Raw genomic sequence first — 133,454 nt, forward strand, 5'->3', positions numbered from 1 at the left:
GGTGGTAAGATCTTTTTACGCCTGTATCGATTTGCCACAGGGACAATTACTGTTCAGAGATATGGCCTCTTCTTAGAATAGTAAAGGAGATAGTAAAACAGAGATGTTAGAGGAGAGGTACCAACTTTCTTGACAAGTGATAACTACATTAAAGGGTGCTAAATCATGAGATGGCCAAATCTAGCTGGCTGCTGGTTTTGTACTGTCCATGGGCACTACTCCAGCAAGCTAGCTCAACAAGCCATGGAGACCACTGGGCCAGAGAGAGATAGGGGTCCAAGGATTTCCTTCCCCATTTTCCCTCCACACCCAGAAACTGCCTCCCCAGTCACCCCATGCCCTGCCCAGGGTCAGTGCAGGTTGGGGGCTCCCCTGTTGGCAACTGGTGGGCACCAAATGGTAGAATACCAGTCTAGTGAATCACCTTACCTCTGAGCAGCTGCCCAAGTTGAAATGGCCATGCTAGCTCTGGGTGTCACTGGGGCAGACAGAGACCAAATATGGCAGCCACCTATTCCACTGCCTGCTGGACCCCTCCCTATCTGTCTAGTGCATACTTGCCCTGAGAAAGTCTTCTTTAGATAGCAACTGGCTGCAGAGTGTCCCTGCTTCCCAGAATATCCACCCCAGACAAACAGGGCAGGATGGAGAGGGGTTTTCTCTCTTGTTATATAAGTACATGCATTATACCCTCAATTTTGCCTCTTGGTTCACAAAACCTAAAATATTTACTATCTGGTTCCCCAAAATTTCCAACCCCTGACCTAGAACATTGCAGAGACCACAGAAACAAAGAGAAAAGAGGGAGAGGAAGAGGAAGTTGACTTGAATTAAAAGTTGTAAGATTTGGCAACAACTTAACACATTCAGTATTTCACTTGACAGAAGGGAAACAATTGAAGCTTAAGCAAAATATGTGACTGACAATTTTTGTCCAGAATAATAAGTAACAACACATCATTGTCTCTCAAAATGGTGCCCTCATGAAGTTGTTCATGAAATTTAACAATGTTGCCATCTCTCCAAAACATTTTGATACCTTTCTTTTGGAGATGTCCCCTGAATTTACACATTGCAAAAGATGTCAGAGAAGGAAAGTCATGTAGAATTTTAGAGTGGAAAGGACATTTGAGATCACCTTATTGTGTTATAGTGATGTAGCCCCTTCCACCAAATAGGTTAGCTCTCAGTTGATCACTTTCTGATTAACAATACTTGCCTAAGTTTCACTCTGGGTTAAAATGAATTTATTAGTCAAGGATGAAAGACATGTTTCCATCAAGTATAGTGAAAATAATAAACCAAATATTATAAAAGCTATTTTACAAATAGGAAATAAAAAATGTTCTGAGTAACAAAAATGGTCATTTTTAGCAGTAGACAGTAAACTGTTTGGCTATATAAATTCTGGTGAATTTTCTTTAAAAACATCATGCTACTTTATGACCAACCAAATTTTTGATTAATAACTTAATCAAAATAAGTGACAAAATAATTAAGTCCGTCTTAATTCATGTTTCTCTGAGTTTTCTAGATTGCCTGTTAAAATGCATATTTTAAGATAAACACATCAGGCTAAGTATTTTGTCTGAAGTATAAATCAAATCAATTTTTAAATAAAGATAGACAAAAAGGGAATGCCATTATGATCATTCTATTATTATAGCAAATAATTCTTCTTAGGAAAAGATAAGGACAGTACTTTTTTTCAACCACCAGGATGGTAGCTAGATTTTTTTTTTTTTTTTAATTTCACAGAGATGTGCCACAGAGAGCAACCAAATATAACAACTCCTTTTCACAACCATGTGGAAGCAACTTGCTTCCTGCCATTTCTCTCTCTTGTGATATTCTGAAGTGAAAATGAAATACAGATACTATCAAACTGTGGCTATGACAGATGAAAAAAAAAGATACTTCTGTTTTACTGAAGTGCATTTGTTTTCCTCCTCCATTCTGTAGGAAGCATCACAAACCCACAGAGTCCCTGAGAGATGGATTTTACTGGGAGGCGGAATGCTAACTTTGCTCAAAGATGTGTAAATGCCACGTGCCCAGATGGTCCTTTTGCCTATTCATAGGGAGAGGCTCAGAAACACACATGCATCTTTCTGTGGTCAGTCATAACAGATTTGTTCTAAATAAGCCACACTGTTTTGCAAGATGGCAGGGAACTGTCAGGCTGTATTTTAAGCACAAATGTTTCTGCCAGACAGACACAGCATATACCATGTGCTTCAGGAACACACACACATGCGGCATTGATCTGAGGACAGAATATGGACCTGTGTTGTCATTTCGCAGCTCAGATCAATAAGCCCACGTTACACTTCCTATACAGACCTTCAATTGATTTAAGGATTTCATGGCGATCATCTAATATAAAGATAGGGAAAGATAAGTACAGTCAGACAGATAGAGGGGTAGATATTCCTTTTTATCCTTTACATATTAATGTTCTTTTGCCAAGGCTGATTCTACATATTGCTCCTGAAGGAGTCATTGTGCTGGGGGAGATCTAGTCATCTTAACTTATTTTTACTATGGTCCTTTATTTCCACTGAGTCACTTTCCACTGAAGTTTTAACAAAGGTAGAACTTAAGCAGCTATTTACACTTGATATCTTGTACGTTATCAGGTAGAGGCTTTGGAAATTTACAATCTAAGGTCGATATTCTAAGATAGAAGAAGTAACAGAGATTTATTTGGAGAAAGAGAAACAACTTTTAATTTCAAAAACTACCTTTCAGAGGTTAAGTGTAATTCAGGGTAAGGGACAAGAATATTTATATAACAATGCTGCTAACCAAACTGGGAAAGACCTTTGGGACTTCCAGTTTCAGGTGGTGTGGGATTGTGACTTTCATCTGATTTGTCCTGACAGGCAGCCTGAAGCAGATGGACGAGGGGAAACCATGTTACAAGAAGACATAACTAGATGTGAGGGATAAATAGAAGTGAATGTTGGACCAAAGAGGAGGAAAAAACAAGTCTCTCAATGTAGCTAACAATTAATTGATTAACTAGTTAATTATATCCTACCTCATTCCAAACACAATAGCAGGAGCTGATAAAGATGCATATTCTGAACTTGATGGTGAATAAATGAGGAAGATAAATTAGGGTAGACGAGAGAAAAACAAATTCAAAAGTAAAGATTATATTCTAAATATTGCTTCTAAGAACTTTGCCAGAGATGGCTTGCAAACTTGACTTTGTGCTTCTGAGCAAACAAGTGAAATAACATCAGTTGCAAGATTCATAGTGTTTACAGGGTAAAATGGGACCAGATTCTTAGTTTAATCCCAACTATTTCTAAGAAATGTCTCTCCTGGACTTCATAAGAGGACACTTTGATATAATAAGCAATATCTAACAACATATTTGTGGTAAGAACAGTAAGTTCTGTTAGATTTTCTAAAAAATAGACTTTTTCACATTTAATACAGATGTAACCCCCAAGTACATTTCCACAAAAACAATTCTATTTCAAACTTTTAAAAAAAAGTGGCCAGTTAATTTAAAGATAAAGTTGAATGTCTAGAGGGATGGAGGCCATACAAATTTCAGGCAATTCCCAAAAAATATGATTTTTTTTACCGAATGTTGATTATTTTATAACAAAAGATAAAGATGTGAATATTGTATTTGGAGATATATATATCTCTCCAAATATACATATATATACATATGAAGGAGTCGTGTGTGTGTGTGTGTGTGTGTGTTTGTGTGTGTGTATATATATGTATGTATATATATATATATATATATGAATGACAGAGTCTTGCTCTGTTGCCCAGGCTGGAGTACAGTGGCATGATCTCAGCTCACTGCAACCTTTGCCTCCCAGATTCAAGCGATTCTCGTGCCTCAGCCAGCCAAGTAGCTGGGATTACAGGCATGTCATGCTTGGCTGATTTTTGTATTTTTAGTATAGATGGGGTTTTGCCATTTCGGCCAGGCTGGTCTTGAACTCCTGGCCTCAAGTGATCCACCAACCTCAGCCTCCCAAAGTGCTGTGATTACAGGCATGAGCCACTGTGGTAAGCCCCTGTTTGGAGATTAAGGGCAGATTTATCTGCATTGGACATCAGGCAAAATTAAGGGTAGGTTTCAACACTTTTTATGAATTTAGACAATACCAGGTAGAACATACCACACATATATAACTGAATAAAATACCACCCACTGTCAAGGCCAAAATTTTCACTAAAAAATAACACCACAAAGACAAATAGCCATTTGGGGCTTCTGTATTGGAAACAACTTTAACATGTTTTGACCATTTAAAGGAAATGTGCGATACGACCAAGGAATCCATTTTTATTATGTTGCAATCAACAATGTGGGATGAGAAACGGGGAATGAAAATTTGGAAATGTTAGGTATACGGGTCACAAATTAAAATATGACATCTTAATAAACTATGTTAAAACCAATCAGGAAACCCAGCAATGTATTTGCAGCCTGTAATGCTAACATCAAACCAGCCTAGGAAATTTCCTTGGGGATTAATGACCAGAGGGAATTAATGGCCCTTGGCTTCACCTCAAGCCATCCACTTTCCTAGCCAGTCATTAATCCTCGGAAATGTCCCAAGTCTCAATCATTACAGCTTAATTGAGATGTCACGAAAAGGGTTAAAGAAGTTTTGACTATTTTACTACATGAATACCAGCAGTGAAATGCATTTAGAATCCGTGTTTAAAAGACTGTAATTGCCTCAGATTCTTTATATTATCATAACTCTTCAAAATTGATTGGTTTTAGGTTTATGGAAAAATATGCAAATTTACAGAGGATATGACACACATTTCTCATCGTGGGAATAAAAGTAGTTCACACAGAATTCATTTGATTGAGTTTGATTACTGAACAAAATCTAATTATTTTAGATACATGATCAGACTTTTCTGGAGATGTATATTGTAGGAAAGAAGTATTTGGCATTTGTGATTGTTTATCCGTTAAAATGTGTCATGTTAAACAATGGCTACTTGGAGGCCCATCATTTCTAGGAAACACTGTCAGGAACTACCTATTCAAACAAACAAAATAATTTTTTAAAAGCCTCCTTTTTCACTTACTCAGGATGGGCATACACTTAGCCTATGTGGAGAGGAGAAAAGACCAATCGCTTCTGCCTCAGCATTTTGGAACTCTGTTTTCTAAACAACTTCTCCAATCAACTTCTAAAGATGCTTCATTTGCCTAAGAATAGGCTTCTACCAGGCAATGGAGAATGGATCAATCAGAATCATAGTGAAAGTGACTGATCAGAATAAAAGTAATTAGAAAATTATCCCAATAAGACAATACTTTTTAAGTGTAATGTGTGGAAAGGGAACAAATTCACTAGGAGTAGCTTATGCTAGGAACAGTATACATCTGATTATACTCCTTGTAGTTCCGATGCTGGCTGCCTGCCAACCAAAGGAACCCCTCCTAAATTCTGATAATTAGTAACCATGTTTTACCCAATAAGTAGTGTCAAGAGTTCATCAGTTTGCAAACTTTTTCACTCTTCTATTTTTGATTTTCTTCTCTGGACTCAGTTCTGAGGAACAGAACTATTCCATTCTGTCACAGCCTTGAACGCTAATTGTCTGAGCATGGTGGGTGTAAGTGTATATGTGAGCATGTGATCAAAGAGTATTGACAGCGGATTTCAACATTACTTTCAACGAGTCACTTTCTGCAGTGGCTATATCTAAATCAGTTGCCCACTCACTTTTGGAGTAGCTGTGTTTTAATAACACTCTTTGGGAAGGTTTCAGAAAATTTAAGCATGCTTTCCTGGATATAAGTGGGATTTTTCCTGCCTTTGTGAAAGTTGTCAAAATCAAAATGGATTCATTTGTATTAAAAAAGAAAGAACACCTGACAAATAGAGCCAGATAAGTCCTTGAAGAGAAGGGTTCTCATGCATAAACGCCTGATAACAAAAATCAGCACCAAAATCTACAAAACTGCAACCTTGCACAAAGGCCATCAAACAAAAAGAAGTATTTACCCAATAAATACTTCTTAAGTACATCTGCCCAGCAACTGCTGGTCCAACCTCAGGCTGGCATCACCCTTGTTATTGATCCTTGTGCCAAGGATAATTATTTCAAACCAATTATGTAATATTCCTCATTTTTCCTTTAAAAACCTTCGTCTTCCTTTACCTCCCTGACAATGCATATAGTTTACTGTGGCACATGTATTCCCATTGCAATGCCCTATTCCAAAATCAATGTCATTTTCTTTTACAGTGGCCCTCTCTGTTATTTCGGGTGACACCTTAAACTGCTAATTTAGGCCTAGAGCTGAGGACAAAGAGATGTTATGTAACCCACGAAGGGAGCTGAAGGGAGCTGACAACAGTAAGGGCCAGACCACTCCCTCAGGATTTATTATTAAGAGACCTGTGGGCTAATTTTGATCTGTCTATCCACTACCCAATACCTCAGCACCATCCCAGGCTAAATAGACAGAGGAGGCATCAAGGGGTCACCTGGGTCATCAAGAATATTAAGATCCCCACAAGTTCAAACTGGGGGAGGAAATTCCAAGAGAATCATCCTCCTCAGGTGTCCAAGGGTGAGAATATAGTCATAGGTTCTTAGTTTCTGTTTCTGGTTGGGTCAGTAAATCTCCTTCCTCGTCCCTCTTTTCTGCTTATCTACTAGAGACAGAAACTAAAGACCATGGCTTCAGAAGCTAAAAGCCTAAAACAGAATAAAATAGAGCAACAACAAAATAAGGCAGGTTGGACAAGCTCGCTAGAGATTGAGGCACCTGGAAGGCTGGCGTCTCAGTCCCTAAGTCAGACACCTGCTTGGTCAGTGGACTTGTTAATCTGCTCTGAGCCTACCTGAGCAGGAGAAAAGAGGACTGAAGAGAAGTAGCAGTGCAGAGATACAAATAGCTAAGGTTTAGAAAGGGTATAGAAATTTCCTTTTGGGTTAAGAGACGCTTGGAAGGAGACAGGTTTCCATTGTCTTGTTAGTGTCCAGGCCATGAAAGTGTCCCTAAGATTGCGGGGTGAATTACTAGTGGCACACACATCCACAAACCATTGCCTGGAGCCAGACTGTCAATGAAAGAGGTGAAAGTTTTGATCCAGATATGAGATGGGAATTTTAGACTGGTCTAGACTGGACTTTGAATATGTGGGAGGAGAAAGAACTGAGAAAATGATAGGCTCCTTCCAGAATACTTAACTAGTGTGGAAGGGAAATTCAACAATATTTTATGCTTATGCCTTTGAGTGGAGATAATTCAGTAGATTGACTACTTAGATAATAGATCCAGGAATGCCTCATGATGACCTATGTGTCCTGGATGCTTATCACTCTTTGTGTGACTTGTCAAGTTATCAGTTCCCATATTGACAGAATCGTTAGATTCTGATATCAGAACACCAGACGATTTATTAAAAGATTTTTTTTCTGGTTCTCTTTGTCTGGAAGAGTCAATTGGTTATCTTTATTTAATCTTTAGTACATTTACTAGTATACAGAGCCAAAATAAATGCAATTATCAAAGGCACTTAATCTTGTTTTTTGAGGTACTGAGGCTAAAGCATGAGAATCTCTTTTGATATTTTTTCTGTTCTCTTTTATCATGTCCAGTATATCAACAAATCCTGTTATTCTGTCATCTAACTATTTTTCTCCTAACTCCCTCCACTGACATCATCCTAGTTCAAACCACTGGTATTTCTCCCTTGAAGAAATAGCTACTTAACGGTTCTCACTGCTTTTACTCTTGCCCTTCTACTGTTTATTTCCACCTAGCAGCCAATCATGAAAACCTAAGTTTAATCATAACATTTCTCTTGTTAGAAGTTTCCAGTGTCTTTACAGAACACATTGAGTAAAGGCCAAAATCCTTACAATGGCTTTAGAGGCCCTACAAGATTTGTGCACCCCCTCCCCATTTCTCTGACATAATCCCTTATCATTCTCCCTTTTTGTGGTGATCTCCCCAACCAAATGTCATGTATTCTGAAAATAGTAAGAGTTAATATTTGTTTGGCACCTACAATATGCCAGACACATTCTAAATACTTTTCCAGTATTACACAGTTAGTAAGTGGTGGAGGTGAGATTTCTCTCAAGCAGCCTAAGTCCAGAACCTCTACATGCTGAATCCCTATACCATACTACCACCCAGTGTGTATGTATGTATGCAGAGAGTATGTATCCATGGAGATACTATGTTTCTAAATGATCAGTGTTTCCCACTAATTAAAACAAGCCTTCAGAGCTAAGCAGAACTGGATTCCCATCCTGGGTTTCCCTCTTCTTAGGAGTGTCATCTTAACAACTCCCTCCCAGGATTATTGTAAGGGTTTAATAAGAATATAAATAAATAAACTGTGTGTGGGAGGAGGGGCAGGTGGCACAGTGCTCTAAACATTGTAAATTTTATTATTATACTTATTTATATGTCTCCCCCCAAATTAATTTTTCCATTCTTAAGCCTCTTATAATGTTTAAATTTAGACATTTTGGAATCTATATTAAAATGATTTATGACTATATAACTGTATTAAAAATTTGTAGACAATTAACTATATCTACTACATTGTCAAACTGTAGGCCAAGAAGGAGGAGTGGCTCTTTTATTTGTAATTCTGCAAAAGGTATTCAAGACTACAGGCTTTTCATTTTACTTATTTCAGGAAATTTTTTTCAAAGAGAATAATTTACATTGAAGCAGACAAACATACACTAACATTTTATCTTGATGCAAATTAAAAGTGACAAGGTATGATCTGGAATAGCAAAGTTTATAATGGAAACAGCAAATAAACTTTAAATAGGGCATCACAGTCTCAAAGCTGGTTTTATTTAGAGGGAAAAAAGTGGTTATTAGGGCTACACAGGGGGCCAACATGAGTCTATGCATCTAATGTCATGATTATAGTCAAACATTTTGTCATGTTAGAGTCAACAAGAACTAGCTTACTATTATAAAACATGATCTTTAAATGAACAAAATACGCTTTTCAGATAGAGCCTCTTGAATTTCCACATCACTATTAGCTTCAAATATTTTCTTTGCATTTGAATCACTTCAAATATTTTCTTCGAGTCATATTTGCTGTATTAGCTAACCAAAAGCCTGATTTCAGATTCTTAGGTGGTGCTTTCACCACCTTGAAATCTCTATAAACCTCGAATACATTATGGGTGTTCAGTAAATACTTGTGGATTAATTGGATGGCTCACTGATTAATGACATAATGTTCCTCACAAATGCATGAGGCTATTTTTGCATTGCTATAAAGGAATAACTGAGGCTGGGTAATTTATAAAGAAAATAGGTTTTATTTTGGCTCACGATTCTGTAGGCTGTACAGGAAGCATGGTACTGGCATCTGCTTCTGGTGAGGGCCTCAGGAAGATTACAATCGTGGCAGAAGGTAAAGGAGAATCCAGCACATCACATGGCAAGGGAAGGAGCAAGAGAGAGAGGGAGGTGGCACAGTCTTTTAAACAACCAGCTTCTACATGAGCTCAGAGCAAGAATTCACCCATTATGGTGAGGACAGCACTAAGCCATTCATAAGAGATCCAACCCTGTGACTTAAACACCTACACCCAGGCCCCACCTCCAACACTGGGGATTACATTTCAACATGAGATTTGGAGGGGAGAAACATCCAAACCATCTCAATAAATATTAGTATCTCTGTCTCTAAATGTCTAATAATGCACACACACAAATGGCACTATTTTAAGCACTTGACATATATCAGTGTATAAGAAGTCATTTAATCCACATGAAACCCCTCAGAAGTGGTTAGTAATATTGTCTCCATTTTGCAGATGAAGCTATGAAGGCATAAGGATAGTAGATGACATGTCTGTGTCACACAGCAATGTGTCTAATTTGGGATTTGAATCTGGGCAGTGTGGTACCACGGAACACACTTCTAACCACTACATCATGTGGCCAACATCAGGATTACTATCTATCTTGGTGAATATGTGTTCTAAACATCTAACAATGCTAACAGCTGCTGCCACAAAACATATAGATCACTGTTTGTGATGCCTTCTTTTTTTTCTCTTTATAAACTGGGTTATATTTTCTATACCATTTTCCAGTTGTTGGTGCTGTTTACTTTTTAAAAAAATTATTATCATTTGTTTTTTAGAGATGGGGCCTTGCTGTGTTGACCAGGCTGGTCTCAAACTCTTGGCCTCAAGTGATCCTCACATCTCGGCCTCCCAAAGTGCTGGGATTACAGGCATGAGCCACCATGCCTGGCCTGGTAATGCCTTTCAGTTATTTGCTGTGTTTTACCATAGCCCTTGTGTCTGTTTCTCATTTGACTCCTGCACTGGCCTTGGCCCATTTTCTATATTACTTCTCATCTCTAACACTTCCCTAAAGTCTCTTTAGCACACAGCTGCCTTTTCATTTTATCATATGTTGATGGACTCTGACTCATAAATATTTGTTTCATTTTTTTTGGAAGCATAGTAACATATGATTATATCCTTATGCAGCTATCAAATTATATTTGCTAAGCACCATCATTGCTTATAGCTATTATTCAAATCCCTTAAGGATTTGAAGGGATTATCCAACTTTTTGAAGGGACTGAGATCCCATTTGCTTACAAGAAAGCAAAAGGATGTAATCTTGCTATTCTTTGAGATAATTTTAACCCATGTTATTGACCCTTAAAATATCCTTTATTGGTAAAAGCAGTAATATTAATTTTTGCTTCTGTAAAATAGAGATAATGAGGCAAGAAAAGTAAAAGTCCCCGTCTTACAGTCTGTTGTATTCTTAAACTCAAAATACTCGCTTTAGTCTGGGCATGATGCCTCACGACTGTAGTCCCAGCAATTCGGTGGGGCTGAGGCAGGTGAATCACTTGAGCCCAGAAGTTCGAGACCAGCCTGGGCAACATGGTGAAACCTCGTCTCTCCAAAAAATACAAAGAAATTAGCTGGAGTCTGAGGTGGGAGGATTCCTTGAGCCTGGGAGGTGGAGGCTGCAGTGAGCCAAGATCGTGCCACTGCACTCCAGCTTGGGCAACAGAGTGAGACTCTTCCTCAAAACAAACAAAATAAAACACAACTCACTTTATTTTGAAGCAATCAGAAAGTATATCATATCAGGGATAGGAAATGATGATTAATATTTTAGAAAGTTACATAGGGAATAGTGCCACCTTTACAAATATCTGCTCCATGATGATCTTTGGGCAAAAGAATGTAGATGGCTAAAAACAGTGGCCACGTAAACAAGACCAACAGGGCTACTGTGACACAGAGAGTCCACCTCTTTTATCCCTCAGTGACATAAGCATTTTCACATCTCTGATTTTTTTATGGATGGTGCCTGATTTTCTGGTTTTAAACTTATTGATGGCAGTTTTTTGAAGGTAACGTAAAATAGCTGCACAATTGAATGCCATCTTAACTAGTCCACACTCTTCTGGATCTCTTCCGTGGTTTCTATTGAGTTTACTCTTAGCAACGGCTAAAATGGGTTGGATCAATAGAATTTCCCTTAGAAACTAATCTACTTCACACAGCATCTCTTAGATGACAAAATAACTGCTTAAAAAATAGAAAATCACATCTCTTAACCAAACATCCCAAATAACTAGTTATGTTGGCTGATTAATTACTTTCTCAAGTTAAGTGAAAATATAAATAGAATGAAGTATTAGTTCAGTTAAAGTTGGGTTTAAATTATTGTAATTAATAACATATATAGTTTGTATTCTAGATTGAATGAGTTCTCTAACCACTTATTTGGTTTAAAATTTATAAAAATGAAGAGTTGAATTCAGTTTGTTTAGTAGGTGCAGCAATTTTTACAGTTTGTTCTAGTTTTGATTTGCAATTTTGTTTTTGTTTTTGTTTTTGTTTTTGATTTGCAATTTTATTCTGCCTCATTTATTGGAATTGACCAGCCTGGCATTTTGCCATCTTAATTTCTCATTTCTTTACTTGTTATGATTTGGGATATTTGTATTTGCTTATTTTTTCAGCATATACACAAGAAGTTTTCAGAGAGTCTAAAGGTTTTTTTTTTTTTAATTTTTAATGGAATTACTTTTCAAAGTTGTTGTTCTGATTTTTTTTTCTGTTTTTTTCCTATTTTACTCAGTTGCAAATCAGCTAAAGAGCAGGTGTTTGGTGTTGGTGCTTTTTAAAAAAGCAATTCTCACTTAAAAGAGTGTTTTATTTCAGGAGAAAATTAGAAAATGTATTTAACCCTTTCTGACATTTTTCAATTATGGATTTTTTAATGAAAGTTTTCTTGTCAAAATTTATTACTTTGCATAATTTTGATTTTTAAAATTTAACTAAGGAATGATTTGGTGAATTAGAACTTAAAGCTGCTTAATTCTGACAGATAGGATTATTGGCTTTGGTTTCTTTGTCTTTTCCTGTTGCCGGAACCAAGTCCTCCTGAATCATTATTTAATCTATAATCCTATAACTTCATTTAAGGTGTTTAAGTGCATAAGCATGTTCAGATTCATTTTGCTTTATTATTGCTTAATAAAACTAAATACAAATGAATGAATTACATAATTCAAACAAAATATACGTCTGAGTTATAGCTAATTTTTTAATGCCAAAATTTGAAACTCTTTTAAAATTAAGAGCACTCATTTCAAGCAAACTATTTGAAGAACTTTTAAAAATTAAACCACCAAAAGGGGGAAAATATTTATACATTTTTAAAAGATAATTATTAAATCATGTTTCTTCAATACAAAGTGTTATATTAACATTATCACAATTATATACTTATGAATCCTCATAATGGCAAAATCATAAAATTTACATCCCTCTCCCATCCAAATAGCAAAAGTTGCTGGCTTAAAATGTACTAATTTAGAAAAAAACTATTTACAAATTCATATGAAACCAAAAAACTGTCAAAATAGCTAAGGCAATTCTGAGCAAAAAGAATAAATCTGGAGACATCATGCTACCCAACCTCGAACTATACTGCAGGGCTACGGTAACCAAAACAGCATGGTACTGGTACAAAAACAGACACATAGACCAATGGAACAGAATAGAGAGCCTAGAAATTAGGTCACACATCTACAACCATCTGACCTTCAACAAAGCTGACAAAAACAAGCAATGGGGAAAGGACTCCCTATTCAATAAATAGTGCTGGGATAACTGGCTAGCCATATGCAGAAGATTGAAATGGACCCCTTACTTACACCATATACAAAAATAGACTGAAGAAGGATTAAAGATTTAAATGTAAAACCCCAGCTATAAAAACCCTGAAAGACAATGTAGGCAATATCATCCTAGGCATAAGAACTGGCAAAGATTTCATGAAGATGTCAAAAGTGATTGCAATGAAAACAAAAATTGAAAAATGAGATCTAATTAAACTTAAGAACTGCACAGCAAAAGAAACAGAGTAAGCAGACAGCCTACAGAATGGGAGATAATTTTTGCAAACTATGCATCTGACAAAGGTCTAATATCCAGCATCTATAAAGAACTTTAGCAAATTTACAAGAGAACAACAAACAGCCCCATTAAAAAGTGGGCAAATGACATGAACAGATACCTTTCAAAAGAAGACATACATGCAGCTAACAAGCATATGAAAAAAATCTCAATAATGCTCATAATCAGAAATGAAAACCAAAACCACAACGAGATACCATCTCATCAGTCAGAATGGCTATAATTAAAAAGCCAAAAAATAACAGATGGTTGTGTGGTTCTGGGGAAAAGGGAATGCTTATACACTGCTAGTGGGGGTGTATAAGTTCAATCATTAGTTCTGCCATTGTGGAAAGCAGAGTGGCAATTCCTCAAAGAGCTAAAAACAGAACTACTGTTTGACCCAGCAATCCTGTTATGGGTATATACCTAAAGGAATATAAATCATTCTACCATAAAGACACATGCACGCATATGTTCACTGCAGCACCATTCACAATAGCAAAGACATGGAATCAACCTAAATGCCCATCAATGACAGGTTAGATAAAGAAAATGTGGTACATACACACCATGGAATACTATGTAGCCATAGGAAAGAATGAGATCATGTCCTTTGCAGGAACATGGATGGAGTTGGAGGCCATTATCCTTAGCAAACTAATACAGGAACAGAAAACCAAATACCACATGTTCTCACTTATAATTGGGAGCTAAATGATGAGAACTCCTGGATGCAAAGAGGGAAACAACAGACACTGGGGTCTACTTGAAGATGGAGGGTGGGAGAAGGGAGAGGGTCAGAAAAAACAACTACTGGGTACCTGGCTTAAAACCTAGGTGATGAAATAGTCTGCACAACAAACCTCATGACATGAGTTAACCTATATAACAAACCTGCACATGTACCCCTGAACCTAAAAGTTATTTTAAAACGTACTAGTTTAACTTAAACAACAAATACCACCTATGCATTAACTCAGATTCTTTCCATAAGTCCCCGAGTCTCCTAAGTCCATGGCAGAATATGGTAACATTAGAAACAACTCACAGGTCAGCAAGCTTGAGTTCAATATAACATTCTCAGAGTAGGAGATGTTAAAATTAAATCACTGAGGATAAAACGTTTCTATGGAATAAAATATTGTTAGATATAATCATTACTAATTTTTTTGTACGTAAACACTGGTATATGTTGTTACTCATAGAGCTGATTTGACTATTTGGGGCTATCAAGATGCTTTCTTACTCTTTATAAAGGGAGAAGAAACCTATCACAATCTTTTTTATTCTAAAGTTTGAAGGAAATCCAAGGAGAATCTACATTGTCTTTTTTTTAATGTTTTATTTCAAAATAAAGCTATTACCAGAATAACAATGTGAGTCAGCCAATGTATCAATAAGCAGTTGTGCTAAATTAGCTACATGAAACAGCAGTACCGGCCCAAGCCTGGTAGCTCTGCTGGGTGGCTAGCTCCAGAAGAGAATTACAATCACTGCAGTTTGGCTCTCAGGAAGCCCCATCCCTAGGGGAAAGGGGAGATCACCCCATCATGGGAGCACCCTGTGGGACAAAAGAATCTGAACAGCAGCACTTGAGTCCCAGATCTTCCCTCTGACATAATCTACCCAAATAAGAAGAAACCAGAAGAACAATTCTGGTGATACGACAAAACAAGGTTCTTCAGCACCCCCAAAAGATCACACTAGCTCACCAGCAATGGATCCAAACCAAGATGAAGTCCAAATCAAGATGAGATCTCATGCATAAGTCTCATGAGATCTGATGGTTTTATAAGGGGTTTCCCCTTTTGCTTGGCTCTCATTCTCTCTGTCGCCTGCTGTCATGCAAGACATTCCTTTCACCTTCCACCATGATTGTGAGGCCTCCCCAGCCATGTGGAACTGTGAGTCCATTAAACCTCTTTTTCTCTATAAATTATCTAGTCTCAGGTATGTCTTTATCAGCTGCATGAGAATGGACTAATACATAGACCAATGGAACAGAATAGAGAACCCAGAATTAAGCCAAATACTTACAACCAAGTGATCTTGGACAAAGCAAATAAAAACATAAAGTGAGGAAAGGTGCTGGGCCAATTTGTCAGCCATATGTAGAGAATGAAACTGGATCTTCATCTCTCACCTTATACAAAAATCAACTCAAGGTAGATCAAAGACTTAAATATAAGACCTGAAACCTTAAAAATTCTAAAAGATAACATTGGAAAAACCCTTCTAGACATTGTCTTAGGCAAAGACTTCATGACCAAGAACCCAGAAGCAAATGCAATAAAAACAAAGATAAATAGATGGAACTTAATTAAACTAATTAAGTACAGCAAAAGAAATAATCAGCAGAGTAAACAGACAACCTACAGAGTGGGAGAAAATCTTGGCAATCTATACTTAGATTGCCAACAAAGCTCTAATATCCAGAATCTACAAAGAACTCAAACAAATCAGCAAGGAAAAAAACCAAACAATCCCATCAAAAAGTGGGCAAGGACATAGACAATTTTCAAAAGATGATATACAAATGGCCAACAAACATATGAAAAAATGCTCAACATCACTAACGATCAGGGAAATGCAAATCAAAACCACAATGTGATACCACTTTACTCCTGTAAGAATGGCCATAAACAAACAAAAAAAAAATTAAAAAAAAATAGATATTGGTGTGGATGCGGTGAAAAGGGAACACTTTTACACTGCTGGTGGGAATGTAAATTAGTACAACCACTATGGGAAACAGTGTGAAGATTCCTTAAAGAACTAAAGGTAAATCTACCATTTGATCCAGCAATTCCACTCCTGGGTATCTACCTAGAAAAAAAGAAGTCATTATACAAAGAATATACTTGTACATGCATGTTTATAGCAGCACAATTAGCAGTTGCAAAAATATGGAACCAGTCCAGATGCCCATCAGTCAATAAGTGAATAAAAAAATGTGGTAGATATATATCATGGAATACTACTCAGCCAAGAAAAGGAACAAAATAATGGCATTTGCAGCAACCTGGATGGAATTAGAGACCATTATTCTAAGTGAAGTAACTCAGGAATGGAAAGCAAAACATCATATGTTCTAATTCATAAGTGGGAGCTAAGCTGTGAGGATGCAAAGGCATAAGAACGATACAATGGACTTTGGGGACTTGGGGGTAAGGGTGGGAGGGGCGTGGGTACAGTGTACACTGCTCGGGTGACAAGTGCAACAAAATCTCAGAAATCACCACTAAAGAACTTATTCATGTACAAAAGTAAATAAAAATAAAAGGGTTGAGAGTATCTTTGAATATACAAAGGATTTCATGGAGTCAAAGAATAAAGTGGTTTGTATAATTATACTAAAGTCAAGTTTATGTAGAAGAGTGTGTGTGAATGCTGATTAGCCAAAGTCTGGACCATAGTGGCTATTAAACTATTGCCTCTCAACTTCAAACCCATGCTTCCGTATGTACTTGCTTTTATGGTACTGAGGGTCATTTATTTTCAGTTGTTCCCCATTATGCTTTGCCAACAAGAGGCACTAGAGAACATCTAGAAGGCTTAAGGAGTAAAAATAAACTTGTTGCTATTTACTTCCAATTCCAGTCAGGTGATAGCTCTTTACCCTGACGGTGACAATTGAGTCTAGAAATAGCAGCTGATTCCAGTTTACAGTCTTTTTCTATGCTATTAAAACCAGCCTCATCACATATCTCTCAGAAAACACAACACCATCCAGCCCATGCCTCATCCTCAGAGGACTGAGTCCCACCTCTGTGAGCTTTCTCCTTTTAGCTCTTCAACACCAGTGCTAACTCCTCAGAGATCTGCATTCCAATTCCACAGGGCTCTCCTCCATGCCCCTGAGTTTTAATGATTCCAACCTTTTAGCATTGTTTCCCTAGCCTAGGTTTATTAGCAGAAAGTGTCCCCCTTTTGTCCTTTTAATTTTCTAGTAGCCTGTTAACAATTCTGTTTAATCTTTTTTTCTGTTAAAGTAATTGGTATAGTTTCTATATCCTCAAAAACTCTGACCTATATAATGGTAGCTAAAGATAAAGGAATGTATGTCATCACTCAAGATGCCTGCATTAAAGAAGAGATGGGGGCTAAGAGACACATCCTAGGGGACAGAAGAAGGCTTTCCCATGAGAATAATCAGAGAGATAAGATGTGAGTGACCAAAATAACAGCTGAGTAACAGACATTAAGGAATAATCCATGGAGCCATATGGCAGAATGTTCTAAAATGGTTAAGAATAAAATTATTTTTGAGAACTCTGCATTCTCATTACAATGAAGCTGAGGCTCTCTCATTTAGAGGACAAGCTTTTAAAATTCTTAGTCATTTGTGTATGGTGGTCCTCATTTTCTATATAGTCCTGAAAAGGGAGCATTGGATGGTCAGCGAAAATGAAAACAGAGGTGTAAGAATGGTCAGATCACCCATTGGGCACCTGATGGTAGGAACTAGGCCGAAGGTTGTTTGAGACTTTATTTTGTTGTAAATTCCTTGTTTATTAGACTTTTCTTTTGTTCTTTTATTTTGTGGAAGTGTGAAGGGAATTCTTTAAAAAGGGCCAATATTCCCATCCTGTACAAGTTTTTAGTATCCTCTTTCATGGGAAGAATAAACATTTATGTGACTCTGTCCATCCAAAATATAAGGAAAAACAACAAGAACTATGGTTTAAATTAATAATCTCAACTTGGGTTTCAGTATTGAAGTTGGTGGTTTAGACTCTGATAATATAGTGGAACATACTTTGGCAGAACTGAAAAATGTTTACTTTCTACAAAGCAACATTTCCAGGGCAAACTGGAAATAGTTATTTCACCTTTTTGACAAATTATAACTAAACCCCAACAATGAAAGAATGTATTAATTTAAAGAGCAAAGTGGACTAATTGCCATTATTAGAACTGCTAATGATGTACTTTGCTATATAATGAAGAAGGATTATAAACAAAAATGTAATTGTAATTGACATTATAAAAAGTGTAATTAAAATTATCTCATATTTTCATATAAGCTATGATTTTTATGGATGACATTCCCTTTGAAATGTTTTTATCTTAAAGGCTCAGATTTCTTTTAAGTTTGATTGGATTCAAGTCCCTATCTCAATAATCAAATACTTAAGCAATCTGTTTTTTCTGATTCTATAACCTATAAAACTGACTTTTCACACCAAAACTTTCACGTGTAATATTTCCATTAATTTTCATAACCACGAGGCAAGGTAATAATTGGTTATATGTTTATTTGCCTAAAGATAGACATTAGACTATAACTCAGTTTTGACTGTAAAGCTCATGCACTTTCTACTATACCAACTGTTTCCCTCTAACTAACCACAGCTTCCTTTTGTTTTTGGGAGAATATAGGTAGACAAATGGAAATGTGAAACTGATGTAGTAAAGGTGGTACAACACAGGCCCCAGAAGAGTGATTACTTTATAAGATCGCTGAGATAGTGGAAGAACTGACACTATTCCAAGTCTTCTGGTTCCCAGTCAGTTCAGTTTGTGTACCACAACATCCTATGACATCATATGGCTAGACCTGAACTTAGATCAGCATGTTCATAACCACGATTTTAATGCCACTGCCACCAACAGAGAGTTGCTGAATCCCTTGATGGTATTTAATTTTACCCTGAATCCATTAGTCTGGAGTCTAAAAAACACAATTTTAATGAAATAGAACAACTCAATAGACATACTTCTTTGATATATATAAGAGACAGGAAAACTTTGTCAGTTTGTATTGAGTTTCCCATGCAATTAGAACCATTTCTATTGTCATTATTTTTCTTAGAAGATCTAAAGAATTTCTTAGAAGTTCTGCTATATGTGTGACCATAAGACCAAAACCACTTATCCTCTCAATCTGGGAGGAAGAGCTGATAAAGAGCTTCCTCAGACTTTACAAAAAATCATTTCAACTTCACCTTCTCTGAGTTACCCTGGAGCTGAGTTCATAGGCATTTGGGAGGAGAGAACTGATTTTCTCTATGTTACCATGTGGGAAGAATTTATTTTAATGGCTTGTGTTTTGCTATTATGATTGTTGGTAGTGGTCCCGAGGGGGAAGAAGAGAAAGTCAAGTTTGAGAGTGACTGAGTGACATAGCAGAGAAGCCGAAAATGTTTTAAAAACTGAAGTATCCACTTTTCAATTTTAGTTGTTTGAATTCCTATAAAGTATATTCTTTTTATCTCCCCAGATATTTTGGAAAGCCTGCCACACATACAAAGGCATGGAAATTTAGAAGGAGAGACATGGAAATTTAGGAGAAGGAATATGTTCTTTATTTTTTAAGTACTTGTGAGGAAAGTCATTTTTGAAAACTACTTTACTATTAGTATACCATTCTGATTATATAATTCTTCCATACCTTGAGGTATAATTTGTCATTTATTTACCTATTAGTTTGAGCTATCTTTTGAAGCAGTATGCCATAGACTTTTTCATCTTTCACGTGACAATCTTTTGAAAGGTTGAATGCTTAAAGTCAGATATCTTTCCCCACCACACCCCTACTTTATCTTTTCTGTAAGATGAAATACATAGCTCTTTCAATCATTTGTTCCTTTGGCATAATATACTAGAACATTATCTTAGTTAATTTATCCTAAGCATTTGTTAACTCTTTGATATTGTTCTTCAAATGCAAAGTCCAGTAAAGTACATATACCATCAGGCATGACCTCCTGACAATGTCATGTGTGGCAGGATTACTGCCTTCCTTGATAGGAATATTATGTGTCTATTAACATAGCCTAAGACTTCATATTTTTTTCTCTTTTTAAACAAGCTAATAACTTTATTGATTGCTATTGAGATTCTTGTTCCTGTGGGTCTTGTATATGTGAGTTTCTACTGCAAAGCCAACTCATTCTTTATTTGTAAACATTTCTTTAAACCAAGGTGATACATTTAATACTGCGGCTTCTTAATTTTTTTTGAGTTGGTTGATTTTAATTCGCCATTTTAGATCAAGGAAACATTAAAGGATTTTAAAAAAAAAACAATTTGGGGGAGATACTTTTCATGTTGGAAGTCTAGCCCAGCAAGGAGGATGAGAAGTTCCCCACAGTTCACTACAACTGTGCGTACCCATCAAAGACACAAGTTCTTACTTTAGAATTAAGTAAGAACTTAATTCCCACCCCAACAAAGGCTAAAACCTTAGGACCCACAAGGGAGACAGAATTTGGAGGTCAAGTATTATGAAATTAGATCCACTTGAGAAAGAGTTAGAGTTTTTTATAGACTTACCTTAACAAAGCATTAGAAAAAAAAACAACTATGCAATTTTAAGGTAACCAGCCAGTAATAGAATTTTCCATAATAACAAAAATCAACACTCTTCAGATGAGGATAATAGAATGTAAATATGAACAACAATTAACAACATCTAGCACATAATACAAAGTTTCAAAGATGTTTGTGTGTGTATACATGTATAAACTGTCAATAAAAAAGAAGTAAACAGAAGAACCTAAGCCTGGCATGCTTCAGATTTTGGATTAGAAGACAAAGAACTAAAGGAAAATGTGTACAAATAATTAAAAAAAAAAGATCTTATAGAATCTCAGGAAAGAAATGGAGACAAAAAACTCCAAAGAAATACTACCATTGGCAAATATAATGTCTGAAATAAAAATTATTTGGATAGGTTGACAGCAGAATAGAGGTAGATGAAAGAAGAAAGAGTTGTTGAACTTAAGGCAATCAATAGAAAAATTTTAATCCAGAGAACAGAGACACAAATTTTGAATAAAAATGGACATCCTTCAAGTCAATTTCAGTGAAATTATCTTGGAAAACTGAGGATGAAACTTGCAACATGCTTTGAAATGCATTAAAAAATAAGATGGATAATATATAGATAGAATTATGGATAGATAAATAGGCTATTATAAGCATAGTAACATGTTAATTGTGTAATGTAGTTGATAGGCACATTAGTATTCACTGTAAAGTTCTTTTAACTTCACTTATATTTGAAACATTCAATAATAACATATTGAAAAAATAAAAAGATGAGAAAATGATGACACTTCAAATGACAAAAATTTAGACAATGTGTCATAAAAGATCTACACTAAAATAAATTCTAAATACTCTTTAGGCTGAAAAGAAATCATGTCAGATGGAAACTCAATCCTTTAGGTTAGAGATAATATGTCCAGAAATGGTAAATAGATGGATAAATATAAATGATCCTTTTCCCTTCATTATATCTTCAGAAAACAACCGATTATTTTAAAACACAATAAGGGCATTTGAAGATGGGCTTTATATTGTTTGTAGAAATAAAAGATATGAAAACATTTGCAAAAAATGGGATGAAAGGTAAATGCAAGTATTCTCTTGTAAGGTTAATACATTTTGTGAATTGAGAGTTGAGATGTATGAAATATGAAGTGAGAAGTATGAAATATGAAGTATCTGGTGAGAAGTGAGAACTGTGAAGGGTCAATTGTGAACTGTTAAGTGGTATAATATTGATTCTAAATATATTTTTGTAAAAACGTATGTTGCTAACCCAGGAGCAGACCAAAAAAATTAAAAAGACATGCAGCTAAGAAACCAATATTGAAAATAAAATGGAATAGTTAAAAATTTCAATTAACCCCAAAAAGTCAGTAAAGAGACAACAAAGAAACAAAAAAAAAGAGTGAAATAGGAAACAAAAAGTAGAATTAATTATAAATACTATATGAAATACATAAAAACTAAACACTCCAAATAAGACACAGAGTTTGTTGGACTGTAAAAAAGCAAAATCAAATTCTGTCTTATATATGAGGTGCACTACAAATACAAAAATGTAAATAGTTAGAAAGTATAAGAATGGCAAATAATATAGCATGTAACAATAAGCCTAAGAAAACTGCCATGGTTATATTAATATGAGAAAAAGTAGATTTCAAGAGGAAAATACTGTAAGAGATGAGGATAGGCAATTTTTAAATGGTGAAATGGGTAATTCATCAAAATAACACAATTCTATTTATGTATGCACTTAAAAACGAGGCACTTACTTTTGTGAAGCAAAAACTGATGGAAGTAACAGAAGCAATGCAAAACTCAAAAGGCATGGCTATAAATTTGTAACACCCTTCATTCCCTAATTTATGGAACAAGTGGACCAAAAAAATCTGAAGAAATACAAAAAGTCTAAACAAGAAACTTGAATTAATTGACATTTAACAGAACACTAATATGACATAAAATAATTATATTATACACATTATTTTCAAGTATACATCAAATGGTGAACAGAATCAGTTATAATTTGTGTCATTAAATATGTCTCAGTAAATTTCAGAAAGATTGAGGTTTTCAGAGTATGTACTGTGACCACAATGGAATAAGATTAGAAATCAGTAACAGAAAATATCTACAGAATCCCCAAGTGTTTGGAAATTAAATATAGTACTTCAAAGTAACACATGTACTAAATAGGAACTCAAGATTGAAACTGTAAATATTTTAAAACAAATTACAATAAACACAATATATAAAAATGTGTGGTACCTAGACAAAGCAGTGCTTAGAGACAAATCTGTAGCTTTAAATGGTTATATCAGAACAACAAAACAAATGTTCTACAACCAAGGATCTAAGCTTCTAGCTTGAGAATAGACAATGTAAGTAAAAATGGAGCGTTAAAGGTTTTATAAAAAGCAACAAAAAATGGTAAAATTATAAAAAACCAACTTTTTCAGAACTTTGGAAATTAAACAAATGTTTGCAGTAATCAAGGGTTACATATCCAAGTAGGAAAAAGCTTGAATCTTGCCACAACAAAACTTATAGATGTTACAGAATTACTTCAGTAAAGTCACTAAACAAACAACAATAATAAACAGCAATAATATACACAAAGGAGAGAGGGAATCTCATTTTCAGAGTTGCCACATTATATTATTTAAAATGTCCAGTTTTGACACAAAATTACAAAACATGCAAGGACACAGTAAACTATGGCCCACACACAGGAAAAAATGCAATTAATAGAAACTGTCCTTGAGAAAGCTTAGACACTGGATTTACTGGACACAAATTTTGTCAATTATTTTAAATATACTCAAAGAATTAAAGAAACTAACATCTAAAATAATAAGGGAAAATATGAGAACGATGTCTCATCCAAACAGAGAATATAAATAAAGAAAGAAGTTACCAGAAAAAAATGAATTTTGGATTTGAAAAGTAGAATAATGGAAATAAAAAATTCACTAGAGGGGCTCAATAGCAGACTTGAGCTAGCAGAAGTAAGAGTCAGTGAATGTAACAGAGGCCAATTGAGATTATTTAGTTTGAAAATCAGAAAGATAAAAGAATGGAGAGAAATTAAACAGAGCTTCAAAGACCTGCAAAATACCACAAAGTATACCAACTATGTACAATGTAAGTTCAAGAAAGTGAGGAGAAAGAGACAGGGGCAGAATGAGTATTTGAAAAATTTAGCCAAAAACTTCCCAGTTTTTAGAGGGAAGTTTCAAATTTTGGTTGTAAAACCTGTAAAAAAAAATGTAGATTATGCTTTCATCATAATCTATATATCCAAGAAGCTCAATGAACCCCAAGTAGAAAGAACTCAAAGAGCTCCACATTGAGACATATCATATGCAAACTTTTGAAACTGGAAAACAGAGAGAATCTTTAAAGCAGCAAGAAAGAAGAAACTCATCTCCTACAAGGAATACTTAGTAGGATTCACAGCTAATTTCTCATTAAAAACAGTGGAGGCCAAACCAGTGGACTGACATACTGAAAGTACTGAAAGAAAAAGACTGTACACCGGAATTATGTATTTAGCAAAAGTCTCCTTCAGAATTGAAGGAGAAATGAAGACATTGCCAGATTAACAAAAACAAAGAACTCATTACTAACATACTTGCTATACTTGCCCTTGAAAAAATACTAAAGGGAATCCTTTAGGCAAAAAAACAAACAAACAAACAAACAAACAAAAAATTAGATAGTACAGATAGCAACTAGAATCAACATGAGGATATAAAGGGCACTGGCAAAAATAAACTGCACAGGCAAATATAAAAGATAATATTAATGTATTTTTTTTGCATAATTTTTCTAACTGATTTTATTTAAAAACTGGATAAGGTAATACTTAAATCTGCATTGATTGGTGCAAAAATATAAAGATGTAATTTGTATGACAATAACAGCAAAAAGAAGGAAGGAGAGTATAAAGCTATATACACTATACTATTGAAATTAAGTTAGTATAAAATGAAACTATCTTATTATAAATGAAGATGATTACTATAATCCCCAGGGCCACCACTAAGAAAATATAATTTTAAATTTTAGTAAAATAAACAAGAGAATTAAAATAATATAATAGAAAATATCTCCTTAACAAAAAAGTAGGCTGTAATGGAAGAATAAAGTAACAAAAAAAATGAGACATGTCAAAAGCAAATAGCAAAATGGCAGATACATATTCCAAATTGTTAGTAATTGTACTAAAGGTAAATAGATTACACATTCCAAACAAAAGGCGGAGATTGCAGGATGGATTAAAAACCCAACATGATCTCTCTATATACTATCTATCTACAGAAGACAAACTTTATTTTATTTTTTTTTAATGGTGATTTAATTTTCTTTTTTTTTTAATATTATACTTTAAGTTTTAGGGTACATGTGCACAATGTGCAGGTTAGTTACATATGTATACATGTGCCATGCTGGTGTGCTGCACCCACTAACTCGTCATCTAGCATTAGGTATATCTCCCAATGCTATCCCTCCTCCCTCCCCCCACCCCACAACAGGCCCCAGAGTGTGATGTTCCCCTTCCTGTGTCCATGTGTTCTCATTGTTCAATTCCCACCTATGAGTGAGAATATGCGGTGTTTGGTTTTTTGTTCTTGCGATAGTTTACTGAGAATGATGATTTCCAATTTCATCCATGTCCCTACAAAGGACATGAACTCATCATTTTTTATGGCTGCATAGTATTCCATGGTGTATATGTGCCACATTTTCTTAATCCAGTGTATCATTGGTGGACATTTGGGTTGGTTCCAAGTCTTTGCTATTGTGAATAATGCCACAATAAACATATGTGTGCATGTGTCTTTATAGCAGCATGATTTATAGCCCTTTGGCTATATGCCCAGTAATGGGATGGCTGGGTCAAATGGTATTTCTAGTTCTAGATCCCTGAGGAATCGCCACACTGACTTCCACAATGGTTGAACTAGTTTACATTCCCACCAACAGTGTAAAAGTGTTCCTATTTCTCCACATCCTCTCCATCACCTGTTGTTCCCTGACTTTTTAATGATTGCCATTCTAACTGGTGTGAGATGGTATCTCACTGTGGTTTTGATTTGCATTTCTCTGAGGGCCAGTGATGGTGAGCATTTTTTCATGTGTTTTTTGGCTGTATAAATGTCTTCTTTTGAGAAGTGTCTGTTCATGTCCTTCGCCCACTTTTTGATGGGGTTGTTTGTTTTTTTCTTGTAAATTTGTTTGAGTTCATTGTAGATTCTGGATATTAGCCCTTTGTCAGATGAGTAGGTTGTGAAAATTTTCTCCCATTTTGTAGGTTGCCTGTTCACTCTGATGGTAGTTTCTTTTGCTGTGCAGAAGCTCTTTAGTTTAATTAGATCCCATTTGTCAATTTTGGTTTTGTTGCCATTGCTTTTGGTGTTTTAGACATGAAGTCCTTGCCCATGCCTATGTCCTGAATGGTAATGCCTAGGTTTTCTTCTAGAGTTTTTATGGTTTTAGGTCTAACGTTGAAGTCTTTAATCCATCTTGAATTGATTTTTGTATAAGGTGTAAGGAAGGGATCCAGTTTCAGCTTTCTACATATGGCTAGCCAGTTTTCCCAGCACCATTTATTAAATAGGGAATCCTTTCCCCATTGCTTGTTTTTCTCAGGTTTGTCAAAGATCAGATAGTTGTAGATATGTGGCGTTATTTCTGAGGGCTCTGTTCTGTTCCATTGATCTATCTCTCTGTTTTGGTACCAGTACCATGCTGTTTTGGTTACTGTAGCCTTGTAGTATAGTTTGAAGTCAGGTAGCGTGATGCCTCCAGCTTTGTTCTTTTGGCTTAGGATTGACTTGGCTATCCGGGCTCTTTTTTGGTTCCATATGAACTTTAAAGTAGTTTTTTCCAATTCTGTGAAGAAAGTGATTGGTAGCTTGATGGGGATGGCATTGAATCTGTAAATTACCTTGGGCAGTATGGCCATTTTCACGATATTGGTTCTTCCTACCCATGAGCATGGAATGTTCTTCCATTTGTTTGTATCCTCTTTTATTTCCTTGAGCAGTGGTTTGTAGTTCTGCTTGAAGAGGTCCTTCACATCCCTTGTAAGTTGGATTCCTAGGTATTTTATTCTCTTTGAAGCAATTGTGAATGGGAGTTCACTCATGATTTGGCTCTCTGTTTGTCTGTTGTTGGTGTATAAGAATGCTTGTGATTTTTGTACATTGATGTTGTATCCTGAGACTTTGCTGAATTTGCTTGTCAGCTTAAGGAGATTTTGGGCTGAGACGATGGGGTTTTCTGGATATACAATCATGTCATCTGCAAACAGGAACAATTTGACTTCCTCTTTTCCTAATTGAATACCCTTTATTTCCTTCTCCTGCCTAATGGCCCTGGCCAGAACTTCCAACACTGTGTTGAATAGGAGTGGTGAGAGAGGGCATCCCTGTCTTGTGCCCATTTTCAAAGGGAATGCTTCCAGTTTTTGCCCATTCAGTATGATATTGGCTGTGGGTTTGTCATAGATAGCTCTTATTATTTTGAAATACGTCCCATCAGTACCCAATTTATTGAGAGTTTTTAGCATGAAGGGTTGTTGAATTTTGTCAAAGGCCTTTTCTGCATCTATTGAGATAATCATGTGGTTTTTGTCTTTGGTTCTGTTTATATGCTGGATTACATTTATTGATTTGTGTATATTGAACCAGCCTTGCATCCCAGGGATGAAGCCCACTTGATCATGGTGGATAAGCTTTTGGATGTGCTGCTGGATTTGGTTTGCCAGTATTTTATTGAGGATTTTTGCATCAATGTTCAGCAAGGATATTGGTCTAAAATTCTCTTTTTTGGTTGTGTCTCTGCCCAGCTTTGGTATCAGGATGATGCTGGCGTCATAAAATGAGTTAGGGAGGATTCCCTCTTTTTCTGTTGATTGGAATAGTTTCAGAAGGAATGGTACCAGTTCCTCCTTGTACCTCTGGTAGAATTCGGCTGTGAATCCATCTGGTCCTGGACTCTTTTTGGTTGGTAAGCTATTGATTATTGCCACAATTTCAGATCCTGTTATTGGTCTATTCAGAGATTCAACTTCTTCCTGGTTTAGTCTTGGGAGAGTGTATGTGTCGAGGAATTTATCCATTTCTTCTAGATTTTCTAGTTTATTTGCATAGAGGTGTTTGTAGTATTCTCTAATGTTAGTTTGTATTTCTGTGGGATCGGTAGTGATATCCCCTTTATCATTTTTTATTGCATCTATTTGATTCTTCTCTCTTTTTTCTTTATTAGTCTTGCTTGCGGTTTATCAATTTTGTTGATCCTTTCAAAAAACCAGCTCCTGGATTCATTAATTTTTTGAAGGGTTTTTTGTGTCTCTATTTCCTTCATTTCTGCTCTTATTTTAGGTATTTCTTGCCTTCTGCTAGCTTTTGAATGTGTTTGCTCTTGCTTTTCTAGTTCTTTTAATTGTGATGTTAGGGTGTCAATTTTGGATCTTTCCTGCTTTTCTTGTGGGCATTTAGTGCTATAAATTTCCATCTACACACTGCTTTGAGTGCGTCCCAGAGATTCTGGTATGTTGTGTCTTTGTTCTCGTTGGTTTCAAAGAACATCTTTATTTCTGCCTTCATTTCGTTATGTACCCAGTAGTCATTCAGGAGCAGGTTGTTCAGTTTCCATGTAGTTGAGCGGTTTTGAGTGAGATTCTTAATCCTGAGTTCTAGTTTGAATGCACTGTGGTCTGAGAGATAGTTTGTTATAATTTCTGTTCTTTTACATTTGCTGAGGAGAGCTTTACTTCCAACTATGTGGTCAATTTTGGAATAGGTGTGGTGTGGTGCTGAAAAAAATGTATATTCTGTTGATTTGGGGTGGAGAGTTCTTTAGATGTCTATTAGGTCTGCTTGGTGCAGAGCTGAGTTCAATTCCTGGGTATCCTTGTTGACTTTCTGTCTCATTGATCTGTCTAATGTTGACAGTGGGGTGTTAAAGTCTCCCATTATTAATGTGTGGGAGTCTAAGTCTCTTTGTAGGTCACTGAGGACTTGCTTTATGAATCTGGGTGCTCCTGTAATGGGTGCATATATATTTAGGATAGTTAGCTCTTCTTGTGGAATTGATCCCTTTACCATTATGTAATGGCCTTCTTTGTCTCTTTTGATCTTTGTTGGTTTAAAGTCTGTTTTATCAGAGACTAGGATTGCAACCCCTGCCTTTTTTTGTTTTCCATTTGCTTGGTAGATCTTCCTCCATCCTTTTATTTTGAGCCTATGTGTGTCTCTGCACGTGAGATGGGTTTCCTGAATACAGCACACTGATGGGTCTTGACTCTTTATCCAGTTTGCCAGTCTGTGTCTTTTAATTGGAGCATTTAGTCCATTTACATTTAAAGTTAATATTGTTATGTGTGAATTTGATCCTGTCATGATGATGTTAGCTGGTTATTTTGCTCATTAGTTGATGCACTTTCTTCCTAGTCTCGATGGTCTTTACATTTTGGCATGATTTTGCAGTGGCTGGTACCGGTTGTTCCTTTCCATGTTTTGCGCTTCCTTCAGGAGCTCTTTTAGGGCAGGCCTGGTGGTGACAAAATCTCTCAGCATTTGCTTGTCTGTAAAGTCTTTTATTTCTCCTTCACTTATGAAGCTTAGTTTGGCTGGATATGGAATTCTGGGTTGAAAATTCTTTTCTTTAAGAATGTTGAATATTGGCCCCCACTGTCTTCTGGCTTATAGAGTTTCTGCTGAGACATCTGCTGTTAGTCTGATGGGCATCCCTTTGAGGGTAACCCAACCTTTCTCTCGGCCGGGAGTACCTGGCCGTGTGAGCTGTCAGTCTGCCCCTGCTGGGAGGTGCTTCCCAGTTATGCTGCTCATGGGTCAGGGGTCAGGGACCCACTTGAGGAGGCAGTCTGCCCGTTCTCAGATCTCCAGCTGCGTGCTGGGAGAACCACTGCTCTCTTCAAAGCTGTCAGACAGGGACATTTAAGTCTGCAGAGGTTACTGCTGTCTTTTTGTTTGTCTGTGCCTTGCCCCCAGAGGTGGAGCCTACAGAGGCTGGCAGGCCTCCTTGAGCTGTGGTGGGCTCCACCCAGTTCGAGCTTCCCGGCTGCTTTGTTTACCTAAGCAAGCCTGGGCAATGGCGGGCACCCCTCCCCCAGCCTCGCTGCCACCTTGCAGTTTGATCTCAGACTGCTGTGCTAGCAATCAGCAAGACTCTGTGGGTGTAGGACCCTCCGAGCCATGTGCGGGATATAATCTCCTGGTGCGCCGTTTTTTAAGCCCGTTGGAAAAGCGCAGTATTTGGGTGAGAGTGACCCGAATTTCCAGTGCTGTCTGTCACCCCTTTCTTTGACTAGGAAAGGGAGCTCCCTGACCCCTTGCGCTTCCCGAGTGAGGCAATGCCTCGCCCTGCTTTGGCTCGCGCATGGTGCGCGCACCCACTGACCTGCGCCCACTGTCTGGCACTGCCTAGTGAGATGAACCCGGTACCTCAGATGGAAATGCAGAAATCACCCGTCTTCTGCGTCACTCACGCTGGGAGCTGTAGACCGGAGCTTTTCCTATTAGGCCATCTTGGCTCCTCCCAGAAGACAACCTTTAGATCTGAAGATACAAATAGGTTGAAATAAAAGGATGGAAAAAATATGTTATGCAAACACTAACCAAAAGAAAGCTGGAATGGCAATGGTCACAACAGATTTCAAGCAAAAATTATTACTAGAGACAACATTTAAAATTATATCAGAAGCAATCTATCCAAAATATAATAATGATAAATATGTATGCACCTAACAACAGAGCCCCAAAATACATGAAGGAAAAACTTACAGACTTGAGGGGAAAAATAGATAATTCAACAATAATAATAGCTGGATACTTCAATACCACACATTCATTGATAGATAAAACATCTAGGCAAAGGATCGACAAGGAAATAAAAGTCTTAAATGACTATAGTCTTAACAGACAACTATAGAACACTCCACTAAACAACAGCAAAATACACATTTTTCTCAAGTGTACATGGAGAATTCTCCAGGATAAACTACATCTTAGGTCATAAAACAAGCCTCAATAAATGGAAAGGAATTTAGATAATACAAAGTGTGTTCTCCAACCATAATGAAAATTATAAATCAATAACAAAAGAAAATTCAGGAAATCCACATATAACTTGAAAATTAAATAGCACATTTCTAAGCAGCCAGTGGGTCAAAGTAGCTACAAGAGAAATTAGCAAATAGTTTGATATGCGTGAAAATGAAAAAAGCAGCCTATCAAAACTTATGGAATGTAGCTAAAGCAATGCTTAAGGGAAATTTATAACATATATTAAATGTCTACATTAAAAAATAAGAATTTGAAATCAATAACAAACTTTCACTGGAATTATAAGACACTGGAAAAAGAAAAGCAAATTAAACTTAAAGCAAACTGAAAGAAGAGAATAATCAAGATTAGGCAAAACCAGGGACATCTTTAATTATATCTAAAATATCTGACACTTCTTTTGCCTCAAACTAAAGATTAGTCCTGGAATCCATTTAAAGAATGTAGACTCTTTGCCCATGTCTCTAGTGCTACCACTCCCACAAAAAATGTTAGTGCCCTTATTCACCAAGTAGTTAATGGATTGTCTGCTTTAGATAATATACTAAGCTGAGTTTTGATTTTAATCCTCAGAGAATTCACATCTAATTGGGTAATCAATCTGCAAACACTGGCAACATTGTGGACACCCTCCAGGAAGTGAGAATGCAGTTTCCTCTGTGATGGCAAGGACTTTAAGGGTGGGAGATGCTGCTGTTGTTAAACACTCTCTTGATGATCAGTCCAAAGGAGAAGAGCTGGGCAGTGTTCAGCATGTTCAGCAGTGTGGCTTCACTGGCTTCCAATTTGTCTCCAGTCCTCATCAGCTGTACATCACTGAGGATTCCAATAGTGACCCTGGAGATTTTAGTGGTGATGCCTAAAGCCTGGAAGAAAAATGACTTCTTGGGACCCAGACTAGTGTTCTGGGCTGGTACAGTGACTTCAGGTGGAGCAATGGCACCTGCACAGATATCAGCTGGCACCTATTGGCCAGCAGTATGTCCCTAATCTCAGTGAAGACCTCCTTGGTGAACACAAAGCCCACATTCCCTCAGATATGAGGCAACAGTTTCTCCAGAGCTGAGTTGTTTTCTGGATGGCCTCAGATGGTCTTGTGCATTATAGTGTTCTTGTCCATCAGCTCCACAGACTTCCCTCAGAAGTATATGTGGATCTGTATCTATTTGGAACCCACAATGTCACTTCCACAATGAGGCATTTTGGTTAATCATCTAAAAGTTGGATGCTCTTAAGGAAGAGTTTGGACTTCCAGGTTGTCCTGTCTTCCTTGGATATCATGGAGGCATATCAGGGATTGCCATGCAGGGTTTAAAGACAGTACCACTTTCATTAGGACACCTGGCAAGAGTCTTGTTGGTCACATTTTAGCAAATCTAATACATAAATTTACTTCTTATTTTTTACTGTATAATAGGCACCGCTGTGAATAATCTGTGATTATTTACCTAATTACCAAGTGTTTCAGCGTCCTTGACTCCATTTCTACATTTTAGCCACACTGTATAAAATCATCCCTGAGGAGCTCTTTTATTTTTAGATATAAAGATAATATAAATATAAGATAGCAAGTTATGTTTAAGATATTTGGGGTGGAATATATAAACAAAAATATCAACGTATATATCTTCTTTATTTCTTGAAAATATGTGGTACATGTGAAGATATGGAAAGCTATGTGTGACAAGACAAACATAACAATAGGTGATCTATAGAAATGATTATCTTTACATTCTTCTGTACTTTTGTGCTTCAGTCATCCTCTAATGTCCAGAATCTCTAATGTCTTTACAAATAAATGAATACTATTTTCTCCAATTTTTCAAAGATATATAATTGAGATAACATGAAGTAGGGGAACAGGGTTGAAGCTAGACAGTAAGGCTTTGAAATAATTCAGAAGAGACCACACATACTGAACTGAATTTATTTGAGCCTGTTCTAACCTTTGGATCTTATCCCTCCCAGAGGAGATAAAGAAATCCATCCACCAGTGCGCACCGAAAACACTGAGTCTACTCTCCGATACACTGTTGTGTTAGGCATTATTTCCTGCTTGCAGTACACACAGCTAGAGCATTCAATTCATATATGGTGAGCAGTGGCCAGACATTTCATGACTCTCAAAAATTTTTTCTTGTGGAATAATTTAAATGTTAAAATAACTTTAAATATTTTGCTTTTACTTGTTATGCATTCAGTGTTTAATTCAGAACTGTTGTCTATTATCTTTCCAGGCCTTTATATCTCATATCAAATCTCACAATAAACTTCTCAGTGATTTAAAATACTATTTAAATAAAAAGCTTTTCAAAAGGCCTTATTAGAAGCTGAATTGGGTATCTGAAGGAAGGTTTCCCCTCCTGAAGCCAAAGATGTCTATTTAACTGCTGTGGTACCTAGGCCAAGCATATTGACTGATTTACTGTCACAGATAATCCAGTGTTTGCCTAGAAGCCATTTCAGTTTAAGGGCATGTGGTTTGGCAGGCAGCATTGCTTGCAATAATGTAATAAAACAGAAAAAAAATCCATACCTGGTTGTGAAAGAAGAGAGTCTATTTTGCCAGAGGCAGGTGAAATGGGTCTGCGTGATTTAGTGGTAGGTCAGAGCATAGCCGTATGAAAAAATCCACCATTACTTTTATTTCTGAAAATGACCACATTCTTTAGAGTTCCTAAATCCTGTGCACTGTTTAGTAGTAGGAAGTAGGGGGAAGGTTACTAATTTTATTTGTCTTTTGAAGCCATTAGTTTATGATGGTGCTATTACATGGTTGCTCTGGTCAAAGTTCTTTTGGTGCAACAATCAGAATGTCATGTAAGCTTGCTCAACTCTCATAAAATCAGAGACCAGGGAAAGAGATAGAGGTAGGCTTCAGATAAGGTAGAACTGGGATAGAGAGTCCACTTCCTATCTCTAGGGATGCCAGCCTTCCTCTTTGCTGCTCCTTCCAGCAAATCAACTCCATTCTTCTCTTTCAACACACTGGCTTCCTCTGCTGGCCCAGAATCTCAAATCACTGCATTTTCTACTTTGTCCTTTTCTTTATCATAGCTTTTATGTCACAAGTTTCACTGCTAAGGAACTGAGTTTCTCAAGCTTCCTTTTTCAAATTTCCCAAGAATAGAAGAATAGAATCCATTTGGATCAATTCATCTAAGTTTTTTTTTTTGCTTGTTTTTTGTTTTTTGTTTTTTTTTGAGATGGAGCCTAGCTCTGTCACCCAGGCTGGAGTGCAGTGGCATGGTCTTGGCTCACTGCAAACTCTGCCACCTGGGATCAAGCAATTCTCCTGCCTCAGCCTCCTGAGTAGCTGGGATTACAGATGCGCACCACCACGCCCGGCTAATTTTTGTATTTTTAGTAGAGATGGGGTTTTGTTATGTTGGCCAGGCTGGTCTTGAGCTCCTGACCTCAGGTGATCTGCTGGCCTCGGCCTCCCAAAGTGCTGGGATTGCAGGCATGAAACATCATACCTGACTGAATTCATCTAAGTTTTGATCAAAGTTTTTGCACAAATCAGACAAGAGAGAGAAATAAAGGGCATCCAATAGGCCAGGTGCGGTGGCTCATGCCTGTCAGAAATTTGGAAAGCCGAGGTCAGCGGATCACTTGAGGTCGGGAGTTCGAGACCAGCCTGACCAACATAGTGAAACTCCATCCCTGCTAAAAATACAAAAATTAGCTGGGCATGGTGGCGCATGCCTATAATCCCAGCTACTCAGGAGGCTAAGGCAGGAGAGTTGCTTGAATCCAGTAGGCAGAGGTTGCAGTGAGCCGAGATAGCGCCATTGCATACCAGCCTGGGTAACAAGAGCAAAACTCTGTCTTGAAAAAAAAAAAAAAAGAAAGAAAAAGAAAAAGAAATAAAGGGCATCCAAATTGGTAAAGAGGAAGTCAAGCTGTCACTGTTTGCTGATGATATGATCATTTACTCTGAAAACCCTAAAGACTCCTCCAGAAAGCTCCTAAAATTGATAAAAGAATTCAGCAAAGTTTCCAGATACAAGATTAATGTACACAAATCAGTAGCTCTTCTGTACGCCAACACCAACCAAATGGAGAATCAAATCAAGAACTCAACCCTTGTTACAATAGCTGCAAAAAAAAGTAAAATACTTAGGAATATACCTAACCTAGGAGTTGGAAGTCCTCTACAAGGAAAACTACAAAACACTGCTAAAAGAAATCATAGACGACACAAACAAATGGAAACACATCCCATGATCTTGGATGGGTAGAATCAATATTGGGAAAATAACCATACTGCCAGAAGCAATCTACAAATTCAATGCAATCTCTATCAAAATACCATCATCATTATTTACAGAATTAGATAAAGCAATTCTAAAATTCATATGGAACCACATAGCCAAAGCAAGACTAAGCAAAAAGAACAAATCTGGAGGCATCATGTTAACGGATTTCAAACTATACTATAAGGCCACAGTCACCAAAACAGCATGGTGCTGGTATAAAAATAGACACATAAACTGATGGAACAGAATAGAGAACCAGAAATAAACCCAGTAGTTACAACCAACCGATCTTGGACAAAGCAAATGAAAACATAAAGTAGGGGAATGACACCCTTTTCAACAAATGGTGCTGGGATAATTGGCTAGCCACATGTAGGAGAATGAAACTGGATCCTTATCTTTCACCTTACACAAAAATCAACTCAAGATGGATTAAGGACTTAAACCTAAGACCTGAAACTATAAAAATTCTAGAAGATAACATCAGAAAAACTCTTCTAGACGTTGGCTTAGGCAAGAATTTCATGACCAAGAACCCAAAAGCAAACACAATAAAAACAAAGATAAATACCTGGGACCTAATTAAATGAAAGAGCTTCTGCACAGCAAAAGGAACAGTCAGCCGGGTAAACAGACAACCCACAGAGTGGGAGAAAATCTTTACAATGTATACATCTGACAAAGGACTAATGTCCAGAATCTACAACAAACTCAAACAAATCAGTAAGAAAAAAATAAACAATCCCATCAAAAAGTGGGCTAAGAACATGAATAGAAAATTCTCAAAAGAAGATATATACATGTCCAACAAACATACGAAAAAACGCTTAAAATCACTAATGATTAGGGAAATGCAAAGCAAAAACCCAATGTGATACCACCTTACTCCTATAAGAATGGCCATAATCAAAAAATAAAAAAACAGATGTTGGTGTGGATGCAGTGATCAAGGAACACTTCTACACTGCTGGTGGGAATGTAAACTAGTACAGCCATTATAGAAATCAGTAAGGAGATTCCTTGAAGAACTAATAGAACTACCATTTGATCCAGCAATCCCACTACTGGGTATCTACCCAGAAGAAAAGAAGTCATTACTCAGAAAAGATACTTGCACAAGCATGTTTATAGCAGCACAATTCACAACTACAAAATCATGGAACCAACCCAAATGCACATCAATCAACAAGTGGATAAAGAAACTGTGATATCTATATATCTATATATATATATATATGATGGAATACTACTCAGCCATAAAAAGAATGAATTAACAGCATTTGCAGTGACCTGGATGAGATTAGAGACTATTATTTTAAGTGAAGTAACTCAGGAATGGAAAACCAAACATCATCTGTTCTCACTGATATGTGGAAGCTAAGCTATGAGGACACAAAGGTATAAGAATGATACAATGGACTTTGGGGACTTGGGAGGAAGAGTAGGAGGGGGGTGAGGGATAAAGGACTACAAATATGGTGCAGTGTATACTGCTTAGGTGATGGGTGCACCAGGATCTCACAAATCACCACTAAAGAACTTACTCATGTAACCAAATATCTGTACCCTAATAACTCATGGAAAAATAAAAAAATATGTTTTTGCACCAGATAATATCATAGGTCCCTTGTCAGCCTATAAATTGGTGCCTCAAATGTGATGTGTCAGGTCACTTGTCATGTGGTCTACCATGCATTCAGCATGGACTATGGACAGGAAAGGCAACAAGTAGTAGGCATGTCTAATATAATATTAGCTTCTAATTTTATTAAAGTTGGCTATGCCTTCTTTTATTAAAAAGTGTTGAGTGCCTGCTATATGCTACTATGCTGAGTTCTCCATGCCACCTTCTGGAAATACAACTGTCCACAAGATGGAAAATCTCTGTTCTTCACTGATTTGGCCTGGCCGCTTCATCCTTAGTTTCCCTCAAGCAAATTTATTCAGTGTGTACTTTATTTAGGCTGTATACTCCCACTTCTGAATCTCATAATATTCCATATCCTAAAGACCCCTGCTTATAGTAATGCATGAAGCCCTACCATTTTTATTATTCCAAAAGCTGTGTAAAGCCTATTCTTTCACAAAGTGTTTTCACTCCATCCTGTATCAAAACCACTCGCAATTTCTTACCAGCCCTTCACTTTACCTTTTGGGTATTTATCACCTTAAAATGTTCTTCCTTTAGTCTTTATCCTCTTTCCCTATCTCAGCTTACAGAATGCCCCTGGGCTGATTAGAAGACTGTGTTATTGAACAAGTTGAAGCCATAGTATTCTATATAAATGTACATTTGGCTTAAATTATTCCCTGTAAGTTAGACTTGAAGAAGGATTTAACTTTATTATACACAAATTTGCTTTTCCAGTACGAGACTGTGCAAAGGCATTTCCTGTAGTACAAGAAATTGGCTAAATAAATGTGATTCTCTGGTGATTCATTGAGCTGGTAAAAATCCAGGTACACTATTGTTTCTTTCTATAGGTACTTTAGCAAACCAAGTGAATAGCCCACTAGAGAAAAGTTGTCACTTTCACTGATTCATCAACACTTTTCCCAGCAATCACAGTACCTGCACCATCTGTGTTTAGTACTTTACAAAAAAAAAAAAGAAGAAGAAGAAAAAAAGGCTCTTTGCAACTGCCGTACAAATCAGGGGCACTAACAAGGTCACACAGACGGGAATTTCAGGACTCCAAGAAGATGTTCTACTGCATGGCAGTAAGCAATAACAGCATTATACACAAGTTCTCCAGCATCCCAGGCTGCTCTGCTCCAGCCTAGAGCTGCTTTGGGTCCACTGGGAAATGTGTATTATGCCTGGGTTAATTTGCTGATTAATCTCTAGTCAGTGGTTTGTGCTTTCCCCAGATGGCCAATTAAAATTTACAACTGGCAGAACAGTGTCCTGTTGGCAGGCTGCTGAGGGGCTAAACCTAGAGGCAGTGACAGAAGGCATGGGCCGAGTTTTGCCTTGTTTTGCCCTCCCCTTTTCTTTATTTCTCTCTCTTGCTCTTTTTTAAGCTCTGGATTTATTCAGAGGAAAGTGTAAGCTGGGCTTATGCGGTAAGTGTGAGATGTGGGGTGTAGTTTACAACTCTGCTGCTATTTACTCTTCAACACTCTCAGGGCCGCTCCAGTATTCCAGGCATCAACGGTTTTACCCACAGCAAATATAGCTGACAAAATCAGCCAGGGGGCACAACTGATTTAACAGCTTCTGAAATGTAATAGCCTTTTTTTTCCCCCTGATTTGCAGTCCCCGTGGAGTGATGGTCTAATATCATTCACTTCCTCACAAATATATAAAACATTTACAGGTGTTTGTGTAAATCAAAGGCAAAGTGCTGTGTGTGAAGCTGATAATAAGTAATGCTGTGATATATATAAAAGATAACATACTTTTACAGCAGTAGCCCCCCAAATTAACTGCTACTTTTTACTTAGCATTCTATACAAATTGCATTGTATACACATGTGAATAAAACATACAGCAAGGAATTTAATTAAAGAAATACATTTGATATTACTCTTTATTTTATAGTGAAATATTTACCATGTGCTTCAAATACATATGAGTCATCTGGATTGGAAATTTTGAAGGAAATTTAATCGACTACCATTGATCTTTACATAAGCCAAACATGGTAATGATGTATGGTATTATGATAGTTTTTTATTTCATTAACTGTTGATAATAGTTGCCAGAAAATAAAATAAATACATTTCTTGATACAGAAAAAACATTTTTAAGATGCATGTTACATTATTGATGGTAAAAATAGTTTAGGGGACTCAAGTATAAGTCTCACATTAAATAAACAGGAAGGGAGGTGGTATTGTGTTAAGTTGCCTTTATGTAAAATGTATAAAATTTTGGATATTTTGGATTCTGTTATTATGAACAGCATATGATGCATAATTTACATATTGGACATTGAGTCCCTATTAGACATTGAGCCCCTATTAGATCAAACCTCAAGTTCACACATGGCACTCTGTGAGTCATATTCACTATGCCATCTACCACAACAGATATGTAATTGTTAAATTAATTTTTATGAAATAAAATTTAAAAGTATTTAGAGACATGTTAAGTTCCTTATGGACAATGACTCTATCTTGTTAAGCTTTGGTCACAGCACCAAGAATACTACCTTGTACATCATATATATAGTGAGCTTTCAAGAAATGTTTGAATATTACATTAAGAAATAATCCTTCATCAAATAGGAAAAACTAAATTTACTCCCTGCAAGATTTTCCATGTCAACCTCCATCTAAATGATATCTCTCGGAATATTTTTCAGAAGGGAGTCTCTCATGTGTTCTGGCCTTGAATAGTACTTGTCCACATGATCATAGGATCCTTTGTGGCAAACATCATGTATCCCAACTTTTTTGATCCTCCACAGTGTTAGCACCAGTGTATCTGCACAATAAATGTATCTTGAATTGTATTCAAAGTGCTTCCTGTATTGCTGCTATACTTTACAGAAACAACTCAATTTCGTTGGTAAATCTTTCATACTATGATGCCAAACCTTAACTATGCAGGATTTCAGTTCAACTTTTAAGGGAAGTGGTATAGGCCAAAAGAATTATAAATGGGATATCCGCAGACAAGACAGAATATATTTTTTTGTCTAATCACATAGACTACAAATTTCTTTGAGGTTTTACCCATTAAACAAAGCACTTTTATGTAGTATATTTGTTATTGTGAGATATTTGGCAATACTTAAATCATATTTGTTCTCAGTGGATTTGGGGAGTTTGTATTTAACTAGTAGCTGATGCTCTGACTCACTGGTGAGATGCTAGGACCCAGATAAGAGGCGATACAGTACTCCTAGTTGGAATTGATCCATGAATCATCATGTCTTAATGGATGGACTGCAAGTTAACTTCACATGTATTTATTAAGCACATATTCTATTCAATGTACTGTGTTAAATACTATTGGGCATCAGATATAGTTCCAAATATCAAGAAGTGTGTGATCTATGAGCCAAAATAAGAGAAGGCATAATCTGATTACTGGCAAAGATAGGGTACAAAGACACATGTAGGACGCATATTAGGAAATGACTGATTTTTGTCTGAAAGCATTGGGAAAGCCTTCCTGGGGGAGGTGAGCCTGATGGAATAAGAAGGGAGAAGGGAAGGGGAATTTCCAGGAAGAGGGAATTGCATGAGCAAAGGTATAAAGGTGGAAAGATCTTAATTTAGTTTAGGGAGTAAGAATTGACAAAAGGATGATAAGAATGTGTGAGTATGGGTACAAAATGAATCTGGAAAGGTCAATTGGTAAATTTGAGGTAGAGAAATTTGAACTGAGTTTTTGATCAAGGCAGAGTCTTCAAATTTGTTAGGCACAGAAGTCATCCTAGTTATATCTTCATTTAACAATTAATAAGAGATGTGGAAATCTGGCAGTCGAAAGAGAAGTTGGCACTATTACAATAAATTAAACAAGAGGTATGAGAGTGGCTGACCTAGCCATGATGGTGGGAATAAAGAAGATGATGAAGAGCAGAGGTATCTGTGATGCAGAACTGACAAGACAGGATGACGATTAGGACGTTGAGGATAAGGAAGAAGGTAAAGTCAGAGATGGTCTCAAGTTTCTAGGCTGGGAGCCAAAATGGGAGGCAATGCCCTTACAAGGAAAAATATGACAATGGAAAGATTATGTTTATAGGGGAAGAGAGTCCACTGAATTTTTTATTTGTTGATTGTGAGGCATTGACAAAGTATCATTTTTTTTCTATATATAACATATTGTTAGAAATACAGGTCTGCAATTGGAAGTGAGTTAAAGACTAGTGTTGTGTGCTGGGCGCAGTGGCTCACGCCTGTAATCCCAGCACTTTGGGAGGCCAAAATGGGCAGATCACCTGAGGTTGGGAGTTCGAGACCAACCTGACCAACACGGAAAAACCCCATCTCCACTAAAAATACACAATTAGCCAGGTGTGGTGGCACATGCCTGTAATCCCAGCTACTCGGGAGGCTGAGGCAGGAGAATTGCTTGAACCTGGGAGGCAGAGGTTCGGTGAGCCAAGATCACACCATTGCACTCCAGCCTGGGCAATAAGAGCGAAACTCCGTCTCAAAAAAAAAAAAAAAAAAAAAAAGACTAGTGTTGTGGATTTGTTGGTTACCTGTGTAATGCTGTGTGTAATGTATTAACTGAAGTAATCGGGATGGATAATATTGTCACTGGTCAGCTGACAGTACACACTGGCTTCACCACACAGATTATTAAAGTATTAGATTACTTCTCTATGGAGTGGTAAATATAGCTGTCCCAAGCTCTCCAACGTAACCTCTCCCTGAACCATCCTGGCACCTCTAGAGAGAACCTGTGACTACTGCAGCAAAAAGACAATTAGAAAGTTAACATCTGCCCAGCATAAGGCCTCCAGCAAACTAAGGCAATGCTGGGGCTCTGCCTATTCTCAGTGGTTGATGCCATTTTTAAATATAAATTTTTTTGGTCATTCTTACCCACAGAAGGACTTTACAGCAAGAATAGAAGCAAGCTGAGGTGTATGCCAGATGACATGACAGGTAGGAAGAAGTGCTCACAAGGGACATAAGCCTTTCTCATCTTTGTACCTACTATACTCTTTAAGTTAGTTGCCATGGTGGGACATATAATGAGATAAATTAAAAAGACATTATATAATAGAGTTTTTATTGTGCGATGATACAGTTAAATAACAAGATGGCATATGCAAAGATGATCAGTATAAACTTGTAATTCTTTTCTTGTATTTTAATGGGCACACAATTTGGGAAAATGCATTCATGTGAGGCAAAGAGTTGTGAATAAAAAATGTTGTATTATACACAAATTTACGAAGTTTTATTCTATATAATCCTGCAGAACTTAACTTATACAATCTTCTGAACTGAAGGGAATTGAATTTCCCTGAAATTATTATGCCCACTGCAACACACAATGTTTCATTAATATGTCCACATTTTCTTTTTTAAAATTATGCCTACATTTGGGAAAACTTAAAGGTACATAATCTAGAAAAATGCAAAACAGGGAGAGCACATTGAGTCCATACCAGAAACAATCGCTTTTGACTACTGGATCATGAATATCTTACCTACAAGCTTCACATATCCTTGTGACTATTTTTGAGCAAACTATAAATTCTTAGATCTCAGACTTTTCCCTGATTTTTCTTTTTGTTAGGTAGAATAGAACGTAACAGATCATTCTAAGGCAGGATTGTTGGAGTTTTCCAGTTGAAAGGTCATGTAGCAAAATCAGTGTGCTAGCTGTAATCTTATCATGCCTTTCTCAGCATGGGAGAAATTTAAGTATTCATGATATTGTAATTACACATACTGATCCTGTTTCACTAATGACCTTGGACGAGAGTTAGAAAGGTATGTTTTCCCCTCATCACAAGAAAAAAAATTACTTATTCTAATTATTTGCTATTGAATTTATATTATACAATTTTTATAAATAATTTGATCCGACAATTAATTGGTCCTACAAATGCCATTCTTTTCTTTCATCATCTACTTTCAGAGAGAACAATTTTGAAGACATATTTCTAAGTTATTGTCCAGTGAATTACAGTGAATAAGTCTTACATAAATGATAAAAATGTAAATATTAGATCTATGCCCCAATAAAGAGGTGGGTCAGAATATTGTAAGATATTACAGGGGGCACCCCAGCTTATTGTCACTATTTTCATTCTTTTAAATGTACATTCTTAATTGTACACTTAAGCAATGTAGAGTGGGGTGAGCCCATAGCTACTTTTTGCATAAACATATGTATGATTATTTAATCAAATATCAAATCAACCCTTGCCTGTTTTACAGTGACCCGCAACACTTTCTAGTAAGGATTTTCGAAACTGCCAGTTCAGTACCAAGCAATATTGGTATATCTACCCCCAGTGCTTTTGGTAGTCAACACAATTTACATTCCTCTCCAGAATGGGCACAGACATACTGAGGCATTTGGTGCATTTAATGAGATTTTTACATGAAAATATTTTTATTTTACCTTAATTAGGCAATTAAAATAAAATAATGAACTCTTAACAGCTAGATGGGTCAAACACAAGTTAAAAGAAGGCCTTTTGCTGTGTTTCATTCTTTTAGTCTAAGATAGTGAATAATAAAATGTGGAACAAATAAAATACTTATTATTAGGACAATGAATTCTTATTTGAAAATCCAAATGACATGAAACAATTATAACCTTGGTGAAGAAATAGCTACTCATTTGCAAACTCATGTTATATGCCTAAACACTGTACTTTGGGAGATGATATAGGGACAGGTAAGTTGTAGGATGGCTGTGTATGAGCTGAGATCCTCCAATGATGCAACTACATGGGACCAAATTAATGTAGGTAATGCCTGAAGAAGATAAAGGCCATAACTGATGAGACTGCATGACTATATGCAAAATAAACAAATAAGCTAATAAATAAAACCAAAGAGAGACAGAAAGTAGGAAAAGAAATAAAAAAGAATGAACAAATGAAAGGAAGAAACAACTTTTAAAATAATTTTTAAGTGTAACATCAAGGCAAAGTTTTCCTTTCTAGAGGGTGAGCAGAACTTTGAAAATGCAAAGCTATGATGTCTGTCAAAAAGTTCAGGCATATTAACTGTTGCTCAAATTTTAGTGCCTGTTTGCAGAATCTGTGACACTGAGTGTAAGTGAAAGGGGCAGGTAGAAAGAAGATCCCTTTAAATTAATATATATGCATTATAATGATATATAATGTTTATGCATTATTATTATTCATTTTGTTAGTTATGTATAGTTTTACTCATTCATTTATTCACTAAATACCTTTATTATCTAACACAGGAAACACATACCATTGAATAAAACAGAAATGCCCCTACTGTCACAGAGCCTATATTATAGTTGGTAGGGAACAGACCATAAACCAATACATATGAAATAATTATAATGCTTATTAATGCTATGGAGAAAAATATGGCGGAAGTCAGGTTACGGAATGGCCTAGAAGAAGCATTTCAATTTTAAATAGGAATATCAGGAAAGGTCTCATTAAGATGGTAACTTACAACCAAACACATAAGGCAGGTGAGGGAGTAGGCTTTATGGGAAGGCAGAGAAGTCCAAGCATGGGCCTGGCATGTTTAAGGAAAAGGAAGAAGTCAGGGTGCTGGCAGTATGATAAGGAAGAAGTGAAGTAAAAGAAACTGTGGTCTAAGAGGTCAGAGAGGATTTCATGGGGCCTTTTAGACTAGTGAAAGATGAATTTTTTGCATTGTTTCTTTGTTTTTGTATTTTTGGTTTACTTGGAGATGCTGTTGGAGGTTGTGAGCAAAGTGACAAGGAGACAAGAGCAAAAGTAGGGTCATCTTCTAGGAGGCTATAAAATCCAAGGCAGAGGCAGTGGTGGTTTGATGATAGTCATAAAAGGAGAAAGATGTGGTTGGCTAATGATCTACTTGAAAGGTGGAGCTGTAAACATGGGCTGATGAATTGCATGTGGGTTTCAAGAGAAAGAAAGAAGGCAAAGATTACTCCAAGTCTTGGACCCTGAGTAACTTGAATGGAGTCACTATTTTCCGACATGAGCTGAGATTGCTAGAGAAGTAGGATTGGAGTGAGAGGTGAAGAGGATTTGAATATATTCAAATTTAAGATATTTTAAGATGTTGAGTAGGTGGCTAAATCTATGAACTTGGAATTTAAGAAAGACAGGTGGGAATTAGTAACACATATTTGGAAGTAGTGAGTACACAATTGCAATTAAAACCAGCAGATTGGATGAGTTTCACCCTTGACATGAGTGGAGATTAAGAAGAGGGAGGTTTGAGGGCTGAGCTTTGAGGGTTTTCAATGCATAGAAGCTGGATAGAAAATGAGGAAAAAAATAACAGAAGAAATTGAAAAGTAGTGACCAATGAGGTGGGAAAAAGATCAAGAGGATGTGTTTTAGAAGTTAAGTGAATCAAATACTTTCAGAATGAAGGAGTAAACAATCGTATCAAATACTACAGATGTGTCAAGTAAGGATTGAAAATTAATCACAGATCCTTGTTTTTATGGATACCCTTTGGAATTCCGAACTAGAATAGAAGCTTCAGTTTTATCTGATGTCATATTAGAACAAAAGCAATAACAAGTTTGTTCAGTACACTTTCCATCTGCAACACAGCGATCAGAATGACTAGCTGATGTGAACCTGAGTAAATTTTCACCTGCACAAAAAAGAAAATGAAGAGTCCTTCCTATAGGACAATGATACAAAGAGAATCTGAAGGTTCATGGTTTTCTATTAATAATTTGAAATGCAGTCTCATTTTTTCAAAGGTTGCTATTCTGCATAATTTAATGATAATGTGAGGAAATGAAAAGGCCCCAAGAGAAGTTGTCATATACTTGGGAAGTACCATAGATTCATACCACGTTAGGAAGTTCTTCGATCACAGGGCAGCTTGAGCTGCACCTTTGGATCCACTTCTTACTTGAGCCATGTTGCAAGGGGAGGCGTGTACTAGGAAACATCCCAAGGGGGCTCTGGGGACGAAGGGTCTGCCTACTAGGTCTCAAGGGCATCTTTATGGAAAAAGAAATTCTAGCGTTGGGTAGTGAAATTTGTGAGACTTCATGTTCTATTTTTATAATGATTTTTCATAAATAAGCAAAAACATGTTTCTGTGAGGAAGAGAAGCAAAGGTTAGTGACTACAAGCAAAAACAATGGTTTGGTAAGAATTTTAGATGTATCTCAAAGAAAATAAAGTCATTTTTGCAGCAGTTTCAAAAACTTACCAACTGTGGGAAAAAAATTTGTATAACAAATGCATTACATACAACAGTATCTAAATGTAATAAAAGTGAAGCAATCACTCACTTGGTAAATATTTTTATTGGGGATCTACTATATTCTAGATCATTTTGCTAGCACACAGAATACATGCTTTCAGAAGATTTATAATGAGAGTTCCCATTAAACTTAGTTTCATTTCATACGTCAAGGAACATTATCTGTCTACAGCAGACTGCGTGTTTGGTGAGGCATTGCCACATTCACAAGAATCTCTGTCCCTGTGATAAACTGGAATATAACGCTGATTCCTAAAGCCTGGAGCTGAGAAAGAGTTTTACCTCTCTTCCACACAAAGCACAGGACTTTCCTGCCAGAAGAAGACAGCAAGCGGCTCTGCAGAACAGGCTTTGCCTAACTCGCCCACTTGACTGCACAAATGGAGAAAGTGGGAGAGTGAGTGTTCATGGCAGGAAGAAGAGAGAGGATACTGTACAGACACTGACCTTTAAGGCACATTAACGCTCACGTAACAAGTCGCCCAGTTAATGTCCTGGGCTCTGAACAACCAGATTAACAGCTCTTCCTCCCTGGTCGGGGGATGAGGAGACCAGCCAAAGCCCTCTTTCCAAAGACCTTAGTTTTCTCATATATATAATGAAGCAGTTATTATGAAATTCTCAGATACCATCCAGCCTAAAATTCCACGTGGCATAAAAACAGAATTTTGAAGATAATATGTACATTAACACTTTTAAATCCTGCATTTTAAAAGGATTGGCATATATTTGCTTCTCAAGCTGTGGTGGGTAGAATCAGCTTCAGCTGGAAATTGTTAGAAATAGAGTCTTCAGGACTTACCCCTGGTGAACCGAACCAGGATCTGCATTTTAACATGAGTCCCATTTTATATGCACATCTAAGGCCACATTCAGACCAATCTTTGAGTAGCAAGTTTATAGAGATAAAACCACAAGGTTCGTTGAATTTCAATAATAGTCTGTTACACTAAGACAATTACAAACGGACAGCAGTTCTCCTTACCATTCTTTGAGGGTTCTATTTACTACAGAGAATTACAATGTAACTAATAAATAGAAAATCTGTCTAATGACATCTAGGATTGTCATTTCCCATTCGGTTAGGGAAAGAAAGGAAAAATGCCTTCTTGGTACTTGTCTTCTACATATATATTGAAATTTTATTTAAACTTACAATATCATCTACTTACACCTCCCTGATTCCCTTGTTTGTGCTACTTTGAGATTCTCAAAATGTTTGCCTGACTATTCTGAGTCTTCTCCCAAGGACTATTTTGGAAAGGACTTTCTAAAGTTATCAGGAACTTATATGAAGTTCTTTAAAGATCATTGAAAATCAATTGCTTTGAAATCAACTATGTATTTTGGCTTATTCTAAAAACTATAAAAGAAATTATAAAAATATAACCGTTGCACATGTCTATCAACATACTTATTGTCAAATTTTCTTGTTCCTCATTCAAATGTATAACTTAATTTTATTTGGATGAACTTAAATAAATCTGATATGAAATTTAAATCATACAATTATTTTAGTATAATTTCAAGACTTATTAATCATAGAGAAATATGAAAAATGATTAAAATACTTTAGTATGAGTTGTTCTTAAATATAGAAAACATCTTATCCTGAAATGTGAAGAAGGAAAGTTTAAGAAAATACCTAGAAGGAAATGGCACACCGTTATTGCAATCCAAGGAGCACTGATAGCTAGCAGTTAACAGTATTTTTAGTTGTAAATACGGAAAGCCTAATCAGTGTAATTTCACAATAAGAAAATTTTTACTGTCTTCAGTGACTTAAAAATACAGAGATAGCCTGGCTTTCAGTGATTCTGGACCCAATGGCTCCAGGTTTTTGAACAGGACTTGATTTCTTTCTTTCCATTCATTTCCTCCTCTCTACAGGCCTCCAACCTCAGCCAGCTCCCCTCTTGACATCACATTGGCTGACAGCAGCTTTCAGCTCTAGGTGCTTTCTTGATTTACTTCAGCAAAGAAAAAATACAATGCTTTTGTCTCAATATTTTTAGTAAAATTCTGAAACCTAGTGTGATCGAACCAACTTAGGACCCATGCTCACTTCTAAAGCAGTAACTCAACCAGGGGGATGAAATGCACTGATTAATCTAGTCTTAAACAAGCCTCCATGCTTGATCTGAGGAAGGCGTGAACTTACCTAGAAGCACGTAAATATCTCATTGGAAATAAGGTTCCAGGTGATAGAAAAAAGGGAAATGCATGCTGAAACAGCAACCAACATTCACTCTACCTGGCCTGATAGCTAGCTTTCCCTGATGGGAAAGTAAACAAGTGAAATTTCATTTGGTGGTAGGTGTATTTTCATATTTGCATTAAAAATACCCTAAGGGGAAAAAGTAAGGACATTCTGGAGGTAAGATTTAAGATGACAGACAGAAAGAGAGCTGAAGAGTTCCTAAAATCTAAAATCAAACTTGGTTCAGAAATATGGGAAGCACCCTTACTTATTTGAAAAATATTTTGGGATTGAAAAATAAATTTAATTATACAAATACTTTTACTTAAAAAATAAAATACTTCATATTGTGTGGGTGCTGTTATCCTTCTGAAACAAAGACACAATCCTGTTTTTCCTCTAATCAGAAACATTTCGTGATGACCCATTGCTTATAGGGTAAAATCTAAACTCCTTAACAAGAGGGTTTCCACACAATCTATCTCTAATATTTCTATCTTTAATTTCTTCAGTTCATTCTGCCCTTCCCCACCTCACGTTCTTGCCTCTGTGAACTCTGCACTTTTCTCCTTCCCAGACCCGCCAACCATTTTCGTAAGTTCTTGCCTTTACTTATTTGTGTCTTTACCTGGGACACACCTCTCCTCTATTTAGCCTCATACCTCACCCCATGCTTCTGATTCTATGAGGCAGGAGGCCCCTTTCTGCTTTTGTGCCATGGTTATCACACTTATCCCCTTCACAGTGTTATTACTGGTTGCCTCTTATTTTACTGTAAACTAGTTGAAGGTTGTGAAAATGTTTTATTCAGGTTTGTGTAGTCAGAACCCAAGACACAATAGTCTTTCAGTAAATGTATATAGTCAGTTAAATTTTAAGGCACTCAAGGATAACAGGAAACACTGCATTCAAGAAAGCATTTTTTTTTTAACATCAGGGATTATAAATTCAAATTACTGGTTTGACACAAATCATTGTAGATAGATAGATAGATAGATAATTTGGTTAGTTTTTTTAAATGAAATATTGTTGTTTTCAAATTTTACTGTTACATTAAATGTTTGTCCAAACAGGTCATATACTAGGAAGCTTCTTTGTTGAGGTAGAAGTTATAGGAGGAGTTATTTCTAGAATTAGCAGATTATTGAATTTGTTAAACATCTAGTTGCTTATAGTCAGGCACAAGAGTTATATTATAAAAAAGAAATATGTGAATGATGCATGTGTAGTTTTATGGGAAATTGCCAGCGATTTTGGGAAATACTATATATACAGTATTGGAGTTCAATGTAACATATAATCACAGTTTACTTGTCACTTGTCTACCTCTAGTCTTGGTAAGTAATACAAGATACAAGTAGAAAGAACCATAATGGGGTCAAACATTATTATTTGGGAGAAAGGGATTCAACTAATAACCGGGATATTCAATCTACCCACTGAGCCTCAGTGTCCCAGTTTATGAAATGAAAGCATTCCAAGAAAAGTCAATAAATTTTGTTCTCTGACATTTTGAAGCAACTTACTGAAACCTAAAACTTTGGGTAATTTGTTTTCCCTTCCAAAGATATCATCTCATGTCTTTAAAAATATTTTTCAGTGATATTGGCAGCATTCAATGTATTTCAGAACATTTTTATAATTTTTTAGAGAGTAGAACATAAAATTAACATATACTTAATAATGAAACAGAATCTTTATTTTGTGTGTGTGGTTTTTGTTTTGGAAACCAGTGAAAAATTACTCTTAATTTAATAAATAAACTGTTTAATATGGTTTGGACACAAAACTAAGGTGAAAATACAATTAGTGAGTCTTTTTAAAAGATGATACATATTTAAAGACGGCATATCTGGCTGGGCGTGGTGGCTCATGCCTGTAATCCCAGCACTTTGGGAGGCCAAGGCGGGCAGATCATGAGGTCAGGAGATCGAGGCCATCCTGGCCAACATAGTGAAACCTTGTCTCTGCTAAAAAATACAAAAATTAGCTGGACGTGGTGAACTGTGCCTGTAATCCTAGCTACTTGGGAGGCTGAGGCAGGAGAATTGCTTAAATTAGGGAGTCGGAGGTTGCAGTGAGTCGAGATCCTGCCACTGCACTCCAGCCTGGTGACAGAGTGAGACTCCGTCTCAAAACAAAACAAACAAACAAACAAAAAGTCATGTCTAACAGCGATTCAAGCATTTGATTCAAGCATTCATATCTAACATAGTGATTCAAGCATTTGAACATAATTTCAGCAAGTATATAGCCTTCAAAAATTTTACTGCTAAACGCAAGAAAGATATGGTTTGTTGAAAAATTAATTGACCTAATTCCCTGAGACTGAGGAAATATGAATATGGTTAAGAACAAAAGCTAAGTCATCTATGAGTTCAAATCTAAAATCTATTAAAAAGAAATAGTCACAGGGTTGTTATGAGGATTGAACAATATACATTCATTACAAAACACAATGCCTAGAATAGTCAGCCTTCAACAATTTTTGTTGTTGTTGTTGTTGTGATGAAGTCTCAGTCTGTCGTCCAAGCTGGAGTACAATGGCACTATCTTGGCTCACTACAAACTCCACCTCCTAGGTTCAAGCGATTCTCCTGCTTCAGCCTCCTGATTAGCTGGGATTACAGGTGCTCACCTTCATGCCTGACTAATTTTTGTATTTTTAATAGAGATGTGGTTTCACCATGTTGGCCAGACTGGTCTTGAACTCCTGACCTCAGGTGATCTGCCCGCCTTGGCCTCCCAAAGTGCTGGGATTACAGGCGTGAGCCACTGCACCCAGCCTCAACAAATGTTTTCTATTGATTATTATTACCTAATAATAATCACATAATCAGATAATATGTCAAGTTGTTACAGTTTGTTAAAGATGTTAATTTGTTCATCTGTCCTTAAATATTCATAAGTGGTTTATTGAAGCCATATAGATCAAGAAATGAAAAAACTGAAGCTGTATAAAATTCAGTGGTGTGGTCATGCCTAAACAAAATAAAAATTTTGCCTTTCAATGAAAACTTGTTCTTCATTAATAGGGCTGTGCTTTGAGAATTGGAAAAAGGACTAGCAGGGCCTAGCTTTTTCAGGAAGATAAAAAACTTAGCTTATGAGATATATTTAATTATATATTGTTTCACGATTCTTCAAAAACTGCCACATCTGTTGTTTCACATCACCCTCATAAGAATGTTGTGTAGTAATCAGAGTAGGCTTAAAATCTACTTTAACAATGGAAGAAATTGACACTTGGGGAGGATGTGACTTATTTAATGTTCAACGACTGGAATGAGGTGTAGCTAGATGGTCTTTGTCCTTTCATTGGGTTCTCTCCCATCAGTCCATCTTCACTGAGAAGAGATACTCAGTAAATGTATCCTGCTTGACTGACATAAATATATATATTTAAGAAATTTTAAAATTACAGGATATCAAACTTAGTAAAAAATCTCTAAGCTGTTTTAGAACATAAATGTACTCTACATTACTCCTCTGGTTTAGTGTCTTCAGTTGGCTAGAGTTGAGTTGGCTATGGTCCAATCTTGAAATGTTATTCTTCTTATGAGTGGCTGGGATAATCAGGCAATGAGGGCGAGCAACAGCACAATCTACTTATGGTACTTTGTGGTGCTTAGAGATAAGAGTCACTACAAGTCCCAAAGTATCATAAGCTTTGACTTCTGTAAATGCGAAAGGACCTTGCATAAGGCATTTCTAAGAGATTAAGTTGATTTTCTAAGTGAGAAATGGAACCTCAGAAGCAATAAAATTATGGAACTATTGAGGTTGGTTCTTAATCCAAATCAATAATTTAATCCTCATATAGGTTTAAGAATCAATGTTTTATTTTATTTTTAATATAAAAATCAATCTTTTGAGATGAACATAACCTTTACATGAATATTTTTATCTCCTGAATTACTGTCAAATAAAGTATCTTTGTTATCTTTAAAAGAAGATGTGAATCCTAGGTGAATGGCAAAATGATACTAAAAATCCATGGCTTCCAGTTTACTCAAGACATGCAAATGGGAAATTGATTATAATGTATAAAAGTATCATGTAATTAAGTAATTACATGATACTTTGCGAGGGTGCCACAATTTTTCAGTCTATATTGATAGCAGTGAAAGAAAAAGAGACTTATGCATACTATATAGAGAGAATAGCTAAAGAAAACAGTTTATCAGCACCATAGGAAAGGTTAAAAAAAAGAAAAGAAAAATGAAAGTCTAAAGTGGACATAAAGCATATATGATATTACAAAGAATGGGCTATTGCAGTAAAGCTAAGATGAAAATGAGAAGTGTGATAAAAGGGTTAAGCATTGAGGTTATGGAATTTGGCTAAGGTTTGAATCCTGGTTTTATCACTTACATCTTGAGCAAATTAATCTCTCTGAATTTCATCTTCACCTAAAAATGAGGCAATAATTTTACTCTCTCATAGAGTTTTTTGAGAATTAAAAAGGATAATGTAAATAAAGTGTTGTGCATAGTTCTTGGCACATAGCAAATACTCAATGAAAATTATCTATCATATTATTATAATATAATATATACTATTATTATCTTTTAGATTATCTGATTTTAATCTCAAATAGATTTTCAAAGATTTTGAACATGAAAACCAGAATAAAATAATATTCCCTAAATATATAGTTTGAAATCAATATTGTGAATCCAACTGGTGCATGTCTGCAGTGCCCTTCCTTTCAAGTTAAAACAACAAAAACAATTATGATTTAGTAAGGGAACAAAATCTCCTTTCAGACAATCTTGCCAATTCAGTAAAACTCAAATAATGTAATTTTAATTTAGAAGGCCTTTTTCTATATTGCTTCTAAGGAAAAATTCAATTCAGAAAGCTGATATTCAAATTTTACTCAAATTAATAATTAAAAAAATTTATTATTCTATTAAATTCAACATTTATTTACTGAAGGCCTACAAAATGTCCATAATTTAAAGTAATCTTATTCATCAGACCTTATTAACCCCATAATACTTTTTTTTGCATAAAATCCAGATCCTGCACAAAAACCCACTATACAAGAATAGTATTCATTAGAAATAGCACAGATATGCCTATTAAGTGTTAAGCATCATTTGACTCCACTTTTGTTCCTCTAGAGTAGATATGAAAAGTTAGAGTTTAGTTACTTCAGGGAATAAGATCAGTACAGAAAATAAACACATCTTAGTTACTACCCTCAACCTGGCACACAGCTTGGCAACAAATGCTTTTCTAGAAGATAATAAAAAGAAAAAGTAGTCCAAATCACACCCACATAGCAAGGGTGAGACAGTCACCTTCCCTAGAGTCAATTGCTCATGCTCAGATTATATGAACCACAGGATTGATTTCTATGCAGTCAAATGAAAAGCAAACTCTCTGTCACCCAGGATTTTCATTGTGACAGGGGACACTTTGCTCTGATTTTGAGGAAAAAGGGGATGCGAGCAGAGCATTTTCTTTTGTTGAATATATATACATATATATTATTAAAACAAAGGGAACTATAATGTCATCCAAGGCATTAAAAAGACCCTAACATTTATTTTTCTTTGATATTCTGCCAGCCAGTTGTTTGAGCAATCTTTCTGAGAAGAAAGTTCTTTAGAAAACAACAAACTGCGATAGTTCTCTCAGTTAACCTAGAAGTTAACATAACTATGCCCACGGCCCATTTAACTTAACAGCTTGCCTGTCCTGGAATTGCAGATAGGGCTTGCAATAATCATGTTATGCCACAGTGCTGTGGACCAATTCTTTATCAATTGTTTGGAAATAAGTCAATCCCAAACACTCAGCTCCTCAAATGAAATGACAAAATGTTAAAGAAGATGATTGTACTCCTGAATTGCAGAATCATAAAGGGAAACCTGATTAGGTCATCTGCTGTGACATGCAGAATGTTAATGAAGTTGGGGACTTAACATCTTGGTAAGGGTGAGAGGTGCTTTTCAGCATTAAACAAAGCAAAACTAAAGCTACCCGTGACTGAAAGCTTGCTTTGTAGTTTCACACCAGAGTCCCAATTTTACAGGCAATAGGCAGGAAAGACCACAGCACTCTGTGTGATGTGAAAATATTACCTACCTAGATTTGGAGTGGACGTTATAAGCCAGTTTCTTTTTGTCTAAAATGTAATAGAAAAGCTATACATCTAACAATAAAAAAGGAATTACATTTTGGTGAGGGAATAGTAAAGGTTTCCAGCACTTTCACAGGCCAACCAAATGTCGTCCTCTGCCATGTAAATGCAGTAAAAGGATATCTGCATTAAATTACAGGATTTATAGTCGGCAGAAAAATGAAACCACGTAAAGATCATTTTTGCATTAAAATTTGGTTTTCTCTGCTAGTATATATTTTAAAAATATAGGTGCTTTTTACTAATGAAGTACATCAAAGCACATTATGTTCTGCATTTTGTGAGAACTAGGCAATTTATAAATGCGATTCACATTTAATTAGTAGTCATTTCTTCTCCATAAGCATATTTACTCGGATCTCTTGTTCCTACGGCAACCCAGTGAGTACTACAGCTACGAGAATAGCCTAGACTAACCTAAAAAAGGACAGAGATTAATGAGCAAGCTCAATATTAAGACTATAATGCTCTAAGACCAAGCTCTAAGATTGGTGACGGGAGGATTACAAAGAAAGCTCAAATAAGAATCTCTTATTTCAAGGAAGCTATTTATATAGCAGCACAGATTTTATTTATTCAAGAGTGCCTATAGTATACAGTGAGTACAAGAGATGACTCATTTAGTGCTAAGTTCTGCTTAATTGGCTAACCACGCAGGTACGGTGTCACACATATACATGCATATATACATACATGTATATAATTATCCGCTTAACACACTTATCAAGGGACTATATAAACAACATTACAAGGAGTTGTGCTTATGGATGTTTCCCTTAAATACTGCACTTGTTTAAAAATAGACAGTCTTTAAAATTAGCTTTGATATAAGACGATGTCATTAAACATTTAGTGAAAAATCATCTTAAATCTGAATGTTTATGTTATTTTAAGCATAATTCTCTGATCAGCTTCTTATTCCAGTTGCAATACTCAGCCATTATTAAAGGGTTGACTTGAAAATAAATAACAAAAGCAATATTAAAGGTAACAGAACAAAAATAAATGGGCCACAAAAATCTTGCAGGTTCCCCTTAAAATTCTTCTTACAAGTGACATTTCTTAATTTAAAGATTTAGATGGGAGAGGTAGGTATAAGGAATTGAGGCCTAAATATGTTTCTTTACAAAAAGTTATATAATTTTACAATTTCTTTTAGAGGCAAATTAGAAATAATTAAAAATCTTTTAAACTTTAGGGGGAAAAAATAACAACAACAAAAACCAAACTCCTGGAGTCAAGCTAATTTTGCTTTGCACATTGCAGACGGGTGACAATAATGACTGCATGCTATTTGTCCTAAAATGTCTCATCTCAAAACAATATGTGGGAGAGATAATGAATATCAGGAAGGGCAAATTAGAAATTATATAATCCTTGTTATCGAATCTTGCTTAGTAAAAATGACAGGCTCTCTTTAGAGCTGGGTAGTCCATTCTCACTACAACAACATAGAGGCAACAGCATCGTTACGAAGCTTCTAAATTATCCTGCTTAGTGGCAAGAAGTAAAAATGATTCCTTCTGACCTTTCTACATTGCTTCGTTAACTCTAACTTGCAAGCCACAAGTATAAATGAGAAGCTTTTGCAGCTCCCTCTGATATAACTGATTAAAAGAAGTGGCTACTCAGTATCTGTTCAGGAGACTGGGGACCTCTCATGTGCTAAACCTGGTCAAATTCAGTGTGTGGTCTGAAATGCCTCCCATACATTCACTAATGCTCATTTTGGTTCAACCAGGGCATTTTAATTTGTTTCCTTTTTTGATTCTTGCAGATGTGAAACAGTTTGTATACCTTCTGCTGAGTTTCAGACAATAGTAAAATTATTTTATGTGGCTTCATCAATTTAAAGAATGAAACTATTTTATAAGGATTAATCTGTGCAAATACTGACGGTAAGCCAATTCTGTTGTCTCAAATCCAGCTGTATAATATAATATCAATCCCTTTTTAAAAATACAAAATAGCTCCTACCTATAATTTTTCTTTGTGAAAATGCGCCTTTACCAGCAACGATTGTCTATGCAGTGAATTAATTATACTCAACAATTAAATCACAAGGCATTTCTCTCTCAGATAATCTGTGAATTTGAGTTCAGAATTTCTATAGGTACTTTTGTTCCTGTATGGAGAGTATTTTAATACCAAAGAACACAGCAACTTAAATGCCATTGCCTGGGTTTTATGAAAAAGCAATATAGGAGGGTAAATAGGGCAGATACCAACAACAAAGAACCCCCCCGCCCCACTCCACCATCCACTTTGAATCAAACAATAAATGCAAATAGAAGAACTAAACCAGAGCAGAGAGGTAGGGGGATGAACACTGTGCTCTCAGCATTCCTTCCTGAAAATGCTCACCAGCCTGTTTTAGGCAAGAATATTCTGCTACGTTTAAATATATATATATATATATATCATAATCGGCCATCAGTGAGTCCTCTTCACTCAGCTTCCCAGGTAGAATTAAAACGTAGTCCCAGAGGCACCAAGACATGAAAACTGAGCCCTCTCACCGCAGATAATCAACACAGAAGAGCAGCTAACTTCTTAAATAACCACAATTAAATTGCACACACTCTTCTCCCTTCCTGGTTTTCAAACGTAGGGTTATTTATCAGAGAAGAAAAACTGGAGGCTGCATCTTTAGAAGGCAGCCAGGCACTTCTAACCTAATTAGCGTTAGTCACCTCTGAAAATAAATCCCCTGAATCCTGCAGCTCCAAAGTCACCCCCGCCCCCTCTACTCCTCCATACCCACAAGCACCTGGTCAGAATTGAGCAGCCCGACAGGAACCTTCCTGCCCTGACCCCCAGCAAACAGCGGTAAGAGGGATTTGCCACGACCTTCCAGGAAATCAGGTAAAACAACAACACAGGGGGTGATGCAAGCGATTTGCTTTTTCTGTGTTCAAACTTCATGCCCACGCCACCACAAAATACAGCCCGGAAGCTGCTCCAGCCCGGAAGGCTCCCGGCTCAAACAGAAGGCACAGAAAAGAATGGAGATTTGCAGATCTGATAATGAGCCAGTTAATGACATAAATGATACCTCAAGAACCTCACTAAACCATCCAGGTCCTACAATTTAATCTGTAATAAATACTCCTGCATCATTGCGAGATGGCTGCTCATAATGGCAAATGAAATATGCTGGTATGATAGGTACAATAAATCTGGATTTTCCTATGGTTCCCTCAGGCTAGAACAATATGTAACCACAGTGCGCACTGTCAGGATGAGCAGATCTCAAAGCCATCATAAAATCTAAATGGGGACTAATTAGGAGGCCCTTCCCTTCCAGAGTTACTATTTCTATTGACATTTTCCATGCATGAGCCCCTCCATAACATCGTAAGTCACCAAGATAAGAACTCCCTAGATTATAGGGGAAAAGCTTTAATGGAGAAGTTGAACTCAAAGGCGATGCATAAATTTTCCTTTTGATACTATGGGAAGTCTGTGTTCAGTACTTTCTTTACAAACTTTCAAGTCATGAGCAGGGTACTTTTTAATCCCTCTGCACGCTTTCTTCCTGCCTGGCCCATACCAGTCTCTCTGCACCGGGCGTGTGAGTGTCAGGTGGTGACCAGGGAGGATATTAAAAGAGTGGGCTGCTCGTAAAACTCATGGCTGTGGGTCAGGAGAGTGTCAGGGGGTGCACTTGGCAAGTTGGGTTCTGGGCCAAGGCCTTTTGCCTTGAAGGTTGAAACTTCCCTAAAGGTCACTGACAATTAGACTTTCCTAAGGCTATTGCAAACAGGAATGGGGCAGATTTCCCTAAGCCAGCCCTTTCTATGCTGCAAAACGAATTAAGTATTTTGATACTAGGGTCCCATAGGTCCTTGAGAAAAGGTGAGGGGGGTTATATAGACCAGCATATGTGTGTCTGTGTGTGTGACCTTTGAGTTTGGCTGTGGTGGGAATGAGACCTCCAGGGTCCCTGAAGTAGAAAGCTGGTGGAGAGAAAGCAGGACGTTAGCGTCTGAAAAACTTTCTGTTTTGTTGTCTACCAATGATATGACAAGTTGTTTAACTTTTCTGAGAAAGAAAGTGTTCATTTAAAAGGGGGAATAAAAATAACTAATTCCATAAAGATATTGTGCAGGTTAAAATATATATGTAGGTAATTTGAAAAATAGCCATCAATACTATTACTTTTGAAATTATTTTTTTCATTTCAAATAAATAAAATTAGGAAAATGCCATGAAAAGGGGATGTGCCACCAAGTATTCTTACGTCTCAAAATTTGTTTTGTAAATAGGAAAATCAGATTGTTGGGAATGAGTTGTTTTATGAAACAATCATCTTATACTAAAGAGGCATCTTCCTGTTCCTAGTTTAATTACTCGCAAGCATTATCTTGCTTTTGTATTTGTTATAGTATGTTTGGTTACTGAATGGAAGGCTGAGTAATGAGTGCAGAGCAAAGGCAGTAACACTGAACTGCTCCTTAACAAGACAGCGCTTCGGGGCTCTGTTAGCAGTCTCCTAACAGCCAAGGCTTGGGGTTCTTACTGTCCTTAAACACTTTCTAATCCAGAGTGAGTATCAGTGACAACCAGGGCGACGTATATCTGTGCATAAAGGTGATTAACACAGAAATCTTCAATATAAGAGGTAAATTTGGCTATATTATCTATTGATTTAGCCGCTGGTAAAATACATTCCTGTCCTAGATCATAGTCTACTCTATGCAGTAGATTAAAGGCTGTCTGGTAGATATTTGGTGAATGGTTTTACCTGCAAATACTTTGTTTAGTCTGAATTTAAGATTAAACTGATAGCATCTTAGAAGATAAGTAACAGTTTTGTGTGTGCATCTGTTTATTTTAAATTTATATATAAATGTCTACTTTGTATTCTTGTCTTCCAGTGTGGCTAAGCTTTTTGTTATTGTTTGTTCATTTGTTTGAGACAGGGTCTTGCTGTCACTCAGGTGGAGTGCGGTGGTACAATCTTGGATCACTGCAAACTTTGCCTCCCAGGCTCAAGTGATTATTCTGCCTCAGCCTCCTAAGTAGCTGGGATTACAGGAGCACACCACCACACCTGGCTAATTTTTGTATTTTTAGTAGAGACAAGGTTTCACCATGTTGGCCAGGCTGGTCTTGAACTCCTGACCTCAAGGGATCCGCCTGCCTTGGCCTCTCAAAGTACTGGGATTATAGGCATGAGCCACTGCTTCTGGCCCCAGTGTGGCTAAGTTTGTTTCTTATTATTTTGATCATTGTTATTACCAATCAGCCTTCTAGAAACTTTGCTGAACACATTTCACTTGTTTGTTTTGGTAACTATTGCAAAAAATGTAATTTCTATAATCTAATATTGAAAATTGTGAAAGTATCCTCATATTGTGTATATTAGTCTGTTCTCACATTGCTATAAAGAACTACCCGATACTAGGTAACTTATGAAGAAAAGAGATTTAATTGACTCACAGTTCCACAGGCTATATAGGAAGCATGGTTGGCGGTGGGGGGGCCTCAGGAAACTTACAATCATGGTAGAAGGAGAAGGGGAAGCAAACACATCTTTACGTGGCCAGCGGGAGAGAGAGGGAAGGGGGAAGTGCTATGCACTTTCAAACAACCAGATCTTGTGAGAACTCACTCACTGTCACAAGAAGAGCAAGGGGGAAATCTGCCCTCATGATCCAATCACCTCCCACCAAGTCCCTCCTCCAACATTGGGGATTACAATTCAACGTGAAATTTGGGTGGGGATGCAGAGCCAAACCATATCAATGTGCTATGTGTTATATTTTTATAGAAAATGAAATAATTACCTGTAAACATTATAAGGACATCAATAGAATAGGATAAAATATATTCCAAAGCCTATACAGCTTTCAAACTTTGTAGTTTTTATGAAGTTAAAACCATAAGTTAGATTTAAAGTAGTTTGGAGATACTAGTTAGGTTCCATTTGAGTTTGACTTATAATTTTCTTTCTAAAACCATTTTTCATAATTTGGTAGAATACCTTCTTCTTTCCCACCTCAACTATTGCAAAAAGAAAAAAAATTGTTATTACAAAAGAGGTAAAGGTAATTACGTTATAGGATTTGTTGTACCACTACTGTCCTAAATTAAAAGGTAAGAGAAAATACTGTTTAATACAAATAATTTTTCAAACTTGAGATGTATTTCCTGGGCTCTGAGCAAGCTGTTGGGGTTCAAGGCCATCCAACAGGTCAGAAGTGTTCTCTTAAAAACTGAGACTTGTAGAGAAAAAGGGAGGCTGAAGTCTTTGTGAACTAACATACCTTAGGTTTACAGCCCAGAGTCGAGAATTAAAAATTTAATTTTAGCCTCTCACACACTTGCCTTCATGGGATGTCTTAGTTTGTTTTCTGTTACTATAACAATACCATAGATTGGGTAATTTAGAAAGCAGTTCTCACAGTTCTGGAGGCTGGGAAGTCCAAGAGCATGGTGCTGGCATCTAGTAAGGGACATCTTGTTGCATGATCCCATGGCGGACAAGTGAGTACATGCAAAAAAAGAGGCACCAGGAACTGAACTTGCTTTACAATAAACCACTCTTGTTATAACTAACCCACTCCTGATATAACAACATTAATCCATCCATAAGGGCTCTGCCCTCATGACCCACCCAGTCATCTTCTCCCTACACTGTTGCACTGGGGATTAAGTTTCCAACACATAAATTTTGGAAGGACACATTCAAACCATAGCATGGGGCTTCTGAAATACTGATCAGCTTAGCTCTCATTGGCTCAGAGTTGATTCTAAGGTGTTTAGTAGTTGATATAGTTTGGATGTTTGTCCCCTCCAAATCTCATGTTGAAATGTGATTCCCAATGTTGCAGGTGGAGCCTGGTGGGAGGTGTTTGGGTCATGGTGGCAGATCCTGCATGAATGGCTTTGTGCCCCCTCCCAGGGTAGTGAATTCATGTGAGATCTGGTGGTTTAAAAAACAGTCTAGGCCCTCTCTGTCTTTCTCTCACTTTCTCTCTCACCATGTAATATGCCAACTCCCCCTTTGCCTTCTGCCCTGATTATAAGCTTTCTGAGGCCTCACCAGAAGTTGAGCAGATGCTAGTTCCATGCTTGTATAGTCTGTGGAACTGTGAGCCAAATAAACCCTTTTTCTTTATAAATTATCCAGCCTCAGGCATTCCTTAATAGCAATGCAAATGGACTAGCACAGTAGTTACAGATTTTTCACTCAATAAATATTTATTTTATATCTGTTCCGTGCTAAACACTATTCTAGGTGAAACAGCATTGTACAAAACAGGCAAAACCTGGCCTTTGTAGAATTTGTGTTCTACTATATGGAGAAAGACAATAAATAAATATACAAGTAAATTCAAAATATGTTGGATGGTGATAAATGCTATGAAGAGAACTGAAACAGTGTTGAAGGGATTAGTAGTGAGGGGTACAGAGGAAGGCACTGATATTTGATATGGGACAATCAGGCAAGGTCTCACTGAGAAAATGACATTGGAGCAAAGACCTGAAGTTGATGAGGGATCCAGCATTGTGGATATGTGGAAGTAAGGCATTTCAGATAGAGGCAGTAGCAAATATCCTGTGGTAGGGCAGGCATGGTGCCTTTAAAAAACATGGAATGTTGGTATGGGGAAGGGAGTAAAGAGGAAACCAATAAAAAGTAAGGTCATTGACGTGGCAACTGGCTAGCTGGTGTAGGGCCTGGTGACTACTGTAAAGATAGTGACTTTTAATTTCAGTAAGAAAGGAAGACTCTGAGAAGAGGAATGAGAAGATCTTGCATTTTTAGACTATCAATCATTCCAACCACTGTATTGAAATTAACCTGGGAATGGAAGAGGTGAGGGCTTGGCAGCCAGGGTAGAAGCAGGGAGAGTGGTAACGATTGACTGTGGTAATTCAGGTGAGAGGTAATGGGGGTTGGGACCAGATTGGTACAGCTTGAAGAAGTGGTCAGATTTGGGATATTTTAAAAGCACAATATAGAGAATTTGTGAAAAGATTCAATGAGCCCATGAATGAAAGACAGGAATGAGAAAAGGAAGGACTAAATACTCTTTAAATATTTATTTAATAGTAAACACTGATCATACTCTCAGACTAACATAGGAGACAAAATGATTATTTTGTTGTATGCTGTCCCTCAGTGTATACCTGTCCATCCACTCAACAAACACAATAGACGCTGATTGAATACCCACCATGTGCCAGGTTCAGTGCTGGCAATACAACGGTTAACAAGGCAGATAGATGATTTCCTCAGAGAGACTGAGCTCATGTTTGAGTGAGAGACGAGGAGCAGGCAAATAAAAAGCAACCAAAAAATAAAGAAGTTTGTGGTGTCTGCTGTGAAATAAATAGCAATGTTGATGTTCTTAAGAGAAATAGCCACTGTCCTGAATAATCTTTAGGTTCACTCTCCTGATGATGACTTGTAAAAAGGATACTGCTTCCAAAATTTCTGCCCACTCCAGAGTGAATGTTTCTTTGCTGAATAGGTGGTACTGATCATTAATGAAGTCAGGATTCCAGACTCATAAAGAAATAGAATCATATGAAAGAGTCACAAACGAATGTGAAATATCTACTGGATATGCAAAGAAAATACCCCAAATCTAAGAAGATGTAGAAAACCAAAATCATGCTTGTACTGGACAAATATAGAAAGACCCATTCTGTTTCTGTTTTATTCTTCATTTTAAGCTAAGGAAAAATGATTTGCTGCTAGTTATGAAGATGAAAACTCCCATTGAAAGTTGATTTTTATTAAAAGTGTGTTTAGCCAAATTGGATAATTCAGATGATGAAACTGAGTTTTGAGGTTTTGGTTATTTGCTTAGCCTAAATTCAGCAGATAATTGCTTCACAACTTCTTTGGATGAACCTATTTGTTCTTGTAATTTTAACTATTACACCTAATGAGAACATTCAAGTCCCTATTTTTCTAGCCCCAAGAATCCACTGTGCTTCTGGCTCCTATACCTAAGTGTTGGCTAGACTTATCCATCAGTATGACATACAGATGCTTTAGAGTCTGCACGTTATCATGCTGCCATTTGTATATCTTTCTAAACTAATTTAGCTAGCTTCTTCACGTGAATCTTCTCTCATTAAGTAGACATTAAACCATCTAACCAATCATCAAAACAAAAACTAGTTTTCTTCTGCTTCCTCAGCCTTCATACACAAACACTAATAAACCCTTACCAATATCTTTTAGTCAGCATAGACTAGGTTACTCACTAGTAGCAAGTGATACCCAAATCTCAGTGGCTTCACACAACAAATGTTTATTTATCATTCTCCAAAAGTCTTCTGCATTAGCCCTCCTTGTGAAGATTCAGCATTATATCCATCTTTGTTCTTATAGGAAGCCCATTGTAATGTGCTTCCACAAACACCATGGCAGGGAACTGAACAACGGCAGGTCATGGACAGGCTCTTCCATGTTTTCACCCAGAAGTGCCGTATGTCCTCCTTATCCACAGCCTATTGGCCAGAGCTAATCACATGGCACCACCCACAACCAGGGACCTGAGAACTGCAGTTTTGCATGTGCCCCAAAGGGCAGGTGAACACGCTCATGGTATCTTCCAAACACGTCTCAATGTTTTTTACCCATCTTGAAATACCTCAATGCCTCCCATCATCTATGGAATGCAATACAGTACCCACAGTTCTGTGCATCTTGCTCTCTTACACTCCCCACTCACCAAGTGAAATGACTCACATGGAAAGTTGCCTGACATGCTTTTCTTCCTTCTGTACCTAGCTAACATGCAGTGATCCTGAGAATAGAGATCAAGCCACATTTTCTCCAAAAGGCATTGCTGATCCTCAGGTTGTGCCATACATAGTCCTTGGTGCTATCAGAGCTCTCAGCACATGCCTTTAGTAGACCAAAGTATTTTGGTGCTAATTATTGCATTAGCACACCAAAGTATTTTTTACACAGCTATCAAACTCCAACCCCTGGATTAGAAATTCCTCAAGAGCAGATACATGTACAATTCACCTGTATCTCCAGCACTTAGTACAGAGCCTGGCACATAGGTGACTTTTATAAATGTTTGCTGAATTAAACTATTATTTAGATCTTACTACTTTATTTGGAATTTGAATATCATATCTAGTATTTGGAGATGCTAAAAACAATAAGGCACAGTAGAATTTGTGTGGTTTAGGTTAGAGAAAAGTGATTAGGTTCCCATTAATTGATGCACAATAGGTAAATGTTAGTGAATTTGGTTCTTCCTTTTTTTGTAGTAGTCTTAAGACTAAAATCTAGTTTTGAGGGGAGTGCAGTGGTCAGAATCCAATTCAGTTCTCTCTCCTTTACCTTCCTTCCTTTTGAAAATGTATGGGCTGTGTAGTGTTTTTTGAAAGTAGTGTGTTTTAAAAAAGAATTTCTGAGCTCTTTGCTACAGACAAATTGTTAAGCTCAAAAAGTACTTTATGAACTACTATATCCTCCTTTTAGTCTAGATGTGGGAAATCTAGAAACAATATGTGAAAAAGAAAGAAGACCCACAGCAAAACCTACCCAAACATATGCCCAAAGATACATGCTCATGGAAAACTTAGATTATCAGAATTACACCCCAAGTAAATAATGATTCCTGGACTTCCTAGGTTAAAGTTATCTTATTTATGTTCATAAAATATTAATATTAATATACATGATCCACTCAAGTATTTGTAAAATAAATTATTTACTGGGCAAATTACATGTGTGACAAATAAAAGTATTAAGTTACATTAATAATTTGTAAAGCAAGTAGAAGTGGATAGAAGTATTTTGAGTGGGCTCCATTTTTCTTATTTATGTAATGAGGTTGCTAGAATAGATAATACTTATGATTTAGTAATATCTTAAGAATCTATGAATAGAAATACAAAGGCATGAGGGTACAGTGGAATGGATTGACCACACTGAAGATTTGGGAAAGCAGTAAGAGAATTTTTAGAATTGTAAAGGGTGTTCACGAATAATGAAAGACCTACACTCAAAACCTGATAGATAATTTTTATTGAAATAAAATAATATAACAAGATACTAGTCATCAGTCTAAATACTTCAGATGTATTATTTTATTGAATCTATACAATAGCACTGTTGGGTGCATACTGGTAATATCTCCATTTTAGAGACAAGGAAACTGAATCTCAGAGAAAGTAAGCAATTTATCCAGAATCACAAAGCTATGAAGTGGAAGTGCCTAATTTGAAAGTAGGCAAGTCTGAAATAGCCCATGCTATTAATATTAATAATATTCTATTTCCTATCGAAGTTTGGCTTCTTTTCATCCTGATTGCCAAAATATGCTTTTTTATTTTTCTCTCAGGTAATCTCACGCTACTGAATTACAAGCTTTTCAGAACTTCTTTCAATTTTGTGATGAAATAACTATTTGATATATTGTACTTAAAAAAAAAGCATGAGCCACATCAAAAATGAGTAAGCATTAGCGCTCACCCCTAAATTACTTTTGCTGTAGGGTCTTTCTTCTGGGTATGAAGTCTTTGTTCCCCATTTGAGTCAAATTTATATTGTCTCAGTTTGCGAGTTAATTTTTTTTCCTTCAATGACCTACAGAATCTTATCCTAATGACAGCCATAAGGCCTTCTGAATACGGCCTTCTGATGATTAAACTTTGGGATGCCTAGGATCATTCTGATAGAAGGTTTAATACTTTAAAATGCAAATCTGGTCATCTGGGATGTCCAAGTAGATAATCATCACTTCTTAACATTAATGATTTCTATGGATTTTTTTTAGAAAGTACTACATTTCTCCTTTTCCATGGTTTGTGTTGAGATTGATTGTCACTTGTGTGTATATGTATGTGTGTGTAATAACATTTAATAATATATAAATATAATGTAATGATATACACATACACACACATACATTCGACTTTCAGCAAAGATAGCATAAGAAAACTTTCAACATTTGCTACATATTATATAAGAACCAGTGAAAGATATCACTGAGGAGAAAAATGAGGTTGACATGTTAGCCAAGAAAGTCTAGATTATGCTGTAATACTAACAATCCTGCATTTTCAGTAACTTATCACAAAATGGTTTATTTCTCAATCACACCATAAACCGAACACAGCCTTGTGTGTGCAGCTGCTGGTAGTGGCAGCAGCATGCTGGGGTCTCTGCTCAATGCCTGATGCAGATGTAAGTTTCATCTCAATATATGCTTCAACACAATCCATGAAAAGGAAAAGGACATGTTGAACCATTTACTGGCTCTGAAAGCTTCTGCTTGGAAATGTGCTACTCCCTTCCTTTTTCAATTCATTTGTCAAAGCAAATCACATGAAGAAGCCTAAATTCCAAAGAAGCAGTTTAAAGAAGCGCAATCTACCACCATCCTAGAAGGTAGGAGTTGGAAATACTTGGTGGACAGCTGTCATGACTACTACAGTATAGAAGTCAGATCTGAAATGCACGAAAGATCTAATAAACTTCAAAAAGTTCTAGCCAATATTACTTAAAATGAAGAAAGGTTTTTGCAAAACATAAAACTTTCCTTCAGGACAAACTAAAGAATTATTACAGTAACTGACTAATTTTCCCTAATTTCAGAGGACAAGCACTATAATTACGGGAATGCCATGGAAGACATAGGCATTAAAAATTTTTAGTTGGCGATTGAATTGTAATCCAAGGATATAAAGGCAGGACTAAAAGAAGAAGTGTGTATAGGCTTATCTCTTTCCAACTCCCAATGTGGCTTCTTAACTGGATTGCAGTCTTTCTCCTTCTACTTTGGAAATGGTGTGGACAATTGAGAACCATGGATATATAGCTACTGATTTACTTAGTCCCATTTTTAAAACTGTGGATGAACAGTAGCAAATAAAGTTGCAGAGTATTTTCAATAATTGTACCTTCACCAAATTGAAAAAAAAAACCACTTTGTGTTTTCTGTAATCTGTTTTCTCAACAACATGCCTCACTCCAAAGAGAGGAATTCTCTCTAGAACTGGAGGGAAAACTACTCAGTCAGGACAAAGTGCTTTTCAAATTTAGCAGATAGCAAATAAAAGGGAACCCAGGTGCAGAACGAAAGTCAGTTGAACCTCAAAATTACCTGAAGACACTGCTGCGTCTAGCCATATAATTGGTAACAGACTAGTCTTCCCATTGAAAACACCTGTAAAACTTGGCAAATATATATGAAATAACCATTTTTAGATATTGGAAACAAGGAAGTGTAAGATGGTAATCTATGAGGGAAGGTGAATAAGCAAGGTGAGTACCGTGACCGTACCCATTCTCTGCCTGCCGTGCAGGAATGAAAAGCTCAAATAGAGCATGGCAGTCTCACTGAGTTGAATAGACAGATACCAGTGTTCAGAGAAGCTGGAATTGTGAAGCAGAATACCAGTGGAAAAAAGCTATTCAGATAAGGAAGATAAGGAACCCCAAAAGTCTATATAGGGGCTTATTAAGTCTTTGGCCTAATACTATAAAGATCATACATATGCAGGGCAAGACTCTACAATATGAGGCAAAGAATAGCCACATAAAAAAAGAACAAGTGCCAGGAAAAGAACCACAACAAGTAAACTGAGCAACATAGTCAAAGTGCAGTGACATTATTGAACACTTGGAGCATTGGGTAGAGACCCTAAAAGTGTCACCCTGTATTACTGGGACTACACCAGAACTAGAGAAAAGGCTGCTCTAGACTTACTCTAACAAATTTTGAAAGGATCGAGCCATGTAGAAGTAAACTAACATCCTACTAGAACAAACCTCAACGTTATTAAGGAAGATATCAAAATCCAGATATTCAACAGTGTAACATTCATAAAGTCCACCATCCAATAAAAATTACTAGAACTGGGAAGAAGTAGGAAAATGTGACTCATAACTCACAGAAACACATCAGAATGATAGAGATGATGAAAATAGTCATCAGATACTTAAAAGAACTAGTATTAATATAGTAAAGTTTCAAAGAAAACATGAATATAACAGAGGTACAAGTAGGGAATCTCAATGAAAAAAATGGAAGCAATGGAAACAAACCAAATGGAAATTGTAGAAGTAACAAGTTCAACATCTGACATGGACATTTCTATTGCTTTGTGTTCAATTTGATCATATCTTCATTTCAGGATTTCCTTTGGTTGCGTGCTTTTAAAAATATCTTCATTTTCTATTCTCATTTACATTTATGTCTTACTTTAATTCCTTTTCTATCTTTATGAGTCTTTTTGTGCTAATTACATTATATTTCTAACTTTTGTCTCTTTCTGTATTTTCATTTTTTTCCTTCTGTTTATAGGTAACATTTTTCAGCTTCTTCCTATTTTTCCAATTTTTTTGTTAGATGCTGGGCATTGTTAACATTAAATTGTTGAATGTCTGAATTCTTTTGTCTCTCTGTATTAAAGTACTTTTCACAGGCAATTCTTTTACTTGCAGATAACCAAAACCCCTAAACCCATGATTTGTAGAGTAATTCAGCTTACCACTGCATAGTAAATCAACGACTGGCCTTGAAGGGTTTTGCCCTAAGCATCCACAGCTTAATGATTGGCAGTAGAAGCAATGAGACCCTGATGAAAACTTCTGGGGCTCTTTCTATGCATACCTACTTTATCACTAATACTTGCTCTGTATAAAGGCCAATTTGCAAAAATCAGTTGTATTTTCAAATACCTACAATTAACAATAGAAAAATAATGTTTAAAAAATACCATGCATAACAGCATTCAAAGCATCATATGCTTACATATAAATTTAACAAGTGTATGTAAGACTTGTACACTAAAATTAACAAGGCATTGTTAAGAAAAATGAAATTCTTAAATGAATAGAGATATATCATGATACAGATTGCAACATAATGTTCTCAAGAACTAAATTTTCTTCAAATCAATCTATTGGTTCAATGCAATCAATCTCAGTCAAAATCTAGAAAGGGTTTTGGTAGAAATTGACATGATGATTGTAAAATCTGTATGGACTTTCAAGGAACCTAGAATAGCCAAACAATTTTGAAAAAGAAGAGCTGAGTTTGAACATTTAAACTATTAATACACAATCTCAAGACTTAATGTAATGAAACTCCAGTAATCAAGACTGATTTATATCAAGATAGCTATAAAGATTTTTTAAAACTGTCAGAAAGAATACAGAGTCCAGACAAAGACTACACTTCTATAGTCAAAAATTTTAATGAAGGAACTGGAACAATTAAATGGAGAAAGACAAATCTTTTCAATATATGGTTCTGGAAAAACTGCCTATGTGGGGGAAAAAATAAGCCTTCAATCATATCTCAGATCATATATAACAATTAATTCAAGACAAATCATAGACCTAAACATAAAGTATAATACTCTACAGTTTCTTGTAGAAAGCAAGAGAAAATCTTCATGACCACGTGGTGTAGAAAAAAATTTAAGAACTGGATCCAAAATCCTTATTTATGAAAGAAAAATAGATTAAATGTATGTAATCCCAGTTTAAGATGCCAATTAAAAGATACCACTAAGAAAATGATAAATAAGCAAGTCTCAGATTGTGAGGAAATGTTCATGATATGTTTATGAAATAATGTTATATTTCAAAAGGACTTCCGTCCAGAACACATATACAAATCTTACAATCCAATACTAAAATATAAATGAACCCACAAAAATAATAGACAAAAGACTTGAACAGGAAATTTATAAAGGAAGATATAGAAATGGTCAATAGAAACCTTTAAAAATGTTCAACATGATTAAAGAAATGAAAACAAAAACCACTAGTGTTACTGGCACAGACCCAGTAGAATGATAAAAATTTTTAAAAGATTGGCGCAATGGGAAAAGGTCAGTTTTATCAACAAAAGATGCTGGAAAAACTGGATATCTACATGAAAAGAAGAAAGTTAGACCCTTAGCCTGAACCTTATATAAAAATTCATTTAAATGGACCAAAGACCTTAATGTAAGTGCTAAAACTGTAAAACTCTTAACAGAAAACGTAGGGGAAGATCTTCATGACATTGAATTTGGCAATGATTTCTTGCGCATGACACCAAAAGAAAAAAGTAGATAACTTGGACTTCACCAAAATTTAAAACTTTTGTGTATGAAAGGACACCATCAAGGGAATGAAAAGACAACCCACAGAATGGGATTAAATATTTGCCAATCATGTATCTGATGAGAGGTTAACATTCAGACCATATAAAGAACTCCTATCACTCAACAACAATAACCATTATGAAGCCCATTATAAAAATTTAGAAAAAGACATGAAAGTAGATCAATAAATGGAGAGAGAGACTACATTCATGGATTGAATAATTCAACATCTTAAAAATATATTGATGTATAGATGCAGTATATTTCCACTTAAAATACCAGCAGGATAATTGGAGGGAGAGAGAGACAGTTTGACAAATTGAATTAAAATTTATGTGGAATGGCAACGAGCCAAGAAGTATCAAGATATTTTGAAAGAAGAACAAAGTGATGAAAACTTGCTAAAGTAACTAGGAAAGTGAGGCAGTGGTATTTGGATATGGAAACTATCAGTGGAACACAATAGAGATCCAAAATGAGGCTCACATATAGAATCTTGATATATGACAGAACTGACATTGAAGACAAACAGGTTAATAAATAGTACAGTGAAAACTGCTTATCTACATGTAAAAGAAAACAAACTGGGTTCCTAGTTCACACAATAAAGAAATCAATGCTAGATAAATTAAAAATCTAAATGTGAAAGAAAATGTAGCTGATTATCTTTATAACTGAGTTAGAATACAATTTCTTAAATAAGACTCAAAAATTGTAAGCAAAATAAGTGGAAAAAAATTCGCCATATTAAGAACTTCTGTTAAACAAAGAAAACAGAGAAAGTAAAAAGATAAGTCACATAAATATCTTTGCAAGGTATACATCATCAGATAAAATATTAATCTCTAGAATATCTATATTATACACACACAGGTGGTAGAAATATAAATATAATAACTTTGGAAAACTATGTAACATTTATTAAGGCTGAAAATGTACATACTTTTAATGACTCAGCAATTCCATTCTTAGGGATATATCCTAGAGAAAACCTTGAACATATATAGATGGAAACGTACAAAAATTTTTATAATAGCTTTGCTTAAAATTAACAAAAATCTGGAAATAATCTAATTGTCTATTGACAGGTAAACTCAACAATAGTGATAACTTATACACTGCAACACAAAACAGAAAGGAAAAGTAGGTGAATCAAAGGTACATGCATCAACATAAGATAAGAATCATAAGCATACTATGATTGGAAATAAGTTGCAGAAAAATGCTCATTCTGTGATATCATTTATATATAATATTCACAAACCTGTAAAACTAAACAATTAGGCATCTCTCATTTTCAGTAAGAGTTTATTTTCAATTTGAGCTGAAGTTCTTTTACTTATGCTGAAAATAGACCTAACTAGTATGGTAGGAGTTTGCAAGAAGACAGTAGATGAGGAGAGAGAGTGGGAGAGCTCTCAGAACCTCTGGCACAATGTCTTGAGGCAGGGAGATATTCCAGAGGCTATAGATGCAAGTATGTGAATGTTCAAAGGCTGGCAAGACAGATAGCTTGACAAGGTGAGAGACAGCAAGGGGGAGCATGAAAAAAGATAGATGCTGATGTAGGATTTTTCTTCTCAGTCACTTTGCAAGATAGCGACCCCCGGCTGGCAAGGCCCCTTCCAGGCCTTGCTTGGCTAGCTTGTACCTGCATTTGGGGGTTTCCAAGCTCTTGTACCACCCCCAAGAATGAAGTCACTGAAGGGTGAGGAGGGCAGAGAAGAATTTTACTGAGCAACGAAACAGCTGTCAGTGGAGAGAGGATGCGAGGGGTAGTCCCCCACCCCCACAGTCAGGAAAGTTCCTCCGTGTGGCTGGGTCTGGGGCCTTTTATGGACTCAGAATGCGGTGTGTGTGCTGATTGGTTTGTGAGTATGCAAAAAAGGTTAAAGCAAAGAGACCACTCAAGGTGGGCATGACACTGTGGAAAGCCAATTAGGAAAGGGTAGGTATATGTAAAATACGTGAAGAATGGGGACAATCAGGAAAGCGTGCCAAACAGGAAGAGAGGTTCTCAACCTGGTCCAAGGATTTAACTGGTAGCTTGTCTTTCAGGTTTTAACCTGTGTTTGGCTTGGAAGTGGGGTTTCACTGGGGACCTGCCCCTTTGTGCCTAGGCATTTGGCTGCTTCCTGCCACTCCCAGTGCTAAATGTGAAAGTGGCACATCTCTGACCTGACTTGTCCCTATTGTAAAAATACATTTTATCTCTATTTTTGTATGTGAGGACTGAGTGTGGGGTAAGCAGTGGGGACAGAATGGCAGCTCAGGGTTTTATGAGGGTCGCTTTGATCTGTACAGCTCTATTAGCAGTAGCTGACCAATAAGAAAAGGAAGTAATCTTCCTATGTATTTGGCAGTAGCAAGGTCTCCAGTACTCACAGCCTGTTCCAGTTTGAGGGAAGCACGACTGACACAGAATTTGGAGAGAGTCCAGAAGCAATCAACAAAATGATAAAATGGCTGAGAAATGGGTCCTCTGAGGAAAAGTTAAAGGAGCTGGGCTTTTAAGCCTAGAGAAGAAGAAACCTAAGGCTGATATAACTTCCGGAATATGAGTGGTTATTGTAAGGATGACAGAGACCAGCTGTTCTTCCTGATCACAGAGACTCAAACTGCAGGAAATGAGCTAAAACTGCAGCAAGAGAGATTTATATTAGATAGAAGGAACAACTTCACAGAGTGTGAGAAACTTACATTCTATTCCACGACATTAAAAAACTTAAAACTACCTGCTCTACAGAGCCTTCAGAACAACATGGTTTGAGGATGGTTTGGGGATCTGATAGACTCTATAGGTTCCTCTACCATTATTCTGTTTATAGTCTCAATTTCCAGGCTTTACCGAAAGTTTTGATTCCTATTAGTTCCAGGTGGCAATTTAGACCTATGTTACATTCTTAGAGGATATTTAGCAAAACTTAAAGAAAGAAGGATTTGAATCTTACATAGGTGTCTTCTTAATATCCAAACAAACATTTATGTGCCTGAGATTTAAAATGGTATTTCAAGTTAAAGGCACCTATGACTTTAATAAAAGCTTGTATGTATAATGTTGAAGAGGAAATAATAAAATGCATTGTTTATTTAGAACTAACAGAATTTCCCTTTAAAAAGCACAATCTAGAAATTATGTAAAAGCATTCCTGTTTCCTAATGTGAGGTAAGAATTAAAAAAAAAAAAACCCTCCATGGAAACATCTTATTTCAGGCAGATAGTGTTTGATACACACTCCTTATATCAAAAACATTCTTCTCTGTGAGTTAGAAGAAACTTTATCACAGTTTTACACAAAGAGTATCCCTATAGTATTATTAGAGGTAGTTCACATGTTCATCATAGACTCCAATGAGATACCCTGAATGAATATCTTATCTTGATATATAACCCTGTGTCTTACGTTGGAATTTAAGAACTTGAAGGTGTTGCAAACCTCCTACATACTTGAGTTGAGACTTTGATTAAAGGAAATCGCTTAGAGAACACAAGAGAGCACTATAGTTAGGGAGATATTGATGGTCTTAAGTCTTTGGTCTTTGCAGGACTGGCTTTCGATCTTCATTTTGGGTTGATCTCTAAGAACAGGAAGTAATCCTTGCAGCAAATTTGGCAGTAGCAAAGTCTTCACTTTTTTAACTATGTAAGTGGCTTCATTGCTCTAGAAGTAATTTACTATTATCCATACATTCCTTTGCAGGTACAATATAAAATGTCCACTTCCTACTTTCTGTGGCATCAAGAAATTTCTGGATCCAAATCCCAATTCATCCTTTCTGTCTTGAGCAATTATTACTGCACATTTCTTTTTTTTTTTTTTTTTGAGATGGAGTCTCGCTCTGTCGCCTAGGCTGGAGTGCAGTGGCGTGATCTCGGCTCACTGCAAGCTCCTCCTCCTGGGTTCACACCATTCTCCTGCCTCAGCCTCCCGAGTAGCTGGGACTACAGGCGCCCGACACCACTCCCAGCTAATTTTTTGTATTTTTAGTAGAGACAGGGTTTCACTGTGTTAGCCAGGATGGTCTCGATCTCCTGACCTTGTGATCCGCCCGCCTCAGCCTCCCAAAGTGCTGGGATTACAGGCGTGAGCCACTGTGCCTGGTCTATTATTACACACTTCTAACTGAAGGTCCATGTGCAACGAAACTTTATTCTTCCCATTTTTCCATAACTGACCCAGACTTCTATTTCTCTTTGCAAAACTATTGTAACCCAGGGCCGGCTCTACCCTCTCCATTATCAGCCCCAGTTCCTGCAGACCTCAGCCAAGGTTACAGCCCTGTCACACTCTCTTGCTTTGTTTTTCTTGCTTTGTTTTCTTCAGAAAGAAGAGTCTAGACAACAGTTTGGACAAGGGCGACCACAAGTCTAACCACTTCAGCCACTTTGAAGTGGTAAAGAGAAAGCTTTTGAAGGGATAGTAAAATGTCTAAATCACTCTTTTCAAAATGGCGCTGTAACCTGTGTCTTGAGTTGTATGATTATCGTCAGATATGAGATTGGAAATACTTTGGTTAAGAATGCTATTTGTGGCCAGGTGCAGTTAAAGGTGCCAACAGGGTCCAGCCATATCAGAGAAGGGGCTTTCAAGGCCTTACTAGATTTTATAATGGCCTTACCCAAGTGTTCTGGTCAGAGAGAACTGTTAATTCTACCAAAAGGTCCAGCGCAAATTAAGAATTAAGCAGAGTGCTGAACTGAGTTCCTTATAGAAGCAGCCCTTAAAATGATTCATTTCTCTCAGCTGTAAAAACAAAAATAGTGTTATAAAACTTATGAGATAATGCTTGTTATAGAACATGCATGATCTATAATAAGCATGAATGTTAAAGCATGAATAAACATGAAGTTAAAATGTTTTAATTATTTCTATAATAACTTATTCTACATTGATATTCTATTCTGATAATATAATATATTGATATATTATCATTAACATACATGATAATATATATCATTCTGTAATACATTATAATATATAATGCTATATATAATATTCTATTATAGAATAATATAGAATAATAATTCTATAATATATAATTATATAATGACAGAATTATAATATTCAATATTATTATTCAATTATTATTATTACTTTCTTCAGCATGGAAGCTACTGGATAATCTAGTAGTCTTGTTTTGAATACAGAGTGGTTCATTTACAGAGGTTCTTGAAGGTGCTAAAAGGCATAAGAAATATCAAAGTCTAGGCAGGAGTAGCCATGGGAGGAATATGGAGATGGCTTGGCTAAGAAACCATGTTTCTTGGAGAACTCCACCTTTCTTTTACTGCTTAGCATGAGCCAACACGATGGGTAAAAGTCCATCATTCCCATAATCCCCTCAACATTTTGGAAAAAGTAATCTTTTATTATACTGAAGGGAAGCAAAATATCTCATCTCAATAAAACCTATTAAGGTTTTATTTAGGTTTAGAATTCAAGAACTCCAGATAGTGGTTCAAGCTAACTGCAGAGACCCCAAGCAGTTACATATTTTTCAAGTCCCAAATTAACAAGACCAAATTAAAGATAAAAGGGAGACCTTTAATAATAGATTTTAATTAAAATACAAAAGGTTTATCGAATACTATCTTTCTACATTGCAATGTGATGGTGACATAGGTGACATTTTACAGTATCAGAGAACATGCTGCTTCATCAGTCTTCATCTTACATAAATTCCGAGAAGATGCTAATCTCAAAATTTTCAAGAAATTGAGGGAAAAATCCTAACTATAATTTAATGAGCTCTTCCTACCTGTGCCAGTTTCCCTGTGTATTATATAATTTAATCTTCTTAACAACATTTTAGGTAGGATATTACCCAAGCAGACAGAAGAAAATTATGACTCAGAAAAATGAAATCCTTTGCTCAAGGTCATTCAGCTGATAAATAGGGCCAGGATTTAAATGCATCAGTCTGAATCTAGACCGGTGTTTTTTTCTTCATTATCTCCTTCCCTAAGAAATGATATAGAGCTTTTCTTTTATTCCAGAATAAATGCTGCAAGGAAGATTCTGGCCTTACAAAGTACTGGTAGGCATGGATTCTTCCAATGGAACAGCCCCCCAGAGATTCATAGAAGAGCTGTGTGCTCCTTTATGCTCTGCTCCCACACCCATGAAGAGGCTATAAGAGTTTCACAATACACAAAATATAACCCAGATACTTACATTAAATCAAATGACTTTCTGAAGTTCCCACAGGGGACTTGAGGTATGCTGGGGTCAGACACTATGCAGGTTTCCTTTCACAATAGTGGATACAAAGATACCCTTATTTCTTCTCCATTGCTATAGGATGTTTAGTCTTTCTCAGATAAACTCAATTTTACAAAGACATATTTATACTATACAACAGGGGTAAAAATTAACTCGGAGAATTAACCAAACAGGTCAGTTGTGGTGGCTCACACTTGTAATATAAGAACTTTGGGAGACTGAAGTGGGAGGATAGCTTGAGGCCAGCAGTTTGAGATCAGCCTGCCAATATAGGGAGACCCCATCTCTACAAAAAAGTAAAAAATTAGCAGAGTATGTTGGCGCACACCTGTAGTCCTAGCTACTTGAGAGGCTGAGGTAGGATTGCTTGATCCCAGGAGGTCAAGGTTGTAGTGAGCCGTGATTATGCCACTCCACTCCAGTGCGGGTGACAGAGCAAGACCCCATCTCAAAATAAATAAATAAATAAATAAATAGAATTAGCCAAGCATCTAATAACATTTACATTTCAGTTAATTTCATAAAGGAAACTTTTCTCCAAATAGAGTGTCTAAAGCACTATACAGTCACTATTTGAAAGCTCCAAGTCTGAAATGACAAAGGAACATAGAGGTCATGAGATTGTTTGAATAAATATATGAATTAGAAACTCAGATATTTCTGAGACTTAAGGGAGAGATGGAACCACACAATATTTGTTACATTAATATGTGCCTGTATCATAGAATGTCATTATTTAGAAGTGATTGTGAACTATGGAAACTCTAATAGTGACTAAATAAAAGATAAAGAGCTAACCTTCAGGTAAAGGATAGCTTGGTATGAGAATGAACGGGTTTGCTACTGAAGGATGAATAGCAGCAGCTGAATGAGATAAGAGGCCTCTTTGATTTTAATGCCCTTCAATATTATTTATGATAAGGCATCGAAAAGGCAAAGAAATGGGCACAAACTGACACATTAGTTTTCAATATCTGGAACCTAGTCATTTATGATCTTGAAGTCCAGAAACTATGGTGTCCCAACTTGTTATTAAAACAAGTGACAGTTTTCATGTTTATCGGCCTAGATTGTGGATAAAACTGCTCTTTTCCAGATCAATTTTTGATAACTTAAGAAACAGTAGTCTCTACCACTTGCCAAAGACAACTATTGCTAATACTTCTGATTTTCCAAGAAGAAATAGGGTTAAAATTAATCCTGTGTAGCTTCTTACATATTAGGCAGAACTAGTTATATACTTTGTTGAATAGAATGAAATAGTTATTTAAAACTTGTAAGAATAACTTTTTCTTTTCTTGCTTATCTGTTTTCATTTTTTTGTTATTGTTTGTTTTTACATTCTTTCTTTTCCTTAAGGGAAAATACTTCCCTCCCATCTCCTTGACTGAATGACTATGGATGTGATGCAGTCTAGATCAATCATATTCTCTCCTGGGGCCTTTAATTTGTAGTAGAGAACTGGATACAATGCAGTCCAGATTCTAATATCTGAAAACAGCTCCCTGGCCAAGAAGTCTGTGACTTACCCATGTCCCTGCCCTTCTTGTCTAGCTTTTTTTTTCAAAAAAAAAAAAACAAAACTCTATGAGTTACACTATGTGTATGTAACTTTTTACTCAAATTAGTCAAAGTCACTCTGCTTAATACTAAGAATGTTGTCTAATATACCTGTCTTTTGAAGCCCTTCAGTCACAGTCGAAATGAAGACAACTTACAGAGTTAATTTGGAGGCAAAGAATGATTTTATATTATAAGGCATAAGATAGCACAATAAATAAGTTATTTAGAAAGATAGTTAGGAATCCCGGAAGTCTGCCTCAGTCTCCAGTGGTGTGCAATTCTTTATTTGGTGCTCTGTCCGTATTACCTAGACACCACAGCCAAAGACAGGGATAGTGAACATACAGACATTGACCAATGTTTTTAATAGATCAGAAAACAAAGTTGCTTCAGACTGGAAATTCATAAGGCGAGTGGTCCCATATCATCCTCACCTAACTCTACCTTAGCAGCTTTTTATTTGAAGTCACCATTTTAAGGAAAAGACAAATGCCTCAATGGGTTTGAAAATTGAATTTCTTTACATACTTGCATTTGCAATATATATATATATATATGTATGTTTTTTCTAATGAAGTAAACTATTTATGGCAGGGAAAGCAATCTGTATAGCCTGTGGGCCAAATCTGATCCTTGCCCTGTTTTTTGTTTGTGGAAGCTAAGAATGGGGAGTTATTTCTATGTTTTTACAGGGTTTTCATATATAGAAAACAAATAATATTTGACAGAGACTGTATACGGCCCACAAAATCTAAAATATTTACTCTCTTGCCCTTCTCAGGCAAAGTTTGCCAAACCCTGCTTTATGGGATACAAATATATTTTGGGAAAAATATATTCTTTTTATTAACTACTTTTTGTAAAGTCTCATCTTTTTGTATGATGCATATTATAAATCTTTTATGTAAAACTCTGAATAGCTCAGCAAAATAAAAATTTGGAAAGATAAAAATAGTTCAATTAATAGATCACTTCCATATATTCTGCATTAAATCATAAGTTTACATATACATATGTATACATATATATGCAAACATACATACACACATATGTATGTATGTATATGTATATATAAAGAGATAAAAACCTTACTGTATTTTCATTAGTATACTTTCTATTTGTCAATGATGGTGATTTGGCACTTCAAATTTGATGAGACTCTGCCAAACTTTTAAAAACATTCCATAAGATTAAAAATAAATAGCAGTACATTGAAAAGTTTAAAAATATGAAACAAATACTATTTTAAATGGACCAGTGGGGGGACATCAAAGAAACTCCCATTAATTCCCCTAATTCAAAAGTTCTTTCTCTTTTGTACGTTTGATTCTAATATAGTTTTTACATAGGAAAATATAATATTTCGTATAAAAGATTTAATAGTTTCATTAGTCATATAGGCTAAAATAAGTCCAATCACAGTAACTTTGCCCAACAAAAGTTGTTTCTAACCCTTGTTACATGTTCAAGGAAGGCTAGCAAGGGCAGAGAATTTTGTCTTTGCAAAGTCACCTAGGTACCCAAGACAATGGAGCCTTTGCCATCTAGATCAAATGTCACCAGTGCTCAGGGCAGGGCAAGAGAGAAAGACAAAGGGATTCTGAAAGGGTTTTTTACTTTCTTTGCCCACAAGTGACCCACAGTTAAGTTTTCTGTTTTGGCTCATGGCCCTGCCTAAATGCAAGTCCACTAGGAAATGCAGTTTTCCATGTGCCCTGGGAGGAAGAATATGATGTGCGAATTGATGCACATTTTCTCTGCCATACTATACGAAGTTTTAAGTAAATTATGTGTTCCAGCTACATGATTTCTATTTGGTATGGGCCTTCTGGAAGAAAAGAAACATTTTCCAAAGCTCAAGGATTGTTTTAGTTGCTTAGTGCCAATTAAATTCAAGTAAAATTTATTACCTATTTTGCTGAACCACATGGAAGTGTCACAACAGTAAGTGTCAGCCCAGAAATGGGTTTTTAGGAGAAAGGAATGTTATTAGTTTGAGAAGCATCAAATTCTGGCTCCCCAAGCAGATGGTCCTTGTATTGGCCACTGTCCCAGAGAATCATCTCCTGGAATGTTCCAAGAGAAAAAATGACTCACTCTATAACTTTCTCCAAAGGAAAAAAAGAAGGATCAAGAGGTGTTTCGTATGTTTTCCCCTTTCCCTTTTTGCATTGTTTTTTTTTTTCTTTTAACAGATCACTGACTGCTCAAATGCAGAGTTTCCCTTTGCAACTCTCAAATTACTCATGACACACTACTTAGGCCAGTGTTCTCTAGCAGTAACACCATACTCAGAACTCCCTTTTTCCTTCTTCCGCACATCAGAACATAAGAACTTCCTGTGTATTCTAATAGTCATTTACTGGAAATCTTAGTAAGTTTGATGTGTTGATGTTAGTTGGTATTAGTGATGGAATCTTTTATCTGTTTGCAGAAATTATCTGCATTAAAAAAAAAATGGAATCTTGGAGAAGTGATGCCCGTTATCCAGTGTTATTTGTTTTTAATGGCAGATTATCAATAATCATGTCATGGTAGATTCCCAGGAGAACATTCAAGCAGGGAGTCTTTTCATGATCCTCCCAAAATGTTATTCATTATAAAATAGCTTGCTATTTTGTCTGACTATATTCAGTGTCATTTATTTATTCAAATGTTTATATTTTTAATTCATCAAATATTTATTATTTACATACTATTGGCCAGATAGTATCTGGGAATGAGATAATACATTTTCACTGCTTTCAAGGAGGTACTGACTGGATGCAGGCTCTCATCTCTCACCACCGCCACTGCTGCCTCTACCTGAACATGCTGCCCAGAAGCCTGGGAATTGCCCCACCTATTTACTATAGTCTGCATCCATGTGCAGACTATATGCAGGATTCCTTGCACAATTAGGGATAGAAAGATACCCTTATTTCTTCTCCATTGCTATAGGATGTTTAGTCTGTCATAGTGAAGAAGGGGGTATAGGACAGGCACATCTAGACTGGCACCACCCCCCTCAATGCTGGAGCATGCCACTTAGGGGCCTGTGGATTGCCCTGCCCCATTCACCATATCTTGGATCTGTGCATTTCCCTCAGCAGCCTGAGAATGAGCCTGCCCAGCCTTCCAGCACCACCAGTGCCCACACCCACCCCCACACATGCCACCAGGAAACCTGAGAACTGGCCCACCCATCTCATCACAGCCAATACTAACACCAGTGTGTGCTACCTGAAGCTCAAGGATTATCCCACCACTGCTATTGCCATTGCCCACAGCACACTTGCTGCCTATGGGACTGAGGAACCACCCACCTGCCCAGCCCATTGCTGCTATTGCTGGCACTTAAGCCAGCCACCTGGAGCCACAAAAATTAGATCCTCTGGACCTACTAACACCAGCTGCCACATACAATTCCTGGGTCCCCAAGTACAAGCATGTTTAGCCTTTAGCAGCCACCTCTGGGCTCAAGGCCTGGCCCAACTGGCATCCCCGTCCCTAGGAAAGCTTCACATATCCTCTAATAACAACTTCAGCCTAAACACTGAAGAAATCACAGACACCACTGACACTGTTTATAGCTTAAGACATTGTAGGGAGACTACACTACTGCACACACCCAGAAACAAACCTAAAGAGCTTTAATCAAACAATACCATAGATGCATCTTCAGGAAAAAGTCTTCCTCAGTGAAAGCCAATCCAAAAAATTGGAGGAAGTGGCTGTCACACCAGATGTGTAGATATCAAGGTAAGGACACAATAAAAATGAAAAACAAGGAAATATAACACCTCTGAAGAAACACAATAATTCTCTAGCAACAGATTCCAATGAAAAAGAAATTTTTGAAATGCCAGAAAAATAATTCAGAATAATGATATCAAAGAAGTTCATTGAGATCCAAAAATACACAGATAAACATTACAAATAAATCAGAAAGAGACAATTCAAAACGTGAATGAGAAATTCACCTTAAGAGAGAAATATCCTACAAAAAAAAACAAACAAAAATCCTAGAATTGAAGAATGCTATGAACTAAAAAGTACATTCAAGAGCATCACTAGAAGAAAGAATTTTATAACATAAAGACAAGGTTTTTGAAATAACTCAGACAAAAAAAGAAAGAAAAAGGAATAAAAAAGAATGAAACTAAGCCTACCTAACATATAGGATACCATAAAGCAACTAAATATTCTAATTTTGGGTTCAAGATGATGAAGACAAGGCCAAAGGCATACAAAAACCATTAAATGAAATAAAAGATTAAAAACTTCCCAAGTCCAGAAAGATATTAGACATCCAGATATAGGAAGCTCAGAGGTCCCCAAATAGACACAACCCTAAAAAGGTTCCATAGCACATTACAGTCAAAGTGCCAAAAGTCAAAGACAGGGAGAATTCTAAAAATAGCAAGAGGAAAGCTTCTAGTCACGTGTAAGGGAGCCGCCATCAGACTAACAGTGAATTTCTCAGCAGGAACCTTATTGGCCAGGAGGGAATGGGATGATATATTCAAAATGCTGAAAGAAAGAAAGAAAAAAAAAACCTGTCAGCTAAGAGTACTATACCCAGCAATATTATCCTTCATGAAAGAAGGAGAAATATAGTCTTTCCCAGACAAGCAAAAACTGAGGAAATTTGCCACAACTGCACTGGCCCCGCAAGATATACTTAAGGGATCCCTATACCTGGAAGTGAAAGGTCATTATCTACCATCATGAAAACATGAACATATAAAACTCACTGGTAGAGTAAACACACAAATGAGGAAGAGAAACAACTCAGAAGTTACCACTACAGAAAACTACCAAACTGCAATGATGAACAATAAGAGAGAAAGAAAGGAACACAAAAATATACAAAACAAATAGTAAACAATTAATAAAATAGCAGGAATAAGTTCTCACATGTCAATAATAACTTTGTAAATGAATTAAATTTTCCACTTAAAAGATATAGACTGGCTGAATAGATAAAAATATGACCCAAGTATATGCTACCTACAAGAAATTCACTTCACCTGTAAAGACACATATAGCCTAAAAGTTAAGTGATGGAAAAATATATTCGATGCAAATGGAAACTAAAAGTGAGCAGAAGTAGCTACCCTTATGTCAGGTAAAACAAACTTTAAGTCAAAAACAGTAAAAAGAGCCAACGAAGGTAATTGTATAATAAAGGGATCAATTCATCAAAAGAATATTACAATTATAAAAATATATGCACCCAACATTGGAGCTTTCAGATATATAAAGAAAATATTACTAAATCTAAAGAGGGGGATATACTTTAATACAATTCTCCACTCTCAGCATTAGATAGGTTATCTAGACAGAAATATAACAAAGAAACATTGAATTTAAATTGTGCTTTAGATCAAATGGACCTAACAGACATTTACATAACATTTTATTTAACAGCTGCAGAATACACATTCTTCTCATAAGCAGATGGGTCATTATGCAGGTTAGATCATATGCTAGGTAACAAAACAAGTCTGAATAAATTTTAGAAAATGAAAATCATTATCAAGTATGTTTTCTGACCATAATGAAATAAAACTAGAAATTAATAACAATAGGAACTTTGGAAACTGTACAAATACATGAAATTAAAAACATGCTCCTGAATGACCATCAGGTGAATGAAGAAATTAAGAGGAGAATCACAATTTTTTTTCAAACAAATGAATATGGAAACACAATACACCAAGACCTATGGGATACAGCAAAAGCAGTACTAACAGAAAAGTTAATAGGAGTAAATCACCTATATCAAAAATGTAGAAAGATTTCAAACAAACAGTCTGCTGATTGACCTCAAGGAACTAGAAAAGCAAGAACAAACCAAACGAAAGCTTAGTAGAAGGAAAGAAATAATAAAAATCAAAGCAGAACTAAATAAAAGGGACTAAAAAATCCCTAAATAATGCAAAGGATCAATGAAACAAAGTTGGTTTTTAAAGATAAAAATCTATAAATCACTTGCTAGACTAACCAAGGAAAAAAAGAGCAAGACCCAAATAAACAAAATTAAAAATGAAAAAGGAGACGTTACAACTGATATCACAGAAATAAATACAAAAGGTCATCAGAGACCGTTATGAATAGCAATACTCTAACAAACTGGAAAACCTAGAGGAAATGGATAAAAAATACCAAGATTGAATGAGGAAGAAATAGAAAACTTGAACAGACCAATAATGAGTAATGACATTAAATCAGTAATAAAAATTCTCCCCATGAAGAAAAGCCCAAGACCAGATGGCTACATGGCTGAATTCTATGAAACTTGTAAAGAAGAACTAACACCAATTATTTTCTAACTATTCTACAAAATTGAAGAGGAGGAAATTCTCCCTAACTCATTCTATAAGCAAGCATTACTTATAGACAAGGACACAACAAGAAAGAAAACTACAGGGTATAGTCCTGATGAACATAAACTAAAATCCTTAACAAAGTACTAGCAAACCAAATCCAACAACAGCACATCAAAAAGATAATACATGATGATCAAGTGGGATTTATCCCAGCAATGTAAGAATGTTTCAACATATGCAAACCAATAAATGTGATATATCACATCAACAGAATGAGGAAGAAAAACCATATGATCATCTCAACAGACACAGAAAAAGTGATAAAATTTCACATCCCTTTATGATAAAAACTCTCAAAAACTAGTCATAGAAGAAACATACCTCAACATAATAAGGTCACATGTAACAAACTCACAGCTAACATCACATTTAATGGGGAAAAAGTGAAAGCCTTTCCTCTAAGACCTAGAACAAGACAAGGATGTCAACTTTCACCACTTCTATTTAGCATAGTACTAGAAGTTTTAGCCAGAGCAACCAGGAAAGAGTAAGAAATAAAAGCCTTCTGAAAAGGAAAAGAGAAAGTCAAATTATCCTTCTTTGTAGATAACATGATATTATATTTAGAAAAACCAAAAGGCTCTATTAAAAAACTCTTAGATCTGATAAACAAATTCAGTGAAGTAGCAGCATAGAAAAACAACATGCAAAGATGAGTAGCATTTCTATACACCAATAATGAACTAGCTGAAAAGAAAAGAAGGCAATCTCATTTGCAATAGCTGCAAAAAAAAAAAAGACTAGTAATAAGTTTAACTAAGGAGGTGAAAGATCTCTATAAGGAAAAGCACAAAACGCTGATGAAAGAAATTGAAGAGGACACAAACAAAAAAATCCCATGTTTGTGAATCAAAAGAATTAATATTGTTAGAATGGCCATACTATCCAAAGTAATCTATAAACAATGCAATCCTTAACAAAATATCAATGTCATTTCTCACAGAAATAGAAAAAACAATCCTGAAATTTATATGGGACCAAAATGTATATGGAACCGAACAACCCAAACATCCTGAACAAAAAGAACAAAGTTGGAGGCATCACACTTCCTGATTTCAATATATACTATGATGCTATAGTAATAAAAAGAGCATGATATTTGTGTGAAAAACAGACACACAGATCAATGGAACAGAATAGAAACCCAGAAAGAAATCTGTGTATTTAGAAACAACTGATATTTGACAAAGGAGCCAAGGACATACATCAGGAAAGAGACACCTTCTTCGATAAATTGCGCCAGGAAAACTAGATATTCGTATGCAGAAATATGAAACTAGACATTTATCTCTCACCATATACAAAAATCAACTCAACATGGATTAAAGACTTAAACACAAGGCCCCAAGCTATAAAACTACTAAAAGAAAACGTAGGGGAAACACTCCAGGACATTGGCACAGGCAAATATTTTATGGTTAAGATCTCAAAAGTACAGGCAATAAAAACAAAAAATAGACAAATGGTACTATGTTAAACTAAAATGCTTCTGTATGGCAAATAAAACAATCCACAGAGTGAAGCAACAACCTCTTGAATGGGAAAAAATATTTGCAAACTATTCAACTGACAGGGGCTAATATCCAGAATATATAAGGAACATAAACAACTCAACAGGAAACAAACAATAACTCAATTAGAAAGTGGACAAAGAACCTGAATAGACATTTCTTTTTGAGAATTTCTCAAAAAGAAATGTCTGTTCTTCTTTTGAAAGGAGAATTTGTATATGATCAACATGTAAATGATAAAATGTCCAACATCACTGTCATTAGAGAAGCACAAATCAAAATCATAATGAGATATCATGCTACCCCAGATTGAGTGGCTATTCTCAAAAAGAAAAGAAAATAACTGATGTTGGTGAGGATGCAGAGGAAGGAAAACTCATGCCTTGTTGATGGGAACATAAATTAGTACAGCAATAATGAAGACAGTATGGAAATTTCTTAAAAACTAACTATAGTACTACTCCATGAATCCCACTACTGGGTATTTACCCAAAGGAAAATCAGTATATGGAAGGGATGCTTGCACCCCCATGTTTATTGCAGTACTACTCACAATAGCAAAGATATGAAATCAACCTAAGTGCTCATCAATGGATGAATGAAAAAAGAAAATCTGGTAAACATATATGATGAAATATGATTTGGCCATAAACCCCCCCCAAATCCTGTCATTTGCAGCAATATGGGTGGAACTAGAGGTCACTATGTTAAATGAAATAAGCCAGTTACATAAGGACAAAAATCATGTGTTCTCATTTATATGGTGGAGCTAAAAAAAAGTTAATCTCTTGGAAGTAGACAGTAAAATGATAGTTAACAGAGGCTAGGAATGGTGTGTGGTGCAGGTGGAGGTGGGAAGAGGTAGATGAAGAGAGGTTGATTAGTGGGTAGAAACACACTGTTAGAGAGAAGGGATAAGCTTTAATGTTCAATAGCAGAGTATAGTGGCCATAATTAACAGAAATGTATTCTATATTTCAAAATAGCTAGAAGATTAAACACCCTGGCTTGATCATCACACATTCAGTGCATATAACAAAGTATCACATGTACCCCCATAAATGAGTACAAATATTATGTATCAATGATTCAGAAAGTGTTAAGAAATCTTTGCCCCTCTCCAAATCAGAGATTTTTACATTTATATTTTGTTCTGTAAGTTTTATAGTTTTTGTGTTTACATTTAGGTCACTTTCAAATTAATTTTTTGTGTATGATGTGAGGTAAAGAGAATGTTTCATTTCTAAAATGTATATCTAGTTGTTCCAGAAATATTTACTGAAAAAATACTTTCTCCGTAGATTATCTTGACACCTTTGTTGAAAACCAGTTGACCACATATGTGTGAATTTAATTCTGGAATTTCTGTTCTTCTCCATTGATCCATATATCTATAATTCCACCAATAACATATTATCTTCATTACTATAGTTTTATATTACATCTTGAAATAGATATTGTAATCTCAACTTTGCATTTGTTCCAAAATGCTGTGGCTATTCTAAATTTTTTGTATGTTCATATAATTACTAGAAATAACTTGGCAATTTCTAAAAATAACACTTTTGGAACTTAGATTTGAATTCTATTAATCAATAGATTAACTTGGGGGATAATTTACATCTTAAAACTTGATTTTCTAAATTAATGAACATGGTTTATTTCTTTTTTAATTTAGATCATCTCTAGTTTCTCTCAGGAATTTGTTGTACATATTTAATTAAATTTATCACCAAGTATTTAATATCTGTAATAATGTCATCTCTTTCATTCCTGATATATTTATTTTGTGTTTTTTCTATTATTTTCAGAAGAATATATTGAGGATCAGTCTATATGTAGGATTACCAATTTTTTAATTGATAATAACCAGCTTTTATTTCTGTTGATTTTTGCTATTGTTTATCCCTTTAAATTGATATTCATTCATGTTTTTCTTGTTTTTTACTGTTCAGTCTGAAACAGCAAAAGGTCTAACATGGTATCCTATTTTTGTGCATGCACACACACACACAAACATGTACTGTTATACTTATTCTATTAGAATAGAAAAAGCTCTGATCAGAGCTAGGCTTTTAATTATTGACAAAACTTTTTGCGTAGGTTTTCCTATACCCCAATTTCTCATAAGGTTACACAATGAAGGCAGATGTCACCTTTGCATACAGTGCACAGGAAAGAAACTCTAACATTATGATTTTCAGAGGTCATATAGGGCAGCTGATACATTCACTCCTCCTCCCCTCCAGAGATGGAGAAAGAAAGATTTTGACTCTGGAATGTAATCATATCTTCCCTCTGGGTAGGAGGGTAAGGTTTCTGGGATTTTATTACTCTTTGGAATGTAAAAATATGTCTCTGGCATAGTTGTCTCTAAAGCTCTCTGGAGATCTCTCTTTTTAGGGTTTCTATTCAATCATTTTTCACTCCAGGTACCACCTACCCAGCTCAGAAAAGTCCTGAGCAGTATATATTTGAAAATAGCCATAAATCATTATTTTCCAACACCTTCCTTCTACTTACTTTGATTTATTTTTCTTTTCCAAGCTTAATGTAGAAGCTCAGATACTGAGTTTTAGAACTTTTTCCTTTTTAAAATATAAGCTAATAAACCCATAAATTTCACTTTAAACTTCACCTAGCAGCAGATATGTTGTATTTTCATTATCATTCAGTTATAAGTACTTTATAATATTTCTTAGCATTTGACACATAGTTCATTTAAAATTGTGTTGTTTAATTTCCAAATATTCAGGAATTTTTCATATATCCTATTGATATTTTTTTCTGGTTTAATTCAATTGTGGTCTAGAACATGCTCTGTAGTATTACAATAATTCTAAATTTATTAAAACTTGGTTTATAGCCCAGTTTATGGTCTATTGTAGTAAAAGTTCAATATCCACTTGAAAGTAATGTGTATTCTTCAGCAGGTAGGTGGCATGTTCTATAAATGTCAATTTGATCAAATTGATTGATAGCATAGTTCGGGTCTTCTGTATACTTAGTGATTTTCTGTCTACTAGGTCTATGAATTACTGAGAGAGGAGTATTGAAATATTCAACAATAATGGGGTTTTGTCTATTTATTCTTGCAGTTCTTTTAGTTTTTTCTTCGTATATTTTTTAGTGCTTTTTAAAGTTCATATACATTAGGATTTTTAGATCTTCTTTATCTTATTTATAAAATAATAATGTCCCTTTTATCCCTGGTAATATTCCCTTTTATGAAGTTTATTTTATTTATTTCATAAAAGAGAATCTGTTTACAAATTCCCTTTGAAAAATCTGTTTATAGATATTAGTATAGAGGTTTCAGCTTTGTTCTGATTAACATTTGCATAATATATCCTTTTCCATGCTTTTACTTTTATCATATATGTGTTTCTATATTTCTAGTAGCTTTTTTTTCTACACAGTATATAATTGAATCTGCTATTTTGTCTAGATTGGCAATCTATGTCTCTTAATTTAAGTGTTTAGAACATTCATATTTAATGTAATTATTGGTACCCTTGAGCTCAAATTGGTTCTTTTCACTATTTATTTTCTATTTTTGCATCTTTTTCAGCTTCCCCCCCTTTTTTTTACTCTTTTAACTAACTAATATATTTTTTCATATTTGATTTTATCTCTAATATTGGCTTATTGGCAATAATTCTGTGCTTTATATTTTAGTAGATTCATTCGAGTTTTCAATATACATCTTTAACATATCATAATCTAACTCAGAAATTGCCAAGCTTTTTCTGTGAAAGGCCAAATAGTAAATACTTTTGGCTTTATTGGCCACATAGGGTCTCTGTCATATATTCCTTTTAAAAATAACACTAAAAATGTAAAAAACTTTCTTAGCTTGTGGACCTTACAAAAACAAGACTCAGAAGAAACTTGGGCTATGACCATAGTTTGCTAGTCATTACTGCCAATTATTTATATTTGAAGCTTCAAATATAAGAAATTTCACATATAATATAAGGAACTTAACAACAATGTGATTTTCCCCTTCTATCCTTGATGCTATTTTGTCATATATTTTCCTTCTGCATATAAGCCTCACTATTTGTCATTATAAATGTTACTTTGAATAGTCAATTGTCTTTTAAAAGAAATTGAAAGGCAAAGAAATAGTCTTATATATTTTTCTATGTATTTATTATTTCAGGTACTCTTTTTCCAAGTATATGTCTAGTATCACTTTCTTTCAGCTTGAGGAATTTTTAAGTTATTTAATATTTTTAACATTTCTTCTTGTGCTAGTCTGCTGTATATGAATTCTTTCAGATTTTGCTTGTCTGCAAAAATGTTTACTTAACCTGCAACTTTGACATGAATATTCACTCAATATAGAATTATTTGTTGATTTTTTTTGGCACTTTAAATATGTCACTCTGTTGACTTTGGCTTGTGTTTTTCCTGACGAGTAGTATATGAGCATTCTTATGTTTGTTTCCCTACATGTAGAATGTCAATTTTTTTGTCTTGTTCTTTAAATATTTTTCTTTTCATCATTGGACTTCAATAATTTGATTATGATGTTGCTTAGCATGACTTTCTTTGAATATCTGTTGATATATCTCATCAAATTTGAAATATTTTTATTTTTCCTGTATCTTTTTTGCCTTTTTCTTATTTTCCCCACTTTCTTTCACTCCAAGTACATATATATTAGACCACTTCATATTGTCCCACAGATGACTTAGGGTCTAAGTATTTTTTTAGTCTTTTTTTCCCTGTGCTTTTGAATATATTTGAATATATTTTACTGTTATATCTTCAAGTTCATTGATTCTTTTTTTTTCTTCTGAAGGGTTTAATATGCTGTTATGCCTATCCAGTAGCATTTTCATTTCAAATGTTACAGTTTTCACCTGTAGAAATTCCATTTGTTCTTTTAAAAATATCTTCTATTTCTGTATTATCAAGTATATGTTTTCCTTTAAATCACTAGACATATTTAAATAGAACATTTTAAAGATTTTTCTGCTAATTTCATCATCTTTGCTATGTTTGGCTCGGCTTTTATTAATTGCTTTTTCTCTTGGTTACGATTCCAATTTTGCTACATTTTGTAACTTGGCATAGTTTTTTCAAGGTCTTTTTAAAAAGCATTGTTAGATTAGGTCTAAAATAGCCTTTACTCTAGAGTAAATTTAACCTTGCTTGTAAGGTGTGACGCTTCTGATATTTCTATTGAATGCTTCAGATATTCAACAAGATCTTCCTATTATGGCTGGTAAACACTTGCATGTTAGCCAGCCATATTTGAGCTTTGCGAATTGTTCAGCCTATAGCTCCCTAACAGCTTATCTATATAAACCAAGCTTCATAGTGTTTCACCTGGTGCATATGCAGATTGTTTTCAACATAGGATTTCGCCTATAATATGGTTATATTGAACAGTAAAAAACAATGGTTTAGCACCATCTCCCTGGCGCTGTCTAGAGTTCTCACAAGATCTGATTGCTTGAAAGTGTGTAACACTTCTCCCTTCACTCTCTCTCTTCCTCTTTTTGCCATGCAAGATGCGCCTTGTTTCTTCTTTGCCTTCTGCCATGATTGTAAATTTCCTGAGGCCTCCCCAGTCATCTGGAACTGTGAGTCAATTCGACCTCTTTTCTTTACAAATTATCCAGTCTCAGGTATGTCTTTTCATCAGTGTAAGAATGGACTAATACAGCCTAAGACTCTTGGGGATCCTTAGGTAGATTTCTAGAAGTCTTTTTCTGAATAGCTCCCTCTTCTCCAGCTGCCTTATCCTTGTATTTCTGTGTCTGTCCCCTGACCACTGTGAGCATGAGTTCTATTTTGCCCTGGCAGAAAGCCAAGGAGCTTATAGGCTTCATCTCATTTGCTTCTCTAGCAGGGTCTGCATTCCTGTGCGTCTTGTTATCCAGTGGTTGAAAACAGTTGCTTCATATATTTAGTCTAGCTCTCTAATCATTTAGTTGTTTGTGGTGGAAAACAAGACCCCTATCATTTACTACGGGGGTGTCCAATCTTTTGGCTTCCCTGAGCCACACATAAAATACACTAACACTAACAATAGCTAATGAGCTAAAAAATGCAAAAAAAAACCTCATAATGTTTTTAAAAAGTTTATGAATTTGTGTTGGACCACATTCAAAGCCATCCTGGGCTGCATACAGTCTTGAAATTCTTCTGTCCTTAAAATCGATGAAGGCTTTATGGTAAAGCCTTGCTCCAATGGCTATGTAGACAAGGTGGGAATATCAGTGGAGAGTGAGTTCTGTGAGTGTCTCTCATTAAAGGGTATTTACAAATACAGTGGTGGAAGAGTAATTATTTTTGTTTGGAGAGGGATTAGAGAAAGCTTTACAGAGGAGGAGAGAGATGTTAGGGAGTCTTGAAGGATAGAAAATATGAAGATTTAAGAGAGGCAGTTTCCCAAGCAGAAGTACTGTGTGGAAGACAGAGACATGAAATGGAATATCTTGAGCATGTAAGTTTGAGGAGGAAGGTATGTGGACTGGAAGTGTAAACAGGAAGAACCCTGATTGCATGCTATGGTATTGAGTTTAGTCTTTATCCAGTAGTGGAAAGAAAGGCTTTAAGGAGAGAAATTATTTGTTTAGATAGGTAGAAAACAAAACTTTGTGCTGGCAGTATGGAAAATTCATTAGTGGGAATTATGGCTGGAGACAGTATAATTCTTTTGCAGTGTTCTTCAACTTGCAGTGTTTTTCAACTTGTAACCGATAAATGAGGTTTTAAAATCAATATTTCTTTAATAGTGGAACCAAATAGAGTATAACAGTGTACATCACACATTAATAAGAAGAATTTTTTTTTGGAACTTATGTTTCACCAATATATGTGCAGTTTTATTGATGCATGCTTATAGTGAGTTGTAATGTAAACATGTATCTTCATGGTGATAAGAAAAGTTTGAAAGTCACTGCTTTAATAGACTATGAAAATTGTCTAGGTAAAGATTATGAAGATGAGCCTGGGCACTATGGTGAGACCTGTCTCACCATATCTCTACAAAAAATTAAAAAAAATAGCCGGGCACAGTGGTGTACACCTGTGGTCCCAATTACTTGGGAGGCTGAGGTGGGAGGACCACTTGAGCCCAGGAGGTTGAGGCTGCAGGGAGCCATGATCACTCTGGTGTACTACAACCTGGGCAACAGAGCAAGTCCCTGTCTCAAGGAAAAATTAGAATTTAGCCAAGGCATTAAAAATGAGAAAAAATAGGAATGATAATGAAAATGTAAAATGTATAGGATTTAGAGTTTAGTGAGTTATGTGGCTTGAGGGTATCAGATAAGTACAGGATGGCATTTCTGTGTCTAATTTATATAATTGGGTGTTGATGACTTTATTCCAAATATAAGTGCTAAAGGAGGAGGTACAAATTTTGGGAGAAGCGATATTACTGCAGACAAAGAATCAAAGACTCAGAGGGTGGTTAGGAAAGGATCCAAAGCCTTTTTACTAAACAGTAAAAGTTAATTTGAGCTATCATCATCTGTTTGGCCCTTGGAGAGGAGAAATGACAGGAAGAAAAGTGTAACAGCAGAGTAACCTAAGAGTAGATATACCAAGTTGGGCAACAGCCTAAATGAAGTCAGACATTTTCTTCTCAATATATTATTTTATTTTTTTGTCTTAAAAAAAGCATTTTATGATGAAGGAAAGCCCATTGGGTGATTTTGACAAAATATAGAAATATAGGAAGATAGATAGAAGAACCATACATTATATGTAATACATGAGACCTTAAGCCCTTGATGACATTTATCTTCACTTGTGAGAAGAGATTTAATAAAGTAATTTATTAGGTCTCTTCTCACTCATAAAAAGAAATGTCATAAAAGACCTATTCCTTCATATATTCTCCATATATTGAGTATTAATCCTTATATTCCTAACTCAGTATCATAGGCTAAATTTTCAGTAGTTCTGCTTTAGAGTAAAACAAATGTAGATGCTAAGAAACATCTTAAATTTTAAGGACAGAGAATTTCAAGACTGGTCGATGCTTTTGAGTTCCTCAATCTTAAGTGCATATTTATTTTCAGAAAAGAACTAACCTTGGGACATAAGCGAAACATGATTTCGGTTGGTTAAATTGAAATGCAAAATAAGATGTCTGTTTCTGTTTAGATGATAGAGCTAACACTTTACATGGACCAAGTCTACTTCCCAACCACACCTTTCCCAGAGAAAAAGTGACAAGGTTGTTGATGATTTCTTTACTCTTAGAAAGAAAGCTCAATTCAGAGTCTACAGTGTGTAAGACAGCAGAGTTATCATCAAATATAAAATTCAACTATTTAAAAGATAGTAATTTGAAAGCCATATAAAGTTTAAAACAAAGTTTACAAAAATAACTGGGAAGATAAAGAATTTGAGTGCAAGTTAATTCCAGCTCAATTTATTATTTTTAAAGTCAATGAAAATGATGCCAAATTCAATTTAAACATTAAAGTTTGTGCTATTTTAGTTATATATTTTAGCCGCTCCTAAAACATGACTGTTTTTCACCTTTGCCTTTTGGGTGTCTCTGCACTTGGGAAGGGAACTGTCTTGTCCAATAAATTTCCAGGTATATCTTCAGTTGCTTGAGACATGAGCACAATGATATAATGCACAGCAAATACGAAATGACTTCAGAAATTGACACAAATTCCTAAAATTGACACAAAGTGACAGGTCTTTTCAAAGGGAAAGTCAGCTGACATTGGATTGGGTTATCTTTCTCAAAACAGCACTTCAGCTCCAGCAGCATAGGTAGGTGGAAAGGATTTGTAAGGAAATGGACAAAAGAATGTGACGTACTTTGATAAATGGCCATAGTAATAGGTCCGTATAAAGCACAGACCCCTTTATTAGTTAAAAATTCGAACTCAAAAACTTGATTTATGTTAAAAATTCTAACTCAAAGACTTCATTTTTATTTTGAAAAATCTAAAATGCTTCTCATATGTGAAAATACAGATTCCAAAAGTCTGATTCAGCTCTAGCTTGTTAAGCAGAAAGCCTTGTAAGAATATGACTATTAGTTTTAGAATTGTGGATGACTGCCTCTACAATAAAGAAACACTTATTTTAGGTAGAGGTGACATTGCAATTCGCAGAAGCAATATGATTAGCTTCCTTTTCTCAAATGTGCGCTGGCCCATCTATATACAGTACAGTAGTTCCCTCTTACCCGTGGTTTCACTTTCTGCATTTTCAGTTACCAGGAGTCAACTGTGGTCAGAAAACAGGTGAGTACAGTACAATAAGTTATTTTGAGAGATAAACTGCATTCACATGATTTTTATTACAATGTATTGTTATAATTGTTCTAATTTATTAGTTATTGTTGGTAATCTCTTACTGTGCCTAATTTATAAATTAAACTCTTCATCATAACTATGTATATATAGGAGAAACAGAATGTTTTTGTATATGGTTATAGTTAGTGAGCCATATACATGGTTCAGTTCTATCCATGGTTTCAGGCATTCCAGTTCAAGATCCACTGGGGGTCTTGGAATATGTCCCCCATATATGGATATGAGGGAATTACAACATAAGCAAACGCCATGTCAGTAGCTTAGTGAGTACAAAGTAGTGTCTTATATGTAGTAGAAAAAGTATTTTAAATTTTATGCTAGCTCTTAATTATAAATTTCATTACAAAAATTATAAAATATACAAAAGTATATAGAAGCAAAAATTGGAGACTCCCCTCTTTCACTCATGTTTTTGCTAGATCCATTATTAACAGATCAGATATTAGAAATAGATTGCTTTTGGCTTTTAATAATTGAGTTAAGACAAAAAAACCTGTTTTTTTTTCATTAAAAAGTCAATTTCAGCATAAAATTAGTGAACTAATATATCTAATTATAGAAATGTTATCTTTTCATATACATTGCTATGACTTTAGCATAGAAAGGAAGCATGAGTAAAATGTGCAAAATAGAATTATTCCAAAAGGAGAATAAACATTGCTTATTTTTATTTAAATATAATGATGATATTGGTTCTCATAGAAGTGAACTAGTAGTGGTTGTTTTTCTTCCTGCAGTCTCCCATTTAATAATGTTCACATATATCTCTGCTATTATGGGTGGAGTGCTTCAGATGGCAGCACTACAAACTGGGGATTTTCATCAGTTATCTTCAAAATCTCATAAAAAATTTCTGCTCATGCAGATTTAAGCAACATGAAGATTTCTATAAGCCATTAACACTTGCTCCTATATCAGAGATACCAGATTTTTGCTGACCAAGGGAGCAAAGACAGTATGTTGTAGCTGTTTCCTAAAATGAGTAGGGGCATCCCTTTCCTATCATCCCCTTTCATGACCCCTTTTGAAATGGTCATGAAAGTGTCCTGATAGTGCAATCTTCCTGGGTATAAATGTGCACAGGTTATATAGTGTATCTCGATAAAGTCTATAGGAGAAACAGGTAAGTGTGAGAAAAGTGGTGAAAATTGTGTACTCTGAGGAGTGTGTACAATTGATATATATCCGGCATGAGACTTTGAAAATATTCTTTAATGTGAAAATAAATGTAATTTATTTTCAAAATACAGAGAAAAATTTAAACTTTACAATATGACAGCAAGAAATATTTTACAACTATTTTTATTTACAATAAATTTCTTTAAAATAAGAGATAAAATAATAATAATGATAAGGTTAGATACAAATGGAACTAAGTTAGATGTGTTCAAACATGAAAATCAACGTAGAAACATGAATGATTATAAAGAAACCACAGAAAAAAGCACCAGCACAGCTAAAATCTGCTTTGGAAGCAATAGAGAACAAAAGCCATATTGCACAAGTAGAAAGTTTGTGTTGTACATAACACAAAACATTTTTTCAGAAAGCACAGAATCTTATTAAAAATTAAAATTTTGTGAGAGATGATAGCTATAAAAATATAGAAAAAGTTGAAAAATATAGAAAAAAGATCAAGTAAGGAAGACAAATATATATCAGTCAAGTTCAATCAAATAGAATCAAATAATTGGTATTCCTGAAGGAGAAACAAAAACAAATGAAAAAAAATCAATATACAAAACAAATGAAATAAAAACAATATCAGAGAAGATAACTCTCCTCCTGTGAAAAAAGACTTTAGTCGGGAAATTAATGGGACTGTTCAGGGAAAGAGGCTTCAAGAGAAGACAATTTTTAGACAACTCCTGGCAAATTTGTTTTCTTACCAAACCAATGTTAGTGTGCCATATACATGGTTCAGTTCTATCCATGGTTCCAGGCATTCCAGTTCAAGATCCACTGGGAGTCTTGGAATGTGTCCCCCATGAATATGGGGGAATTACAATATAATAACATAACAATGTTTTGTTACAACATATGGGGGAATTACAACATACCAATGTTAAAAAACATTCTATAAACATTTAGATAGAAAAAAAAGATTATAGGAAAGGCACAAAAAATCATTTTAAAATGCCTTAGATTTCTCTGCCCTAGTAATCATCAGAAGTTAAGGGAGGAATATCAATAAATTCTTGAGAAGAAAAAGCAATGCCACCAAAATTCATGCATACAAACCATGGCAAAAGAGCCTTGCTTCTTCCAGCATCCAGAATTTCCAGCTTCTAATGTGCCATTCTAAAATTTTACATACAATTATACTTGCCATCTACTTTACCTGGAAAAATAGAAATATACCTCTCTTACGTTCCTTTCCTAAAAAGCTTAGGAAAGATGTCAGATATACACCAACTTGACAAACGTGGATTTAATTAAATCAAATTGAAGATCTCAAGAAAAAGAAGCTATGGTATAGTTTGACTAAAAATTACCCAATCACATTTAAATAACCATGGCAAATGTTCTTACAAGTCATATATATATGAAACATTTCTGAAAAACTAAGATATGTTGTATAAAATCAATACTTATTAATTATATTCTGGGTCTAAAACCTTAGGTAATAGCAACAAATTACAGACGCTTTCAGATAAATTATGAAGGAAATTAGAATTATGTTTATTCTTTATTTTACTAAGGAAGGAATCAATAAACCACTGTTTTATTATTGATAAAATTATATATACACAAGCATATTAAAAACTATAAAGATACTCTCCAAAGTAATTACATTTGATATATTTTGATCTCCAGAGAAGAAAGGCAAATAAAGTATAACATATTTACCGATAGGTAGAAAGCAAAGAAAACATCAAGAAAACATTTTCTAAACAAGAAAATTGGCAAATGAGATTAACTATTAGGTATATAGCCAAAGGAATGTAAATGGTTCATCATAAAGACACATGCAGACATGTGTTTATTGCAGCACTATTCACAATAGCAAAGACATGGAATCAACCTAAATGCTCATCAACAGTAGACTGGATAAAGAAAACATGGTACATATGCAGCACGGAATAATACACAGTCATAAAAAGGAACAAGATCATGTCCTTTGCAGCAACATGAATGAAGCTGGAGGCCATTATCCTAAGTGAACTAACTCAGAAACAGAAAACCAAATGCTACATGTTCTCATTTGTAAGTGGGAGCTAAACATTGAGTACACATAGACACAAAGAAAGGAACAATAGACACTGGGGCTTATTTGAGGGTGAAGGGTGGGAGGAGGGTGAGGACTGAAAAACTACCCATCAGGTACTATGCTTATTACCTGGATGATGAAATAAGGTGTACGCCAAACCCCCGGGACACACAATTTACCTATATAACAAACCTGCACGTGTATCCGTGAAACTAAAATAAAATTAAAAATAAAGAACATGACACTGTAAATGAATCACTTAAACATCCTATCCAGAAACAAAGACTCATGTGTGAGACAAACATCTAAAACAAAATGAGACAAATTAAAAAATAAAGAAGACAAAGATATGTCGGGCAAATAGAATCAAATAGAAAGCCATAACAGAAATAGTACAGCAAATACACATTTTCAAAATTAAAAACTAAAGGGGTTGAGATTGATCTTATTTTGTCAAAAGGAATGCTGTGACAAAAAGATATAATGGCCATAATTGTGTGTGTGTGTGTATGTGTGTGTGTGTGTGTTTATGTGTAATAACACAGCAATGTAATATATGTGAAAGGATTAATTTTGGAAATATTGAGTATACCAAGATATTTTCCTTTGTGTGCTTTCTAAAATCATTTGCCCTTCCTTTGCTATTTATTTAGTTGTGTTAATCTCTTAATCTGAGAAAATTATATTAGAAGAGGAGGTATTAAGTAGACTACATTGTTTTAGAAAAGGTATCAAGTTAGTAGAAATCAAACAATTTAAGTTAGTAAATTTAGAGAAGAGTATATTACTTGGAGGAAGTTTCTGGAGTGACAATTCAGAGAAGTCAGTAGAGCTGTAGTTTTCATTTTGTTCAGTTTTTAATCACATCAGTTTAAATGACATTCAAGTTTTACCATGTAGAAACACGTTTTGCTGTGAAAAGGAGAGCACATCATATTTTAAAATATATTACAAAACTGCCACTTTATGATAAATAGTAAAGCTGCTAAATAGACTTTTGTAAATCATTGGCTGAGCCAATATTCTTGAAAGTCATCACTTGAAATTTGCCACAGCTGGGCTTTTTGAAAAAGAAGGTGTTTGTTTGCCATACTCAAAATACAACATTACACACTAAGTGCAAAAGGCTGGATGACTAAGATCATAGAGTTTATTTCAGAAACCACTTGGTTGAGATAAACACGTGATGCATTTTTAGTTGTTTTTCTACCTAAGAGTTACTAAGGATTCAAACGCTAGATGGGAAGAGAAGATTCAGAGGGAATGGGACAATAGCTGGGGCACCTATGGCCTCTGAAGAGTGACCAGTTGTTGCCCCTGCTTTTAGGCTGAACCTTGAAATTGTTGAAGTGTGGCTGGGAGACTTGAATCCTGGGTCACTGTGATAACAGAGCAGAATAACAGTGTCTGAATGAGAGTCCACATAAATAGCCTCAGGCAAGCTTCGCAGAATCTCCAAAGTTTTCTTGTTCCCCAAAGAGCTTGAGAGAAGTTGTTTATATCACATGCTTGAAGAAATTTTACAAGTTACATGTCAAGAGGTATGCAAATGTGAGTCAGAGACTGGCTTCAGCCCGGGAGCCAGTGTTGATAGGAAGAACAAGCCAGCCCAGTGGTGGACCCTGAAAACAGAGAATGGCAAAGCCCAGATGCCACCCACTAGAGCAAAAAAAAAAAAAAAAAAAAATGCAAGTCTTTGGGAGCTCAAATGCCCCAGGAAAAAGATGAGAAGGGAAAAAAATAAACTGAGAAGAGAGAAATAATTTTCCTTATTCCAGAGAGTTTGAGTTTAACCTGGAGGAGCCTGCATTCCCCTAAATTGGCAGGTTTTCAGCATCAGGGAAAGTGAAGACTTGAGAGCAAAATTAATTTCAGTTAGGAAAAAATTAAGTTATATTTCTTACACCCCTGAGCTGTAGATGTGAAAAAAATCACACACATATAAAACAGACACTATTAAAAATAAAATGAAAATCTGAGAGATTTAAAAATAAATAAGGATATGGGAAATTGGAATGATAATGATGCTGATTAAATTTGCATCCTATAGAAAATTCTTTTAAGAATCCATGGAACATTTGCTTATCTTCAGTAAGTGCCCTAAATATGAACAGGACTGTAGACATTATTTGAGCAGAATTTAGCAACAATAAATAGAACAAATAATCTCCTATGACAATTAGTAAAATGCAAAACTTCGAAATAGTTATTGGGTTAAATAGGAAGAGTGCCCTCAGGGATGGGCGGATTTTCTTATCAGTTACAAATCTACAATAACTAACATACATCAATGCTGACTCAAAATGAAGCAGATCATTTGAAAGAGAACACAGAGTCCAGAAACGGATTCAAGGATACGTAGGCAACATTTTGTATGTGATAGGTGAGGTTTTGAATTAGTGAGAGGGAAAGATGAATATTCAATGAATATTCTTGCTCTTTTTAGATGAAATTTAGATCAATAACTACCTCTAGAATACATTTCTGATACATTACAATTTTCAGATACGTAAACAACGATTTTAATAATAATTGGATGGGTGACCTTTTAAATAATGATATCAAAGAAAAAAGAATAACTGAATGTAATGATAATTTTTTTCTGTTTATAGCTAATTATTACATTTGCACCAACCAATATATTTACAGGCATACCTTATTCTATTGCACATTGCTTTATTGTGCTTTGAAGATATTGCATTGTTTTACAAATTGAAGGTTTGTAGCAAACCTGCATTGAGCAAGTCTATAGGTACAATTTTTCCAAAAGTATGTGCTCACTTCATGTCTGTGTCACATTTCGGTAATTCTCACAATATTTCAAGCTTTATTATTATTATTATATCTGCTATGGTGATCTGTGATCAGTGATCTTTGATGTTATTGTAATTATTTTGGGGTGTCACTGTGTTTGCATAAGATGGTGAACTTAATTGATAAATGTGTGTGTTCTGACTGCTCCACCAACAGGCCATTTCCCTGTTTCTCTGTCTCTCCTCAGGTCTCCCTATTTCCTAAGACACAGTAATATTGAAATTAGGTCAATTAATAACCCAACAATGGCCTCTAAGTGTTCAAGAGAAAGAGTTGCATGCCTCTCACTTTTAATCAAAAATTAAAAATAATTAAACTGGCTGGGTGCAGTGGCTCACATTTGTAATCTCAGCAATTTTTGAGGTTGAAGCATGGATTGCTTGAGCCCAGGAGTTCAAGACTTGCCTGGGAAGCACAGGGAGACCCTGTCTCTACAAATAATAACAATAATAATAATGAAAATTCACCAAGCATGGTGGTGCATGCTTGTGGTCCTAGCTACTTGGGAGACTGAGGTAGGAGGATTGCTTGAGCCCAGGAGGGCAAGGCTGCATTGAGCTATGATTAGGCCACTGCACTCCAGTCTGGGTAAGGAAGCAAGACTCTGTCTCAAAAAATAATAATAATAAACTTAGTGAGGGAAACATGCGAAAAACCAAGATGGGCTCACGCCTGTAATCCCAGCACTTTGGGAGGCCGAGGCAGGCAGATCACTTGAGGTCAGGAGTTCGAGACCAGCCTGGCCGACATGGTGAAACCTTGTCTCTACTAAAAATACGATAATTAGCTGGTTATGGTGGCGTGTGCCTGTAATCCCAGTTACTTGGGAGGCTGAGGCACTAGAATCTCTTGAACCTGGGAGGTGGAGGTTACAGTGAGCTGAGATCGCACCACTGCACTCCAGCCGGGGTGACAAAGTGAGACCCTGTCTCAAAAAACAAACAAACAAAAACCAAGATGGGCCAAAAGTTAGGCCTCTTGTGCCAAACAGCCAAGTTGTGAATGCAATAAAAATTTCATGAAGGAAATTAACAATGCTACTCCAGTGAAAATGTGAAGATAAGAAAGCAAAGCAGCTTATTGCTGATGCGAAGAAAGCTTGAGTGGTCTGGAAAGAAGATCAAACCAGTCTCAACATTCCATAAGCCAAAGCCTAATCCAGAGCAAGTCTCTAATTCTGTTCAATTCTATGCATGCTGAGAGAAGTCAGAAGATGCAAAAGAAATGTTTGAAGCTAGCAGAAGTTGGTTCATGAGATTTAAGGAAAGAAGCCATCTCCATAACATAAAAGTACAAGGTGGTTGGGGGCAGTGGCTCATGCCTGTAATCCCAGCACCTTGGGAGGCTGAGGCAGGTGGATCACTTGGGACCAGCAGTTCGAGACCAGCCAACATGGCAAAACCCCCCTCTACTAAAAATTACAAACCTTAGCCAGGTGTGGTGGTGTGTGCCTGTAGTCCCAGCTACTTGGGAGGCTGAAGCAGGAGAATCACTTGAATTTGGGAGGTGGAGGTTGCAGTGAGTCAAGACCATGCTACTGCACTCTAGCCTGGGTAACAGTGTGAGACTGTCTCAGAAAAAAAAAAAAAAATGTGCAAGGTGAGGCAGTAAGTGCCATGTAGAAGCTGCAGCAGATTACTCACAAGATCTAGCTAAGATCATTGATGAAGGTGGCTACACTAAACAACAGATTTTCCAAGTAGATGAAACAACCTTATGTTAAAAGAAGATGCCATTTAGGACTTTTATAGCTAGAGAAGAGAAGTCAATGCCTGGCTTCAAAGCTTCAAAGGCAGGTTGACTCTTTTGTTAGGTGCTAATGTAGCTGGTGACTTTCAATTGAAGCCAATGCTCATTTACTGTTCCAAAAATCCTAAGACCCTTAAGAATTGTGCTAAATCTACATGGCCTGTGCTTTATAGATGAAACAACAAAGCCTGGATGACAGCACATCTGTTTATAGAAGGATTTACTGAATATTTTAAGCTCACTACTGAGACCTACTGCTCAGGAAAAAAAAAAAAGATAACTTTCAAAATATTACTGCTCACTGACAATGCATTTGGTCACCCAGGAGCACTGATGAAGCTGTACAAGGAGATTAATGTTGTTTTTTATGTCTGTTAACACAACATCCATTCTGTAGCCCATGATCAAGAAGTAATTTTGAACTTCAAGTCTTATTATTTAAGAAATACATTTTGTAAGGCTATCACTGCCATAGATAGTGATTTCTCTGATGGATACAGGCAAAGTAAATTGAAAACCTTATGAAAAGGATTCACTACCATACTAGATGCCATTAAGAACATTTGTGATACATGGGAGGGGACAAATATTAACATTAACAGGAGCTTGAAATAAGTTGATTCCCATCCTCCTGGATGACTTTGATGAGGGTTTCAAGACTTCTTTCGAGGAAGTAACTACAGATGTGGTAGAAATAGCAGAAGAACTAAAATTACAAGTGAAGCCTGAAGATGTAACTGAATTGCTGCAGTGTCATGATAAAATCTTGAATGGATGAGAAGTTGTTTCTTATGGATGAGCAAAGACAGTTTCTTTAGATAGAATCTACTCCTAGTGAAGATGCTGTGAACATTGCTGAAATGACAACAAAGAATCTAGAATACTACATAAAGTTGTTTCACAAAGCAGCAGCACAGTGTGAGAGGATTGACTCCAATTTTGAAGGAAGTTCTACTGTGGGAAAAATGCTGTCAAACAGCATCACATGCTACAGAAAAATCCTTTGTGAAAGGAAGAGTCAACTGATGTGGCAAACTTTATTATATTATCTTATTTTAATATGTTGCCACAGGTACCCCAACATTCAACAATCACCACCCTGATTGGTCAGTAGCCATCAGCATGAGGGCAAGCTCCTTCATCAGGAAGAAGATTATGACTAGTTGAAGTCTCCAATGATTGTTAGCAATTTTTAGCAATAAAGTATTCTTAATGAAAGAATGTACATTGTTCTTTTAGACATTGCTAAGCTGTTGCACACTTAATAGTCTATAGTATAGTGTAAACATAACTTTTATATGCACTAAAAAACAAAAAAAAATTGTGCAACTCAACTTATTGCAGCAGTACAGAACCAAACCTGCAATATCCCTGAGATGTGCCTGTATTTTTTTATAGCATTGCCTAGAACTGCCAGAGCAACATAGAATGTTGAATTGATAACAGAAACTCTTATCTATTCCTCTGACTTATAGTAATTCTTTTTTTTGTTTGTTTTGTTTTGTTTTTTGAGACAGAGTCTCACTTCATTACCCAGGCTGGAGTGCAGTGGCATGATCTCGGCTCACTGCAACCTCCACCTCCTGGGTTCAAGGGATTCTAGTGCCTCAATCTCCTGAATAGCTGGAATGACAGGCGTGCACCACCACACCCAGATAAGTTTTGTATTTTTAGTAGAGACGGGGTTTTGCCATGTTGGCCAGGCTGGTCTTGAACTCCTGACCTCAGGTGATCCACCTGCCTTGGCCTCCCAAAGTGTTGAAATTACAGGCGTGAGCCACCACGCCTGGCCTCATAGTAATTCTTTTGAGTCTTAACAATACATATGACGTTGTCTGCAGTATTAGATAGATAGTATTTAATGTTCTAAAAAGAAATCTTTTCACTTACATTACAGAATATTTACTTATTTTAAAATCAGACATCTTGGTTTACTTTTATTAAATTTTTAATAGCATCTAATTTATATGATATATTAGCAAGTCAATTTTTGTTGATTGATCTTTGCAATTACATAATAACATGTAACTTATTATGGCTTATTTTTAAATATACTTTTGAATTCAATTTACTGTTATTTACTTAGGATGTTTATCTTTATGTCATTAATAAAATTTTGATTTGTGGTGTTCAGTTGTGTGTGTGCACAAGGCTTTTTTAATCAGGCTTTGCTATCAGGGTTGAACTAATTTCATGAAATGTGATTTTGCACCTCGTCCTCCCTTCCCACCTCCCAGAAAAGACAGACTTCTGTGATATAAAATATTTAATTCTTAAAACAGCTTCTCCACACTTCTTTTATACATAAGGAAGCTGAGAGCTAGACAAATTAAGTAGTGTGACTTGTGTGTTGAGCTGGCACAACTGGGGAAATGTAATCAAAATTCATTTTGTTTTCCTCACCTTTCAAAGTATGGGACATATATTTGTTCTACTACTGGAAGAAAATTTTGGGGACTTCATAATTTTTATAGTCAATGATAAGCTCTATGCTTCCTTTAACTCACAAAACAGCCTCAGTTTGGCATTAGAACACCGAGTTCCTAAGTTGACTGAGAATTAAATCTTTTCGAATCTTTTAATTGGAGATGATTTTAGATAGATGTTGACACCTGCAGATTGGGCACACTTGGTATCTTCTTTCATTTTCTGCTTCTTCACCCTCCATTTGCAAAGCAGTTTCTGGCTCTTCCAAAGACAGTATGCAGAGAGGGAGAAAGTAAAAGAAGGCACAGAAAGTATATTAGTATTATGTAAGATTGTTTCACACTCTTTGATTCTTGGTCCTATTCATAGACGATTTTCCTGCCTGAGAAGTTCTGTGGGTTCTTCGGGGTCTCCCTATGCTAGGCCTTTTAGTTGTAGCCTCAGCAGCCATTTCTCTAGGCTCTGGTCTTTCCATGAGCCTCTCCATATTAAGTTCTAAGTGGCATGCCAGACAGAATTTGAAGTGGCTCAGGTCAGTTCTTAATCCTTCTTGGCTCAATGAGTGAGAAGCACTCATACATTCTGCGGTCGTAATGGGTAGGAGGCATTTTCTACCCCAAATGGCCTCCATTTTTCTCCAATTCACAACCTCAGGGCTTTAACACAGCTGCTTACCTTAAGATTTCTCAATATATGTCAGATAGCAGCCTCCTACTGGGCCCCAAGCTGCTGAAGACCCCATTAAAATCTCTGAACGCTCCTAGTGAAGCCTTTTTTTTCCCCCTAGATAAAAAGTGAGAGGCAGACAACTCAGCCCACTCCCAATGAGACCCAGAGCTTGGTAGCATCTCCTGCTAAAGAATTACCCTCTTGAAATCCACTCTCAATGCTTTCTTATTTTCAGAGTGGGTGAGGAATTTCAAGAGACCTGAAACAGCTCTTGACAATTGCTCATAAGGTGAGGCCCTGCTTCTGGAATTTCATATTTTTCATATCCTGGTACTCAGTTGCCATTTCATACATAACATCCTGTCTCAAAGCTGCCCAAGGTCCTCTAGAATGGGAGGGAAGAGCTGCACCTAGATCCTTTGATTTCTAGTCAGAACATCACCACTTCATGCTGCAACCTGTTCATGGAAATCATTTGCAACCATTGTCAGATGAGTTTAATATCTCATATTGTGCACCTCCCAGCAGTCAGCACTTCCATATTTACCCTTAAATTCAAGATGGAATGTCTATTTAAGCTAGAAGTAGATAAGTCTTAACAGTAAAATCATCTGGAAATCCAGTTAGTTACTATGGGAGTAACTTTTCTCTAGACATTAACTGTGATTTGATCGTTAAAGATAACATATATATCTTTCTGAAATAAGAGAGCAGGAATAAAACAGAGTAAAAATCCTTCATTTCTGGATAGATGATGTCTTATAGTATATATTAATTAGATAATAGAGTTATAACTAGCTTTATATAATGAACTGTTTTATGAATTGCAAAAACTTCTAAGTAAAATAATAAAGATTGAAAATAGCACTACTCATAATAGCAAAGACATGGAATCAACCTAAATGCCCATCAATGACAGACTGGATAAAGAAAATGTGACATATACAGTAAGAAATACCATGCAGCCATAAAAACGAACAAGATCATGACTTTTGCAGGAACATGGATGGAGCTGGAGGCTATTATCCTTAGCAAACTTTTGCAAGAATAGAAAACCAAATACAGCATATTCTCACTAATAAGTGGGAGCTAAATGATGAGAACTCAAGAACACAAAGAGGGGAACAACAGGCAGTGACGCCTACTTGAGGGTGAAGGGTAGGAAGAGGGGGAGGAGCAGAAAAAATACCTATTGGGTACTAGGCCTAAAACCTGGGTGATGAAATAATCTGTGCAACAAATGCCTGTGACATGAATTTACTTATATAACAAACCTGCACATGTACCCCTAAACCTAAAAGAAAAGTTAAAAAGTAAAAGAAAATAGTAAGAACAATAACAATAGCAAGGACCAAATGGCAAGCAAATAGTAAGTGCTTGGGAACAAAGTAATACTTACAGGAGCCATGTTATATTTGTTAATATAGTTATTTTCTATGAAGAACATGAAGCTCCCTATTGAAACACAGAGCACATACCTTGAAATATTTTTGAAAAACACTGTAAGTGAAACAGTGCTAAATTCATAAATGTTATTTTATTACTTAGCTTCTACTGATATGGTCTGATTTAAGTATTCTCTTTTACTTGTAATTACGACAGTTTCTTATTTTTAATATTTATACTGTAAATTTGGTATTAGTTTTATTTGGCTTACAGAAAACTTTTCTCCCAATTAGTTTACTCTTGCCAAGTAAATAATAGGTATATTACCAATGATGAAATATGAACATCTAAATTTTAAAAGTATATAATTCAGTGGACATTTAAGCATATTACCAAAGTGCCATTCACTTTAACATATGTTTTATGGCATATTTAAAAATATAATCGAATATGAAGATATCTGCTCAGTGTAGTCAGTTTTATAGCAAACATCTCTTGAAAATTTGATACAGTTGTATCAAAGGCTTTTGCTCTGCCGTTTTGCCTCATGATTAAAACATATGTTTATTGAGTAGCTACTATATGCATAACAAAGTTAAGTCCTAGGCAGGTAAATAAGGTACACCACCCGTGACTTCAAACTTTTAATTTTGTTGGCTAAAGAAAAACTTTCAGTGGAAAATAGTGAGTGATAATCCCAGATAGTAAATAATTTACAAATAGCCTTGTAATGGGACTTTACAAAAAAGAGATAGCACAGTATATAGGGGAGATGAATAAGACATGGATGAACTGGAAAATGAGTTAATCTTTCCTGATTTCAAAGGATCACAAATGATTGGGGGAGGAAATTCTCCACACCTACACACACACACACATCCATGAACTAAATTATGAAGGTGTGAATGCGTATGTTATATTTCAGATATACTGAATATGGCAAGAGCAAAGAAAACAAATACTAGAAGATAAATTGGAAGGGTGTTTTGGATCTAGACTGTGTTAGTCCCTTAATGCCAGGATAAGAGCTATCAGGTTTATCCTCAAGATAGGATTACTCAGTGGGAATCATAAAATGAAATCAACTCTAAAGAACTTTGGAAGGGGGTAAACCATTGAGAACTCATTAGGAAACTATTGCAGTAGTCTAGATTGAGGGTGTTCAAAGAACATCAAGTAGGCTATGGAGTGAGAATGAAGGAGAATGGGTGGATTCCAGATACACTGAGAAAGAAGCATTGATAGAATAAGGTACATGAATTGGTAAGGGGAGCAAGGAAGAGGGAACAATAACAGAACATGCAGTGGTCTATTGGGAGAGGTGGTGATGGCAGAGCCTACTCATCTGTAATCTTAATTAGAAGCTGGCATTCTCTTGAGAGAGAAACTCTAAAATATTACTTTCATTTACATATATTTTAAATGAGCACACGATTATATTCACATTTATAATTCTATGGTAAGAGTATACTATTGATTTGGAATTTTACTGCCTAGTTATTTTTCAATGGAAAAAAAGTTTAAAAATTTTCTTGAGGAAAGATTCCTTATTAATATACTCCTTTTAGGTAAAATGGAAACAAATTATTTTAGAAAGTTATGTATTACCCAAATGAAATACCACCAGTAAAATCAGATAATAGAAAGATAAACAAGTTTATCAAGACTGTGAATTTCCTTTTAATGTTACTTCTTATTTTAACTGCAAATCATAGCTACTTCCCCAGCAGAGAAAAAGTTATATTTAAATTCACAGAAAAATGCAAGTACCCCAAAAAATGTATCAGAAACAAAGGACAGCATCCCTAATACACATGAGCCCCTCCCTTAGGATCTCTTCCCAAAAGGCACACCCATTTCTCCCCATATCTCTTGTCCTGTCATCTCCTTGATCGTACTCATAGAGTTTCAAGTCAGCATCTTAGAATCTAAAGCTTTGGTAATGTCTAAATAAAGGACTGAATGTTAGAAACAATTGAGGTATAATGATTTGAGATGTATTTGCTGTAGTTACACATGTACTACTTTTGGGGAAGATGTTTCAGAGTAGTCTTGAACAATCCAGCAACCCAAAACGTACTCTAAAAGATTCTGGCTGTGTAAATATACTGCTTGTGGAATGCCGTTGAGAGCTGGATCAAACCTGAGTTACAGGAGTTGGTCCATAGGCTTTTTTTTACCCCTATAACATTTACACAGGGTAGCAATATTTTCATGGGCTGAAGGTTTTTAATTGTTTTTCCTAAAGCCATGAGTGCTTGCTTTTATATGATCATGATATTCGTATCAGTAAAATAACTTGTCTACTGTATTTTCATGCTGCTGATAAAGACATATCCAAGACGGGGCAATTTACAAAAGAAAGAGGTTTATTGGACATACAGTTCCACATGGCTGGGGAGGCCTCACAATCATGCCAGAAGGCAAGGAGGAGCAAGTCACATTCACATCTTACATGGATGTCAGCAGGCAAAGAGAGAGCTTGTGTAGAGAAACTCCCATTTCTAAAACCATCAGATCTCGTGAGAACCATTTGCTATCACGAGAGCAGCCTAGGAAAGACCTGCTCCGACAATTCAATCATCTCCTCTGGGTCCCTCCCTAGATGGAGGTCCCTAGATGACCCTAAATCATCTCTCTCAAGTTCAAAGTTCCACAAATCTCTAGGGCGGGGGCAAAATGCCACCAGTCCCTTTGCTAAAACATAACAAGAGTCACCTTTGCTCCAGTTCCGAACAAGTTCCTCATCTCCATCTGAGACCACCTCTGACTGGATTTCATTGTCCATATCACTATCAGCATTTTGGGCAAAGCCATTCAGCAAGTATTTGGCAAGTTCCCAACTTTCCCACATTTTCCTGTCTTCTTCTGAGCATTCCAAACTGTTTCAACCTCTACCTGTTACCCAGTTCCAAAGTTGCCTCCACATTTTTGGGTATCTTTTCAGCAGCACCCCACTCTACTGGTACCAATTTACCGTATTAGTCCATTTTCATGCTGCTGATAAAGACATACCCAAGACTGGACAATTTACAAAAGAAAGAGGTTTATTGGACTTACAGTTCCACATGGCTGAGGAGGCCTCACAATCATGATGGAAGGCGAGGAGGAGCAAGTCACATTTTACATGAATGGCAGCAGGCAAATAGAGACCTTGTGCAGAGAAACTCAGGTTTCTAAAACCATCAGAACTCATGAGACCCATACACTCTCATGAGAACAGCACGGGAAAGACCTGCCCCCATGATTCAATTATCTCCCACCAGGTCCCCACAGGTGAGAATTATGGGAACTACAAGATGAGATTTGGGTAGGGACACAGAGCCAAACCGTATGTACTAAAAACAAACAAACACAGACCTTGAAAGGCTACAGTTAGTTACTGTTTAATACCTTAGGTTGCAACTGTTGTTTCATACCATTACAAAACCAATAAAGCAAGCCAGGGCCAGGCGTGGTGGCCCACGCCTGTAATCCCAGCACTTTGGGAGGCCTAGGTGGGTGGATCACTTGAGGTCAGGAATTGGTGACCAGCCTGGCCAGCATGGCGAAACCCCATCCCTACTAAAAATACAAAAATTAGCTGGGCGTGGTAGTGCGAGGCTGTAATTCCAGCTACTCAGGAGGCTGAGACAGCAGAACCGCTTGAACCCAGGAGGCAGAGGTTGCAGTGAGCCGAGATCCCGCCACTGCGCTCCAGCCTGGGCGAGAGAGTGAGAGTCTGTCTCAAAAAAAAAAAAAAAAGAAAGCCAGTATGGGTTGCAAACATCAATAAAGTTTCCAAACATCAATAAAGAAATAAGAGCTAAATTGAGAGGATTATCTAGCTGTTAACATAAGTAGTTTCATAATTTTTCCTAGAGTCAATGAGAGTAATTGAGAAAGAATGGCTTTGCACATTTTGGGAGGACAGTTTATTTCAATCTCAGAAAGAACTCTTTGCTCCCTGTTCTTTTTAAAAACATGCCCTTCCCCCCCCACTTATTTTAGTTTTTCCTGAGCTTTATGTAGGTGAGTCAAAGTATATGTGCTAGATTTTCTCAAGCTGTAAGTGATTTATTGAGTAAAATTTAAGGTTATCTTAAAAATGTATATTACAAGACTTTTTGTTTATAAATGTTAAATAATGTAGTTTTATCCATCACAAATTAGACTCTTACCCAATTACTCATTTATAATTTTTTCAGATCACAGCCAAATATTTTGTAAACGAATGAATTGTATTCACCAAAGAACATAAGGGATGCCCTCCTGTATTAAAATGTTAATAAGAACTAACCAATGCAAAATTGGTGTTGTTTTAGCATAAAAAATATTTATTTATATATCATTGTGCATGTTATTGCCTCATTCAGAAATATTTTCTACATATAAGTGGTTAACGAGATATGGACCTAGCATTTAAACTAATTACTAATGTTGTTGTTTTAAAACCATATCCTAATTATGTAACAGATGAACTCAAACTCAGATTTCAGGGGCTTTCAAAATTCATTACTTTTTTTTTTTTGAGACAGAGTCTCACTCTGTTGCTCAGACTGGAGTGCAGTGGCACGATCTCAGCTTACTGCAACCTCCGCCTCCCAGGTTCAAGAGATTCTCCCACCTCAGCCTCACAAGTAGCTGGGATTACAGGCACATGCCACCATGCCTGGCTAATTTTCATATTTTTAGTAGGGGTGGGGTTTCGCCATGTTGGCCAGGCTGGTCCCAAACTCCTGACCCCAGGTGATCCGCCCGCTTTGGCCTCCCAAAGTGCTGGAATTACAGGCGTGAGCCACCACACCCAGCCCATTACTTTCCTTTAGAGTAAAAACTATGATAAAATTTTGTAGTGCCTAATTATGCCTAAGGTCTCAGTCCTACTTAAGCCGTATATTATTTGGTATGACATCCTTTCAAATCGTGATTAGTGGAAAATTTTGGTCAGAAGTGATGCATTTTTCTATAGTCTGAGTAGCCAATAAACTTCATTTGAAAACGGTTCCCTCAAAAACCTTGATATGACTGGTGAGTAGGCAAATGCAATTTTTTAAATATATATATACTTTTATTATACTTTAAGTTCTAGGGTACATGTGCACAAAGTGCAGGTTTGTTACATATGTATACGTGCCATGTTGGTGTGCTGCACCCATTAACTCGTCATTTACATTAGGTATATCTCCTAATGCTTTCCCTCCCCGCTCCCCCTACCCCACAACAGGCCCCGGTGTGTGATGTTCCCCTTCCTGTGTCCAAGTGTTCTCATTGTTCAATTCCCACCTATGAAATGCTGCTATAAAGACACATGCACACTTATGTTTATAGCAGCAAATGCAATTTTTAAAATTGTCTAGTGAGGTCTCATATTGCTTGTTCAGATATTTTCTTCTAACATTGATTGAAAGGTTCCTTAAACTTAGAACTTTGAACATTACCATTTGAAGATAAAGTATTTAAATGCAGCAGGACTATTATAGGGCATTATCTTAGGCATCTATAAAACTAATCTATTATATATGGTATCATGGGGTGAATTTTCATTTACCTGGCAATGATTCCTCTCTAGAGATAGATAAAATCTTTTAGCCATTAGAGCCTACAGTAGAAACTTAGTTTTTATGTATATGCATATACACATTTTAATACATATGTGTGTGTATATATACACATATGTTGTTGCATATAAACTATATATGTGTATATATAACAATATATGCATATATTTATATGGCGATGATATGTTCTTATATATGTCTATACATTTTATATACATATGTGTGTATGCATACATATGTATAAACATATATGCATATATGTATTTGTATATATGTATATGTATACACATATGTATATACACATATACATATATACATGTATATGTCTATATGTGGATGATGAGTGTGAACCAAAGGCACATACATATATGTATATACTATATATGTATATATTTGCCTTTGTTTATATGTTTTCATATATATGTGTGTGTATATATTTGCCTTTGTTTCATACTCATCATCCACAAATTACTTACCTACTTTTGTAATAGTATTGTCTACTTTTCTGTGAAATTTTTTAGGCGAGGTTTAGAAAGTATATGACAAAGGCATTCTGTCTTAACTGCTATTCTGCTGCTGCCATCTTTCATCTTGCCCTGTGTCACCGCATTTGCACATTTATGCACTGCATCAAACTGCTTGATGGTTTTTATTTTTCTGTTTAGGCAGGAGGATGGTGACTTTTATTTACCTGTTGCACTTTGTTCTTGATGTATGATGTTAACCTTACAAGGTCTCTGTTTCTTTGTGCTCACCATCATTCCCTTCATGAGTTTCTCTTTGCATGTACTTCACAATGTTGCATTTTTTCCATCAGTTTCCCAATCCTAAGGAAAGGTGTTAAGGTTTCTGAGGCTTTCTAAAGCTTTGCTACATATAGTATGGTCCACAGATCAGCAGCATCAAGATTACCTGGGAGCTTGTTAGAAAAGCAGAATCTCAGCCACACCACAGACTTGCTGAACCAGAATCCGTATTTTTAGCCAGATCTTTGAATAAATAGCACATACATAAATGAGAAGCACTGCACTAAAGGGTCTGCCCCAGCTCCAAGTCCTCTGAAATCTCATCTATATGTTCTTTCTGATCATGTGGTTGTATAAAATACCATCCCCATGGATTCTTCTAACATCAGAGCGAGGACTGCATCACCTGGTATCAGCTGTTTGTGTTTACATACGTACTCACATTCCAGTGATTTTTCTGATCTCTCCTCTCAGCACTTTGGATTTGGGTATTCATCCTGACAACTTGGTTGTGAGTGAAAAGGAGAGGACTGTGTTTACGAAACAATAGACTAGAGGCTTCTCTCTGTCATTTTTGATTTCCACATTTCAAAATCATCCTCTTCTACTTACCTACCTACTAGGTAGAGAATGAATTAGACATGCTTATTAATGCAACTCTTACTAAACTACTGCTGCCCCAGCAACAAAGCCTCTTTTAAATTTAACCCCATCTTTCTCCTACTGCAAGTGGGTATTTCTTGTGTGAAGCCTGCAATTTTGATTGGGAGAAACAAGTTTCATTTGTAGGATTGGGCATATTATTACGAGAAGAACCTCAGAAAAATAGTAATCTAGAGCCTGGCATGGTGACTCACACATGTAATCCCAGCAACTCAGGAGGCTTAGGTGGGGGCATCATCGCTTGAGCCCAGGAGTTTGAGGCAGCAGGGAGCTATGACCGCACCCCTGCACTCTAGGCTAGGAGATGGAGAGAGACCTCAACTCTTTAAAAAAAAGCATAATCTATTCTGCAGTACAGTAGGAAGTAAAAGATGTTTCTACAACTTGTTCCTATTCCAAATCACAGTGATTTTATTGTTAGTTTGGTTAGAAAATGGTTTGCTGGAGCCTTAGCAAAATACTGTACTATGAATGCTCTTGTATTTTGTAATTTTCCATTGTGTTTTGCAGTCCCCGCCTGGCCAAATGACTTGAAGTGATTTTTCAAAGGAAAAAGCTATACTATACATTTCAGTACAGAATCATCATGACATAGAAATGGACTATTTTTCTTTAACTGTGCCTATTTGTCTCCTGAACATGGTAGAGATCTTTCACACACAGTAAATATATAACTGTTTGTGAGAATAAGAGCCAGATGATGACTTTATGTTCTTTTATGGAAGGATATTGCAACTGACAGTTAAACAATCCAAAAAATAAAATGGACAAATAATATATATTATAGTTTGTGATGTGTCAGAACTACATACATAGTGAGATAGTCTCTAAAGAATTGTGAGACAGGTTGCTGATACAGAGGTGAATTAATAAAATTCATCCATAAGCCCATAATAGAAATTGATCACATATAAGAGGAATTCTCAGCCTCCTGGTCAATTAAGAATTCAGAAAGTCTAGAATTATTGAATCTGATTTAACTAAATCATAGGCCAATATAAAGATGCAATTGTGTAGGTATTATCTTTCATTTCCAAAGATACTTGTACTGTTTCCCTAGACTGACACAAAAACCTCATATAAACTCAATATTATGAGTAAATAGTGTTTATTTAATATCCATATCTACATAAAAATAACATGTTGCCTTTGCAAAAAAATTAATGTTATTTTTAAGAATTTGGTTATTATAAAATAAAATTAAACCAATATTAAATATGAGTTACATTTTAAATTAAGCTATATTTTATATTAATGTTAGTTTAGGATTTCTGATTTTGAAATTGTGTTATCTGTTTGCAAAGACACAATCTAAAGCTTAGCATTTTAAAATTAAATTTTTCTGTGAAAATGTACAAAGACTATAAATTCAAGGAAATATAATGTTTAAAATTAATAATTCATTTTAAATTGTATACTGTTTATACATAACTTTTTTATGGTTTTGATATTGGTTGTCTTGATTCTTATGCTAAAGAGAGCCCACATGCAATATTCTATGATAAGGATTCTACTCTGGGTCATTCTGAAAATAATGGGGACACTGTTGGTCGTTGCAGTTATTGAGAAGATCTAATGGAATTTACTAGACAGAAGGCAGGATTTTAGATATCTTGCACTGCATAGGCAGTCCTTACAAGGAAGAACTGTCCTGAATACTGCATGACCTTTAAATATTCTTCCAGGTAGACATTTTGGAAGTAGAAAATCTTACTGAAAATCTAAGTCTAGGATTTATCTCAATTATATATTAAAACAAAGTACATTGGCATCATTTTAATATGTGCAAAATTTTCTATGAAGACAGAAAACATCTATAAGACTAATCAAAATAATAAAAAAATTCAGTGCATATAATTTGATAAGCTTTAGCTCACCATTTTGGAAAATCCTGTCAATCATCAGTAACATCCAGTGATGAGTAAATACTCTGTGTTTTATAGCTGTGTATTAATGGCAGTTTTTCTTAAAGGAGCAAATATCTAATGAGGTCACTATATTATCTAGTAATTGTTTCCAAGTGTTTAACATATTGAAATACATGCACACACATACATACAAACCCACACATGCATACACACACATACATACAAACACACACACATTCCATAAATTACTTTCTTCTCATTTATTTTTTGTATTATAATTGATGTCTTAGGGTATTGAATTGACATTTAAAAATTATTTGTGTAGGTAAGTTCAATTACCTGTGAATTTTAGTTTAGGGTAATAATGGGGCATTACAGCATATTTATTATAATATGGAGTATGTTGGGTCTGATAGTGTTGAGAACCACTGTCCTAGGAGCATTCTATATCAGGTAGATTTATGTCTCCCAGCAGGTCACTTGTAATATAGCCAATTGTTCAGCAAATGTTTACTTTGGTAGAAGGGCAAATGTACATAACACAGAAAAATGTAGGGTAGTGTGTCTTGGGTTTTTGTTCTCATGCACACTTACTTGCTGGGTGATTTGGGGTGAGTCAGTAAATGTCCCTGGGCCTGAATTTTTCTTCTACTAAATGAGAGTGTTGGACTTGATGAACTCTAAAATTTTTTAGACACCATGTCATTATAGGCAGAAATTTATTTCCATAGGATAGAATCTATACACTGAAACCTTCATATTACATTTGCTGTGCTCATAGCTTTCGATGCCTGTTTTCTGGTCTTTTTTTTTAAACACTGAATTAAAACCTATGAAATAATATGAAATTAATTTTTCTGTAATATATTTTCCACTAAATATAAAACAACTTAAGTTTTATTTTGATGAACATACTAGCAGCATGATGAATATTTGTAATGATTGCAAACTCTTCCCTGACAAGTCCAATGCCATGAGTTTTTATTTTTAACACACACATAAACATACACATATATATGATAGTGGGTGTGAATGCGTGTGTATACATACATAGATTATGTATAAGCATGTATATACACATATGCACATAGATATGTGTATACCTATATACCTGTATTTGTGTGTATATATGTGTACACATATATAGAGAGAGATTGATTTACAGCTGATATCTTGGAAGGTACATGCAGTTGTATATTTTAATGGCTGATTTCCTTGAAGCCCAGACAAGATTTTCTGAGTGAATATATATTAAATACATGGCAATACGTGAGAAAATTACTTGTCCCCAGGTCATGTAAAGAGTTGGTTAAAAAAGGGCACATTCATCTTTATCTTTGGGGTAAACCAGCATTCTCTCCTTCAATTCCCATTTTCTTCTTCTTTCAGCCACATGGACCTTACCATCTTTTTTCTTTAAATTATCAAGAGGAGACCACAAGATGAGGAATACTTCACTGCAGGTGGTGATATGAAACTGACAAGTAGTTTATAAACTAGCCCTACCCTATTGCTTGGAGAAGCTTTATAACTGATTGTTTTAATACCAAAGTGACACCAAAGGGGGTCAAGTAAATAAATATGCAAGCCTCACCAGTTCAAAATAATAAAATTCCAATGTGTGCAAGCCTGCTTGTTGAACATATGTTTGAGGCACGGCTAAGCCATCTGGCTCAGTGTCAAGCATTTACACCAACTGTAGTCTTACAGTACCTGACAGCAGAAAAGCTTTATTCCCCTGGTGTTTGGGCACAAATGGAGAAATATTATTGAAATGATTATCTGCATCAAGACTCAGATTTGCTTTGACATTTAGCTGGCTCTGTTTAATCCAAAGGGTTGTCTGAATGAATAAAGAGAAGGGTTCCTCCAGAAGATGCTGCGAGCAGCCAGGGAAAGCCAAATGATTAATGAGACTGAAAGGCAGGGTGGACCTGCCCACCTCCACCCAGACCTCAGTGCCAAGAACTGAATATGAAATTAGTCTAAAGCTTTCCGTGGCTTGTCAGGAAGATTCTTCTACCCTCACATGGGCTCTCATTTTGGACTCTGGAACAAAAGAAATGGATACCTTACCCAATATGGAGGAAATAGAGAGGCTGGGAGAGTGCTTCGTGTTATAATCAGAACATTTCACATTCAAACACTTTTTGCTTTTAACAGCTCTACCAGAGGCATTTAGATATTACGTTAGGAGTAGAGTCTCTTTTCGGAATTAGAAAGCTGCGGCTTGTCGCCTGGTTTCTGTTTTGGCAGCTGGTTTCTATATGCTATGGTCCTTATATCAAGATAATTTCTTTTGGCTTAGAATGCTATGTTCCTCTGGTTATTCTGTGTTGCCATTCATTTTAAGATGCTATATTAAGCTGAGTTACTTGAAAAACGAGGTACAGTGCTAGTTTTAGCATTCACCTGTGCTAGCAAAATTCAGGCATTTAGCCAAAAAAGAGACATCTTTCATAGTCAAAGACAATTAGCAATAAAATAAAATATTAATTTTAAAATAAAACAGAATAATAACAACAATAATAGAATAGGCATCTTAATTTGGAAATCTTTATCAAAGATTTATAGGTTGTCACTTATTTCTTCAGGTATATTGTACCTTTTGGAGGGAGAATTTTAGTAATGATTGTTGATTTAGATTTGAAATTACTTTGGTGATTTGGTTTTAATAAGAATGTTAGGCATGATTTCTTTCTCACTCTTACTTTTAATTAACTTTTTATAGAGATATGAATGAATTCTAATGAACACAATTGGCAAGCTAATTGATTTGTTTCAGATCACAGTGAGCGATCAGTATGCTGGCAACATTGATATACTATTCAAGGATGTCAAACAGTTTTTGGGTTAATTTTCTGGCAGAGGTTAGTTGGGGAAACTGCTTAAAATATGTACTGTTTTTGATTTTCAACTAAGTGCCTGGTTTTTTAAATATTCAGTGAATTAAAAGATATCTATTCCTTTGAATTTATAGTGTCTTTAAATTATCACACTGCCACTGGGGAGTTGCTTTGTGTATTCTGTGCATATTAACAGAATACTTTTACATGTGTTATGCACATGAGAATATTAAAGACCATTTTAAGAAGATAAAGAACTCCTATTGCAAAAAGAAAGCCAAGAATATGATCCTCTGTTTAAAAAATTATTTTTAAAAGTTGCCTCAAAATCAAGAGTGGTCAAAACAAGTCCTGAAAGCATCCATTTAAAGAAAAATAAAGCACAACTCCAAGAGGTTACTGTTTTGCCAGAGTTCTCACTTTAAAGGTTTTGCTTAAATAAATCCCAGTGAAATGACATTCTTTTACAGTGTTAAGAACAATGAGCGGGTGAGAAAATATATTATGACATAGTTAAACACAAGGCTATAATTTCTAAACTGCATAAATTACATGTTTTCCCTATTATGATACAGACAGCCAAACTGAACATTTTTGAAAGAAAATGACCAACGTATGATTAATTGCAAGCTCACAGATTTTGCAGCTTCAAGAGTAAATCAACTGCTAAGAAGTGCTAACTTGCTAAAATATAAACTAATTTTAGTCTCTAGATATTAAAATATAATTCATCTTCCTCCTCCATTGGGAAAGCTAATTAGAAATTGTGACTGGCAGAAGGAGGAGAACCCAGAGAACACAAGGATTAAGTTCACACGCTTAAAACCTGAGCCCGGAAAAAGTGGCCAGATTTTTTATCCTTTACGTTTCACATATTTGAGTTTCCTGAAACCAGCTTACGGTAATGGCTGCTGCCCAAATGTGCAAGTGACAGAAGAGAGAATTTGTGAAAAGAACACGTTTAGTTAACATAGAATGCTATAAATATAATGTGGAGATATAGAGAAATGGCCCATGGATTCCATTTGTACAAATTCTCAAAAAAATCTGATTGTGCACATGTAACACATCTAACTGCTAAGGTTTTGGAAAAGCCTTCAGATAAGTGGCAATTGTGTTTTGAACCTCTGTATTCTAGGAAATCTCACAAACTTGTGAGCGAGTCTTGACTTCAAGTTGGCTTTACCTGGGCTCTGAGCATTCTTTCACTGGAAGTTAAGGTAAACATTTACAGGGTTGGAAATGCATAATGAATAAATAGACTGTCTTACACATTCAGAGTTCTCATTGATAATTTCATATTTCCTATTTTGTATGGCTAGGGTCTTATTTCACAGAATTGTTATTTTGACACATTTCTTAAAGCATAAGTACACTATTAACCCATTTCACAGTATGAATGTGAGATTTTTCAACTGAAAACAATGGACATAGCAGAAATGCAAAGGGAAGTTTCCTTACCAATATGATAATTTAGTGTGAATAAGTGAGTGAATTAGAATTGCAGTTTCAAGGAGCAACAGTTTTATAATAGTAACACATTTTTTAAAATTTGCCACTGAAAAAAGAGATTCAGGCAAACATTTCATAATAGAAATAGAAGACTACCAAATATGAAGTTGATATTCTATGAACATTTAGAAAAATTCTTCAATGGATATTTTCATGTACATTTGGGATAAATGTATAAGTCTGACATTAAGATTAGTTGCAATATAGCTCTTAAAGAATAGCATGAATTTCCCTAAAGAATTTTCAGTGAATTCAGTATGCATAACAAGACAATGAGTTTCTTGTTGAGTTTTGTTCCAACTAAACTTACACACATTCCTTTCCCTGCCCTTAATGAGTAATGATTTTAACTGGCCAGGATTCCAAACTCTAAGATAATATTCCTAATGAAAATAGTAATTGTGAGAGGCATTCTACATAGAGATTAATAACTAGACCGCGAGGGTTTTATTTTGGCTCTACCATTTCCCAGTTGTGAAATATTGGAGAAATTATTTACAATATCTGCCTAGTTTCCTCATCTACAAAATAAGAACAACAATAGTACATACCTAATAGCATTGTTACAAGGATTCAAGATATCAATACCTGTTGAATATCTGGACTAGTGCTTGGCACATAGTATGTGATTAATAATTATTAAACCACATACGTATCCCCAACATTATATGTTATAGCCAATGTATAACATGCATGAGCCTATGGAAACAAAATTTTCCTTCTTACAATAAGGTTCTTTGTCTTTGGGTCTTCTACATAAGGTAGCATGAAGCCACGATGATCTGGTAAGATGAAATGAGGGAACAGGTATGAAAACTTGCACTCCTACAAAATCACACCCATGTCTAAGGATACATGTCATGTAGAGAATGGAATATATCACTCTGGTTTTTAGTTCATGACTATAGGATTTTATTCAGAGGTTTATGATTTAGCACAAAAAACTGTATTATTTTTAAAGCACCTAACACTAATTCATCAATCATATAAAGATTAACAATTATAATATGGGCATTCTTCTCTAAGAAGCATTGTTGTTTTGAACACCTACTTTGTGCCAAGCACATTTATTTCAGTTGATGCTAATTATCACCACAATACAAAATGTTTAACATTATTATTGTTCCCACTTTGAATATGTATAAACATTTTCAGAGAGATTATTTAATGTACTCTGGGTCATAAACTTGTTAACAGTGGAGCCAGTATTCAAATGCAAATTTATTTAAGTTTAAAGCCAGTGTTATTTCTACCATTATATATTACAGGAGATAAGAAAACAAGATTTGAAATATGATCATGCTTCTAAAAAAATTAACTTTTCTGTTCTTTGATTTGGCAACCTGTAAAACGTGTGAAAGGTGAAAACACTGTATTTATTTATATATTTAATTTTTTAAGAAGCAGGGTCTTTCTCTGTCACTCAGGCTGGAGTTCAGTGGTACGATCATAGCTTACTGCAGCCTGGAACTCCTGGGCTCATGTGACCCTCCTGCCTCAGCCTCCTGAGTAGCTGGGACTATAGGTGCACTACCAGGTCTGGCTTAAGATTTTTTTTTTTTTTTTTTTTTTTTTTTTTTGCAGAGATGGGGTCTTGCTATGTTGTTCAGGTTAGTCTCTAACTCCTCCCATCTTGGCTTCCCAGAGTGCTGGGATTACAGATATGAGCCCTCATGCCTGGCCCTGTGGAAAATTTTAACTCAAGACTCTTAGTCAAGAACCTGAAAATACTGGGTAAAAGTAGCTGTAGATGTCATCTCATTTATCTGAAGTACCGTTTTCTCACATTAACTCTTTCAATTTCATTGCCACATCAGATCATCAATGCTCTTAACCCAATGTTCTCTGAATTGTATCAAATTATCCTAATTGTTCTTTGTAGCAGCACAAATCTGCTGCAGACTACTCTAATCCATCCCGGACCAATCCCTTGACATGCAGGACAAAATGAAAATGTCTTACATATGTTATTGAAATCTCAGAAAGAGTAGAAAAAAAGAATGGGGTGGAAGCAATATTTGAAGAAATAACGTTAAGATTTTTCAAAATTTAAAGTGTATCAGATTCAAAAAATTCTACAAACCCAAGCAGGTTGAGCATAAGGAAAAACACACCTAGACACACAGAGAAAGATAGCTAGATACTGAAGACAAAGAGAAAATATTAAAAGCAATCAGAGAAGAAAAGACATGTTACTTTCAATGAAGTGGCAGTTAAAGGGACAGCTGACTCTTCAACAGAAATGGTGGAAATAAAGACAATAAAATTACATAAAATGCTGAAAGAAAATAGCTATCAACCTAGAAGTATCCAACACAAATATAAAATTGCACAAAGCAATGGAGAGCAACCAAAAGGGTAAGTATATGGTTAAATATAAGTGGATTTTGATTGGCAGTGAATATACAGAACAATAATAGTAATGTTGGAGAACTTTATATATATGTAGAGCTAAAATGCATGACAATAATAACATAAAAATTGAGAAAAGTAAATTGAATTAAGACATTTAAAAATTTTACCACTCTTGGTAATGTGGTAAAATTATTAATTTTAATAATAAATCAATATACAATAAATCAAGGGTGTATCTTCTAGGGTATCCATTAAAGTAATGTTAAATTATGGAGGGGAAATAGAGTAATGAAGAAAAAAGACAAGAAAAGAAATATAAGTAGCATAAAAGGCAATTTAATGGAAACAGATGAATAGTAAATACAAACCTAAATGTATCATTATTTTCTGACTGTAAATTTACTAAATATTGCAATTTAAAAGACTGAAGTTGTCAGATGGGATAATATGTAGCAAGAAAGGAAAAGGCAAAAACAAGGAAGGAAAATATACTAGCCAAAAGCAAAAAGTAAACACAGAGAAACAAGCAAGAGTAATCTGCCTTGATAAAGCAAAGGGCTGTGAGTAGCAGAATTATACTAGAGCAGAAGTAACAAGAATGGGAAGAAGGAATCCGCTGAGAGTGGGGAAGCTTAATGAGAAAGCGACATTATTATGAAGGAAGGAGAAAGAAATTAGTTAAATTTACAAAAAAATGAATTAAAACAACATAGTAGTGTGTGGAAACTCATACAGGATTTATTAAAGCATGAATAACGCACTAACTTTTAAGTTCATTTTTGTTTCCAGCAGTGTTATTATTGAAGCTTATAATAATGACCAGTACTTATCAAGAAAAGGTTAAATTATGTTCAGTATACAGTAGTTTCAGAGATTATGAAATATGTGATATATTTTGGGAAATTTTCCATCCAAATAAGGAAGCAGTGCTGCAAAAAGTGATACCTGTACATTAAGTAGAAAATCAGGATCCTCTCCCTCACGACTCTAATGGTAGCTCCTTCTTTTATGTTGGAATAATGAAGGACATGAACTTCATGGCATGGGGAACTAAGTTGGGGACATGAGAATCATTTAAAATCAGCTGATAAAAGAATGTGGAAATGGTCCTAAAATATGTAATAGAATTGTTAGAGTCATGTTTCTCAAAATTTGAAAGGCACATGAATTATCTGATGTTTCTGTTAAACTGAATATTCTTATTCAGTAGGTCTGTGGTGGAGCCTGAGATTTGCAACAAATTGTCAAGTGATGGACAACACTTGGGGTAGGCAGGTTGAGACAACACGGAACAGAAGGTTCTTATGATAATAACCAAGGGTCAATGATGAAAGTAACTTATTTATTTTATGAACATTGCCCCCATGGCTCTATACTCTGTCTAATCAAAAGATACTCAATAGATCCCAAAAGGAAAAATACACCAAAAGAGCAGGCCATTCAGGAGATTTAGGAAACTTATAAAAATGGAACAAATATGCACTAAATTATTTCCACTAAGATAATTTTTAAATGCATTTGGAATTCTTATTTATTTCTACAAAGCAAAAGCCTTTTAATGCTGCACTTGTGTCTCAGAACTATTAAATTCAACTTGGAAAAAAAAATGCTTCCTTAGAAAAATTCTTACAGGGAAGCTGCAGTCATTTTTGATTATGATTTCTAAACTACAATTCCTACCAAATTTCATATAAAATTAAAACCCAGGGTCATATAAAGCTGCCAATCAAAACATTGGCAAATGAAAAATGCACACAGTAAACATTTGGGAAAATAACGTAGCAGTTTTCTCCTTTTATTAAATTTTGACTGAACAAATGGTAAGTGCTTTGGTGTCAGAGAAGCTGCAAGAAGAAAAGGCAATGAGGTTGGAAGCAGTGTGTTATAAAGATTAAGATAACTATATTCAATTATCTTACTTGAGTATTCCCCTTACCCTCTAATACCCCTGTCCTCTGAACAAAACTTAATCAGTAGTTTTAAAACCTGAACATTTCTGGGAATTCTTCATGTTGCCTTATTTTTGTGACTTTTTAGCTCTGCAGATAGTATGAAGAAATCAAGACCACTAAAATATAAAATAGTTTTTCTAAAAAAATACCAAGAGTAATAAAGTATACTGAGGAGTCTTAAAAGGAATCTGATTCTTACTGAAAGTTCTATTTATATAGGGTTTAAACCAATATTGTTTAAAACCAACAATCATCTTTCCATTTAATCCCATGGTCAGAGTAATGAGAGGAAAACTACATAAAAACATTAAAGTAAGAAATACGAAAATTTAGAAGAAAGACATGAATTTGCATCATCAGAATTGGGAAAATCTAATTAGAAGAAGGAAAATAGTAATAGAATCTTCAAATAATTTTTTGGAGAGCTTTATATAAAGGTAAAGATGAAATAAGAAACAATTTAGCACAACAGGGAAAAGAAATATTGATTAAAATCCTGATGGAGTTCTTACAAAATAAATATTATATTATAAAAAGAAGGAAAGGAGAAAAGTTGTTCAAGTTTAGAAATGAGAGGAACTCCTAGAAAATACACTTTTTAATTCATAATTTTTAATATAGAATACGTAGAATAAGATAACTTTAAAATGTGTTTTTACACTGCAATTAGTTTCTAAAGACCTTAGTTGACTAAAATAACAATCAAAACAGCACCATTATCCTCCTCCACAGTTACTTGTACACAGCTACGTAACAGACACTTTTCTAGACCCTGAGAACCCAAAAAGTATAAAATATGGTCAAGTGCTGTAAGTAATAACAATCCAGTGGAGTGGAGAATATATCATCTAATTTATTCGTAAATTTATGACTTTATTCAATCTGTACCAGTGCAGCGAGTATCAATCTGGCACAAGAGGCCAGGGAAGAAAGGATGAGTACTATAGAGTTCTTGGCTTCAAGGAGCTTATACTTCAATGGGAAAAATAAATCATGTGCATAAATTAGGTATAATTAGAAGACATCAAATGATTATTTGATTATTCCTCTGTTAGCTGCGGAATCAAGCATAGGTATTGAGACAGGCCCCTAAAGATTTCTGGAAAGAATATTGAGAGTTTTCAAAGAAAGGGAGAGATAATATGCCACATGATGCCAGTGTTAGAACTATTACTTATGGATGATGAGAACAAAGAATGTTTTCTTCAAGAAGTGGCTTAAAAGCCAAGTATGAAAAAATTAATAAGGTTTGAACAGAATGATTAAACAGGGAAGGCTCATGTGGCAAAGCGAAGAGCAGGGACACTGAAATAGGAAAAATAGGAAAAGCATAAGGGAAATGGAAATAAAGATGGCCATGGTTTGGCTTGAGTATAAGAATGCATATAAGGAGACCTTCAATGGAGGTGGCATGTGAGTTCATACATTAAAAATACACATTCTGTCTCTTGCTAGCTCATGTATTTTTAATGTATGAACTCACAAGCCACGTGCCTATCGATGATAGACTGGATAAAGAAAATGTGGCACATATATACCATGGAATACTATGCAGCCATAAAAAAGAATGAGTTCATGTCCTTTGCAGGGACATGGATGAAACTGGAAACCATCATTCTCAGCAAACTAACACAGGAACAGAAAACCAAACACTGCATGTTCTCACTTATAAGTGGGAGTTGAACAATGAGAACACGTGGACACAGGGAGGGGAACATCACACACTGGGGCCTGTCGGGGGGTGGGGGGATAGGGGAGGGATAGCATTAGGAGAAATACCTAATGTAGGTGATGGGTCGATGGGTGCAGCAAACCACCATGGCCCATGTATACCTGTGTAACAAACCTGCACGTTCTGCACATGTATCCCAGAACTTAAAGTATAATTTTTTTAAAAAACATACTCGAAACACACCACATGCATGCACACCCTGCCAAACATCAAACAATGATAGGTAAAATATTTCATAAGAGAAAACAATCAGATGTAAGAACAAAAGGACCATTTCTGTGAACCAGAAACTGTCAAATATAATCAGTAATTGCTGAAGTAGCTTGTCTCCCCAAGTAAGAAAGAAGAGTCTGGGAATTCAACTGGTGCAATCTAATGGAAATTACTCCATCTGAGGCAGGAGATTATAGCAAGTATGGTTGCTTTCTGGCTGAGAAGTATCAATAGCTGCCCAGGCTGGCCTGTGACTGTCCTGCCCTCCCGGACATTCTCTAGAACTAGAGTCCAAAGAGACCAGTAGTCGAAATTGAAGATTCTGAGATCCTAAATACTATGTAAGGAAGAGTGGAAATTGAGTGAGAAAAATAAAATCTCACTCAAGAAGAGCTTCCAAAGTAAAATTTCAAGAGACAAAATAAAATAGAACACCAAGAAAGATAACACTCAAACAAAGGGAAAACAGAAAATAGAGCACATTGAAAATATTGAAAAATAAATATGTTTAAAAAAGTTAAAGAAATATGGATAGGAATATCATTAAAATAGAAAATTATGAAAGAGAAGTTAGCAGCTAGGAATAATGAAAGAGTGCATATGAAAAAGAACAAAGTAGAAATCATGTAAATAATCAATGAAAAAAAGATTACTGCCAAAAAGAGGATTACTAAGTTGAAAGATGGATGGGAAAATTATTCAGAACACCACTTCAAGAGATAAGGTTTAAAAATATGACAAAAAAGGCAACATTGTAGCAGAATGACAATAGAGAGAATGATAAACAAGAAGCAAAAAGATAATGACTGAGAATTTTCCATAATTAAAGAAAACCTTAAGCTCTAAATTCAAAAAATAAACACAGATTTTTAAAAATGCCCAGACACATTGTCTGAAACTGTAAGACATTATAAACAGAAATACTTAAACATATCAAGAAAAAGGAGAACACTTACAGTAGACAAATAGATCAGCAGCACAGTTTTACTAGCAAAAAGATATGCCAGAAGATAGAATAATATCTCCAAACCATCCAGCTAAACTTTTAAATGTGAGCACAAAATGCACACTTGCAGATTTATAAAGACAGCATTTGCCACTCATTGGCCTTCACTGAGAGAACTACTAAGGGACTATTGATACTTCAGCAAGAAAAATAGTCGTTCCATTCACTCCATAGCAAATGCTTTATGAGCACAACCTATATGATAGACATTGTTCATATGCCAAGAATAGAATGGCCAAAAAGAAAACTAAAACGAAATGCAAAGTCCCTGCTATCAAGGCACTTTTACTGAAATTGGGGAATGATGCAAACAAAAAGCAAATTACTTGCCCTGAAATAATGATGAGTACTATGAAGAACAATAAAGCAGAATGAGATAAATAGTGAGAGTCTCATTGGTTCGCATGTAGCAGTCAGTAGTCCTTCACAATTTTAAATCCTATTGGTCTCTAACATTGCCAGCCCCCCACCCCCACCCCCACCCCCCAGGATAGAGGCTATGCCTTGATTAGGTCCCAGATCCCCTGGGGAGCACCTATGCATTTCATTATATGCAGTAGCTGCTGAATCCACTCTTGCTGTAAGGTCATCCTCCTTTGCGATTTCAGAAGAAGGCTTTGAAGGATATGCCTTTCTTAGCCACTGAGCAACGTACTCATTCACTTTCAGAATGTAGAAAATTGGGTGCCCAGAGGTGTTTTTGACCCTCTCAAACAGATTCAAACTCTTTTTGTCCAGTCCATGCTGGTAATGTGGTTGCCAAGAGTTCTCTCAAAAACCTCATTGATTTTCCTTATGTTCGGTTCAAGTCAATTCAAATGCTAAAAGCCACACTCACAATTCTTTGGGAGACATATCTCTTTCTCTAGTCTTAAAAATGGTATTGTAGTGCATCAAATTTACGTGGGACTGTTCCTTAAGCTTTCTGGGAAACCTTGTATACAGGTGAAAGCAACTACCAGACTTAGAAAACATGAAGTTTGTTAATATCTGAATTCATAGGTGTTACCAAAGGGTGTTGATAGCCAAACCCTTGATTTGTTCTTTGCACTGAGACTATGTTTTACTACCAGTACCTGAATTCTGAGGCTGTCCATAAAGGTTATACATTTTATGTAGTGAGAAACCACTCCAGTTTTCAACACTGAAATCTATGGATTCTCTATATTCTCTTTAAATTCTTCTTGTAAACCAGCCAATTATTTTCTGAGTTTATCTCTGTTTTGTATTGCTTTGTCAGATATAGCTAGTCACTACCAGAGGAAAAATATAGGAATTCCAGAGGGCAAACGCAGTCATGCAAGTCTCTGATCATACAGTTATTCGGGTCTCTGATCATGTCACGTCTTGTAACATCCCATTTGTACATCATCCCATATGATCAAACTCAACGTCAATTAGAGAAGTATACTCCTTTGGAGGCTGGGTGAGGAAAGGAGAAGAAAACATTTGTTGACCAATTATCATACAATCAACCATACATAGGAATAATAAATAAAGTTCTAAATCTTCACAGAGGATAGAAGACTCTATATGTCAAAACAGATAGTACTGAGGCTGTAGAGAGTATATATAAACAGAGAGGAGGTTGTTGCAAAGGACTGTTTGACAATAGTGTAAAAATGTCAGGGGTAGAAAAACACATGCATACTCCTCTTTATGGTCTCAAAAAAGAGGAGGCAGAAAACAGTAGCTTCTTTTAGGGAAGATTTTAAAATAATTTGTATATACAAGGAACAGCCATTACATATATTCATATACATATGTCCACGGATGTTGAACCTAGAAGATTTCAAAGCTGAAAAATCAGCTTTTCAGAAAGTTATCATCTATCTCCACCTTTGAGTAAGAAGTCTCTTTTATTCTGGGAGTCATATTAGTGGTCCTTTAAATATGCAGATATAAGACAATGCATATTCCCAGAGATGAGAAGAAGGCTAGGTCCTGAAATGTGGAAGCTATAGGGACCTGACTCAGTTGTTTTGATGTCAAATTTGGGCATATGTGTTATGAGAGGACACTTCCTTTCCTTTCTTCCCACCTCTCTCCCTTCCTCCCTTTCTCCCTCTCTTTCTCTGCTTCTTTCTGTTTCCTTCTTCCTTCTCCTTTCAGTAGAACTGCCGTTTCTGATAGTTGTATTTTGTTTTTTATCCACAAGCCTTCAGTAAAATTTTGACAAAAGTGAGTCTCTGGTGTGTATCATGCTGTGAAAAATTATGATGGTGGTGTGTGTCTGTAGTTCTAACTAGTCAGGAGGCTGAGTGGGGAGGATCACTTGGGCCCAGGAGCTGTGATCACACCACTGCACTCAAGCCTGGATGACAGAGAAAGACCTTGTCTCAAAAAAAAAAAAAATACAAAGAAAGAAACACTTGTCCACATTCAGAAAGAGTAGCTAAGGGGAAATTGTATCTTTTTCAGGATTGGAGTGGCATTGAGACAACCACCTGGAGCAGAAGTTTGTGCATGACAGAGAGGGGTTTTCAAGAGGGAAGGGCATCTCAGTAAGGGAGCAGTGTGGGACATGAGAAGAAAGCCAGAGCCCAGATCCATGAGAAACAGACCTCTTGGACAGTACTTTTCAAACTATAATATGCTGTCCATTAGTGGGGAGTAAAATCAGTTTCCTGGGTAACACCACCAAAAAATAAAATAGAATAGGTTAGAATGGACTGGACTAGAATAGAAAATGCCCGTACACATAATATGTTTCAAGCTAACTACAGTATTGCTTTTGCAAACTTCCACATGGGTATACTGGGTCATGATTTATAATACACTGATGACTGGTAATTATGGCTACAGATATTTGAAAAGCATTGCTTTAGAAACTCTTAGAAATTGCTCAGGGGCACTTTAAGGGGGCCTGGAGTTTATGATACTATAGCCCGTAGAGACCTGCTGAGTTGGCTTCCTGAGTATAAGGACTTACTTTGTTCATTAATATTTTTCTGGCTCTTTGAAAAGCATCTGACATATAGTGGGTTCTCAATAAATATTCGCTGAATAAATAAATAAAACAAATAAATGTATTTCTAGTTAGCTAGTAGCTTTCCTTCTTGTGGTCATTTAAATGACATAATTTTGCGACTCCGCTGTTCTCTAGGGCTTCATTGTCATCTGCATCTAGCTGCTGGTGGGGAAAAGAGCCCAGGTAGACATCCCTGCTCTTTAAAGCCTAGGCAAGATCTAGACTCAGGTCCATTCCAAAGTGTAAAGGAAGCTGGAAAATAGAGTTCAGCTGTGTGCCCAGGAAAAGAAAGAAGTAGATTCAGTAGAAAAATGGCACAGTTAAATAAAGTATACATAATGGCACAGTTAAATAAAGTAGTACATAATACAGACCAAATAAATAATATGGTGAATGTTTTCTGTTCCAGTGAAATTGAGAGTGGTGTTTGAGAGGTTGAAAAGATGAGTTAAAGAGAGGAAATTTTAAAAAGCTAACTTATAAATATTAAACATTGATTTTTAACTTAAAAATCTAATTTGTTTTTTGCCAATTGTCAGTGCAGTTTGTACATTTAATATAGGCATTCTATTGGATATATCTTCCTTATAAAAATTATATCCATAGGGCAAACGATTATGAGATTGATTTTCAGGTTGATTTCTTGAAGTTGGAGTGAGAACTTGTGAATCAACTTGCATTCAGATTCTTCTAGATTTTTATGATTTTTCAAACTATTTTTTCACTCATATATAAGCTGACATCACATTTTTTTTAAAAAAGAACTCTGATTAAATCTTTCCATCATTTTCAGTGTTAACAGAGACAGTTCTCTGTTTTTCTATATTCATTTCATTAGCTTAACATATGAAATAATTACAATATGCACTGGAAATAAGCACATCTGAGAGCAAACATCACTTATTCTTTGTAGGCATTCAACTAAATTTTTGGGTTCATCCCCACTGGTAACCTATTAACACAAATATTCAGCATGTTGTAGGGAAAAGTCACTAGTTTTCACTGAAAGAATGGTGAGCAATGGAGAGTTGATTAATGGGAGGGATGATTGAGATGGCTTCATCTGTTCATAATTAAATATTGCTTATATCATCAATCTTTGTTTCTACACCCTTAATAGGCTCTTACAATATCTATTGTATATGCATAAATACATAAAGGTCATATATTTAATATTTTTATGTTTTCTCTTTTTGCTATTCAAACAAAGCTGAATTATATTAGAATCAATCTTGTTGGCTCACAGCTGTAATCCCAGCTACTGGAAAGGTTAAAGCAGGAGGACTGCTTGAGGCCAGGAGTTCAAGGCTGCCTGAGCTACAATAGTGCCACACCAGCCTGAGAAACAGAGCGAGACCCTGTCTAAATAAAAAATGGATCTTTTTGATTAATACATTTGTTTAGCGTGTGGATATTTTTGGTTATTAGTGAGGTTACATGTAAAGTCTTTTCTTAGTCTTGATAATAATAATAACATAACAAGGTATTTCTTTTACACTTAGTCCCCAGGCTATACATGCATCAACTCATACAATACTCTAAGCATCCTAAGGGAAGAAATATTAGTATTCCTATCTCATAAATGAGAGAACAGGTTTGAGATGTTGACTATTTTGTTATGATCACAGAGCTAGAGTCTAGGTTTAAACTAAGATACTTTGATTCCAAAGCCAATGCTCTTAACCAGTCAGTTATAAGTTTTAATCATAATTGTTAACTTTGCTTAGGTGCCTCATAAATTGACTCAGTTATTTAAGTAAGTTCCTGCTATCTAAATGTAAAATGGGGTACTACAGGCTGAAGAAACTATTTGTGAAGTCAATTATTTAACCTTTATAGGTTTTTGATTATCGTTCTGATATGCCTTCATTTAAAGCACGTAAATAATACATAACATTTCTATGTCAAGAAATTGTTCTGATAATCCTTAAATATATAACCTTTACACCATAATCTATAATCTAGCTTGTCAGGGACTGGATCTACTTTTGTTGATACCTGAATTTTCTTATTTATAGCATAGTACCTGCTCCAATAAAGATTTATTTAAGAATGCAGTGAGAGGTAATCCCAGCACTTTGAGAGGCTGAGGCGGGAAGATCGCCTGAGGTCAATAGTTCAAGACAGCCTGGCCAACTTGGTGAAACCCCGTCTCTACTAAAAATACAAAAATTAGCCACGAGTGGTGGCAGGTGCCTGTAATCCCAGCTACTCAGGAGGCTGAGGCAGGAGAATTGCTTGAACCTGGGAGGTGGAAGTTGCAGTTCAGTGAGCCAAGATCACGCCATTGCACTCCAGCCTCGGCAACAAGAGCGAAACTCTGTCTAAAAAAATAAAAAATACAGTGAAAGGATGAATTAATACTTTTTTCAGTATAATATTAATATTTCCTGAGAATGGA

The 133,454-nt window shown here is 35.7% G+C and overlaps 1 long non-coding RNA gene and 1 pseudogene across 1 annotated transcript, besides 1 other annotated feature; one reads left to right on the forward strand and one right to left on the reverse strand.

The window, feature by feature from the left end:
• RPLP0P7 (ribosomal protein lateral stalk subunit P0 pseudogene 7) lies at window positions 31,422-32,184 on the reverse strand (annotated as a pseudogene).
• Window positions 41,449-119,439, forward strand: LOC124907897 (uncharacterized). Its single transcript, XR_007087269.1, has 2 exons — window positions 41,449-41,671; window positions 117,856-119,439. It is a non-coding gene; the product is annotated as an uncharacterized LOC124907897 (long non-coding RNA).
• Window positions 117,849-118,807: an enhancer, noted in NCBI's record as "VISTA enhancer hs662". NCBI's record gives its function as "enhancer in: hindbrain (rhombencephalon)[5/7]" and the evidence as "EXISTENCE:transgenic organism evidence [ECO:0001131][PMID:17130149]".
• Window positions 119,440-133,454: the final 14,015 nt, after the last annotated feature.

Source organism: Homo sapiens, chromosome 2, assembly GCF_000001405.40.
Source record: "Homo sapiens chromosome 2, GRCh38.p14 Primary Assembly".
In the NCBI taxonomy this organism is placed as follows: domain Eukaryota; kingdom Metazoa; phylum Chordata; class Mammalia; order Primates; family Hominidae; genus Homo; species Homo sapiens.